The 141,392-nt window shown below is 54.6% G+C and overlaps 3 protein-coding genes across 5 annotated transcripts in view; all 3 read right to left on the bottom strand.

Moving 5' to 3' along the window:
- Positions 1 to 10,530: 10,530 nt before the first annotated feature.
- Positions 10,531 to 25,374, bottom strand: TAGLN2 (transgelin 2). The gene is made up of 5 exons (XM_050929976.1): positions 25,260 to 25,374; positions 13,611 to 13,803; positions 13,050 to 13,224; positions 12,280 to 12,382; positions 10,531 to 11,732 (listed from the first exon to the last, which is right to left on the bottom strand). Exons 2-5 carry the CDS (start codon positions 13,785 to 13,787, stop codon positions 11,591 to 11,593), a joined length of 597 nt encoding a protein of 198 aa, XP_050785933.1. The 5' UTR covers positions 13,788 to 13,803; positions 25,260 to 25,374; the 3' UTR covers positions 10,531 to 11,590.
- Positions 25,375 to 47,266: 21,892 nt separating this feature from the next.
- IGSF9 (immunoglobulin superfamily member 9) lies at positions 47,267 to 102,004 on the bottom strand. Of its 3 annotated transcripts, none has more exons than XM_050929786.1 (21): positions 101,890 to 102,004; positions 100,380 to 100,790; positions 99,105 to 99,296; positions 84,459 to 84,611; positions 79,413 to 79,564; positions 78,187 to 78,304; positions 77,569 to 77,710; positions 74,972 to 75,117; positions 74,281 to 74,423; positions 74,048 to 74,188; positions 63,624 to 63,740; positions 62,542 to 62,692; positions 61,460 to 61,583; positions 60,958 to 61,133; positions 59,592 to 59,842; positions 58,662 to 58,746; positions 58,182 to 58,352; positions 57,177 to 57,222; positions 55,293 to 56,810; positions 50,101 to 50,249; positions 47,267 to 47,955 (listed from the first exon to the last, which is right to left on the bottom strand). In XM_050929786.1, the coding sequence occupies exons 2-21, from the start codon at positions 100,435 to 100,437 to the stop codon at positions 47,726 to 47,728; spliced, it is 4,263 nt and encodes a 1,420-aa protein (XP_050785743.1). In that variant the 5' UTR covers positions 100,438 to 100,790; positions 101,890 to 102,004; the 3' UTR covers positions 47,267 to 47,725. The 3 variants fall into 3 exon arrangements, with proteins under 3 accessions (XP_050785743.1, XP_050785746.1, XP_050785744.1); XM_050929789.1 differs by having other exon boundaries at positions 50,101 to 50,246; XM_050929787.1 differs by lacking the exon at positions 101,890 to 102,004 and adding an exon at positions 101,455 to 101,508.
- A 39,333-nt stretch (positions 102,005 to 141,337) lies between these two features.
- The window catches only part of DUSP23 (dual specificity phosphatase 23), a 7,734-nt gene continuing 7,679 nt past the window's right edge, over positions 141,338 to 141,392 (bottom strand). Inside the window, exon 3 of the mRNA XM_050929984.1 lies at positions 141,338 to 141,392. This exon is cut by the window's right edge and continues 267 nt beyond it. The gene's annotated coding sequence lies outside the window, so the exon portion shown is untranslated.

Genomic DNA, 141,392 nt, shown 5'->3' with positions numbered 1-141,392 from the left:
CTGTGCTCTGGCTGCGTACTCTAGAGCCCCTGTGCTGACAGCCAGCTCTCAGGAGGGAATAGGGTGCACTGTTAACCCTTCAAATGCTGGGGATAAACAGGCTGAGCTCTCCCCACAAGAGGATGACTCCATCCCCTCTTCTTCACCTTCTTGCAAAGTGCCCCAACATGAGACCCCCCCCTCCCCGTCAGCAAGCTTGTCCAGCAGTGGGGCAGTCAGGCATGTTCACCCCAGAGTAAGGGGGTATTCCTTGTGTCCCCCAGTCTGTGAGACCACGGAGGGGCACCCTGACCCACAACAAGCTCTTGTTCCCTGGGCATCCCAGCCCATGCTTTGCTGAATGTGCCAAAGAGACAGGGGTGGCCTAATGAGGCCAGTCAGGTCAGTGACTGAGGCCAGCACTGTAGAACTGATGAATGAAATTGTTTTAATTGTTCACTTTATTAATGGACCTTCATAAGTAAAGTTTTATGAATGAAACAACATTCATTCATAAAACCGGTTACCCCAATAGCTGGCTAATTGACAGTGAAGATGCTTGTTAAGAGCCAGAGCTGTTCAGTCAGCTGCCTTCGTAAGTTTCACTATCAATCCAATTCCTGCTTAAATCACTGAGACTTGCACTGTTTCAGTACTGTAACTTCTGTTCACCATTTGTTACACTTGCCTACATTGTAACTTCTGTTTCCTGTTTGCCATCCACTACACTTGTCTATATTGTAACTTCTGTGCATTGTTTGCCATATTGTAATTCAAACCCCATTTTAAAACGCTCACTCCATTTTGTAAAGGCTTCCTCCAGCCTTCATTTTTGCAAATCCTGCTGTACTCTTATTAGGGTATGTCTACACTACGGGATTATTCCGATTTTACATAAACCAGTTTTGTAAAACAGATTGTGTAAAGTCGAGTGCATGCGGCCACACTAAGCACATTAATTCGGTGGTGTGCGTCCATGGTCCGAGGCTGGCGTCGATTTCTGGAGCGTTGCACTGTGGGTAGCTATCCCATAGCTATCCCATAGTTCCCACAGTCTCCCGCGCCCATTGGAATTCTGGGTTGAGATCTCAATGCATGATGGGGCAAAAACAGCGTAGCGGGTATTCTGGATAAATGTCGTCATTCAATCCTTCCTCCGTGAAAGCAATGGCAGACAATCATTTCGCGCCTTTTTTCTCTGGATTGCCCTGGCAGACGCCATAGCGTGGCAACCATGGAGCCCGTTTTGCCTTTTGTCACTGTCACCGTATGTGTACTGGATGCTGCTGACAGAGGTGGTATTGCAGGGCTACACAGCAGCATTTATTTGCCTTCACAAGGTAGCAGAGAAGGTTACCATCCCTATTGCACCGTCTGCCATTGTAAATTGGTGATGAGATGATGGTTATCAATCATTTTGTACCATCTGCTGCTGTCATGGGTGCTCCTTGCTGGCCTCGCTGAGGTTGGCTAGGGGTGCATGGACAAAAATGGGAATGATTCTCCAGATCATTTCCTCCTTTATGTTTTGTCTAAAAATAGTCAGTCCTGCCTAGAATATGGGGCAAGTCTACTAGACAGCCAGAGAGCACAGCCACTCCGTGTCAGAGCCCCAGAGATTCTGCAGAAATCATGAGCTGTGTGCCGTTCTAGGGGGTGCCCCTGCAACAATCCCACCCGTTGCTTTCCTCCTCCCCCAACCTTCCTGGGCTACATGGCAGTGTCCCTCCATTTGTGTGATGAAGTAATAAAGAATGCAGGAATAAGAAACACTGACTTTTTAGTGAGATAAAATGAGGGGGAGGCAGCCTCCAGCTGCTATGATAGTCCAGGCAGGACATTAAAGGGTGGCGGGGAGAGGGCACAGCCTCCCACTGCTATGATAGTCCAGGGAGTACAGAATCTTTTCTGTAGACACGAAATGGCGGGGGGGCTGATGGAGCTCAGGCTCCAGCTGCTATAAGGATGGTTACCCAGCATTTTGTACCATCTGCCAGGAACGACAGGGAATCATTCCCATTTTTACCCAGGCGCCCCAGACCGACCTCACTGAGGCCAGCCAGGAGCACTCACAGGCTGATGACAGTTTTCCACCATTTTGTACCATCTGCCATCAGGAAAGGAAGGGGAAGGGATACTGCTGTTCAGTGCCGCAGCACCACATCTACCAGCAGCATGCGGTAGACATACGGTGACATTGAAAAATGGCAAGAAACGATTTTTTTCCCTTTTCTTTCACGGGGGGGAGGGGGAGGTAAATTGACGAGATATACCCTGAACCACCTCGGACAATGTTTTTGACCCTTCAGGCATTGAGAGCTCAGCCAAGAATGCAAATGTTTTTCAGAGACTGTGGGGACTGCGGGATAGCTGGAGTCCTCAGTCCCCCCTCCCTCCATGAGCATCCATTTGATTCTTTGGCTTTCCGTTATGCTTGTCACGCAGCACTGTGCTGAGTCCCTGCTGTGGCCTCTGTCTATCATAGCCTGGAGATTTTTTCAAATGCTTTGTCATTTTGTTCTCTGTAACAGAGCTCTGATAGAACAGATTTGTCTCCCCATACAGCGATCAGATCCAGTATCTCCCGTACGGTCCATGCTGGAGCTCTTTTTGGATTTGGGACTGCATCGCCACCCGTGCTGATTAGGGCTCCACGCTGGGCAAACAGGAAATGAAATTCAAAAGTTTGCGGGACTTTTCCTGTCTACCTGGCCAGTGCCTCCAAGTTCAGATTGCTTTCCAGAGCGGTCACAATGGTGCACTGTGGGATACCTCCCGGAGGCCAATACCGTTGATTTGCGGCCACATTAACCCTAATCTGACATGGTAATACCGATTTCAGCGCTACTCCTCTCATCGGGGAGGAGTACAGAAACCAGTTTAAAGAGCCCTTTATATCGATATAAAGGGCCTCATTGTGTGGACGGGTGGCAGGGTTAAATCGGTTTAACGCTGCTAAATTCAGTTTAAACACGTAGTGTAGACCAGGCCTTAGTTTAGTTTAGATGTGTGACTGAGGTATGTATGGATGATGGAATCAACCTCCAGCTCCAGCCTGTCCTGATGAAATAGAGTTCACACACCACCGGCTGAAGATGCAGACATTATTGGTGGAGAATGCAAAGGGGACGCAAGCATAGAATTCAGTTTTTATAAAAACTGGTGTGCACACCACCAGCTTTAGTAAGCCTGGCACTAAAGAAAAAAGATTGTAAACTTTCAGTTAATTAACCACAAACTCTGAAGGAAATAGGACTTTAGGTGTGAATCTTATTCAAATAGTAAAATACTATGCATTGAGAATTTTTTTATGAGTAAAAGGTATACACACCCTCAGTCATAGCAGGGCTGAAAAAACGGGAGAGGTTTAGCATCCCTCTCTCCACCCCGGACTGCTGGGGGGAAATAATTGGAGGTGGGTATACCCCCGGTCATAGTAAGGCCAGGCAACAGGAGGAGGACCTAGAGATCCTTGCTCCAAACTGAAAAATCCGAGGTGCATACACCCTCAGCCATAGCAAGACTGAGCTAAAGAGGAGAACTTAGTGTTTCTCACTCTGATCCTAGGAAGGATTTTTATAGTTGGTGTATGAACCCTCGGTGGTAGTAGGCTGAGTGACACAGAGGGAGACTTAGTGTCTCTCCCTCTGGCCCAGAGAGGGTTAAATTGCTCCTTCAGGAGTTAAAAAGGTAAAGTTGCTCTTCCAAGAATTAAAAAGGGAAACTGCTCTTTCAGAAGTTGCAAGCTGCTCTTTTAGGAATTAGGGGTTATAGTGCTTGGTAGTTATCAATTTGGTTTTGTTGTGGTTGGTTGTTGCTAAGAAAACACTGTCTAAAAATATCCTTTAAAAAAAACCCAAAACAACAAATTGGCTAGTTACTTATTAATATATAAACCCACAACTCCGATGAAAAAGGAAGCAGCCACAGTTTGGCTTCTATGGAAAACCTGTAATGAGGTATTCCTTCAATTGGCAGAATGTAGAAATAAAAACAAGAAACTGCACCAAGATTTACAAGCCTCTGCTGCAAAAGCAGAGAAATGAAAATGTATGTAGTACCCAAACCCAGTTAGATGCCCTTAAGGTTGGGTACAGAGAGTTAAAACAGCACTCTCAAATCTTACAGCAGCAGTAACATCAGGAGATTTGAGACTCCAGAAGGGGTAGAGTTTTGGGACCCCTCTGGCGATTGAGAAGAGGGATATTTGGGTAGATTCCTCCTCCCAAGGCCAGAATGCCATTGCAACAGTAACAACAGTGTCTGCTTCTGCCTCAGACCTCCAGGCCCTGGCAAAGTGGCTGGGGATTTTAAAATAAAAAAATTTAAACTCAAAGAAATGCATCACTTAATTAGCATTTGTGCAACCCCAAGTACCGAACACACTGTGGCAGAGACTGAGCAGGGTTTGCCATGTGGGAGCACTGTGCTAATTTGCTTCTAAGCTTCTATCTTTCAGACTCTGAACCAGAACATCAGGAGAGCTGGTACCAGCTGAAGAGTTATAAAATACCATGGTTATAGTGTTGCGAAAAAGTTTGTGTTCAGTGTTCTGTGTTGCATGTTCTGTGTCTGTCTCTAGTGGTGTCCTGTGCTAGCGCTGGGTCCATAAAAAGAGGAATACGACACTAGACGTGGCAAATGTCTTTTTCCTCTCTCCACTTCCCCCATGTCCATCCAACTTATCAGTCACCACTTGTGTCCAAAAGACTTTGGTCCCCAGTGCATCAGGTTTATTTTTTGTTAGGTTACATTTGCTTGTATTCTTAATTCCACACTTTCCTCTATGCTCCCTGGTTCTACTTCCCCAAGCCCTAAAGGGTAGTTCTTGGGGGCCCCCATAACCTGTAAGGCCTTGGCCCATAATTGTAGGGCCCCATCTTTCAGGTCCCCAGAAACCTCTTGAGAACAACTGTTAAAAATAGGGGATTCTGCAACATTTTAGCAACTAAATGTTAGTTTAAGTCCAAATCAGCTTAACATTGCATGACAACTGTGGTTCTCCTACAAAGTCTTATTCGTTGTGTGTGCTTAAGGAGGTCCTGACCTCAGTAACTTTTATTGTTTGATGGCTATTGCAGCATCAGACTTGGGCCTCATTTTATTTGTCAATGTACCCAATTATTGTAATGGTTTTGGTTTTATTGTATTCCCAATTATTATAACAGTGCAGCATTCCCAGAAAGGCAGCTCAGCCTGAAGCACCGGCTGTGCAGAGATAGCGCCTCCCCTGGCCAGTGCAGTGGTGCTGTGCTGAGTGGGAATGGTTATGCAGCGTAGCTATTAGGTGAACTCCTGGGCTGTGAGACCCTCCCACACTGTGGGTCCCAGAGCCCCTAGGCCAAACATCATCACTGCAATTTTATAGCTCTGCAGGCCTGAGTCAGCTGACTCGGGCCAGCTATAACCTTGCAGTGGGTCTTTTATTGTAGTGTAGAGGTAGCCAGGGGGACCACAAGGTAATGCCAGATCCAGCCCAACTGAGAACAGGGGTTTGTCCCACTGCCCCTTGCCAAGAAGCAGAGCTGGTTCTTGACTGCAGGGGATGAGGAAACCTGACAGCCCTATGGAGGTGGGAATATCAGTCTTGGGAGAATGCTGGGTCACGGTGTGTACACACACGAGCACATGCATGTAAACTGGAGCTGTGTCCTTTTATATCCTCCTTCAGCTCCCCACCCCCACATTCTGCACTGGGAATGTCTCATTCGCTCCGATACGCTCAAGTGCCTCTGATCTGAGGGCCCGCCCCGGACGCAGCCCCTTGACAATGATTTTCCACTACGTGAATGAAGGGAAATGACTCACTGGGATATTGTGTCACCTCCTTGTGCTGCTCCCGGCCTCACACCCAGCCTGAAAGTTGGTTCACAGCTGACCAGTGGCTATCTAGACAGGATTAGGAGCCTGTCTCCTTGTCTGGCCAGTGTGCATAGGTGACCTGATGACAGCAGAGCAAACAGACACACCCTGAGTGCAAACACTCTGCCCTGTCCTCACACTCCCCCCACCCTGTGTAGTTCATGCTGCCCTCCTGCTCTGCCCCCACCCTGACCTACACTCTTCCTGTCAGCTGGTTCCGAAGTTGGGGGGGGTCTCACTTCAGCCAGGGGAGCCTGCAAGGAGGGGGTCAGCTCTGTGCCTGTCCTGCTGCTGTGACCCTGCAGGTTTCTGTTCCCTTCCACTATCACCCCTCATCCCAGCTGGGTTTTTCCTCTCTGCCGCCTCTCCAGGGCTGGAGCAAGGGCCCATCAGTCTCAGGACAGGCCCGCACCCCGGTTCCATAGGGCTGGCGTGATCACAGGTGGGGTGTGAGTGTTACTGAGTGAAATCAGCATAGCCCCCACGTGGACTGACTTAGACTAGACTAAAGAGACCTACTGGCCGAGCGTATGCTGCAGAGGAATAGCACCAGCATATGACCCTTCACCGCAGGACGGCTGCATCCACACGAGAGACCGACCTGGTCCAATGGTGCTGGGTTCAAAGTTATAAAAATGGTACAAACCCTGCTGCGCCCCTTGCCATTACCAGGGCTGGTGCTTCCACTAGGCAACTAGGGTGGCAGGATTTGCAGGGTGGCATTTTGCCACCCTCGGCGGAAATTTGGTGGCCGGGGATCCTTCTGCTCCAGGTCTTTGGTGGAAATTTGGCAGCAGGTCCATCACTCGCTCCAAGACCTGCTGCTGAAGTGCCCTGAAGCTGTGGAGTGGAAGGAACCCTGCTACCGAATGCACAGAGGAGGAGCGCTGCCGCCTAGTGCGGCGAAAACCCTGGCACTGCTTCTGGCCATCCCCCTTGTCTGCTGCAGCATGGGGCTGTATCTGAGCCTGCCCCCCCCAGCACACAGTCGCACATGGGGGTATAGTCAGCCAGCCCAGACGCTGCAGCACAAGCCCCATGTTGGCATGAGTCCCTGGAGTCAAGACTCAAAGTGAAGGGAGGAGCTGCCCCACTCCCAGGCCTGGCTCTCTACTCCCCTGCATCTCACAATGGGGCCTGGGGCTCACCCCCACCCCCTGGGCCACACCCCTGCTCCATTGAGCCCTCCACCCACACCGTGTGCAGGCATTCACACCCATGCAAAGCACTGCCAGGGCAGCAAGGTGGTGCTTTGCAGGCCCTTGGCACTGATATAAATGACAACAGGGGCAGGGCATCATGCCAGCATGCTCACATCCTGCCTGAGCCACAGCTCAGCAACAGGCCTGCCTGGCGCAGGTGCTGCTGGTTGCCAGGCCACAGCAGCTGCAACCAGAGTGTTGTGGTTTAACAGTGCTGACCTGGAGCAGGCCTTCTCCATGGCTGGCCTCTTCCTCAGCACCATGCCTGGGACCAGACTACACCAGTCCTAGGGGTGGCCTTGCTCAGGCACCTACAGGGAGAACCTTCCAACAGGGGTCCCTGCTCAGGCAGATTTTGGCTGATGGCTGCAGGGAGCCTGGCCCAGGCTGATCAGTTGTTCAGGCAACACAGCAGCAACAGAGTGTAAATATTTGTTCTGGGAGGTGACTCCATATTCAGCCTGAGCCTGTGGTTTGAGAGGGCTGCAAATGCCTTTGGTATCAGAATCTACAATGAGCTAGCACAAAGTGTGCCAGCAGGAGGGTGCAGTGACTGCAGGGGCTGATGCTAGGGGGGTGCACTTACCCCTCTGCCTGTGATTTCCCCAGATCCAGTTTATGGTGAGGGGCACATAGCCAGGTTGACTTGTGATCCCCTCCAGGTGTGGCCACTACAGCTCCTCGGGGTGAGGTGCCTGCAGCCCAGGGTGTTGAAGGCATGTTCACTGCTGCTTGTAAAGGCCCCAGAATGTGGCCAGTGTGTCTGAGCATGGGGCCCCCTGCCCACTCTCTCAGGGGAGAGAACTGTGTGCTCATGGCATGTCCCATGGGAGTTTGGTGTGTTTACTGTGCCTGGCTGAGGGATCAGGGACGTTCCAGCATGGCCAGGTGCTGCCTAGCATTACTTTGCAGTGTTCATGCAGACAGATTGAATCAAGGCAAATACTCTTTGGGAGTGTTACAACTTAGCAAACCACTTTGCTTCCTAGAATGCGGACCTCCACACCCAGCCTGTAGAAGATAAAGAACCCAGGCTGCCAGTTTGTGCCAGGGTCCCCCTGATACCTGCGCCTGTTCATCAGAGGGTGGAAGGCAGTGAGGCACAACTCCCCCCATCTTGCTTCAAGCTGACTCTTTTTAGACTGACTCTGCTCATGAGCCTGCAAGCAGGACCAGGCACCCCCACCACCCCAGTCTTAAAGTGATAGCTTGCAATTCCCACACTGCTTGATACCCTACAGCATGGCTGGGGTGAGGCCCAGCACCTGCCTGTCTTTTGGGAGGCCTGAGCCATAGTGGGTAGGTGGGGGCTGGCTCCACTGCCTATGGCTGAGTAGAGCCAAGGGGCTGCCTGCCTGCTGGGGGTAGGGTTACAAGCCTGTGTGGGCCCAGTTTGTTCTCACCAAGTGCTAGGAACTCCGGGCTCCCAGACAGATGATAGGAGAGGCAGCCCTGCTGGTGCTGTTGCAGCCCTCAGCTCCAGGCAGTACATGCGCTGATTGAAGCGGGCTCTTGGCGGGGAGCTGGGCCTGCCCTGGCTACAGTGCAAGCCTTGCTCCCAGCAGAGCTGGGGTGTGGGCAGCAGCTCTGCTAATATTAACCTCCCGCTCCCCAACAATGGCTGGGGCTGCCCTTGCGAGCAGAGCCCTGCCCATGCTGGGCCAGGCCCTTGCCAGGGTCACTATCACCTCCATTGTACAGAGTGACAGACAGACAAGACATGCAGAGCTGAGGTGCTACATCTCCTGCTGCCCTGGCTAGGACATTAAACTAGTGAACCAGACTCCACCCTTCCTGAGCCCAGGCTGCTCCCAGCTCCACAGCAGAGCCAGAGCAACCAGCCATACTGCCCACAGTGGCCCTACTGGGTCTGCTCTGAGCAGCCCATTCTGACCACAGCAGCATTAACTCTGCAGCTTCTCACAGCTGGGCAAGCCCCAACCACCACAGAGCAGTGACCCAAGGGCAGAAGAGCCTGCCACACACTGCCAGGGCGAGGTGACTGGCTCCTAAGCCAGCTGCCCACTGTAAAGGACAATGAGACCCAGTCACTGTAGATGTGCCACCTCACATCCCTAGGTCAAAGCAGCTCAGTGGGGAGAAGCAGAAACAGCTCCAGGTACTTTAGCTGTGCTGGGGAATCAGCTCTGCTCCCAGTTTCTACAGCTGGTGCTGAGCAAACCACTCAGATGAACAGCTCATGAGAAGTCCAAGGACTCCAGCCAGACACCCACCAAGAGTATCCTGCCACTTCAGGGAGCCTACAATCACCCTCCTCCAGCCCTGTGCCCTGCTGCTTCAGGGGACCCTGTGCCCAGCAGAGCTGCTGCCAGCAGGCTGAGGTGGGGGTGACTCCTAGCAGGAGCTACCCAATTATCCAGTGGCCCCAGTAGAGGCTTCCAAAACTAAGGGTCCTGGTTTCATCCCCTCCCAGGACTCGGGGGGTCCAGAGCAACATGAACCAGCTTGCTGCTGTCTGGTCATTATTGTTTTATGCCCCCCCCCGCCCAATTTCATCCTCGTATAGAGGTGACAGGCCATGGCACAGCCAAAGCAGAGGTCCCAGCCCTGACCTGTCACCCTACCCACTTGGTCCAGCTGCTTGAAGGCACAGGCTGTTCTGCATGGACATGCCTGACCCTTCCTGGATTGTCCCTCAGTACAGAGGAGAGGCCCAGCTGGGTAAGAGCCTCATGGCAGCAGGCTGCTCCCACCAGTGAAGGTCTGGCCTCACTCCCTTTCAGGAGGCCCCTGGTGCCATCCTAGACAGGGAAAGTTGGGCATAGGAGCAGCCAGCTGGTATCCACCAACTCATGCTCCCTCCAGGGCAGAGGGACTCAAGTCTGACGCCAGCCCAGACACTAACCCTTTGTGTGCTCCCCTTTCCTGCAGGCTGTGCAGGGGTTGCTAGTTGCTTGCACCGTCATTTCACTCTTTGCTGCCCCAACAGTGTCCATGAGAATTGCCAGCTGAGCCAACCCTGCATGAGCTGCTCAGACCCCAGTGCCCCTTCCCCTCACTGCTTTGTGCTGGACACACACACACACACACACACACACACACACACACACACACACACACACACACACACACACACACACACACACACACACACACACACACACACACACACACACACACACACACACACACACACACACACACACACACACACACACACACACACACACACACACACACACACACACACACACACACACACACACACACACACACACACACACACACACACACACACACACACACACACACACACACACACACACACACACACACACACACACACACACACACACACACACACACACACACACACACACACACACACACACACACACACACACACACACACACACACACACACACACACACACACACACACACACACACACACACACACACACACACACACACACACACACACACACACACACACACACACACACACACACACACACTCTCCAGGTTATAAACAAGATTTGTGTGACTTTTATTCTGATTGGTGACCCCAGAGATACATTCCACAGTCAGAGTAATCAGAGCACAGGTGACAGCTACAGCCTAGCTCCAGAGCTGGGCATGCAGCACTGCTGGCCAGCTAGGATTAGGGTCAAGCCACAAGTCAGCCAGGAACAATGGGGTCCCTGCTGCTGTAACACTGGGGCTAGCTCCAGGTGCAATGCACGTCCTAGCTCCTCCACCCCTGGTGAGGGCACAGCACACAGCTGCTGCTACCCCTCAGGTGGACAATCAGCTGGCTGACAATGCCCTGTCCCAAGTCCCAGGGTGACAGGGCAGGGTATTGCAGCCCTTTCTTCACAACCCCAGCTGGGCAGCATTCTGCCTCCATCCCAACTACTGGTGCCTGGGACATCATGTTACATGTTTCCTTACACTAGCACAGGAGAGTTACTCAGACAATACAGACAGCTCTGTAGCACAAGCACAGGATTAGAAACAAGACACTTGCTAACAGGCCTTACAGCTGAGCAGCTAGATGGAGCCCTGCAAGGGAGATTTTTGGTCCTAAGACTATTGACAGATCAGCAAGAGTCACTGGCCTGGGTACCTGGAATGCAAGAAGTGGGTTTGCTGCTTCAGACAGAGCCCCAAGCCCCAGGGAGGAGAGATCTGGCTGGCTGCTAGCCGCCATGGCTTTGGCACTTGGCTTTGATGGAAGGGTGGGAGGGGGCAGCCTTGATTGGTCCCAATATCAGTCTAGACAGTCATTTGGTGCGTATGGAAATGGAATTTGGTCCCTACAGAACTAGGGTTTAAGTTTAGGGGAGTTCTGGGTCTTGCACCCAGTGTGCAATATTGGGGACAAGAGTCCCCCCCGGTGCTGGAATGGGGAACTTTGAATGAAGACTTTCAGGGCATGAGGACCTGGCAGGTTTCACTGTGGCAGTTGGCAGGGGGTGTTCAAGGCACCACTCCCCAATATTCTAGACTGTAGACAAATATATTAAACCCTAGAGAGGAGGGGGAAGGGATGGTGGAGAGGAAGTGCTGCCAAGCTGGGCTGATCAGAGGATCTGGCGTGGCATCCCATAGCCTGTCATGCCTGCTTGCGATGCACCTCGGTTGGTGCCCATCTGCAGCCCAATCACATTCTGACCCTCCTTCAGCTTGTCTTTAGAGAAGTCACGGCGGTTCTCCTGGGATTTCCTGGGGGTGAGGAACACATGAGTCAGTCTGGAGGAGTCATAGGGAGAGCTCCTGGGTGGCACCTAATGGCTAGGCAGCATTGTGTGCTGAAGAGTGGCCCACACTGCACTGTGGAAGGGAAACTGAGTGTGGCCCAGTGACAGCTCTGCCTTCCTTGTATTGACTACACGATGGGACCTTCCCGACAGTCAGGCTAGATGAGCCAACACTCTGTCCCTCTGTAGAGTGACAGAGGCCTAAGTCCCCAAGCCAGTCACAGACTGAGCCCCAGAATCCCTCTTGCAGGTGGGGGGGAGGGGGCAGCAGAGCACTAGGAGGGGCTTGTATTGCTTCTATCACTCCTGCTGGGAGAGGTGGCTCCTGCCCAGCTCCACTCCCTGCCTGGAGAGTAGAATCCCACTTCTAGTGGCTCCAAGTCAGCTAGAGACAGGGAGCCCCAAAGCTGACTGCTCCCAGGGCTGGGCCACACCCACTTGGTCTGACCACCCACCACTTTGGCCTGAGGAGCTGGTTTTCTGTTACTCTCAACAGTTCAAAAGCCACTTACTTGGGGAACCAGTTGGGGTCTCCAACAAACAACCCATCTTGCTTTGTTACAGCCAAGCCCCCCAGGTTCATCAGGGTCCTCTGCACACAGGCCATGTTCTTTCCTGGCAGGGCAGAGAGCCCATGAGTGATGTGCTGCGGTTTGACCCCTAGGTGTATTCAGCACAGAGCCCAGGCAGCACTTGGAGGGGGTCAGTAACCCAACCCTACCTGCCAGTGCAGCCTGCTGCTCATCTCAGTTCACCCCCAAGCTCTCTGGCCCACATGATGGGCCACCTGTAGAGCCCTGGCCAGGGTTCAAGATAAGCAGCCATTCCAGAGAATGGTGGCAATACCATCCCCCTCTCCTGGGTCCAAGCACAGCCTCTGGATGTGCCAGGCTGGCTGTGTTCAGCAGAAGCATCTGCTGACCCCCCTAGAAGGTGTAGAGCCTGCTGGGAAAGGGTCAAATGAGCTCTGAACTCAGAGGCAGGAGACCCACTGCCCCACCCAGATATAAGGGAGGCAGGAGAAGATCTAGGACATGGACTGAGTCACCTTGAGGAGGATCCCCAGGATAAGCAGAGCCTGGGGAGGCAGCCTTCTGCTGATGAAGTCACACCCCATGAAGGGGGTGAGGGTGAGTTTGGATTTCTGCACAGCACAAGGGCTGGATCTAGGGCAGGCTGCTTGTGTGGAGCTTCCCTGCTCATCCCCATGCTAGGGGTTAAGCCTCCCTCATGAGCCAGGGCAGTATTGCACCAGGCCAACCCTTCCCCCAGCTCTCCCTACCTTCCCAGAGGTCCACAGTCTGGAAGATGTCAGTGGGTGCAATGCCATATTGCTCAGCAGCCCGCAGGAACTGGGAGATCTGCTCCATCTGCTTGAAGGCCTTGTTTGAGGGATCAGTGTTGGCAACAGGCCCCTGGCCCTTTGGGTAGAGGCTGTTGATGAGTTTGCAGAGCACCTGGGCAGGAAGAAGGGCAGGAGTGTTCTGAGCTGGTCTCAATAGCAGTCTCCACAGCACCCTGTATCTGGGCACAGGTCCATCCGCAGGGGTTACTTCAGGGCAGAGTCCCCCCTTGTTAGCATAGCCAGCGTGTGCCTGGGAGTGCTCCAGCCCTGCTGGGGAAAGCTCAAGGGGCAGTAGGGAGGACCTGGTGTCTCTGATCTATAGAGCTGTGCTGTCCCCACACAGAGACCCTGGAGGATGCTTGTATCTCACTGCCCCATCAAAGAGGGGGAATTGCCTGGGGCTCCAGCTCTCTGGAGGGGAAGGGACACCCCAGCTCATGCAAGAAAGTCCAAGCTGCTAGGGCACACGGGGGATCCTTCCACCCCAGTGATACTTACTGTGCCATCTTTCAACCACTCCTGGAATTTCTCTTTCCCGGGTTCAGGTGGCTGGATGCCCCCACACTGTGCCAGGATCCACTGGGTGAGGATCTGCTCCAACTCTGGATCGTACTGCTTGTCAATCCTCTGCTGAACCTCCCAGCTGAGTCCGTAGGCTGGTCCCCTGTTTGCCATGGCAACGGTGCAGCGCCTGTAGGGCCAACAGACAGGGCAGGTGAGTGAGATGCCCTCTACAGTCTGAGCCATGACACGGCAGCACAGGCTGGCGGAGCCAGGATCCATCAGCCAGACTCAGCTGGCACCAAGGGCTCAGCCCCTTTGGCCACCCCAGGGCAGAGTTGATTCTGGCTGGCTGTGGATTAGAGGCTGCTCAGGGAACACTCCCACTGCTCTGAGTTTGGGGGTCTCTACTACAGTGGGGCACACATGCCAAAGGCCAGGGACAGAGACCTCCCCGGCTTGCAGGAGGCAGCTCTGTTCTGCAGTCCCAAAGCTAGGCCTTCCCAGAGCAGGAGCAGCATGAGCTGGGGCTGGTCACAGAGGGGTTGCAGCATCCTCCCTGCAAGCCAGCCCCACAAGCAGTGGGCACCCAGGCTAGTCAAGGAAGGATCTGCATTTGTACCACTCTGCAAAGGCACAGCCAGAAAGCCCTGTCCACTCCCCAGCAAAAGTGCACATGCTCTAGGCCCATTTCCTAGTGGGGAGGAGAGCCCTGGATCTGTGCTTGCAGTGCTGGGCATCTCCCATCCAGCTCAAGACTTCATCAAGCCAGCAGGGAGGTCCTGGGTTCAGCTGATTGAGCTCTTGAGATCCCAGCCCCCAGCACAGCATCCTGCATGCACCCCCACACCTTGTTCTCTCCAGAGGGGAGAGCACAGCAGTGCTCCTCCCTTCCCTGCAGCTCAGAGCCCCAGTAAGTGCTGGCCTATATGAAGTTGTGCTGATGCCAGGTTGTGTCCCCCTTCCCCAGGGTTTGCAAGGGACACACCATGACAGGGCTGGCACCACCTGGTGTGCCTTCCAGATAGAGGGAGCCCCCCTACATCCCCTGGCTGGGAGCAGACAGGAGTAAGAGCTGGGACCACCCCACCCATGGAAATCCTACATCTAGGCAGATCGGGGGCTGACTGAGCCTGCAGAGGGAAGCCCAGCACCCAGGTTCCGCCCACAGACCAGTCACTGCACGCAGAGAAACACTCCAAGGAGCCACCCACGGGACTGTCTCTGCTGGACCCCATCACAGCACAGGGTCACTGAGCACCCTGCAGTGCCCATCACCAGCCCAACAGGCCCTTGCTGCAGAGCAAGTCTCTCCAAAGACGCTCCCAGCAGCCAGCTCCCACAGCATGGGACATGCCAGCACCAGAAGCAAGAGGGAGGCTCTTGTACAGTTCCCTGGGCTACTGAGCCAGTCTACAGGGAGGCCCCACCCTACAGCTGACTGTCAGGGGCATTGACTGGAGACTCTGCCTTCTGGCAAGGGGCAAGGCAGAGGGATGTGCTCCTGGCACTCATCACAGATCCTCCCCCAGCCCAGGGCTGCCTTTTTGGAAGGCCCTTACCCCAGGGTAAGGAAGCGCTGCCGGGATTTCCTTTGCTTTAGATGGACAGTGAGACCTCACCTGCTGTGTGACAGGGATGGGCTCCAGACATGGCCTCCCCTTTCCCACACCCACTTCCTGTTTCTGCTATTCCAAGACTGGCTCCCTTCAGCTTTTGGGGCACTGTAGGGTCAGCACCAGCAGAGCGTCATTCAGATTCAGCATGTCAGCACCTCCCCTGCACCCCACCCACACCCACACACACCTAGGGGGGAAGCCTGCTCTACATGGTCAGGGCAGTTGGGATTTCAGGGCAGGAGAGGAGATGAGAACACGGTGGATCAGGACTGTAAAAGAAGCTGCCGCTGCCTTGGCTGTGGCTGGGACCAGGCTCTCTCCAGATGGTGGGAAAGTGCCTGCCCTAGAGCCAGTCTCTCCCGCCCATCTCATACACTGGGTGCCGTATCAGGAAAGTCAACAGCCCTGCCGTCCAGGCACATTCCAGCCCTAATCTCTGGAACGCAGTTGTGTCGGGGCCAAGCAGGACACGCCAGGGCCTCAGCCCAGCCCCAAGCTGCCTGAGGAGCCCAGCAGCTGTTCTGCAGGGGCAAGGGAGCTGCCCAGCTCCACAGGCTGCTATAGGGAGCCTTAGGGGGAACCGAGGCCCCAGGCCAGGGCAGAGCCTCTGGCTGGAGCTGCCAGTCCAGCCCTTCACTGGCTCTCAGCTGACACCTCATGTAAGGGGATAGGTGCTGCCCCAGCTCAATTCCACTTGTTCTGCTCCCTCTGCCCAAGCCAGCTAGGGGCAGGCTGGTGTCTCAGACAGGGGCAGGCTTTGGGGGAGAAGTGGGATGAATGAGCTGCAGCTCTGATACAATCCATCCCATTGCTCCACTGCCCACCTCTAATCATGCTTGCACCTCTGGGTGAGGCCTGGGCTGGAGTTCTCAGCCAGGAGACATCATTGCCTCTGCAAGGGCTGCCAGCATCACCACCACCTGGAGCAGGGGAGTGTTGCTTGGCCAGGCAGTGACAGGTGCTATGAGAGAGTGAGACTGCAAGTGGTGCCATACAACAATGCTGCACTCAGCCAATGGCTCTCCTAGGCAGGAGAGCCTTGGGATTCCTGCCTCAACATGGGAGTGAAGCTGCAAGCTCTGCCCCTGGTGCAGGCTGAAAATGAAGCCCTACAGCTGCTCTAACACAGGACCCTGGCATCCATAGCATATGGGCAAGATGGAGGCAGATGGGGCCATGCCCAGGAGCTGCGGAGGAGAAGGCTGGACTGTAGGGAGGGCAGCTGGTGGTGCTGGGCAGGGGGCAGGCCCCTGCAAGGATTGTGAACATGGGCCGTTGTGTTGTGGCTCCTGGAGGGAGCAAGCAACAGTATTTGATGTGCCAAGCCTGGGTACCCATCCATGCCTATAGAACAGCTCTAGCAGAGTCAAGGAGAGAGCGTGCGTGCAAGCAAGCTGGTCCTTGCAGGGATTTCTGGCCCATGCTGGACACAGTGGGCAAGACAACAACAGCCACCACCCTCTAGACTCAACCAGGAACCAAAAAGCCCCAAACAATCCTGCCAGGCCAGGCCCGGCCCCTCTCCCGAGCCTTGAGGCAGGGCTGAGCCAACAGCCCCCACCATGACGCTGCACCAGCACTTCCTGGACAGCAGCTTATCACCCTTGCAGGGCACTTCCTACCCAAGCAACTCCTCCCCCCAGCATCCATGGCAGGCCCCACTCCCAGGTACCACCCTGGGAGCAGGAAGTGGTGGGCGGCTGCAGGGAAAGTTATTTCAGCTCCCCACCCATTCTACAGGAAGAGGCTCCACGGGGGCCAGCTGGGAAGGAAATAATCAGCATTTGCTGGTCCCTGACCTGGTGCCAGATGGGAGCAAAGTCTTTCCAGGGATCCCCATTATTTATAGAGCCCCACTCCTCCCTGACCCCACTGCTCCCTGCCCACTTCCCCAGCAGCTCAGTCAGGGGGAGCTTCTTATAATTCTGACCCTCAGCTGGTTGAACAAGGGAGCAGCACAACCCAGAGACACAGGGGCACCCAGCAGGCTGGCTCCCCACACCACCTGTCACTATGGAGCAGACCTTGCAAGGCCCCCGGTGGACCCAGCACCCACTCATCCTGTGGAATGTTTGCAGGGTTGGGAAATGGCTCTGGGGCCCAAATCACATGGGGGAGGGGAGGGGTGAATCACTCCCAGCCGGGGACAATTGCTATTGAGCAACTTGGCAATTTAATCATGTCTGGAGATTGTCAGTAGTTTGGCTCCCTCAAGCCTCCCTCCTTATCCCTCAGTGTCACTGTGAGACTAGCAGCTAAGAGGACGAGGCGAGGATGCCACGAGTCAGGGATGCTGCAGCTCTGGGCACCATTCCTGGGGCAGGAAGCAGACCCTCCCCCAGCAGGTCTGGTGCCAATATGGCATGGGTGGGGTGGGAGTGCTCCCATGCACCCATCCAGGCAGGGGTTCCCAGGCACACACAGGAAGGACGGGTGCCATTCCAGAGCTGGAAAGCCATGCACTCTACTTCCCCCCTCCCTTCCCCCAGCTGCAGATACCTGGGGAAGGGGCCTGAGCCTCTGTGCTAAGGTGGCCTGAAATGCTCTTTCCAGAGAGGTATTTGAGCAGTCAGGGTGGGTGAGGGGTGGAACTGGTAATCTCCTGAACCCCCAACACTGGATCCTGCCAGGCCTGGGGCTGTTGGGTTTCACTATTGCTGCCCTGAGAACTCACCCAGCTTGCTGGGCACAGGGGAAGGTTTGAGCCACCCCCCAAGCTTGTCTGGAAAGCAGCTGCAGTACAAACCTGACGTCCCACTGGCTCTGTTCCCCCAACACTGGACTTACCAACCCTCCTCATCAGTGGCCCCTGCCTGCCTGCCCTTGGCAGTCCCCCAAACCCCAGCCACAGCCAGTGCTCACCGCTGCACCAGGTGTGTCTGTGGAGGACAGCCACTACCACAGAGCCAGTGTTACTGAGGCAGAGACCATCTGTCCCCAGTGAGGTGCCCGCATGGCTGACAGGTTGGAGGGGGAACCCAGCTCAGCAGCAGTGGAATTGCTGCTCTGAGTCTGCACCCTGCCTCCGCAGTTCCCCAAAGCTGGCAGGTCTGAGGCAGGAGAGCCAGTCTGAGGGGTGCAGACACAGCCAGCTGGGAGCCCTTCACACAAAGGAGCCAGTCCTGAGGGCTCCAGCCCCTCCCTGCCGCATGCCAACTCCCAGTCCTCTCTGCTGCAGGCAGCTCCTTCCAGTTCAGTGCAGCTGGCCAGAACCAGCCATGCAGTGGGAAACAGATGTGGCAAGTCCTGTCACAGCCTGGTCCAGAAGCTCCTCAGGTTGCACTGTGGTGGGTGGGTTGTTTCTCCCCCCCCCCCCCCCACCACCACCCTGTGTAGGGAGCCCAGCTCTTTAGGCAGGTCTTGTCTTGAGTGCTGGCTAGGAAAAGTGGGCGAGCTCACCGCTGGGTCCCAGCCTGTTCAGGGGGCAAGAGCAGCCAGTCCACTCAGGATGGGCAGAGCCATAATCATCCTCCCAGGTCAGACCTAGCCAGGCTCCAGGCAGTCACTACAGCCTGGTGTCCACCACACTCCTCTGTGGCATGCAGTCCAGAAACACAAGCATACAGCTCCCATGGGGGCAGGGGAGATCTGGGGCAGCACTGCTGGCACCTTCCCTACTATATCAGCTCTGCAGAGACCATCTCATGCCCACACTTGCACCATGCAGGTTAGACTGTCAGGCAGTATTCCTGGGAAGCCAGCACCTCCTCAGTGCTTAGGCAGATCTAGCTCCTTTCAGGCACATGCTCACTGAACCATGAAGGGGCCACTTAACAGGAGGCCAGATGCTGCCTGACTCACTGAGCCAGATTTAACTTCTGCACCCCCCATTAGTTTCACATTCTCAAGCTCAGAACAGTCCAGGGCATGTGGGAACTCTGCCCAGTCCAGCCCTTATGTGGATGCTTTAAGCAGGAATGTTCTCAGAAGACGGGGTTTGGTTTCCCTACAGTAGGGGTTACGTCTGTTTGGTATATGCCAGGCCAGTAGTTGGTCATAAACTGGACCTGAGCTAGGAAAGGAGGTGCTGCCACCAATTCTCCAGTTCATCCTGCCGGGTGTTGAGAGCTGTTGGCACAACACAGCTTTGTCCTAGCATGTAGGTTTCCTTCTTCCCTGACATCATCTCATTTCCCAGAACAGTCCCTACCTGTGAGCCATCACAGCCATGTGAGCATGCTGGGGGGTTAGATGGGGAGCCGGGCTGCCTCAGCCACACAGCCAAGTGCATGGTCATATCTAGGACCATAGATATGGTGCCCTGGGAGACTGGGCAGCTGGCTGGCAAGCAGCTAGCAGGGACTTGGTTATTCATCATGCTCCCTTCCTCAACACATACTCCCCATGTGTACATGGGACATAGGGACAGGATGGTCATTAAGCAGGATGAAAAGGGAAGCTACAAGCTGCACCCCAGCCCCCTCCCACACCCAGACTCCCTCCCCTGGCTAGTAGAATTTGACTAATGAGCACCCCCTGCCCCAGATGCCAGATAAAGCTTTCTGTGTTTAGCTTCAAAGTGCTCAGACACCGACACAGAGGCAACATCCTGTACTCAAAGATCTAACCAGCCAGATGAGCAACATCAGCCAATGACTGGAAACTGAAATCAAAGAGCTAATGGAAAAGCAACCACAGATTAAATGAAGGTAATTAGCCACTAAGTAGATTGGCAAGAGATGTGGGGATTCTACATCACATGGAGATTTTACATTGAGCTCAGCTGGCAGTTCTGGGCTGGAGGCAAGAATCCTTGGCTGGGAGGCTCTGACCTGTGCTAAGCAGTCACAGACTGGATGATCACAATGGTCTCTTCTGGTCTTTAAATCTAGGCAAATGTTGCTTTAATTGAGTCCCAGCAGGATCTTGTTGTCTGGAGAGCATCAGGCTCCACTGGCCCATTGTTCTCTTGCAGTCTGGACATGGGCAGCAAACTGGACACCATGCACAATGGGACTGGGCCAGTTGCCTCCAAGCCAGTGTGTTATGCCACACCCTTCCCTGGAAACATGGGTAGAGGCCGTACCTGTCCCCTGAGAACAGCCACTGCTAGAATCCACAAGCTGGCTGGAGATTTGTTTGCATCATTTACATTCTCTGGGTACAGACATTCCCTCATTCATTTATTTGTGCTTCAACCTGCCCCCAAGTGGGACCTATAGGCACTTTGAGAAGCTGATTGAGGGCTGTCCCCAGAGCCCCCCACGCCAAGCCTTTGATCAGTCCTTGGCAGACAGGAGGGGTGGCCGAGCACCCCAAAGGGTCAGAACCCACTTCCACTGCGGCTCACCAGCAAGAGTGCAGCTTTGCAGAGTTAGAGCAACATCATGTGGGGAACAGCCTGCACTGGGCCCGTGGCTCAGACAGCAGCAAGAGGGCTGAGAGGGAGGAAGAGCACCACACTTCCCCATAAGGTTAGTGGGACAGACTCTGGTGCTTAGCTAGAGGCTCTTGGCAAGGATTTTCTGAGGACAGGTGCCAGAAAAGGTATGAAGGGGGATTGGAAGGGCCCCTGCCCAGGTCAGTGGCCCTACCTGGGAAGCCACAGAACAGGTAGCTGAGCTTCTGGAGAGTGGTTGCAGAGAGATCAGGCCCAGCCTGGAGTGGCTGCGAAAGGCAGCTCCTCAGGAGCATTAGCAGCACTGGGATCCAGGCCAAGGATCAGCAGTAACTGAAATTGGTGGAGACAGGCCTGATTTCCTGCCACAGATGAGTCTGCTGGTGACAGGAGCACTCTCTCTGCAGGGGGAGGCTGGAAGACGAGAGATAGCCCTGGGGGAGGGGAGAGGATGCTACTGAATCCGGCAGAGCAGAAAGCAGCCACCAGAGTTTAGCACCCAGGTGGCCAGAAAGCGATAAGCCCTCAGGGGAACCGAGACACACACACACAGGGAGGGTGAGTTGCAGCTGCTGAAATCCCCACAAACAGGAAACCCTTTGGAAGTGTGGGTGGGTCCCTGGGGATGTTGCCATGGCAACACAACACAAGCCAGCCACAGACCCAAGGGCACCAAAAGTGCAGGGTACAGACATTAGGTCCCATGAGGGCAGCATGTTCATGTGGACACATCAGAGTTCAGGGCTCCACAAGGCATCTGGGCAGACACCCCCCACATGAGGGGCTCTGGCTAAGCTGCCAAGGAGGGGAGCGAGCCAGCAAGAGGGTAGAAGCCCCACGCTGGGCCATTGGGCAGAGAGCCTGGCTGGTGAGCAGCAGCTCAGGACAGGGAAGGAAAGCTGCCCCCCAGGAGTTTGGACCAGCTCTGTTTTGGTCTGTCACTTCCCCACCCTTGAGAGCCCAGGGGGAGGAGCTAGGATTACCACCTGGTTGGTGCCAGACCTGCCTGGCCAGTTTTGTAATGGATTTGCTAATTAAAAAAGGTGGATTAAATTAAGTGTGGCTCTAAAGATTAGCTATCCCACAGTACTGTCAAATGTACACAGTTTCTGTGTGAGGGAAGGATGCTGCAGTCTTCCCACTTCTGCAGTTTAAGAAATTGATGTTATCAATCTTCTCTGTGCTCTCTAGATACTATAAGTGGCAGTTGAAGGGAGGGGGGTTGCGGAGATCCCTTGTGGTTGGGGGTGCAGCAGGCTTACTTGGGGGCAGTGCTGATAGTTTTGCATTTCAAAAGGTAGTAACTCTAAGAGGAACCAACAGAGCCTGCACTTTCAGCTGTTGATACTGCCAAGGTGTGGGGAGGCCATGACCCCCATAGGGGTCAGGAGGAAGAAAGGGCCCCACCATAGAAGCCACACTACTCACACCCCTCCTCCTGCCACCCCCACATCCACTCACTTCCAGCTTATGTTCTGGAGGGCACTGACCCTGGCTTCAGCTGGGAGGGCCTGCAGCACCCAAGCCGCAAGGAGACTCAGTCATGTACACACTGCAGCTCTTGGCTTTCAGGTGAGCTCTTCAGAGCTTGCCGGCTTAAGGGGGTGCTGTAGGTGGGCTAGTGGGGGAGGCAGTAGGGATTACTGGGTGGAGGGGAGGAAAGTCTCTCTGCTTTCCCCCTCCAACCCCCCCCCCCCCCCCAAGAGCTGCAGATTCTCCCTGCTCAGAGCTTGGCCATCAGGATTAGCACCTCCACCCAGGAGCGCTCTTCTGGGACCCTAGTCAGGGCAGGGCTGCTTGCCCCAGCCACTCCAGCCTGGAGTTCCCAGAACTGAGCACCCTGGAGGAAGGAGGAGGATGTAGTGGCCTTCACAAGCCAGATCAGCATCTCGTGAAACTTTAGAAGGCACCCCCCCCACCCTTCAGGGGCTCAGCCAGCTGCAGAGAGATGCTCATTACAGATGGGAATAAAAATGCAGGCTCTGCCTGCTCCTGGAGAGCCACCAGCAAGCAGCAGGTCGATTCACATGAACAGCAGCTGCTGTTTTATAAGGCAGGTTCACTTTATGGAGGCCTTCAATTCAGCTGTGAACAGATGCCCATAAAACATTCCAGCTGAAGAGCACAGGCTGTTAACATGGCTATTAATCTGCTGCCCCAGGACATGCTGCTGCCCTCCCCCGAGCCTTCGCAAGCCCAGGCCTGCTGTACCTCAACATTGGAGCTTGCCAAACTGGGAGCTGGACAAGGCCTTTTCCCTCTGTTAGCCATGCTGAAGGCAGGGCTGTTACATGTTCCTAGCCATCAGGCAGCCTGGGACCAGAGAGCCCATCCTGCTTCCAAGCACCCATCTGGATTTGCTGCTGTCCCACAAGAGGTGTCAATAAAGGGTCAAAGTGATTGCTCTAACCCTCATTCATCCGTTACCTGCAATAACCTCTCCCTGACCCCAGAACCCTGCACAGAGTGCTAGTGAAGGACAAACCCAGGAGCCAACACACAACCTGTTGCTAGGACCAGTCCAATTCCACAGCAGTGTCATTGGCTCAGGAGGCCATTCCACAGGAGCCATCTATACAGCACTGGAATCACTTCCACTGTGCCACTCCAGTGGCTGCGGTTATATTGGTAAAAAGGTACAGCTGCAGCCCCGTCATACAGACTAGCTATGCCAGTAGGGGAGGCACCTCTAAACCAGCAGCACAGCATCCACTCTGGAGGACTCCGCTGATTTAGCTACTGCAGAGCCCCACCCTATCCAGAACAGCTCCACTGCTACAAACAGTCTGCTAGACCACTGGTTCTCAGCCTTTCCAGGCTACCGTCCCCCTTTCAGGAGCTGGATTTGTTTGCATACCACAAACTTCCCCTCACTTAAGAGCTACTTGCTTACAGAACCAGACAAAAATACAAGTGCCACAGCCACACTATTACTGACTCATTTTCAGTACATAAATATATTACTTACATTTCAGTGCATAGTATATAAAGCAATATAAACAAGTCACTGTCTGTATGATATTTTAGTTTGCACTGACTTTGCTAGTGCTTTGTGTAGCCTGGTGGAACACTGGACTTATCTAGATGAGTATCAACCCATGGGTACACACATCCCTCGTTGTTAACTACTGCATTAGACCAGGCCTTGCTTGCCTCTCATTAGGGGCTGCCCAAACTCTTCAGGGAGAGATTTTCACACCACACAGAATATTAGGGTTGGAAGGGACCTCAGGAGATCATCTAGTCCAACCCCCTGCTCAAAGCAGGACCTATCCCCACTTCCCAAATGGCCCCCTCAAGGATTGAACTCACAACCCTGGATTTAGCAGGGCCAATGGTCAAACCACTGAGCTATCCCTCCCCCCAGCATGAGAAAAGCAGCCTGGAGACTATGGATGAATGCAGCCACCTCACTGAAGTGGATGCCAGGCGTGGCCACACCCTGACCAGCCAGGGCAGGATTTAGGAGCTGAAGAGCTCACTCATTATTTGAGCTCTGGGTCAAAGCAGCATTAGCCTGCCTGAGGGACCATCTGTGGCTGTTCCAACTGGCCCATCCCTCAGGGGAGGACAAAGGCCTCATATGTCTCCACTGCTCACAGCCATTTTAGAATCAGATTCTGGAAACGGACCAGCGTCCAGGGAATTGGGTCAGACCCAGAAGCGCTGCTAGTTTTTCCTTTTCTGGAGAAGAGGGCCCAGGCTGGAGACTGTTTTGAGCATGAAGTCGTCAGCCCCGCACTGGCCTTTGTAACCACTGTGCTGCTTGCCAAGCTGGGGAGCTCATGGCAGCCAGAGGAGAGCAGGCCTGGTGCCAGGAGCAGCAGCACAAGCAGCCACTTTGCAGAAGTTCCTTGATTTCTAAGTTTGTTGTAGCAACAGGCTGCGAGCTCCAGCAGAGAGGTCATGATCCCCGATGAGACAGCAGTTTCTGCACTAGAGACCCAGACTTTCCCCACAGCACCCGAGCGCCTTCGCCAGCGCCCTCCCAGAGATGGCCAAAGTAGCTACCACACCTATTCAGCTCCCTTCTGGGGGGGCGCACTGGTTCGCTCGCTCCAGCCGAGATTTAACAGCACCCTCTGCCCCAGAGCCTGCAAACAAGGGGTCCTGGGGCAGCCTTCGAACCACCGAGCAAAGCCCCCACCCAGTAGCACGGCCGAGCTCCGGGTCCACACCTCCAGCCCTAGGCACACCAAGCCAGGAGCTCAGCCCAGCCCCAGGGCAGGCCGGCCGCCTGCTGTTTCGACACGTGGGAAGCCTGCGCCGGGGCCGCGACCGCTCGATCAGCCCGCGGGCCCGCAGCACAACGCTGGCTGCGCACTAGGGGCAGGCAGCGCACCTGGCCCCGCTGCGCGGCCCGGCAACCGGCTTCCAGCAGCCAGACAGGCAGGACCCGGGAACAGCCCCACATGCCGGCCGCTTTCACTAGGACACAAACCCGCCCGGCCCGGAGACTCGCCAGTTCCTGGGCTAGAGCAACCGCGGGGATCTGCCCGGGGCGCGGCACCTACAGCAGTTCCCGGGAAAGGGGGGGTAACCCCCGGCCCTAAGGGGCCCCGCGCTGGCTCCCGAGCGTGAGACAAGGTAGGTTCCCCCAGCACCCGGCCCCCCCTTCCCTGCATCGAGCAGCCCCGGCCCAGAGCCCCCAATGGAGGGTGCCCCACCCAGCCCCGGCGCGGCTCTGACCTGCTGGCGACGGCCTGGAGCTAGAGCGATGCGATGGGGCCGCACCCAGCCCGCGCGGCTATTTGAGGGCTGATGTCAGCGTCCGGGGACTGGGGGCGGTGCCGGGGGAAGGGACTTAAAGGGCCGGGAGGCGCCGGCCCCGCCTCGCTGCGAGGCGGGTGCGGTGATACCAGGCGCCCTTCAGGGCCGGAGCAGCCTGAGCTGTGCCGGGCACCAGGCGTTCCCCTACCCCTGGGTCGAGCCCAGCCGCCCTCACCCCTGCGGCGCCTTCCGGGGAGCAGTAGCGGGAAGTCCCCGGGGAACCCACACAGCCTGCTTGCACATTTCCCACATCTGGGGATTTGTGAGTAAAATGTTTTGAATGAAAATTCCTAATTTCCCAAGTTGAAACATTTTACTCACAAATCCCCAGGTCCTGGGAAATTTCCCAGGATACGGAAGTGCTGTAAAAAAACATTATCTGGGAGTTTTTCACCAGGTTTGGAAAATTTTTACTGCTAGGTTGGGAAAAGTTGGCCTCACAAGATAGAAGCACTGCCTCCTTGCCCTGGAGGCCAGGCTGCAACTGTCAGTTACTGACACACACTTGAGAATATTGTAGCTTTTCACAGCCCCCAGGCAGGGGTCCAGCTACAATCCCCAGACACACAACTCTGGGAAGGCAGGATCAAGGTCTTGGCTCAGCCTTAACTTCCCCCCTATTTCCATGCTTTGAAAAACCAAGCTCAGAGAATATCCTACCCACACTCAACCTCAGTTCTGCCTCTCTCTCTCCCCCCATGAAGGGGGGTGAAAAAGTATGTCACCTGCCTTTTGGCAGAGGGTGGTCCCCCCGCCCCCGGATCTGGAGGAGATATGCAGGAGGGTCAGGGCCTTCTACACGAGCCTTTCCTCCCCAGATCTGACCGATGCTGAAGCTTGCAGAGTGCTGTGAACTGAGCTCTCAACGGTCTGAGCAGGCAACCAGAACTGGATGGAGCTGCCTCTCTCTCTGGCCGAGCTCTCAGAAGCCCTCCGTCCCATGCCCACCAATAAATCCCCAGGCATGGATGGGCTGGCGCGTGTTCTGGGACATCCTCAGCTTGGACCTAGTCACCGTCTGAGCCGAGTCCTTGAAAAGTGGGGTCCTCCCTCTCTTGTGCAGGCAAGCTGTTCTTGCCTTGCTTCCAAAGAAGGGAGACCCCCATGACCTTCGGAAATGGCATACTGTCTCGCTCCTCAGCACAGACTATAAGGTCATAGTGAAGGCCATCTCGCTGCAGCTTGGCTACATGCTAACAGACGTGGTCCATCCCGACTAGACCTACACCATCCTGGGCCAGACCATCTTTGACAATCTGTACCTGGTTCAGGACCTGTTGGAGCTGGGGCGTAGGGATGGTCTGTCGTTTGCCTCCTGTCCTTGCATCAGGAGAAGGCATTCGACAGGGTGGACCACAGGTATCTCCTGGGCACTCTGCAGCTGTTCAGCTTTGGGCCCCACTTTGTGGGCTTTCTCCAGGTGCTGTATGCCTCTGTGAAGTGTCTGGTCAGGCTCAACTGGACCCTGACTGAGCCGGTCAGCTTCGGCCCCATCTCAGGTCAGCTGTACGCTCTGGCGATCAAGCCCTGCCTCTGTCTCCTCCACCGGAGGTTGACGGGGTTGGTGCTTCGGGAACTGGAGCTGCGGCTGGTCCTGTCGGCGTATGCCGATTACATGCTCCTTGTGGTCCAGGACCTGGACAACCTGGTTGAGGTGGAGGTCTGCCAGGTGATTTACTCAACAGCCTTCTCCACCTGGGTCAAGAGCTCTGGCCTGATGGTCGGGGACAGGTGGCAGGCGAGCTCCCTTCCACCCGTGCTTCAAGCCATCTGGTGGAGCGTGGGTCTGCTGCTCTATCTCAGTGTTTACCTTTTCGCCATGCATCATTTTCCGCTGGAGAACTGACAGGATTTGGAGGCCAGGATGGGTGAGTGGCTGTGGAGATGGACAGGACTGCTCTGGTGTCTCTCCATGTGAGGGAGGGTGCTGGTGCTGAACCACCTAGTCTGTCCATGCTCTGGCACCGGCTCAACACTCTGAGCCCAGCCCCAGGGATCCTGGCCCAGTTCCAGAGGGTAGCTCTGGAGTTCTTCTGGCCGGGACTGCACTGGATCTCTGCAGGGGTCCTGAGTCTTTCCCTGGAGGAGAGAGGACAGGACCTGGTCTGCCTTCATAGCCAGGTCCATGTCTTCTGCCTCCAGGCCCTACAGAGACTCCTTTATGGTGCAGGTAGTCTGGCGTAGAGCATGCTGGCACATACCATCCTCTGCTGCCTCCGAGGGCTCTGATATGACCGGTGGCTCCTTATTCTCCACCCGAGGGGCCTTCCAGGAGACCTCTCAGACCTGCCGGTCTTCTGCCAGGACCTCCTCCAGACCTGGAAGTTCTTTTCGGCAACCAAGTCCATTGTGGCCACCGAGGGGACGGACTTCCTTATGAAGCCCCTGCTACACAACCTCGATCTACATGTGCAAGTGGCAGAGTCTCCCTTGGTGCATCGGAGATTGGTCCTGGCAGAAACCACCAGGGTTGGAGACCTCCTGGACTACGACGGGGGGACTGGGTAGATCCCCAGGTGCTTGGTCAGCGCATGGGACTCTCCACCCTTCTGACCCCGCTGTGCATAATCCAGGAGGTGGGGATGGCCTTATTGCCCATTTCTCTCATCTTCCTGAAGCAGGCCTTGCAAGAGGGACCTCCCTGCCCACCCCTCACCCTGGGCCGTCCGGACCTTTTTATCAGGCCCATGTTCCACAAGCTCCCCCCGCCCCCAGGGCCTCCCCACTCCCATACTTCGAGCCAGCTGTGTGCCCTGCAGCCAGTTCACTTCTGAAGGGTGCCAGGGAAACAACTGTACATGCTCATGCTCCATACGTTTCATTTCCTCACCCTCGCATCCCACCCCGACACCAAATGGTGGGACTACTTACCACCTGTGCAGGGTGAGGAGCCCCAGTGGGCCAGTATCTATTCCATCCTAGTCCCACAGCCCACCGGGGATCTCTGTTGGTGGCTCTTTAACGGAGCCGTGAGCGCAGGCGTGTAACCTGGCACGGTTCACCCCCATTCCAGACGCCTGCCCCTTCTGTGGTGTGAGGGAAAACCTGGCGCATGCCTATCTCAAATGCGCCAGGTTGCAGCCCCTATTCCAGCTCCTCAGCAAGAGGTTCTGACTGCACTTTCCCCCCACACTTGTTCACTTTCTCACACCCTGTCTGTGGTCCCACAAAGTTGTGAGACCTTCTTATCAACCTCCTCCTGGCTCTAGCCAAGATCGCCGAGCAGTGGGTGCTGTCCGGGCTCCTCTGCTCAGTGTTACCATCTAGTACTCTTGTTTTGAACCTCTGACCACCATTCCTGACCCTGTTTTTCATTAGTTGTCCCTGTCTTAATTTGGAGTCCGGGTCCAGTAGTCCCTCCTGCTAGGCTGAGGGAGGGGCCTTTAGAAAGGGCAGGCGTGCACCCGCCCACCTCCTAGGTTTTTCCAATAAGGCCTCTCCCTGAGAGGGAGGGCACCAGTACTGAACCAACTAGTCCTGTTCATGCTTTGGCACTGGCTCAACACCCTGAGCCTGGCCCCAGGGATCCTGGCCCAGTTCCAGAGGGTGGCTCTGGAGTTCTTCTGGCCGGGACTGCACTGGATCTCTGCAAGGGGTCTTGAGTCTTCCCCTGGAGGAGGAAGGACAGGGCCTGGTCTGCCTTCACAGCCAGGTCTATGTCTTCCGCCTCAAGGCCCTGCAGAGACTCCTTTATGGTTCAGGTAGTCCAGCATGGAGCACGTTGGCGCATGCCTTCCTCTGCTGCCTGCAAGGTGTCTCCTTTTTCTCCACCTGAGGGGCCTTCTGGGAGACTTCTCAGAGCTGCCAGTCTTCTACCAGGATTTCCTCCAGACCTGGAAGCTCTTTTCGGTGACCAGGTCTGTTGTGGCCACCGAGGGGGACAGACCTCCTCATGGAACCCCTGCTACACAATCCCGATCTACATGTGCAGGTAGCAGAGTCTTCCTTGGTGCCCCGGAGGTTGATCCTGGCAGAAACCACCAGGGTCAGAGATCTTCTGGACTATGACAGGGGGGCCTGGGTGGATCCCCAGGTGCTTGGTCAGTGCATGGGGCTTTCCACCCTTCAGACCCTCTCCTGCACACACTCCAGGAGGTGAGGAAAGCCTTATCGCCCACCTCTCGGGTTTTCCTCGAGCAGGTACTGCAAGAGGGTGCTCCCTGCCCACCCCTCACCCCAGCACCTCCGGACCTTTTGTCACGGAGTCCCCGGGCGATGCTCTGGAACTGCTCCCCACCAAGCCAGGCAGGACTTTGGGGAGCCTCCTCTCCCTTGGAGCAGACTTGTTCAGGGCAAGAAGCTCACACGGCTTCACCTCCTGGGTCTCTCCTTGGAGCATTCAGCATCCTCTGCCCCTCCGTGCGCTTCCCACAGCGAGTCCACCCCAGCGGGGTCCTGGGGAAGCCACCGGGTTCTGCACCCCCACTTTGCAGTCAGACGTGACTCTCAGCCAGCCAGTAACACAGAGGTTTATTCGATGACAGGAACAGGGTCTAAAACAGAGCTTGTAGGTACAGAGAACCGGACCCCTCGGCTGGGTCCATTCTAGGGGGCAGTGAGCCAGACCCCCAGGTCTGCCCTCCACCCTTGACCCCAGCCAGCTCCAGACTCACAACCCCTCCCAGCCCCTCCTCTCTCCTCAGCCCCTTTCCCGGGCCAGGAGGTCACCTGATCCCTTTGTCTCCAACACCTTCAGCTGGCACCTTTGCAGAGGAGGGGCCCAGGCCATCAGTTGCTAGGAGACAGAGTGTCAGGCATTTAGGTGCACTGGCCCTTTGCTCTGCCAGATACTTAAGAACTGCCATGGGGACACTGAGGCACCAACACAGTATTCAGAGAAAACATTAACAACTTTCCCAGTTCGTCACATCTCTCCCCCCTTCGAGACCGAACTGAGCGAGGTCACTCCAGCCAGTGACCTGGGGAAGTTCGAACCCACCAACGTTCCCATGGATGCCCCAGCATCTCTCCCATTCCTTGGTGTGAGTTACACCAGGACAGTCCAGTCTCACGCCCTCCCTTAGGTCGGGTGTGCTTGATGGCACTTGCAGGCCGCATGTGGGAAGGTTTATGCGGCTTGAACCCTTTTGCTACCCCAATACCTCTGGGGTTCAAACTGGGACGGGGTCTTCTCCCAGCACTTAAGAGCCCCCCTTTTGGCCTTGGCCAGCTTTGGGCTTGGGCAGCTGCTTCCCACTTTGTGGCCCAGACACAACACCTTTGCCATCTCCCCTTACACTTTCCAGCTTTTAAGGTCAGTCCCACCTCCTTGAGGCAGCCCAGCCCCCTCTTTACCTGGGACACCTGTTCCTCCCAGGTCTGGCTAAAGATGCACACCTTATCAGTGTCTGCCAGGGCCAAGTTCTCCATCGCCCTCTGCTTGTCTAGAATCTCCCCAGGCCTAGGCATGGGGTCGGCCTTGGACACTGTGATGGCTTTAAGCTTCTGATAGCCCCCATAAAACCAGATCATCCTGTCTCCCTTGGGGATCAGCCCCACGGGTGAGGCCCATGGGCTGTAAAACGGCTGGATCCCATCTAAAGCCAGCATGTTCCTGACCTCTCTCCCCAGGTTTTGGGCTGCTTTCCCAGTGACTTTGAATGGGAAACACCTGATGGGGAGATTGTCTCCCACCTCAGGGAAGAGATCCCCCCGGGGGTCTTCCCCCTTCTTCATCCAATCCTCCCTCTTCAGGTTCAGGGGTCCCCTCACTCTCCTCCCATCCAGCAGCTCGAACGGGAAGAACCTTGTGGATTCCTGGGGCACCACCAGCTGCCTCCCGATTCCCCCCAGTTCTACTTCCCCTTGGGGAGCCCATTCCCGGTACAGGAATCCCTTCTCCTGCAGGACTCTGTCCCTGCAGCCTTCCCCAAGGGGGTTTGCAGCGCTGTGGCCAGCAAGTTCCTGCAGCTTCTTCAAGGAGGGATCCCTCTGCAGCTCGGTCTGGGATTCAGTAGCTGGGGCAGGGAGTGGGACCTGCTCCCTTTCGCTGGCTGGGCCAGGGGTCACAGCCCCCCTGAGCCCTGTCCCTGGTAGCTCCCTCCCTGCTGTGTAATCACTTCCCAGCAGCACGTCTGGACCAGGTAAACCTGTTTGGCAGCTGACCTGCCCTGCCCAGGTGTCCCCCCACTCAGATGGGATCTCAGCTCCCCCCGTGCTCAGCGCTGCCCTTGCTGTCCCAGTGGGGGCAGGCAGCGAGCTCTCTGCTCTGGTCACAGCATCAGAGCCAGCGTGAGCCCCCTCTCCAGTGTGCAGGGGGGTGGGGAGGATCTCTCCCTCCCACTCAGCCCCAGGGGGCTGGTTACAGGTAGGCAGGTATCCTGAGCCCTGCAGCCCCTCCTCCCTGCCAGCAAGGTTATTTGCATTTTCACTGACCATTTCCATCCTAGCCAATTGGTTCCCTGGATTTGAATTCAAACCCTCAGCCGTTACAGGAGCGGGGCCTGGATCCTGTCCCATGGGGAGACAGTCACCCCCCAACAGGGCCTCCCAGCGGATATCCTGGAGATCCCCAACGACCAGCCAGCCCAACCCCTCCTGGGTCTGCACAGGGATCTGGGCCATAGGCAGGGCGAGGGGCTTCACCCCAGGGAACTTCACCCAGATCCCACAGTCCCTCAGCATCTGGGGCTGCACCACCACAGTTCTCTCTGTCCCAGGGTCTCGCCCCCGCAGGCGTGTTTCCCCACTAACCCCTGGGCAGCCCCCTATGTCTCTCTGATCCACCATCACCAGTCCACGCTGCTGCTGCTTCTCCTGCAGCTTTTCCTCGGGATCTTGCTCTCTCTCACAGTCCTCTCGCTCTCTCGGGCTCTGCTCCCATCCCATCCGTCTCCAATCTCCTGATAGGGAACCCAATCGTGAAGACCCTCGTCTGATTGGGGACCAGACTCCCGGGGATGCCTGGCTGATGCTCCAGCTGCTCTCAGATCCTCTTGTAGCCCCATCTGGGCCAGGAATCTGCTCCTCAGAGCGGTCCTTCTCCTCCAACTGCACGATTAACTGTGCCTTGGTGAATTTCCCCATGCGTAACCCTCTCTTTGTGCACAGGATCACAATGTCCTTCTCAAGGAGATGGTGATAGGCCATCACTTCACCGTTCCCAAGTGGCTCTGGACTCACAGGCCTGTGTGCTCTTGGCTCCCCCATGGTTTCCAGGAAGAACCCCTGGTGTGCCAGCCCTTCTCGTGATCACCACCTCTTTGCCAGGGTCGAGCTGCAGACTCTTCCGCCCCGGGACTGCTCCTGCAATCCCCCGGGGAACCCTGCTACTGCAAAAATCCTTCTCTCTCCCAGGGTCGAGCGGCAAGCTCCTCCGCCCCTGAGACTGCTCGCTGCAGTCCTCAGGGGGACCCCGTTACTCCAACAGTCCTTCTCGCTGGTCACACACTCCCAGAGGTTAACTGCCCCCTGAAACCGTCCCTCTCTGAGCCTTCAGCACGCCTGGTCCTCATTATCCCTCTTTTGTTTTACTGCTCCCCAGTCACTTACTGCAAGCAGCGCCATTCACGGGGTGCAGTACATCCCACCGCTGCCACCAGTTGTCACGGAGTCCCCGGGCGATGCTCTGGAACTGCTCCCCACCAAGCCAGGCAGGACTTTGGGGAGCCTCCTCTCCCTTGGAGCAGACTTGTTCAGGGCAAGAAGCTCACACGGCTTCACCTCCTGGGTCTCTCCTTGGAGCATTCAGCATCCTCTGCCCCTCCGTGCGCTTCCCACAGCGAGTCCACCCCAGCGGGGTCCTGGGGAAGCCACCGGGTTCTGCACCCCCACTTTGCAGTCAGACGTGACTCTCAGCCAGCCAGTAACACAGAGGTTTATTCGATGACAGGAACAGGGTCTAAAACAGAGCTTGTAGGTACAGAGAACCGGACCCCTCGGCTGGGTCCATTCTAGGGGGCAGTGAGCCAGACCCCCAGGTCTGCCCTCCACCCTTGACCCCAGCCAGCTCCAGACTCACAACCCCTCCCAGCCCCTCCTCTCTCCTCAGCCCCTTTCCCGGGCCAGGAGGTCACCTGATCCCTTTGTCTCCAACACCTTCAGCTGGCACCTTTGCAGAGGAGGGGCCCAGGCCATCAGTTGCTAGGAGACAGAGTGTCAGGCATTTAGGTGCACTGGCCCTTTGCTCTGCCAGATACTTAAGAACTGCCATGGGGACACTGAGGCACCAACACAGTATTCAGAGAAAACATTAACAACTTTCCCAGTTCGTCACACCTTTTCATCAGGCCCCTGTCCCACAAGCCCTCTTGGCCCCCTCCCTTCCACAATCCGAGCCGGCTGCGTGTCCTGCAGCTTGTTTGTTTCCAAAGGGCACCAAGGAAACAATTATACACACTCGTGCTCCATACATTTCACTTCCCTGATACCAAATGGCGGGACTATCTACCACCTGTGGATCGTGAGGAATCCCAGTGGGACAGCCTCTATTCCACCCAGGTCCCACGGCCTGCTGGGAATATCGGTTGGCAGCTCCTTCATGGAGTCATGAGCATGGGTGTGTACCTGGCATGGTTCACCCCCATTCCCCAGGCTCCCTAGACAGCTTTGAGGAGCGATGGATGCTGTCCCCCTCTGGATCCCAGTTTTGAACCTGTGACCTTCACTCCTGACCCTGTTATTCCTTAGTTGTCCCCTGTCTTCATTTGGTTCCTGGGTCCAGTGGTCCCTCTTGCAAGGCTGGAGGTAGGGACCTTTAGATGCGGGCAGGTTTGTGCCTGCCCACCTCCCAGGATTTCTCATAAGGCCTTGCAGGCTGAAGGCAGCAAGCATCTGAGACAGAGAAGTGCTGCAGGCAAAGACCTGGACAGCTAAAGGCAGCTCTGGTGGGCTGCAGGGATCTGCAGGCTGAGGCCCTGAAGCAAGGGCAAAGAGGATGCTGGGGCCATGGAGAAGTGGCCCAAGGAGGAGTCAGAGGTGGCACTGAAAGCAGTGGCCATCTACAAGGTCCCTGGGCTGGGAGTCGGGACCCAGATTAGTGGGTGGACCTAGGTCCCTTCCCCGCTCACCACTGAGGAAGTGGCTAGACTGTGATACTATCCCCCCCAGAAGCAGGGAACCAAGAGCATAACATGGCTGGAGGGCTGTGTCACTGAAGAGAATGCTGCAGTCCTGGGAGTGACATGGGTCCCAGGGCAGAAGTGATGGTGGCAAGGCACCACCAGAAGGTGCTACACTGGCAAGAAGAGCTATCTATGTGACAGCCAACAGGAGGCACTGGAGTGGTGAGTTGCACCCTGGCACATGTGGTGGAGAATGCGGGCATTTGGTTGCCCCTGAGGGAAGAGTGAGACTGTTTGGCAGCTGCCTCGATAGAAGGGGAGTTTGGAAGACTATTAAAGGGACTATGGAGCTGCTGTGTACAGAGGCGTTTTTGACGGAAGGCAGGTGTACCTTCCCAGGATGGACTTCGGAGTTGCTGCTTCCACTGAAGGGGGTTGAAGAGCAACCAAGGGGGGATTCAGGCCCTGGTGAGGCAGACCCACTGTTGTCATTGATTTTCCAGGGAGGCACAGAGATACTTGCAGGAATGCCAGAGACAATTATCAGAGGAGTAGAATTATTTGCTCAAGACCCTCCAGGAGGTGGTCAGGGGCCAGAGAGCCTGGGGCAAGAAGCCAGGTCATCAGGAAGAGAAGAAGCCTATCCCCAAGGGAAAGAGAGCAGTGAAACCTCAAGGTCCATGCCCTCTGAAGAGAACAGGAAGGGGGGTGCTTGTTTCACCTGTGGGGAACCACCGCATGTAAAGAGGCAGTGCCCTCACTGGCAGAACAGGAGCCCAGGGAAGGGCAGCATCCCGACTGGGGATGAGAAAGGGGACCCAAGCCAGGAGGAAGGGCAAGGGAGACAGAAAGAGGTGCCAGATACCCAAAGGGGTGGGATAGGCCAAAGGGTCGAGCAGGAGAGAAAGGAGAAACAGGAGAGAAGGAAGAGTCCCTTAGACATCCAGCAGAAGGATGTGGGAACTTATACAGAGACCAATCGAAGGGAGCTCAGACCCTGGAAGAAGGGGTACTGGGGGAGCCAGCAGAGCAAGGGCCAGGGCTATGGGAGAGGCTGAAAGCCACTGAGCTGGCCTTACAAATAGAGCAAGATGACGCAGAGACACAGACAGGGAAAATTAGGAATACCACAGAGGAGAATGACAAATTGGCCCTCCTAGTGGAGAACCTGAGACAGGAGAGGGACACCCTGTGAACACAGCTGTGGAGGAAGCAGAGGAGATAACCTCCCCCCTGTCCCAGCAGTTGGTTTTAAGGGGGGCAGGTGTGTGATGGGGCACCTACCCCACACTAGGCTCTAAGGGATTAATTGAGCCCTTGGGAGGCTGTGCTAATCAGGTCTGGTCTGGCCCATATAAAAAGGGCTGCAGAACAGATCAGCTTCAGTCATTCCCTGGAGATTGAGGAGGACTGGCTGCCTTGCAGGCTGAGGGCAGCAAGCATCTAGGACAGGACAGGACAGGACAGGACAGAGCAGAGCAGGGCTGCAAGCAGAGACCCAGGGAGCTAAATGCAGCTCCTGGTGGGCTGCAGGGATCTGCAGGCTGAGGCCCTTTGGCAAGGGCAAAGAGGGTGCTGAGGCGACGGGGATGTGGCCCAGGGAGATCTACAGATAAGTTGGAGGGGGTGCTGCAAGCAACGGCCATCTACAGGGTCCCTGGGCTGGAAACCGGAGTAGTGGGTGGGCCTGAGTCTTCACCACTGAGGAAGTGGCTGGACAGTGGAGTGTAGGTTCCCCAGAAAGTGGGAGCACAGAGTGTGGCATAACTGGAGGGCTATATCATGAAGAGGACACCGTGTTTCTGGGAGTGATGTGTGTCCCTGGAGGAGAAGTGATGGTGGTGAGATGCCACCAGGAGAGGGTGCACTGGCTAGCAGTGTGTGTGTGTGTGTGTGTGTGTGTGTGTTGGGGGGGGGGCGCAGTGGTAAAGTTGCACTGCATCACAAGCCCATTATTAAATATGTTCCCCATGTAGGTACTTAGACTGGGATCAAGTCACCCCTTAACTGCTCCATATTAAGCTAAATAAATTGAGTCTATTCACCATAAGGCCTGTTTTCCAATCCTTTAATCATTCTCGTGACTCTTCTCTACCTCTCTCCAATTTATTAACATCCTTCTTGAATTGTGGACATCAGAACTGGCCACAGGATTCCAGCAGCAGTCACACCAGTGCCAAACAGAGGTACAATAACCTCTCTACTCCAAAATGAGCTGCTCCTGTTTATGCATCCCAGGATCGCATTAGCTCTTTTGGCTACAGTGTGGCACTGGGAGCTCATGTTCAGCTGACTATCCCCGCAACCCTCAGATTTTTCTCAGGCCTAGAAGGGAGTCCCTCATCCTGTAAGTGTGGCTACATTCTTTGTTCCTGCCTGTTTACATTTAGCCATATTAAAACACCTATTGTTTCCTTGCTCCCGTATTACCAAGAAAGCCTGTCAATGTTTTGGTGACCTGTCCTCTTCATTAATTACCACTCCCCAATTTTTGTGTCATCTGCAAACTTTATCAGTGATTTTGTTTTCTTTCAGGAAATTAATAATAATGTAGGGCCAAGAACTGATCCCTGCGGGACCGCTCAGGAAACAGCCCCTATTGATGATGATTCCCTGTTTACAATTACATATGGACTTTTGTTCCATTTAATCTGTGCCATGGTAGTTTTAATCTTTCTAGTTTTTTTAATCAGTGTCATGTGGTACCAGGTGAAAGGCCTTACAGAATTCAAAGTCTATTACATCAGGTAGCTTTCTGGTTTTCAGAGCTTAAGGTAACATGCACATGATGTTCTGGAAGGGCCTGGCAGTGCTGGCCAGCCCAAACGCTGCATTAACAATATTTTTGGCAGTGAATTTCCCTGTTTTTAAGAACAATTGGTATGTGAGGGGGCACTACTGGGGGACTTCTGGGCACAGATCTCCACCACTCGGCTACCAGATCTGTGCTCCTGCTTGCCACTCAAGACCTTTGGGAACTTGGAGAACCCGGCGAGGGGCCCAGGGCAGGACTTGGGTGGATGGCAGTGGGGGTGCATTTGTGGATTGCTGACCTTCCTCCAAAGTGAACACACCGTTCTCACTTCCAGAAGGAGCCTAGTGTGGGCTCAGCCACCACCCAGAGGGGAAGATAACAATGTGCACAGCACACACAGCAACCGGACTGTGGAGCTCAGCATCCCTGATTGTGGAGGCAGGCTTGGTCTCTAAGCCACCAGCCAGGCAGACTGCTCAGGACATGTCTTTACCAAGGCATTTCTGAAGAAGCCATAGGCCACACAGACATAAACCTCTTGTAGGCAGAAGTGATAACGTTTCTGCAATCTTTCCAGCCATGTCCTTGGTAGCAGTGACTAGCAGAACGCAGAGGCTGGGCAGTGATCTACCTGCTGTGAGGGGCAGAACTTTCCTTTTCCCCCAGCACCGCACAGAAATAGTTCTGAGAAGCTGAAAATGGGAAAAGCGATTCATTTGGGAGGCTATCTCTCAGCTACCCCTTGACAAACAACCTCTGACTGGCCCCACCCGCTCTTCCCCGCTCCTAGGGGGCCATGCCAATCTTCCTCTGCGCGTGGATTTTAGAGTACTTTGAACATTAAAAGCAGCTCATATTGCAGAGTGGGAGCTGCATCTCCATAAAATGACCACAGATTTCCCCCACTGTTGCTCCCTCAGTCTCTGTTGTGGCACTCCAATAAACACTCCCTGTACACGGTGGCTTTTAGAGAGACAAGGCGAGTGAGATGATATCTTTTACTGGGCCAACCAACTTCCAGTGGAGGTGAGAGACAAGCTTTTGAGCTGCACAGAGCTCTTCTCCTGGGTCTTAGAACAACATGGATATTAAATTCCGCTACTGATGTGGGGTGAGAGGTGGGTGGGCTGTATCTGAAGAACCCTTTGGCCACATGACCCCAGACTTCCCCCACTAACGCTATGCCTGGAGCTGGTGAGACCCAGTAATTTTCAAATCTGTGTAGGCATGTTGAATCATAAAATCATAGAAATTAGGGTTGGAAGTTACCTCAGGAGGTCATCTAGTCCAACCCCCTGCTCAAAGCAGGACCAATCCCCAACTAAATCATCCCAGTCAGGGCTTTGTCAAGCTGGGCCTTAAAAACCTCTAAGGAAGGAGATTCTTCCACCTCCCTAGGTAACCCATTCCAGTGCTTCACCACCCTCCTAGGGAAATAGTGTTTCCTAATATCCAACCTAAACCTCCCCCGCTGCAACTTGAGACCATTGCTCCTTGTTCTGTCATCTGCCACCACTGAGAACAGCTGAGCTCCAGTCTCCTTGGAACCCCCCTTCAGGTAGTTGCAAGCAGCTATCAAATCCCCCCTCACTCTTCTCTTCTGCAGACTAAATAAGCCCAGTTCCCTCAGCCTCTCCTCATAAATCATGTGTTCCAGCCCCCTAATCATTTTCGTTGCCCTCCGCTGGACTCTTTCCAATTTGTCCATGTCTCTTTTGTAGTGGGGGCGGGGGGGAACTGGATGCAATACTTCAGATGTGGCCTAACCCTCGATCTGCTGGCAATGCTCCTACTAATGCAGCCCAATATGCCGTTGGCCTTCTTGGCAACTAGGGCACACTGCTGGCTCATATCCAGCTTCTCGTCCACTGTAATTCTCAGGTCCTTTTCTGCAGGATTTTAAGCCCTTTGAAGTATCAGATGTTCTGCTCTGGGGGCAGCTTCCTGGGCACTTAGCTCATGCCTATCTCACCTGCAGGGCTGACACAGCATGCTCAGAGCATGCATGAACCCACACCAGCCTAGCCTGAGGAGGAGCCGCCCTGTATCAGGGGTGAGGCCTTGGTCTGTGGGTAGCCCAGGTTCAATTCCTGCCTCTGCCTCCTGTGGAGAAGAGATTTCAGTTTGGAGCGACCCTCCAAATGATGGAGTATTCTGGGGTAGGTCTCTTACAGCTGTTTTCCACTGTGTCTAAATAATTAAGCATGCATTGCAGCAGGGGGATGAGGCCCCGCATGTCCTCCATCCCAGGTGAGTGCCTGCACAACAGGGGGATAGGGTCTCCTCTCTCTCGCTGGCCCAATGTCTTTCTAAGACATGACACAGCTCCAATAGGAGCGATCGACAGAGCCCCACATCAGAATATGCCCTAGCTCAGTGACTGGGGCACTGTGCAGAGAGGTGGGGGATCTGAACTCCATCCCTTTGCTACAGCCCACAGGGAGGAGGTGATTGCACCTGTGCTCTCACAATCCAGGCGAGGGCTCTAACCACCAGGTAAAGGTTACAACCCCTTTGTGGTCCCTGTTCTTGCAGACGAAGGCTCACAGCTGACATCCTGAGCACCTGCCTCCCTTTGAGGGGTAAAGCTTAGGTCACACCCTTCTCAAGAGCACCTCCCAGTGGCTGGCTTAGGCAGCTCCGGGGCCTGGCTTTTGTGGATCCAACCTTGCTCCCTGTGCTTTGTATGGGAAGCTTGGGCAGCCAGGGCATAAGGATCAGGCCTTTTCCTGTAACCATATTAAGAGAGCAGCAGCCATTAGCTAAGAGGCAGGAAGTCACATCCTCACATTCCATCTAAATTACATTAAAACAATGTAACATCAGGCTGTTAAGAAGGAGACCCTGTCCTACTAGCACCCACTATCACCAGATAAAGAAACAGATCTTAAGATGGTTAAAGAAAACATAGTTTGACAGCATCTGTCTGGCAAGGAATCACTTATCAATAGTTGTGGCTGTGAAATCCTCATTTCTTTATTGTTTTATCTTTATGGTCCCCACTTCCCTATTGTTTGTCTGTCTGGTTTCTGTCTCGTTCTCTGATTGTTTCTGTCTATTACATAATTAATTTTGCTAGGTGTAAATCAATTAAGGTGGTGGTGGTGGGGCATGATTGGTTAGAGAATTTTGTTGCAATATGTTAGGATTGGTTAGTAAAATGTTAGTAAAATGATTGGTTAAGGTACAGTTAAGCAGGACTCAAGTTTCACTATATAAACTGGGGTCCTAAAGGAAGTTCTTAGGAACCAACTCCAGGACACAGCGCCAAGATCAGAGCTGCCAGACCGCAACAATCTGCCAATGACACCAGGCAGAAACTGGAGTCCCCCAGATGGACCTGATCCTGACTGGACATCAAGAAAAGTTCATGTGTCTTATTGGGAGTGGTGAGCACTGTATGTGTAGCGTATGCAGTCTGTTTTGGTGATTGTTAATAAATAGAGGTTAAGGATATTACTGTGTAAGGCTCTTTCACTGGTAAAAGACCCTGTAAATCTGCAAAAGATTAAGCTGAGTCCATAGGGAGAGGGTGTTTACCCAGAGCCCATGAGGGGTAAAGTTAGGAGCCTTTCATCTGGAGCACTAGGAACGGGGTAAGGCTGGGGGGTGCCTAACTTAACCAGGTTACATCTTGAGTCCTAGGAACTAGGTAGAGGTGGGATGTCTTACAGTGTGTGAGTAACAGTGAACTTTGTGCAAGTAAAGGGAGTGAAGATTCCCCTCGGTGGCAGGGCACCCAGTGTTAGCCACCATGATGCTGAGTGTTGAACGCCTGTGTCAGTTTGTGACGCTAACCCCGAGGGTCTCTCCTGCGGCCCATCGCTACCCGTATGTCTAGACTGCACCCCTCCCCCTGGCCCCCTGCGGCAGTGAGTCTCAGAGCAAAGTGACTTGGGCCTGTGGCACTCAAGCTCCAGGGATAAAAATATCACTGTAGATGTTTGGGCTTGGGCTGGAGCCCAGGCTCTGAGACTTTCTCTCTTGCCAGGTTTCAGAGGCCAGGTTCCAGCCTGAGTGGGCACGTCTATACTGATCTTCTTAGCCCTGTAGCATAAGCCCTGCGAGCCTGAGTCAGCAGAGCAGATGTAGCTGTGGTATCTGAGCACCATCCATGTCCTAGCCCTTAGCGAGCCCCTCTGGCTCTGCTCCCTGTTCGGGGTGAGTGTTCCCTTGGGGGCTGGTTCTGGGGGTTGGGTCAATGAGGGATCCCTACTCGGAGCACCATTCATGCTCTGCTGGAAAGGAAGGAACCTCCTGCTCCACTGCTCCTGCTGCCCCACTCCACCCTCCCTGCATGCTCCCACCCTCTCCTGCTGTTTGATCCCAGATGTTTGGGGGGGAAGCACTCATTTCTATGGCAACAATGTGGCTGTGGCCATCACTGCAGGCTCCATCCCAGGAGCAAGCGAGTCGGGGGGACGTGTTCCTCCAGTACACCACTGTGGGAGCCCTAGGTGCATGGAGCTGAGTTGGTTCCGGTGTGATGGTGGCTTGGGGCCCTAAGCATCCCAGCCAGAGCCCAGCTGGGGACTATTGGTGGCATGGGAAGCGGAAGGAGTCTTGGCTGCTATGGAGCAGAGAGCAGCTGGCCAGGCAGGTCAGGGGTCAGCCAGGGATCCAGTTTTGGGTCTGAGCCCTGGGAGCCCCAGGCACAAAGGGTGGGCAGCCAGCCCCAAGGGCTACTACAGGGGTGCTGCACCCACCAAGGGATGCCTGAATGGCAGCAGGATCCATTTGGAAATGGGGAGTGGAGGGGGAGTGGATGTCGCATCTTCTGGGATGGGCTAACTAAGCTCTTCTACAAAACAGGCCTCTTAGAAGGGCTCCTGTTTGAGTGCTTTGGGGTCATGGACTTAGCCAAGGTCACAGAACTGGGGTTAGGACCCAGGCGTTGATTCCCAGCACCTGCTCTAGCCACCCAAGTGCATTGGCCCATATGGCTACAACTAATGTGGCTCCCCTCTAAGACCAGGTCTGCACTATAAACTCATCTCTTTGCTCAGGGATGTGAAAAATCCACAGGGCTTCTCCTGTCAATAGAGCTACTGCCTCTCGCAGAGTGGGTCTCAACCGGGATACCTTTCTCCCTGGGGTACCCCCTGGAAGACCTCGGAGTTCCCCAACTCATCTAGGTAGTTGGTCAGCCTGGGGGTTGCAGCCCCGAGGGGCGTCAAGGGATGGGTGGTGGGGAGGCAAGTGCAGGGCCGGTATTAGGGGGTAGCAAGCAGGACAATTGCTCAGGGTTTTCTGCCGCAGGAGGCCCCGCAAAACTAAGTTACATGCTTCAGCCGCGCTGCCTGGGTTCGGGCTTCAGCCAAGGCGCTCAAGTGAAAAACGGGCTTATGTATCACACTGAAATATAAGTACAATATTCATATTCCAATCAATGTATTTTATCATTCGAAGGAATAATGAGAAAGTCGGCACGTTGTCAGTAGCGGTGTGGCTGTGACATGTTTGTATTTCTACGTCTGATTTTGTAAGCTCATAATTATTAAGTGAGGTGAAACTTGGGGGATGCAAGACAAATCAGACTCCTGAAAAGGGGTCAGTAGCCTGGAAAGGTTGATGGCCACTGTGCTAATGGGAGACCTTCTCCCAACGGTGTAGGATTGTTTTCACTGAAGCGCTGCAGTGTTTGAAGTGTAGGCCTGTCCTGACTCCTGATACGCTGTCTTGCTCCAAGGGGAGACGCCTGCACAGCCCCAGGCTGGGACATCCTGTGAAGGTGGCAAGGGGAGGCCTGCAGAGTGGTGCAGGCATGAACTAGCAGGTGAACAAGGGTTTGGGGGGCATCAGCAGAGAGGTTGAGGATGGGGGAGCGGGGTGCAAGGCTCCAGACTGGAGAATCGCTGCAGAGCTGGGGGGAAACCCAGGGCTGGAGTGGCCAGGGGCTGAGGGTCTGGATGGAGGGTGTGTAAAGGGATCCCAGGGCTGAGGTAGGAGGGGCTGATGTGCATTGGTAGGGCTGAAGGAGGGGAGGTGGAAAAGGTGAATACGATAGTAGAGGTTGTAAAAAACTTTTTAAAAATGAAAAGAATTACTCTGGCAGAATCCAATCGTTGCTCAGCCCAGCCGCTCCAAGGCCTTGCTGTCGCCCCCACCCCATGGCTGAGATCAGGTAGGGCTGGCCCAGGCACCCAGCGTCTGGTCACTGGGTTCATGGCTTCCTGTTGCAGTCACTGGTGCTCGGAGAGTTTCCAGGCAGGTGCTGCTGGTACCTGAGAGCTGAATGCCCGTGGCCCTCCCTAGCTCTGAGCACAACATGAGCCTTTGGGGGCAGCCACTGTCTTTGTTTGCAGGGAGGATTTCAGGGCCTGAATTCAACTTTAAATGCCCATGTAAAACCACAGGTGTTATCTCCACTGCCTGGACTACTCATCCTTCCTTCCAAGGTGCGGAGGGGTCCAACTCCTTTCCCTCTGGCCATCACACCAGCGACCCCCCCCTGCTTCCTGATCACCCGTCTCCTGCCTCCTCAGCCCTCCCCTTCTCTTCCCCTTCAACCCAGCTCTTCTCTGCCCCCATCCCCCTTCCTATCGCTGCCCCCACAAGGGCCACACGTGGTGATGGGGGAAATCACCTTAGATTCGAGGTCAGAGGAGACTGTTATGACCAGCTGCTGAGCTCTGCCCAGACTCCAACTGGTGCCCTGGCACTGGGGGCAGGCAGCCCTATGGAGTCCTCCCAGGTGGCCTAGCATTGAAGGCAGCTTGGGTCAGCCCTCCGGGACCCCCCTCGGTGCCCTGCTGTTGGGGGCAGGCAGCCCCATGGAGTCCCACCAGGGGCCTTGGCATTGGGGGCAGATTGGGTCAGCCCCACAGAGCCCCCCCAGGTGCCCTGGCATTGAGGGAAGGCAGGTCCCAGCTGCTGAGGCAGCTGCAGGGGCTTGGGGACGCTCATGCTGTGGTGAGCACGGGGGCTTGTGTCTGACAGGAATGGGCAGTGTGGGGCTAGAGCTAGAGCAATGGCTGGTTATACGCTCCCCCAGGCCTGCCCCCCAGCCCAGCTGAGTGGGCAATGACGGGGGCGCCGCACCCCAGGGCACAGGGCGCTAGGGCTGGCCATGCTCATGCCCCTCCATGAGAGATGCTGAAGCCCAACTGTTTGTCTGATGCCCCTGCCAGCAGGACCCTCGGTGCAGGGGGAGTGCAGGGAGCAGAGACAGCCCCCCCTCCCAGAGGACGTGTCCAGCCTGTGCTGCCAGGGAGCAGCCTATGGGAGCGGGGGCTGATGGAGTCCAACTCTCATCCCTAAAGGAGGCTTGTTGCTCCCCTGGGTCCCCAGTCCCAGCAGCCAGAGCAACCCCTTGCTCCCAGCCCACGGTGTCCTGGGGCCCGTGAGCTGGGCTGGCATAGCAGCTCCCAGCCTCAGGGGGGTTGTGCCAGGGAGCAGTTCCCTGATCTCACAGTGATGGGTGCCCTTTGTCCCCTGGGGCCTGCAGCCTGGCAGAGTCCTTGCCCAGTGTATGGTGGACAGCAGCACATAGGGCCAAGCGCCCCCCCTCCCCAGCTCTGGAGCAGCTATAAACCCAGCAAGAGCAGCACTGGGGCCTGAGCAGTGCCCACAGGAGGTGGCATTCTGGGGGGACAGACAGGGCTGCCTGAGTTCATTCACCCCAAGCCACCTGTTCCCCCACTTCCTGTCCTGGCTTGGTTGGGGGGTGGGGGTGTGTCATAAACAGATAGCTAAGGGTTAATGTCTCTTTCACCTGAAGCACCTGACCAGAGGACCAATCAGGAAACCGGATTTTTTCAACTTTGGGTGGAGGGAATTTTGTGTCTAAGGTCTTTGTTTTCTGTCTGCCTGCTTTCTCTGAGCTTTGGAGAAGTAGTTTCTGCTTTCTAGTCTTCTGTTTCTAAGTGTAAGGACAAAGAGATCAGATAGTAAGTTATATGGTTTCTTTTCTTTGGTATTTGCATGAATATAAGTGCTGGAGTGCTTTGATTTGTATTCTTTTTGAATAAGGCTGTTTATTCAATATTCTTTTAAGCAATTGACCCTGTATTTCGTCACCTTAATACAGAGAGACCATTTGTATGTATTTTTCTTTCTTTTTTTTATATAAAGCTTTCTTTTAAGACCTGTTGGAGTTTTTCCTTACTTCAGGGAAATTGAGTCTATACTCACCAGGAAATTGGTGGGAGGAAGAAATCAGGGGGGAGATCTGTGTGTGTTGGATTTGCTAGCCTGATTTTGCATTCCCTCTGGGTGAAGAGGAAAGTACTTTTTGTTTCCAGGACTGGGAACGGAGAGGGGGAGTCACTCTGTGTAGTTTCACAGAGCTTGTGTCTGTGTATCTCTCCAGGAGCACCTGGAGGGGGGAAGGGAAAAAGGATTATTTCCCTTTGTTGTGAGACTCAAGGGATTTGGGTCTTGGGGTCCCCAGGGAAGGTTTTTCAGGGGGACCTGAGTGCCCCAAAACACTCTAATTTTTTGGGTGGTGGCAGCTAGTACCAGGTCCAAGCTGGTAACTAAGCTTGGAGGTTTTCATGCTAACCCCCATATTTTGGACGCTAAGGTCCAAATCTGGGACTAAGGTTATGATATGGTGGCAGGATCCCAGGGCAGTGGGAGCAAAGGAAGCAGGGGGAGCTGCAAGGAAGAGTCAATGGTATGGGGGAGGGGCAGAGGGGTATTGGGGGAGGCGTGTGGGATGGATGGGGCAGGAGTGGGTCTTTGGGGCAGGGCCAGGGATGCTGGAGAGAAGTTGGTAGTGGGCAGGGAGGAGGACCAGAGGGACTCCGTGTAGAGTTCATGGTGCAGAGGTGTATGGGGGGGAGGGGGGCTTGGGGAGCACCATGGGGCAGGAGTGGAGATGGGATGGGGAGGGGTCCATGATGTATGTGGAGGGAGCAGGGCAGAGAGAGGCGCATGGTGCAGGGCAGAGGTGGGTGGTCTATGGTGCCAGGATGGGGCTGGCACATGGGGTGGGGGAGTTTGGAGGGGTCTATGGTACAGGGGAGTCTGTGGGGAAGGGTCCATGGAGGTGAAGGCCAAGAGAGGCACCCAGGAGGGGTGTTTGGGGCAGGGCTGAGGGAGGCAGCTGACATGGGGCGGGAGGGGTCTGTGGGGCAGGACCGGGGGAGGCACTCAGCATGGGGGAGGAGTCCATGGGGCAGGGCTGAGGGAGGCAGCCGGCATGGGGAAGGAAGGGGTCCATGGGGCAGGGTTTGAGTCCAAGGCCCAGCCCCTCCCCCAGTCAAGTGACCTGCCTGAGCCTGGCCAAATTTGGGGAAAGAGGAAGTGCAGCCCATCCACCTGGCAGCTGGGTGTGGCCTCTGTTAATCCTGCCCTTGCCAGGCGCTGCTCCGGAGCCGGCTTTAGCTCCTGTGCCCGCACGGCAGGGGCTGCACCACAGCCCTGCCCCTCACGTGGATGCTGGCCGGAGACCACCCCAACAGGCCCTGCTGGCTGCTGCAGCATCAGCCTCGCTGGACTTCACGCTGCCAGGTCCTGGGGGCTACGCAGAGTCCACGACCTGGTCAGCCGGCTGCCTCTCTGCCCACAGGGCCTGCAGCAGCTCATGCCACAGGGGAGGGGGCAACTGCCAACCAGAGACGAGCCGGAGCTAGGCCCAGGCCCCAGCCCTCTGGAGCCAGAGTGGCTGGAAGCAGCAGGTGCTGGAGGTGGAAGGCTGCGTGGCTCCTGGCCCAGGAGAGTTGCGGTGGGCACAGCCTCAGGCCAGGAGTGAGGCTGATGGCCAGGGTGCCTGGGCCCTGCACTGCCATCAGGTCTCATCAACTCCCAGCTGCCCCAGCAGCATGCAGAAGCCAAGTGCCCCACAGCAGCATCAGGCATTGCACAGCTGGCAAAGGCAGGAGGGTCTAAACTCATCCATCAGCGCCAGGCTGGCCCAGGGGGGCCATAGTGCCTCCTGCACTCGCTGCAGTGCCAACTAGATCAGGGCCTGCGGCAGGACCAAGCAACCACAGGCCAGACCTGCAAGAAAAAGTGGCTTGATACCAAGTGTGTGCCTGGTCAGACGGGAGAGGATGCTCTGCAGGGCCAGGGGCTGGGCGCGGGGCGACGGCAGGAGATGGGGCACGGTGTTCCACAGAGCCGGGGGGAGTTGGCAGATGGGGTGGAGGCTCCCTTGCCTGGCATTGGCCCGTTTCCCCTTCTGACGTGGTCTGTCACTCACATGGAGGCTAAAGTCTGTGCAATTCTCTTTTTATTCCGTTACAAATGCCTCTGCCCATCCCCTGCGAGGACCCCTTGGCTCACTCCCTGTGATCCCTGGCCCAGCCCGTGGGAGCTCCTGGGGCCAGCAGGAAGGGTCAAGCAGCCTGTGGCAAGTGCTGGTTCTAAGCATGGGGCTGGACCTGGGCTCAGCTCGGTCCCCACAGCTGGCCAACCATGTGCTGTACGAAGTGCCGGCCAGGCCTAACTGCCCCTGGCAGGCTGAGTGCCAGGCCTGGGCTCCCCACACCACAGGCCCTAGGACAGCCTGGCAGACCAGCCACTGCAGGGGCCTCCTGAGTCCTGCCCTCGGTGTGCTGATAAGCCCATGGTGGGGCGTGGCATCTGCCCAGCTAGGGTGCTGCAGGGATGCCCTGCCACCCAGCAGATTCTTTGCCAGCCCAGCCGCACCAGGCCGTGCCGGAGAGCGGGGGTGTGTCCTCTCACAGCAGTGTGGCCTGCTCAAAGCGTTCATCATAGCTGTGGCTGCTCATCCTCTGCCTGCGCTGCTTGGCAACTTCCCTGCGGCGCCGGTATGCCAGGAACTCCTCCCTCAGGGCCATGCAGCGAACCTCTGGGCTGGCAAGGGCCTGCGGTGAGCCCGACGCCTCCAGGGCATCCGCTGACTTGGAGTTCCCTGGGGAGCCACTGCCGTCACCAGGAGCTTTGGTACCTGCAAGCCAGCAAAGGGGATGGTGTCAAGGGAAGAGAGGGCAGAAAGTACCTCCCACTCCAGTCCTGCCCTCCCTCACTGGGCTCCCCAGGAGGCTGCTCCAGGGCTGGGAGAAGAGAAGCAAAGAATTACTCCCAGCTGGGATCGGCTCAGCACGGCTCACACGGGCCCACCCATGGGTACTCCCAGCTGGGATCGGCTCAGCACGGCTCACACGGGCCCACCCACAAGTGCTCCTGGCTGGGACTGGCTCAGCACGGCTCACATGGGCCCGCCCACGGGGGCTCCCGGCTGGGACCGGCTCAGCACGGCTCACACGGGTCCACCCACGGGTGCTCCCGGCTGGGACTGGCTCAGCACGGCTCACACGGGCCCGCCCATGGGGGCTCCCGGCTGGGATCGGCTCAGCACGGCTCACACGGGCCCACCCATGGGGGCTCCCGGCTGGGACCGGCTCAGCACTGTTCACATGAGCCCACCCACAGAAGTTCCCAGCTGGGACCAGCTCAGCACAGCTCACGTGGGCCCACCCATGGAGGCTCCCGGCTGGGACCGGCTCAGCACGGCTCACATGGGCCCGCCCACGGGGGCTCCCGGCTGGGACCGGCTCAGCACTGCTCACATGAGCTCACCCACAGGAGTTCCCAGCTGGGACCAGCTCAGCACGGCTCACGTGGGCCCGCCCACAGGGGCTCCTGGCTGGGACCGGCTTAGGACGGCTCACATGGGCCCGCCCATGGGGATTCCCAGCTGGGACCAGCTCAGCACGGCTCACGTGGGCCCACCCACGGGGGCTCCCGGCTGGGATCGGCTCAGCACGGCTCACACGGGCCCGCCCATGGGGGCTCCCGGCTGGGACCGGCTCAGCACTGTTCACATGAGCCCACTCACAGGAGTTCCCAGCTGGGACCAGCTCAGGACGGCGTGGGCCCGCCCACGCTGGCTCCCGGCTGGGACCAGCTCAGGACGGCTCACATGGGCCCACCCACAGGGGCTCCTGGCTGGGACCGGCTTAGGACGGCTCATATGGGCCCGCCCACGGGGATTCCCGGCTGGGACCAGCTCAGCATGGCTCACGTGGGCCCACCCACGGGGGCTCCGGGATGGGACCCGCTCAGCACGGCTCACATGGGCCCACCCACGGGGGCTCCCGGCCGGGACCGGCTCAGCACGGCTCACACAGGTCCGCCCACGGGGGCTCCTGGCTGAGACTGAGCAGCACCAAACGGCAACCCCATGGGGTTGCAGGGCTCTGACTCCAGCGGGGGATAGGTGAGGACCTAAACCTGGCCTGGTGGCCTCCTGTGTGGTGGGGTGGGAATACAACCCTGTGATCAGCTGCCTCACTGCTAGGCCTGGAGCAGGGACATGGGAGGCTTAGTCTGAAGCCAGCCCTGGGGCAGAGTGGGAATTTTTTTGTAATATTTTGTATTAATACTGTATGTGCTTCAATTTCCCCTAGGTGGTGCATGGTTAACTAGGAGGTGGGAAAGTGTTGTTCAGCTGACAGGTCTCTACTTAGAGATCCAGGTGTGACTGATGCCTGGCTGTGTGGGGCCTGGGGCCTCATGCCCATGGAGAGTCTGAGAAGACAATGGCCTCTCCCACTGCCCGGACATTTGGCATCTAGCAACTAACGATCATGGATGGCCCACCTTCTGCAGGAAGCCAGCCAGGTATGACCAGCTGAAGAACAAAGGCCCAGTGGGGTTGTTAAGTGTGGGCTGCTGAAAGCAGCAGACGCTCCTGGGCTGGGACTAAAGAGGGGTCAGAGGTCTCTGTGCTGGCCAAGATGGACCATTCTGTAACTTTCTGTTTCTCTGCATGCCTCATCCTGGAGGGGAGGGCCTGTGTCAATGCCTGGGATACACTGGAGGCCCTTGGATCCCAAAACACAACACAGACTCTGCTCACCTCCCGTATGGAGATGCAGCCACCTCTGGAGTAGGATGGGGCAGCTGTTTATACTCACACCCTTGTGCCCCTGTACAGGAGTCCAGGGCAGAGAGTTAGGGAGGCCGCACAGACACCTGGAACAGCAGGGAGGGCTTGTGGGGGCAGGATTCTGGGACTTGGGCGGCCAGCCCCACAGACAGGAGCACCCTGGAGCGCCGCATGGCACCGCCCGAGACCCTGTTCACTCACTCTGCCGCTCCAGCTCCTGTATGCCGATGGTGGAGACAGGTCTCTTGGGGTCCCCGCTGCGGTACAGCTGCAGTGCATCCAGGATGTCTGACTCCAGTGCAAACTCCGAGTCCCACTCGTAATTCTCATCCACAGACGTGTTCCTCCTGCTGGGCAGAGGGCAAAAGCAGGCGTTAGGAGCTGGGGCACTGATGTGGGACAAGGCCCAGTGCTGGGGGGGCAGGGGAGGGGGGAGAAGCAGGGGGGATGCTGACACACAGGGCTGGCTGCCCCTCTTCCATGCTCAGTGTCGGGGAGACGAGAGCAGGGGGGACACTGCCCCAGTGCCATGCCCAGCACTGGTTGAAGGGAAACCAGAGAGGATCTTGACATGGGGCTGGCTACTGGGGGGGGCGAAGGAGGGGGAGGGAGGCAGACTCAGGTTGCAAATGCTCTGACTGAGGCTGTCAGGTCACAGGGTGTGACCCTAGTAGGAGATGACACTGAGCTGGGGGGAGAGGTAGAAACACTGGAGGGTCGGGATAGGGTCCAGAGTGACCTGGACAAATTGGAGGATTAGGCTAAAAGAAATCTGATGAGGTTCAACATGGACAAGTGCAGAGTTCTGCACTTAGGACAGAAGAATCCCATGCACTGCTACAGGCTGGGGACTAACTGGCTAAGCAGCAGTTCTGCAGAAAAGGACCTGGGGATTACAGTGGAGGAGAAGCTGGATATGAGTCGGCAGTGTGCCCTTGTTGCCAAGAAGGCTAACAGCATATTGGCCTTTATAAGTAGGGGGCATTGCCAGCAGATCGAGGGACGTGATTTCCTGCTACTCAACATTGGTGAGGCCACATCTGGAGCACTGTGTCCAGTTTTGGGTCCCACACTACAAGAAGGATGTGGGAAAATTGGAGAGTCCAACAGAGGGCAACAAAAATGATTAGGGGGCTGGAGTACATGATTTATGAGGAGAGGCTGAGGGAATCTGGATTATTTAGTCTGTAGAAGAGAGGAATGAAGGGGGATTTGATAGCTGCCTTCAACTACCTGAAGGGGGTTTCCAAAGAGGATGGAGCTTGGCTGTTCTCAGTGGTGGCAGATGACAGAACAAGGAGCAATGGTCTCAAGTTGCAGTGGGGGAGGTTTAGGTTGGATATTAGGAAAAGCTATTTCCCTAGGAGGGTGGTGAAGCACTGGAATGGGTTCCCTAGGGAGGTGATGGAATCTCCATCCTTAGAGGTTTTAAGGTCAGGCTTGACAAAGCCCTGGCTGGGATGATTTAGTTGGTGTTGGTCCTGCTTTGAGCAGGGGGTTGGACTAGATGACCTCCTGAGGTCTCTTCCAATCCTAATATTCTGTGATTCTCTGTCCCAGGGTAGCTTCATGCTTCCCACAGGGGGTGACAAGCGACCTTCCAACTCCAGGGCCCTAGGCCTGGCATTGCACCCAGCAGGCCCCCAGGGACTGGCCGCCCCTGGGTCCAGCAGGGTGGGGCCATGCAGTGCAGGATGGGAGCGAGGTCCCAATGCCCCATCCATCCTAGACGCAGGGCATGGCTTGGGCCCACGGCAACACCTCATGGACAGGCCCAGGAGCACAGCCTGCTGCTGGGCTTGACTTGGGCTCTGTGATGTAGCCCACCATCTTCCTCACTCCCTCCCAGCTCACTGGGCTGGACTCTCCCTGCCGCTCCCCAGGCCAACAAGCGAGCCTCCCCCCCAGCATGGGAGTGATGGGCCTTCCTGTGCACTGGCATCAGCAATGGCACAAGGCTACACAGCAGAGCCCCAGGGCTGGGGCGGTGACTCTGCCCGGGCTGCTGGGGTCACCTCTAGCCTCCCTTCCCCATGGGGCACACATGCTGCTCCGTGGGCCACATGAGGTCACACACTGCCCCACAGCTAGATCTGCCACTCTGAGCCACAAAACCCAGGGCATCCGGGATGAGCCTGAGCCCGTAACACTCAACAACTGGCAGCACAGAGCACCGGGTGAGTGAGCCGAGCCGGGCACGGAGTGCCCCTACTCCCACAGTGCCCTGGGCGAGCAAGCCAAGCCAGGCACAGAGTGCCGCCCCCACAGCGCCCTGGGGGAGCGAACCGAGCCGGGCACAGAGTGCCCCCCCACAGCGCCCTGGGGGAGCGAACCGAGCCGGGCACAGAGTGCCCCCCCACAGCGCCCTGGGGGAGCGAACCGAGCCAGGCACAGAGTGCCCCCCCACAGCGCCCTGGGGGAGTGAACCGAGCTGGGCACAGAGTGCCCCCCCACAGCGCCCTGGGGGAGCGAGCCGAGACTGGCATGGAGTGCCCCCACCTCTCACAGCACCCTGGGGGAGCGAGCCGAGACCGGCATGGAGTGCCCCCACCTCTCACAGCACCCTGGGGGAGCAAGCCGAGACCAGCATGGAGTGCCCCCGCCCCTCACAGCACCCTGGGGGAGCGAGTCGAGACCGGCATGGAGTGCCCCCACCTCTCACAGCACCCTGGGGGAGCAAGCCGAGACCAGCATGGAGTGCCCCCGCCCCTCACAGCACCCTGGGGGAGCAAGTCAAGCCGGGGGCAGAGTGCCCCCCTCACAGCGCTCTAGGGGAGCGAGCTGAGCCTGTCATGGAGTGCCTCCCCCCCACAGCACCCTGGGCGAGCGAGCCGAGCTGGGCACAGAGTGCCCCCCCACAGCGCCCTGGGCGAGCGAGCCGAGACTGGCATGGAGTGCCCCCGTCCCTCACAGCACCCTGGGGGAGCGAGTCGAGACCGGCATGGAGTGCCCCCACCTCTCACAGCACCCTGGGGGAGCAAGCCGAGACCAGCATGGAGTGCCCCCGCCCCTCACAGCACCCTGGGGGAGCAAGTCAAGCCGGGGGCAGAGTGCCCCCCTCACAGCGCTCTAGGGGAGCGAGCTGAGCCTGTCATGGAGTGCCTCCCCCCCACAGCACCCTGGGCGAGCGAGCCAAGCTGGGCACAGAGTGCCCCCCCACAGCGCCCTGGGCGAGCAAGCCGAGTTGGGCACGCAGTGCCCCTCCAGCATCCTGGGGGAGCGAGCTGAGCCCGGCATGGAGTGCCCCCCTTGCAGGGCTGGAGGCTTGTGGCTAGCCAGACCCCTTTCCCAAAGGAGGTGCACCTGGGTGAGCAGAGAGCAGCAGGTGGCTGCAGCCAGGTGGATGCTCAGGATCCAGAAGCCTGAGGAGCTGCAGCTGGCTTGAAGCTGTGGCTGTAGGGAGCCCGTCCAGCTCCTGCAGAGACACTGAATTGTGCCCAGCTCTGGAAACCCCCCAGCTAAGGGAGGGACACACTGGAGGGCCAGGACACAGCTGATGACTGAGTAAAGTGGAGCCCGGTGGGAAATATTAATTTCCTTTGGCCTGAGTTGGGTTTGAGGAGCCCTGAAAAAGGGGAAAGCTGGGGCAGGGGCTGTAGAGCCACCTCTGGCCATGAGAGGGTGCTCAGGTGTGATCCCATAACACACCCCAGACAGGGCCACACGGTGTCCCTGAGCCCAGTGCCACCGCTGGCCTGGCCTGGGCCAGACCTGACTCGCTCCCCTGCAACCGTAGCACAAGCCAAGAGTCCAGAGCAAGCTAGGAACACAGCAGCAGCTGATACGGTGGCCACTGGGGTCAACGGACGCTCTGGTGACAATCCAGGCCAGGGGCAGCACAGGCCTGCACACTCCATGGCCCCACTAACCTCCAGCAATGGTGGGAGCTGGCTGTGCGGGAGCCAGGAGACCTGTGCTGGGGGGTGGCGTGCAGAGCATGGATATAAGCTCTGCTTCATTTGCTGAGGGGCTTCCCCCAGTACACCCAGTGAGGCCCACAAGGCAGCTGGATGCTAGGACGGCATCAGCCCCGGGTTCCCTGACACCGACAAGCTGCTCCCAGCTGGGTATCTGATCCTGCGTTCACCAGTCTCGGGAATGCACCCTAACAGGGGGCTGCTGCTAAAGCAATCAACAGTGATGTGCCCTTGTTAGGGTTCAGAGTTAACACCACCTTGAGGCAGCTAGAACAGTCCCCCTGCTCTCAGAGCTATTGGTCCAGGCTGCCTGCAGAGCAACAGGCCAGTTACACCTTGTGGCCAGCCTGAGGGCTCTTGGTAGCCAGGAGGCTCAGACATTTCCCATAGCGATGAAGAGATTCTGGAGCTCAAACATGAAACTACTTTAAGAACCAGCATCAGTCTGGCCACGCTGCAGGCTCATGGCTCTTACCCTCTCGGGGCTTATGCTGCCCCCCAGGCCTCTCTAGCTGGTTGTTCTGGGGATGTTCGAGAGATCTGGGGGGTGAGGTAATATCTTTTATTGGACCAACTTCTGTTGGTAAGAGAGACAAGCTTTCGAGCTACACGGGGCTGGGAAAGTTACCCCCAGTGTCACAGCAAAATACAAGGGGGACCAGAGAGTTTAGCATAAGTAGTTAACACACTCGTTACCCCGCTCCAGCCTAGGGAGGAAAGGAAGGTGCAGGAGAAAGCAGCTGGGGACAGGGGAGTTCTTAGTGGGAAACAAATTGGTGTAATAAGCTATCAATCCAGTGTCTCTGCCCAGTCCATGATTTTCAGAGTCTAGGGCAGACTGCCCCATGCCAGGTCTCCAGGAATTTCACAGCCTTTGAGCTCCCTCTTCACCCCATGGACCAGCCACCAGCACTGTATGCCACTCTCTGCAGGGGTCTGGCAGGCTCCCACACCCTGCTCCAGAACAAAGCGCATGGCAGCGTGGACCTCCCTCACCCTCCCATGCCACAGGGGACAAACAGCCTAGCAGCTGGGCATCAGCTCTTGTGAACACCAGGGGGAAAAGAATCACTCACAAGAGGGGAGAGGCGGGTGGGAGCTCTGCTCATAGCAGCTTAGGTCCATCTCCAGCCCCTGCATTTGGCAGTGCCAAGGGGGGCACTTTACAATCCCCGATTCCATTCCACAGAGAAGGGCTTTTCATTCCTCATTCTCCCTGGGAGCCAGGGCAGAGCAGAGCTGAGGGTGTTCAGGGCCTGGGTGGGTAAGTGCAGTTGGTTTCCAGGCTGGTAATGCCAGATTTGGGGTTCCCTCGGATAACTCCCCATAGCCACTGCCCTGGGCTCTCAGCGTCCCTGCTGCAAACCAGGTCCTGGGGTTACTATTCCCTGTCACTGCATGAGTCAGCAGAGCTGGGAATAGAACCCAGGAGTCCTGGGGTTTCTTCCACTCGCCATCCCAAACTATGCAGCTCACCTCTTGCTGACAGTGGCGACGGCCAGCTCCTTCCTTGGCATGCCCTCCTCTGCCATGGAGCCCCGGGACTCGCCTTCGCTTTGCCAGCCCGCTGTTTCCCCTAGCGGGGAGCTGAGGTAGGTGCCCCCTAATGACAGTGCCAATGAGGGGGGTCTCAGGAAGGACACGCTGCCCCGGCCGCTACTCTGGCTGGTCAGGCTGCCCCGCAGCAGCTTCTCAGCAGGTGCCCCCTGCAGGCAGACGGTCCCGGGGGCCTGGTGCTTCTCAGGCACCTGAGTTTCCAGCAGCTCTGCAGACAGTGGCTGCCCGGGCAGGCTCAAGGCCCAGTTGGACTCTGAGGAGACCGCTGTGTACATCAGCTCGGTCCTGCTGCTGTCCGAGGGTGATGGTGTCCTGCCCCAGGGGGCCTGGTCCTTGGCCAGGAGCGGGTCAGAGCTGGGGCCCAGGTAGCCTGGCCAAACCGTGCTCCCAGGAAGGGCAGCCTTGGCAGGGCCCATCTGTGGCTCTGGTGGTTTGAGGAGAGCCTTGCTGGGCGCTTGCTCCAGAGGAGACTCTGCAGTGCCACGCGTGTCCATGTAGTCCAGGCAGGCCGCTCCCTCCGTGCTCTGCGTGGGACTCTCCTCCCCCAGCAGGGTGGGCTCCGTGCTGCCCAGGGTCTGGAGCTCGCAGGGCCCCTCCCGGGGTGGCCAGTCCCCATCCACACTCATCTCCTTGAAGAAAGGCAGGCTCAGGTACTGGAGGATCCCACTCTGGGCTGAGGAGCTGGCTCTCTGCTGGCTGCTCGGAGACCCAGAGTCCAGCGGCTTGGGGCTGGCCAGAGCTGGGGCGCTCAGCAGCCTGCTGAGCACAGGGGAGCCCCCAGGGCCTGGGGAGTTGCGCAGCGTGCTGACAGTGCTCTGGCAGCGCCCCTCGCAACACATGCCGTCCCGCAGCTCCTCCACTGTGCTGAGGGCCAGCGGCATTGGGGAGGCCACAGGGCTGAGGCTGATGCTGCACAAGGGCTTGCCTTCGTCCGTGGGGCTGCTGCAGTAGCCAAAGTAGCGTCCCTGGCGGTAGCCAGAGGATCTAGCTTCTCTGTGGGCCTGGCCTGTGGCCTTGGGTCGCAGCGGCACTCCCCTCTTCCAGATGGGCTCCTCTGCCTCTGGGGGAGTGTACACCTGCAGGTAGGGTGCTGGCGGGCTGGGCTCAGGAAGGGTGGGGGAGGGATCCTGCTGCAAGAGCTCGGGGAACAGCTCTGTCTCAAGGGCGCAGGGGGAGGCCTCCCGGGGCAACCTGTCTGTCTCCACCACAAAGCGCCCGTCGGGGCCACGGCAGATGCGCTCCAGGGGCATCGCATCCCCGATGTGGCTTTCGTACACCGTGTACTTGGAGCTGGTCCTAGGGCTGCCAGCGATGGGGAGGCACAGACTGGTGCCAGCCTTCTCCCCCCACAGCAGGGTCCGGCGCAAGCTCTGGTACGGGGAGGCCTGCAGCTTCAGTTTCATGGCGCTGTCTGGGCTACCAGAGCTGTGAGAATTTCTGCAGAGAAAGAGAGGGATTAATGGGAGGATCCCCCTGCCTTCTGCCATGGGGCAGCCCCTGCCTACTTGTTCCCCCCATCCAACCTGGCCTGCACACTCACTCCAAGAACTGAGGACAACCCCCCAGCCCCCAGAGGGAAGGGTCAAAGTGCACTGCCGGGGAGCCAGCCCCACACCAGAGCATGGCCAGTGGAGGGGTGGCCCGTTTCCCACAGCCCCCTGCAGCGGTCAGGACCCAGCCCCCCTCCCTCCCACTCGAAGCCCCACCCTGAGCCAGCGGGGAGCAAATGGGGAAAGCAAGGAGAACAGCATGGCACAGGGAGTGTGATGAGACAGGAAGATGTCGTGGAATGGCGGGACTTACTGCGGAGGTGGAAGCTTCTTGTTGGGGGAGAAGACGATTGGTGGATCTGGAAGGTCATGAGAACACAAGGGGATCATATGGCAAGCAACTCAACATGAGATGAGGAGACTGCAATGGCCCATGCCCACCCCTGGCCCCCAGCCAAGCCCTGAGGGCCCCCATGGTTTGTGGGGGTGATCACCTGCTTGTGACAACCAGCATGAAACCCACCAGTGCCCAGGGGCCACCAAACAGCCATCGGGGGACGAGTTATAGTCCCTATTGCTCTGGGGCCAGATCAGAGTCGGTGCTCCCTAGAAAGGAAAGGCCCCGTGTCCCATTTCCCACCCTGCCAACCCAGCCAGTCCCTTGACCTAAAGGTGTTGTGCTTCTCAGCTCCCCTTCCCCACAGCCCCATTTCCAGCAGGGGGACATGCCCTGGGCAGGTTTTGTTCCTCCAGGAGCAAGCAGCAGATGAAGGGAGGGGTAGAGAGGCTGGGATCAAGGGGCCTTCATCATTCCCAGGCCTTGTTGACCAGGGAAAGTGGCACGGGTGTGACCCCACGGGTTCAGTGACCTCGGGGCAGCACTGTGGCTCACCACAGTGGCTGGTTGCTGTTTAGCCTATGTTGGTTGTAGCTAACCTGCACTAGCCTGGGTCAAACCAAAGTCAGAGCAGCCCCACCAACAGGGCACCCAGTTAACTGAACCACTCTGAACTCACCCCTCTGGCTGCGCCAGTGCTGGGGTTCTGAGTGTCCCATGCCAGCCTGACCTCAGCTCCCCACCCAACCAACCCAGAGGGGGCTGTCACCCAACCTGGGTTCCAACCTCATGTCCCTTACCTCCTGTGCCCCCCACCTGGGCTACATCCCCTTACCCCATGTAGGGAATGCCCCCTGTCCCCACTGAGAGACCTCACCCCATCCTCCATTGTGTTTCTGGGCTGCCCAGCGAGGATCCCTAGCCCCTTGCTGTGCTCCTGACCTCGGCAGCTGTGTGCCTGTGCCAGGGCTGGGTCCCTACCTTGCCTGCGTTTCTGGAGGCGGGCAGCACGCCGGCGGTTCATGACGCAGGCTACCATGGTGCTGAAGATCACAGCCACGCTGAGGAAGCAGATGCCCCCGATGACACCAGCCAGAACAGGCTGCGGCAGGAGCTCAGGCAACTGAGTGCGGGATGGATACACCTCCATACCTGGGCAAGGTGATGGGGAGAGGCCTCAGCCAGCCAGCAGGGTGATGGGATACCGTGCTTCTCCCTTAGGGGGAAACCAGCCCATAGACACTTACCTACCAGCAGGGAGGGGCCCTCTGCTTGGGCACAATGGCCAGTTCCATTCCTGTCCCCGTCACACCCAGGCTGGCCTGGCTTGGGTGCATGGAGGGAGGCCCATGGGGAGCAGCACAGGAATTGTGGCAGTACAGGTCCCTTCCCCTGCACCCCAAGGGGACCCAGGGCCCCGTCAGGGCGTGGCTGGCTGTCCAGGGCAGCACAGAGCTTTACCTGCTGTGGAGACGTTCACGGTGTTGCTGGGGTCGCTCATGTAGCTCCCAGCAAAGGCCACCAGGCGGAATTCGTAGCAGGCGTCCTGGGAGAACAGAGGCTACGTTAGCGTTACAGCCAGCACCTGCCGGCTCTCCCCCATGATGTGGGGCGCAGACCAGAGGCAGCTCCTGACACAGGACCTGCAGCCATGTGTGCAGTGAGCTGAGGGCTTCCATCCCAGCACCAGACACACCTGTCTCAAAGCACCTCTGAAAGGTGCAGTGACACCTGGGGACAAGCAGAGCCCCTTCTGGCCAGAACCGTCCACGCAGTACTCACCACCAGGGGGCTAGTGCCGGAGCAGAGCAGAGCCCCATTTCCACCCCCAGTGGCCTGCTGGGCAAGAGAACACTCCCATGATGAATCTTGGCCTGTGCCCGACCAGGCTGTCTGGGCCCCTCTAAGCCCTTCTGGGGCCTGCTGCTGTCCCGAGAGCTCAGCAGCCTGCAGCGCCAGGGCACAGGCGCCGTAGTGAACCCTGCGAGCCAGGGCCCAGGGCTTCCCACCCTGAGGGAGCACCAGGCACCAGCCTGGAGCCACTGTTCAACCAATGGGCCGCCAGCCCCCTGCTTGGCCAGAGCAACTCTCCCCTCTCCATCCGGGGGTCCCGCCTGGCAGGGGTCTCCAAACTCTACAGAGCCAGCCAGGGGCAGGTACATTAGCACAGTGCTAATGAGGAGGCCATGATGCGCGCCCGGCCTGCCGTCAGCTAGCGCCACCCAGCCAGGGAGGGGCTGCTGCTCGAGCCCAGGGCTGCATCCTTCACAGCTCAATGCCAGGGGCTCGGGCTGCCAATCTCAGCAGGGGCAGGTGGAGACCTGGTGCAGAAACTTCCAATGTAAGACCCAGAGGTTGGCATTTCAACCCCCCCGCCCAACACACACCAACCTTGATGAGTCCTGGCACCAGGATGTGGGTCTTTGTGCTAGGGATGGAGCCATCCAGCCCCTCCCAGCTGCCCTGGTCCTGCCGTAACTCCAGCGCGTAGCCTGTCAGGGCCACGGAGAACTGCAACGGGGGCTCCCACTGCAGCAGGACCCCACGCGATGTCTCATTGGCTGTCAGGGACTGTGGGGGGGACAGAAAGACGCGTGTGGCTGTGGTGGACAGCTCGGGAGGCATCTCGGTCGTCGGGAAACCTGAAGGGAAATGAGACACTGAGGAAAGGAACTAGGCAGCCATTTGGGGAGAGGGACAGCCCCAGGCAGCCTTTCGGGGGGGAGCCCCAGGGCAGCCATTCAGGGGGAGGGGCAGCCCCAGGCAGTCTTTTGGGGGGAATGGGGGGGCAGCCCCAGGACAGCCATTCAGGGGGGTGCTGGGGGGATCCCCAGGGCAGCCACTCAGGGCATGTGAGCTCGGGTGGGTGGCTGGGAAGCATGTTCCTCCCTTACTGATTGGAACCTCTCTGGGGGACAGGGCGAGACCAGCTCTGGGGAGGGGACATGGGAAGGGGCAGCCCCAGAGCCCAGGTGTTTTCCAGGCATCACTTGAAGGGTGGGGGTTACATTCCCAGGAGTTCAGGGGGTGGGGATCCCTCCCAAAAGGCGGCCATTGGGAATGCCCTTCTTGGGGGCCGGCGAAGGTGAAGGTTCCCCTACAGATGAGGTCCCTCTTCTAGGTGGAGGAGCTGTTCCTAGGTGTAGGGGAGCTGTTCCTGGAGGCTGGGGGAAGGAAGAGGAGAATATTTCCAGGAGACAGGGTGCTGACAGTGGGGGAGTCATTCCCAGGGCTGGTGGGAGGGAGCCCCATTCTTGAAGGGAGGGAATGCTGGCAATGGGGCGGGGGGGGGCATTCCTGGGGCTGGGGTGGTTCTCCAGGGTGCTGGCAGTGGGGGGTGCCATTCCTGGAGTTCGGGGGAGGGGGGAAATTCTCAGAGCTGCGGGTAGTGGGGAGCCCCATTCTCTAAGGGGGGAGTGCTGGTGGTGGGGGCCCATTGCTGGGGCTGATTCTCAGGGTTGCTGGCAGTGGTGGGGCCATTCCTGGGGCTGGCGGGTGGAGAAAGGGGAGACTGGTTCTCAGAGGTGTGGGCGGGGGTGGGGGGGGACTTTCCCGGGGTGCTGGCAGTGGGGGATCCATTCCTCGGACTGGTGGCGGGGCGGTTCTCTAGAGTGCTGGAGGTGGTGGGGCCATTCCCAGGGCTGGCATGGGGGGCTCAGTTCTCAGGAGTGCAGGCTGGGGAAGAGGGGAGCTCAGTTCCCAGGGGTGCTGGTGGGGGGGGGTATTCAGGGGGAGGGGATGCCAGAGGCTCTCTCACCCAGGGGGAAGGAGGTGACGATCTCACTGAAGGGGCCGCTGCCCAGTTTGTTCTGGGACAGGACGCTGAACTGGTAGCCAGTGGCCGGTTGCAGGTTCTCCACCAGGAGGTACTCAGCCCCCACAGGCACCGTCAGCGACACCCAGTCATGATGGGGCCGGTTCAGGTGCTTCACCCTGAGGAGACAAAGCAGGTGAACTGGAGCCAGCACTGGAGCCCAACCCCCCCCACACCCTCCCCATATGCCCCTGAGTGAGGGCCTGTGCCTGAGAGCCCCCGCATTCACCCCTCATGAGGGCGCAGGGACACAGCCTCCACCTGTGCTGAGAGCTGGAAATTTCCCGTGTTGTCTGTCCTGCATGGGGCAGGGATCCCCACCCTTACACCCACGGCTAGCCTGGGCCATGGGCTCTGTGCCCCTGCGGCTGCGCTAGCCCACTTCCAGGGGTGGTAGATGGGGGTGCCTCAGGGAGTGGAGAGCCCTGCCTGGCATGGGACTCACAGTGGCGTGTACCAGACGCTGAACCTTTGGAAGTATCCCCCGTCGAATCCCGGCTGCCAGGAGACGTTGGCTGCGAGGAGCAGTGGCAGCACCGAGACGTTGGTGACAGCGTGAGGACTGGTGCCTGATGGAGACAGTCGGGCGGGGAGTGAGTCGGGGCCATCTCTGATCTGCCCCTCTCAGGGCTCAGGCACTGGCTGGGAGCTGCCGGGGGCAGAGTGCCAGCTGGCCAGCACAAATGCCCCTCCCTACAGAAGAAATGGGCAGGCACCATCCACAGGGTGCCCGCAGGGGAGGCACCTGCGTCTGTGGGCTCCCAATGGGCAGTTGCTGTGCTTGGGGGAGCGGCTGGGATGCTGCTCACCTGGGCACGCTGGCCTCACACTGCAGGGTCCCTGGCAGTGCCCAATGGAGCTGGGCACAGGCCGAATCCAACATGGATTCCAGAGCGATATGCGGTCTGGGACATGGAGATTGGGTGTTCGTCTCATGTACACTCCACCAGGCATCCCCATGGACAGCCAGTGCACCCCCACCCCCTCGGGAGGCACAAAGCCCCTCATCCCGAGCCCCATACACACACAACCACTCACCCCACCCCAAGCCTCATACACACACACACACACACACACAGAGCCAACGACCTCCACCCCGAACCCTATACACAGCCACTCACCCCAACCCCAAGCCTCACACACACACACACACACACACACACAGAGCCACCCACCTCCACCCCGAACCCTATACAAAACCACTCACCCCCACCCCGAGCCTCATACGCGCGCGCACACACACACACACAGAGCCGCCCACCTCCATCCCGAACCCCATACACACACAACCACTCACTCTCACCCCGAGCCTCATACACACACACACAGCTGCCCAGCCCCATCCTGAGCCCCATTCCCCCCCCACACAACCACCAGTCCCACCCTGAGCCCCACAGACACACTGCCAATGCATCCCCCCCATACATACACACACACAGAGCTCCCTCCTCAGAGCCCAAAGGCCCTGGGTTGGGCCTCCCGCCCACCATGGGCAGCTGGTGGTGGTGCTGGTGTGGCCCAACTCACCCAACACGTAGACAGAGGTGGTGGTGCTGATCCGGGCCACCTGGTTGCTGACTGTGCACTCCCAGGCCCCGTGCTGCTCCTTAACCAGTGGCCGGAAGACGAGGCTGCTGTTCCCATCCACCTGGGCATCATTCCTCCCTGTGCTCCCCAGCTGCAGAGCAAAGGCACAGCCACCCTGACACCGGCAGCCAGGCCCTCCCCCACCAGTGCCACTGTCCACCACCGGGGGAGAGACTAAACCGGGCTGGGCTGTGAGCACAAATTTGAGGGGGGCTGGGCCCAACCCATGCAGACTGGGGGAGGTGCGGGGGCCGGGCCGACAGGCATGCACAGACTGGAGGGGAGATAGGGTGGCGCCGGGTTGGGTGAGTGCAGCTTGGGGAGAAAAGGGAGGCCACAAGCACAGATCGGGGCTGAGGAGTCTTCAGCCAGCGACCAAGCTGAGCTTGCTTCCCACCACACCAGTGCCAGGGCTACATTCACCTCCAAGAGCCTTGGACGTGCCGCCCCAGTGGCTGGTGGGAAAGATGAGGCACAGGGAGGGGCAGCGACTGGGCCGAGGTCTCATTGAGAGCCAGGGGTAGAACAGGAACAAAACCCCAGAGTCCTGGGTCATCGCTTTCTCAGAGGGAGGGGGCTGCCTGGAAGAAGACACCCCCCAAGGGCTCTGAAAGGGTTGTCGCACAGGGAGTCTCTGCACAGGACGAGCCTGAGGAATGAATAACCTGGGGGGATGGCGTTAAGGCAGGAGCTGCATGGGGCAGCTGAGCCGAGTGGGGCTGGCTCCCCCTGCAGCACAGAGCCGAGTCCTGGGCCAAAGCAGGTCCTGCTTGTGGAGCCCTGAAGCTCTAGGCTGCACCTCACTGCCAAGGAGAATCTGCCATGTGGGTGGCCAGCGGCAGAGTCCCAGGGCACTGGGCACTCACAGCTCCGTTGCCGCCAGTGGCAGCCAGAGTTGGCACCAAAGCACAGGCTGAGGGAAGTGAGGGTGTGATACCAAGAAGCCACAGTCCCTGAGCCATGGGGAACCCAGGCTCCCCAGTCCCTCCCCCCATCTGAATCCAGAGCTGCAGCCCCCCTACCTTTGTCCATGTGACCGTGGGTGGGGGGTCTCCTTGGGCGGCACATGGGATCACCAGCTCGCGGCCCACCTCCTGGAAGTACTCCTCCTTGGGGCGCATGGTGAACATGGGAGGGTCCTGGAACAGACACATGGTTAGCTCAGCACCCTACTCTGGGGGCAGGGGGAACGAGACAGACAGACAAAGGGGTCGGGGCTCAGCGGCTCAGGTGGGAAGTGATGCTGGTCTGGACTCTTGGGCAAGAGATCCAACAGGCCTAGGGGGCAGAACAGACAGAGCGCCCTGCACAGTGGCACTCAGGGCAGGGAAGAGACCAGCCTGAGCACTGCTACCCAGCTTGCTCTGTGGGGTGCACAGATGGGGTGGGTACTGTAATAACTGGGGCCTGGCAGGCCTACCCCAATTGTGAGCTTAATCCAAGGTTACAGAATGTCTCAGTCATCTGTAACCATGGGTGTTGATGGGGAAAGGTACAAGAGGGAGACAGACAGGCTGGATTAGTACAAGTAAAAAGGCCTCCTGCTGGAACTCCAGGACTGTGTTATGTTCACACCTGGTAAATAAGAGGATTGTGGGACCAGAAATCAATGCACCAGAATGGGTGTGTAGGGGATTAGGAGGTGTCAAAGTTAGAATCAGGACTCACAATTTGTCAGACCACTCTGTTTTATTAGCACAGCGCTCTGCCAATAACATTCAGAATATGTGAGCGGCCATGCAAGGCCAAAACAGTCTTATTTATACAGATAAAAGAGCGGGAATCAGACAAAGGAACAAAGAAAGCAAAACTGTAAAATTCACCTGGGGCACAGCATGCATATCCTACTTCCTTACTAACTCTTTATGGATCTGAGGCTAATACTTCACCAATTGCCCTTAAACGGTGCAATTGTTCTATGTGAATGTCTGTATTCCTGACACCTGGATTGCAGCATTCCAACAATTTTGCTTAAAGGTACAGACAGCATTTCTTTAATCCTTTCTATTTTCACAATATAATTCATTCTACTTTCACAATCCCTCCTTTTGGTCAAGCGCACGCCATGACCAACAATTACTGGGTTCCACAAATTAACCGTTTTTTATCTTTTTGTTCATTAGTGATAGCTGAGAAGCATTATTACCATATTACTTTAAAGGATTTTTTTAAAAATTATACACACTACAAGTTGTTACAGGGGTACTTACTAACATTAAAGTTATTTTAATGTTTAATATTAACAGTAACATTAGCATTAAATTAATTAAAGGTATCTTGTTATACCATGCCTTTTATGTAGGCAGTTTGTTTGCTGACCAGGTATGTTCTTTATTTGCAGCTTTATTTGTGCTGGCAGTTTTTACCTTTTTTTATCAGTTAGGTAATTTGCATTAACACAGGCTAGGCTTTTGGATTTAAAGCCATTAGCAGAGCTTAGAGACTCTGTTTTAACACACAGGGATCTGAAAAAGAAAACACAGCCTATTGCGGCTTTTTTTGGAGCCCTAATAGGATTTTAATTTAGCAGCATGTTTTATTTGCATTTTTTTTTACATTCCTTTTTACAATATACGCTGCACATGTTCTACGGAAAATGCACATTTTTTCTATACTATAACTTTTTAAAAACATTAGCCATATTAATTTTTACATAAGGCATAACTTTGTTTTGTTTTTACAGAGTTTTTATGTACTTTTATTAAAGTGACAGTCTGATTACACATAGTTATTTTAAGGCTCAGTGTTTTTAACATTGCTTCTTTTTGTTTTGTGCACCTCACCTCTGCTGTTGCTTCAGAGGGTTACTGTTAACTTTTTATTTTGTTATTACAGCTTTTATTTGCTATTGTTACAAAAAAAACAAACCAAACAAACAAAAAGACTTCAGAATCTTTACCTATTTTCCTGATTCTGACTGCCCTATTGCAGCCATGACTTGGTTTTTATTTAAAAACATTTTAATTTTTGTAAAGAATTAAGTTACCCCTTAAGGGTTAAATGCTAAATCCCAAAGCCAAACAACACTAATTACCTGTGTCTTGCAAAAAGGTCTGTCAGTTTTGCAACTTTGAATTAAAGAGTTAAATGAATTTTTAGTGGCATTAAAAACAAAAACAAAATCAATTTATTTTACACCTACAAAACAGTAGTTTTACAAACCAGATGTGTTGGTTTAGATTTTTAGAACTTTACATACACAGACAAATAGATACATACACATTTTTTTTTTTTAACATTTTTTTTTACACTGCTTTGTTTTTGCATAGCTGTATATATATAAGGATTATTTACAGGCACTCTTCTGGAAAAGGGCCCATTTTCCCTTTAGAATGTCTGCAAAGAAACCAAGATTTTTTCTCTTTAACATGGTCCTTTTTAACATTTTTCACAAAGTTTAACTGCTTAATTTTTTCCAGCCTTTATAGTTAACTTTTTACTTTTTTTTTTTAAATTACTTGTTTATGTTTCAAAATGACACCTTTATTACCTTAGATTTTACCCTTTTAAGTATTGTTCCAGGGGTTCATGCCTGCACTTACTACTTTTTTTTACTCCTGACACTATTTTCTTAGGGCTTTTAACCTATTTTTTTTCTGTTGCTTGCCTGCTTGTCTGGGCCCGAACCTGCTTTTTTTTTTTTTCAATGAACCGTTTGTGAATGATACTGTGGTCATTTCACAATTTTGAAAGAAATGTTCAAGGAAAGGGACCAGGAAGGGTGGGGGCTAGTTGAGGAGCTCCCCCCGCCCCGAGCCTTGCTGAATTGGTAGTGGGACACTATAAAGAATCAGTTTCTGAGGCAGACAACAAAGAGGAACAGAACAAGAGACTTTTTGTCCTTTTTACAATGAGATGGGAGTATGAAGGGGTTTGGATCGATCCGGGGTTTGGAGAACGGGGTAAAGGGGAGCGCTCGGTCTAGTGGTGGGAGAGGAGGCTTTTAATAAAGCTTTTAACTTATTATTTGAATAAGTGAGAGAGGCCAGTTTTGATTTTGTCCACCTATGATTTGCCTCTTCCCACCACTGTATGAAACAATTAACCTCTCCTTTAGCCAATTTAGTTTTAGGTTGGCCGAGTTTGTCCTTTAAGACGTCCACTCAGTCTTTGTTCCAAGATTTTAACAGTGGCCACTGAGTTTTGGGATCCCCCTGAGTTAGCCTAGACCATTTTCCCAGAAATTTACAGGAGTCTTGACCCTTTTTACAGGAGTCTGGACCCATCCTAAATACATAAAATGAGCCGGCGTTCATTTAGGGAACTGTCCCGACTTAGACGTCTGGTTACCAGTACAGGAGGACTTTCACACACCAATCACACAAGAAGGAAATTCAGGTTCGTCAGAGCGATGCCTGCTGCAACACATAAAAGGAGCCCACAGGCTACTGCCTCAATTGCCCTTGCTTTCACACTAAGGGTTTTACCCAAGGTGTGGTGCGGCTGCAATTGTGCAGATTTCACTCACTCAGACCGCGGGGACAGGAACCCCTTGGTCGGCCGATCCCCAGACAGAGACGGCACCCAGACTCAAACACTCCACAAGAGGACAGATAGACACAGAGACAGGACAGTCCTCAGTCCGGACAAAACACAGAAATAATTACCTGACCAGATTTCTGATGTCAGATCCCGGGATCCCTACCAGAACAGAGTGGGAACCAACAGGTTCGATGGCGTAGACCTCACTGTGGTTGTGCGCCTTTCCGCTCTAGTGGGGGACCGCTTGGGCCAAATGCCCAGGTGCCGGCTGCCACGGTCATCTCACAAAAACAGTCAGGAATCACACAGCCCCAGTGAAGACGTTTGCCATCTCGGTGGAACCTCCAAATTGTCAAAGTTAGAATCAGGACTCACAATTTGTCAGACCACTCTGTTTTATTAGCACAGCGCTCTGCCAATAACATTCAAAATATGTAAGCGGCCATGCAAGGCCAAAACAGTCTTATTTATACAGATAAAAAAGCGGAAATCAGACAAAGAAACAAAAAAAGCAAAACTGTAAAATTCACCTGGGGCACAGCATGCATATCCTACTTCCTTACTAACTCTTTATGAATCTAAGGCTAATACTTCACCAATTGCCCTTAAATGGTGCAATTGTTCTATGTAAATGTCTGTATTCCTGACACCTGAATTGCAGCATTCCAACAGTTTTTCTTAAAGGTACAAACAGCATTTCTTTAATCCTTTCTATTTTCACAATATAATTCATTCTACTTTCACAGAGGGGATGAGCTATTCCACCCAACCCCCGCTTGAGGTCCTTCAAATGAAATTAGCAGCTGGCTGGGAAATGGACCAACAGGAGCGAAGTTCCCCATCGTGGTTGCCACCCCCGCCATCTCTGGAGAGCCTGGGAATTGCTGTGACTCCACTGGGCCTTCACTGTTCTAAGCTTGAGATGTCCTGACCAGAGCAGGCCAGAGCAAGAGCATCTGGCTGTCGTCTTCCCTTTTCCTTCCCCACCTTACTTCTTCGCTTTCCTATCTCTCGGGGCTTGTCTATACAAACACAGAGGTCATGGCTGGCTGGGGTATACTTCTACCCTGCATTAAGTGTCCATGTGGGCCAGGATGCCATGCACTAAAGATTCCCTAGTGTGCTTTACGCTAGTCCCGTTTCAAAGCAGGGTAGATCCACGTGCACTAGGGAACTTCTAGTCCACTGCAGCAGGGATCACACAGCCAGTTAGTGTCCTGCAGGATAGTGCAGGACAGACTTACACCCCAGTTTGCCACAAAAGACAGGCTACTCACCTTGCACAGCAACCACAGTTTGAGATGTTCTGTCCTCATGGCTGCTCCAAGTCAGAATGTGTGTGCCCATACACTCAATTTTTCTGTTAGCTACGCCTCTCATGCTGAAGTACAGGCGATATAGAGAGGACTGGACCCACATCACCACACTCCCTTCTCAGCCTCAGAGCTTGGTAAAACTCTCAAGTCGAGGCGAGAGGAGAGCCAGTATTAGAGCACCCATCGGGATAAAACATCTCCAGAAACTGTGGTTACTTACCTAGCACAGAGTTACTGTCCCTCTGGGTGCTCCATGCGTGGAGACTCCAGAACTGTACCTTAATGTGGATCTGGTACAGAGCATAGAACAGGGAGGAGGGATAGCTCAGTGGTTTGAGCATTGGCCTGCTAAACCTAGGGTTGTGAGCTCAATCCTTGAGGGGGTGATTTAGGGATTGGTCCCCCTTTGAGCAGAGGGTTGGGCTAGATGATCTCTTGAGGTCCCTTCCAACCCTAATAATCTATGATTCACCAAAGGCTGTGAAAATATGTGACCAGAGGACCACATGGTTGCCTTGAAAATGTCCTTGATGGGTAACTTCCTAAGGAAGGCAACAAAATGGATTGAGCCCTGGTGGAGTGAGAAGAGGGGATGCATCCAAGAGGACTTGGAGCTTGCCAAAATACAGGCTCATACCGACCAAGGAACCTTGTGCTTGCAGAGAAAACGAAGAGTCCAGGGGAAACCCTGAAGGGCTTATTTCCATGAAGACAGAAAGCCAAGGTTCATCTTACACCCAGTGTATGGAGCTGGGTCTCTTCTCTGGATGAGTGGGACTTGGAATAAAACACCAGCAGCTGAATGTCCTGATTGATGTGGAACTCTGATAACATTTTAGGGAGGAAGTGAGGGTAGGACACAGCATAATGTCCAGATAAAGCACTGTCTACAGCAGGTCAGCTGGTTCCCTTACTCTTCTGGCTGAGGCGACTTTCACAAGAAGAAAGTAGGTTGCCACAAGCTCAAAGAGAGGCCCTCTTAATGTGTTAAGCACTAAATTGAGGTTGCAGGTAGAGTGGGGTCTTGTACTGGAGGAAACAATTTAAGGAGGCCATTAAGGAATCTTGCTGTCATAGGATGTGTGAAGACTGAGAAACCCTTGATTGGCAAATGGAATACTGCGATAGCAGTTAAATGAACCCTGATAGAGGGCAGGGACAGTCCCAGAGATTTCAGATTTAGTCGGCTGGTGAGAATGGATGCCAAGGGAAAAACCAGTAGGGGATATAGAATGGTGGGTGCACCAGATCTGGAAGCACTTCAACTTCTGCAGGAGAGTCCTTAGAGTGGTTAGTTTCCTGCTATTCAGTAAAACTGACGGAACTTCAGAAGAACATTCCTGTTCTAGGCCCGAGAACCATTGCAAAGTCAGGCCTTGAGGTGCAAGGATGATCGGTTAGGATGGGTTACGGAGCCCAACTCCTGGGTCAGGAGGTCTGTCATTAGAGGACGTTGCAGAGGCAGATATTTTGCCAGATGGATCATAGTCGGGAACCACCCATCTCAGCCACACCCGAGCCATAAAAATTAGCACTGCTTTCTCTTGTTTCAATTTAAGCAGGGCTTTGTGGATCAGTGGAGTTAGATGGAAGGCATATAATAGACCCTGGGGCCAAGAAGTGCATCTCCCAGGGAGTCATGACTGTGTGCCCCCTCCTTGAAAATAGGGGGTGGGGAAGACACAGAATCAAAGAATATCAGGATTGGAAGGGACTTCAGGAGGTCATCTAGTCCAACCCCTTGCTCAAAGCAGGACCAATCCCTAGACAGATTTTTGCCCCAAATGGCCCCCTCAAGAATTGAACTCACAACCCTGGCTTTAGCAGGCCAATGCTCAAACCACTGAGCTATCCCTCCCTCTAACTTGAGTTGGAAGTTGTGGCAAAGAGGTCTATCTGTTGAAGAACTCAGGTAAAGTAGATCTCTTCAAAGAATACATTGGTCAGCTCCCACTCACGGTCTTAATGGAAAATTCTGCTCTGCGAATGTGCGATGGTGTTCTGTGATTCTGGCAGCTAGATCACGGAGATATCTGTGCACTGGGGTATGCACCAGTTCCATAGTCTCAGTGACCATTCACTTAAGAATTGGCATTTTGCTTTTCCTTGGGAGTTTATATAGTTCGTGGCCTCCTGGTTGTCCAACCTCACTTTGACTGACTGGCCCCACATAAGGTAAGGAGCAAAGGCAGGCATCACGGATGGCTCGAAGTTCGAGGACGTTGATGTGTAGTGACAACTCTCAAGGAATCCATCTGCCTTGTGCTGTATGATTCTGTAGGTGAGCGCCCCAGCCTAGAAGGGAGGCGTCTGTGGGGATGACATGTAGGAGGTGGATGTGAGGGGGGGTTTCCACGCAGACTCTTTGAGGGTCCTTCCACCAACTGAGGGAGTCAGGTGCCATCCAAGGGACTGATACCTCCCTGGACAGCTTGTGCTTTCAGGGAGTGTAGGTTGTCCTAAGCCAGGCTTGCATGGGGGGTTATGAAAGTGCAGGCTGCCATGCATCCCAAGAGCTAAAGACAAGCCCACGCCACGATTTGCGGGCTCTGCTGTCAAGCGGAGATCAAGTAAGACATTGAGATGAACCTGTCCACTGGCAGGTAGGTGTTAGCTGCCAGAGTCCAGGTTGGCCCAGATAGTCTATGTGTTGCACAGGGTTGATTTCTCTACATTGAGGTGAAGGCTTAAGGAGTGGAATAGACCTAGGTCCCTCTTGGTGGTGGACTGACCTTCACCGGAAGGATGGCCCTTGAAGAGCTAGTTGTCCAGACACGGAAAAGTTACTGTTCCCAGATGCCAAAGGTGGCCTGTGATAATGGAGGGGACTTTCGTAATGACCCTCAGGGCAGCTGAAAGGTCAGAAGGCATGGCACAGTACTGGTGATTGTCAGTGCCCACTACAAATGTGAGGAAACAACATGGTGTTGGGTTTATGGCTACATGGAAATAGACATCCTGGAAGTCAAGGGTGACTAAGATCTAACAACAGAATGATGGCCACTAGGGTGGCCATCCGGAAGTGCTGCATGTGAATCAAAGTGTTCAGAGATGGAAGGTCTGCACTCGGTCTCCAACCTCCTTTTTCCTTTGGGACCAGGAAGTACCAGGAGAAGAGACCCTTACTGATGAAGTCTGGAGGAATGGATTTGACCACCCCTGGATGCAGGAGGGATTCTACCTCCTGGTTTAAGGAGCCCCTTCTGAGAGGGGTCCCTGAATACGAACAGGGAGGTGGAATAGAGCTGACCTGGATGGAGTAGCTAGTCAAGATTATTGCCAGTACCCATTTGTCTGAGGTGATACGCTCCCAAGAATCATAGAATACCAGGGTTGGAAAAGACCTCAGGAGGTATCTAGTCCAACCCCCTGCTCAAAATAGGACCAATCCCAACTAAATCATCCCAGCCAGGGTTTTGGACAGAAGGGAAGACATGGGCAAGACGGTCTCCAAAGAATGGGTGAATGGAGTGATGTTGCCGAAAATCCAATAGGGAGGGTTTGTGGGCCTCAACCAAGGTGTCAAAATGGTTGTTTGGATGAGGCAGCCACCTGGGAGATGACAGTGGAGGATGGGCCTTTCTTGTATGGCCTAAACCTCTTTCCAGGCATCTCAGCAGTTCTCTGGGGCAGTGTTGTGCTGTTTGAGACTTGCTGCATTTTCTCTTTGTAGCTGGAGTGTAGATACCAAGAGTGTGCAACATCACCCTGGAATCCTTGAATGAGCGAAGAGAACCATCCGTAGTGCCACTGAAGAGCTGAGGTCCTTCAAAGGCAAATCCTTCACAGTATTCTGCACTTCCCTGGGCAAGCTGGAAGATTGTAGCCAGGAGGCCTGACACACAATTAAACAGAGGCCATATCCGCCATGTCCAGGGAGGCTGCAGGAGGGCTTTGGCTATTGTCTGGCCCTTTGTAATAAAAGCGCGAAACAGCTCTGTCTTGTCCTAAGGCAAAAACTCAATTTAGTGAGAAAATTTACTCTAGTTGGTAAAGTCACATTCACCATCAGGGCTTGGGAGCAAGCACCTCAGAACTGTGGCTCCTGTGTCCTAGAAGGTCCAGACACTTGAGTTCCTTGTTAGATGTTGCCTTGAAATAATGTTGCCTACTCCTTTTGTTGGCAGCATTGATGACATGGGAGTTGGGCATAGGATGAGTAAACAAGTACTCTGGGACCTTGGCTGGACACGGTACGTTTTATCGGCCCTCTTACAGGTGGATGGGATGCTGGCTAATGTTTGCCACGCTGTGTGGGCTGGCAAGAGGAGGATCTCATTAATAGGTATGGCTACCTTGGCCTGGGTAGAGGCATGGGTGATGTCCACCAGGGAGTGCTGCTGTTCCTGGATTTCCTCCAAGGGATTCTGCAAAGCCTCTGCTATGCGTTTCATCAAGCTCGGAAAGGCCCTGAAGTCATCTGCATTGGATGGCAGTGGGGGCACAGTTGCCTTATCTGGGGAGAAAGAGGATGGTGGCACCTCCCCATCAATTCTCAACTCTGAATGCATTGATGGCTCCTCTTAAGTAAGGAGGCTCCCAGTTGTTGGTTGAAGAGACTCCGATAGGATCTCTTGCACGTAAAGGTACCCTGTAGACTTGGTCCCCAAAAGGAGCCCAGGATTTCCACTGTGGAGGGGCATAAGGGAAAGGTGCTAGACCCCATGGCCAGGGCTATTGGGTCAAACATCTGCTGCCTTCTAGGGTCCCTTTCTTGGGGAAGAGGGTGCATCGGGCACTACTAGCAGAAAAACCTCTGATTGAGAATTTATGGGTAAGTATCCTCACATGGAGCACCCATAGGGGCAACGACTTGGAAAACCTAAGTGTTCATATAGATAAGCCCTCATTCTCTCTTTCAACTTCTAACAAGAGTCTGGTTCAGCCGATCAAGACAATGGCTTTTTTTGCAACACTGCTGTAAGCCCATGACCAGAGAGGCAGCTGAAAGCAATGGCTTGGTACAAGTTTGCCAGGGCTTGGAGTAGCTGATCAGACCATGGGCTAGGCCTGCATTTCTCCAGCAGTGAGGTTGCAAGTAAGAGTTAGCACCATAGACAGAAGCTGCATTTTCTATCTTTGCTGGTCTTTTCTCTCCCGTCTTGTGCACTTGTCTTGTTTTGCCTTAAAGGAAGAAGGATCGGACTTTAAGAGCAGCAGCAACAGCTCCAGGCCATCTCAACTAACTTCTTTTCCTTTCCCCAAGGACAGTTATCACCATCTTTAATACCATCTAAAAAACTGTAAACAAGGATGTTTTTCCAGGTAAAAATTCTCTATAGCTAAATGGGAAGGGTACAAGAGTTACTATTAAAATGAAAGTCTTAATAATTTGAAATGTGAAATATTAAAGAAACTCTTTTTTGTTTTTTTTATGTATCTGTAATACATGGTTAAAAATATCCCTGGGAGTTTGCCATGGACCTAAGCAGGTGGAGATCTCTGCACTCAAAAGCCCCGACCATGTTTGAATGTTTAGTGCTGTACAATGACAGGGCCATGTTCACACCTTGACTCTCTGGGTCCACTTGTTACACCAAAATTAATACATCCGGGTGTGTGTTTGTGTGAGTGCACCAGAGAAGGGCTCCCCCACCCCAGCCATGCCCCTACTCAGCCAGTGTGGCGGGCAGGCTGCCCCCCCTCACCTTGAGCAAGACACGGGTGGGTGCTGAGGCACCAGCCGTGCCGTAGCTGTTGTAGGGGGTGCAGGTGTAAAGCCCCATGGTGTCGTCGTTCCCGGTGGCGATGACAATGGAGCCATCGGGTGCCATGGACCAGCCAGGGAACTGCAGAGGGAGAGACAGATCAGAATGCGGCCCCCTGACAGCGGGTGTGTGGCAGAGGCTGAGTTTCCAGGGAGACCTGGCATAGTCGGTACCTTATCAAGCTTCAGGGGATGCCCGTCCTTGGTCCAGCTGATGGAGAGAAGAGGTGGGTTGGCCTTGGTGGGGCACTGGATCATGCCCTGCATCCCCTTGGGCAAGAGGGTCTCTGGTGGCATGGTGGTCACCTGGGCTGGATCTGCAAGGCACCAAAGTAGTCAAGGCCTGGGTGAGCTCCGCAGCGAAGGGGCTGGGGAGTGGGGTGTGGCAGCCATATGCACAAAATGCTGCCAGCCTGCAGGGCTGGGACGAGCAGCACCAGAGGCTGTGCCTTCTCTATGTGATGGGCTTGTCCATGGCAGAGCCCCTGGAAAGTAGGGACACCCTGGATCTGTCCACAGAGGAAGCCCAGCTCCTGGCAATTCAGCACTGCTCCCCAGGGTGCATCTGGGCCATGGTCACATGGGCTCCTCTGCTCAGAGACCTGGGCCAGGTGGAAGACAGGCGGATGGGGAGGCTAGCTGAGGGCCACAGCAGGAAATGGGCCCTTTTCTCCCAGGCTCCAGGCCACAAAGGGGGAGGTCACAGGCCAAAAGTGTTTCCCTGCCCCCATCAAACAAGTGGGGCCACCAGGGCTCAGCTCAGGAGCCAGGATGTCTGGGTACGGCAGGGTCTCAGAGAGAGGGCAGCGTGGGGCAGGTGTGGTCCTTACATAGGACTGGGAGGACAGGGGTAGTGGGACCTTACACAGCACTGTGATGAAAGCTGAGGCAGAGGGTGGTTTCCACAGCCCATTGCTGGGAACACAGGTGTATTTGCCCGCGTCGTCTGGGGTCGTTTTCTGGAGCAAAAGGCTCCCGTCCACCAGGACACGAACACGAGACTGCAGGTGGCTGGAAGCAAGGGGGGGGGGGCAGAGTCAGGAGCCCAGCAGGAGCTGTCCCAACGAGCCAGCACCCAAACTGCTGGCGGCCCCCACTGCAGGGCTCAGGGAGCATCCACAGCGACTTGATCCCAACACATCACAACCAGCACTCGCAATGGCTCAGCAGCACCCCCAAGACCAGCTGCTGCCCTCCCGGTCCTGACACTAGCACCCAGTCATTGCCTCTACAGCCCTGACACTGGGGCCCGGCTACTGCCACCACAGCCACACCACTATCCAGCCAAACCCCCCCAGCTGAGCCATGGCCACTGGGGCCAGCCAGGCCATGGCACTGCCACTGGGACCCGGCCACTCTCCCCACAGTCCCACAGCTCTGCCATGACCACCATAGCTTCATTACAGCTGCCATCACCAAAGCCCTGTCCACACTCTCATCGCTGTTGACTGTCCCGCTCACTCCTAGCAGCACCACTTCACCCTCCCGCCACCAGCTAATCAAATCACCCCCTCAGCACTCACCATGCAAGCCGTTGGCCAGGTGTGTATGAGCTGGATGGTGCTGTAGGAGGGTTCCTGCCTCGATCTCCTCCCCCTACTCTACTCCAGCCCTGGGCTCTATGTGCTGCCAGCATCACAGGCCATGCGTCACCACTAGAGGATCCGAGTCCCCTTTTCAGCACCACCAGGCCTAACAGGGAGCCCCCACACTCCCACCAGCATGGGCACATCACAGGGACCCAGCTGGGGCCACCGCTCCTGTCACCAGCGCCAGCACCATACTGCCTGTGTCACACAGCAATGTGTGGGCTGGTATCTGTGTGCATGTAACCCTCTTGCATGTATCTGTGTGCTTAGCTGTGGGTCTGAGCATCTCCCTTGCTGTAAGACTGTGTGCAAGCCTGCATCTCTGGGTGTGTAGCCGATGTCATTGTGTGTGTCAGCAACTATACATCTGTGTGCACACGTCTCTTGAGGTGTGTGTGCGCATCTGAGTGTGTCACTGTGTGCTTGCATGCATGCGTCTCCACAACATTCCGTGTGTGCACGTGCAGCAGTACCTCCACCTCTGTGTTGCGTTTGTGTGTCAATGTCTACGTGTGTGTGTGTACAAGTGTATATCTCATGGTGTACACACTTCTCTATGAATCAGTGCATGTGTGTCTGTGTATGGTAAGTGCGTGCATGTGCCCAAGTGTGCGTATCTGAGGGGAGTTCAGGTGTGGGTCAGCGAGTGCATGGATGTGTGTGTGGGGGGGGCAGTGTGTGAGTGCACAGGTGTGTGGCGGTGAGGCAATGGATGTGGAGGCAGGGCAGTGTGTGAGTGCACAGGTGTGTGGCGGTGAGCCAATGGATGTTTATGTGGAGGGGCAGTGTGAGAGTGCACAGGTGTGTGGTGGTGAGTGAATGGATGGGGGGGCAGTATGTGAGTGCAAAGGTGTGTAGTGGTTAGCCAATGGATGTGTGTGGGGAGGCAGTGTGTGAGTGCACAGGTGTGGGTCAGTGAGTGCATGGGCGTGGGGGGGCAGTGTGTGAGTGCAAAGGTGTGTGGCAGTGAGCCAGTGGATGTGTGTGGGGGGCAGTGTGTGAGGGCACAGGTGTGTGGCAGTGAGCCAGTGGATGTGGGGGGGGCAGTGTGTGAGGGCACAGGCGTGTGGCGGTGAGTGAATGGATGTGGGGGGGCAGTGTGTGAGTGCACAGGTGTGTGGCGGTGAGCCAATGGATGTGTGTGTGGAGGCAGTGTGTGAATGCACAGGTGTGTGGCAGTGAGCCAGTGTATGTTTGTGTGGGGCACCATCAAGTTTAGGCTTGAAATTAGACAAAACTTTCGAAACATCAGAGGAGTGAAGTTCTGGAACAGCCTCCCAAGGGGAGCAGTGGGAACAAAAAACCTACCTGGCATCAAGCCTGAGCTTAATAAGTTTCTGGAGGGGATGGTGTGATGGGACTGAAGACAGTGGCATGCAGCCGATCTGCAACTGCTAGAAGCAGATCTCTCCAGTAGCCAGAGATGAGGTAGTAGATGGGGAGGGCTCTAGGTTACTACAGAGAATTCTTTCCCAGGTGTCTGGCTGCTGGGTCTTGCCCACACGCTCAGGGTCTAACCAATCACCATATCTGGGGTTGGAGAGGAATCCCACCCCCCATCAGATTAGCAGAAACCCTGGGAGGTTTTCACCTTCCTCTGCAGTGTGGGACACGGATACCTTGCAGGTTTAAACTAGTATAAATGGTGGATTCTTTGTAACTTGAAGCCTTTAAACCATGATTTGAGGACGTCAGTAACTCAGCCAGAGGTTATGGGCCTATTGCAGGAGTAGGTGGGTGAGGTTCTGCAGCCTGCAGTGCTTAATTTGTGCCAGGCAATTCAGAGCCTCGGCACCTCTAGGCTTGGCAGTTCAGAGACCCGGCACCTGCCCACTGCCCCCGTGCCACTCCCTTGGCTCCCGGCGCTGTGTACCTGAGGTGATAGACATTGCTGCTGCCCTGGAACCAGCTGTAGGTGAGGTTGCCAGGGTAAGCCTCGGCTTGGCATGCCAGGAAGGCATCCTGGGTGATGTTGACCGTGATGTTCTGTGGTGGCACCACGATGATCGGCGACCCTGGTACACACAGGGCACAGAGTGAGGCTCTGGGAGGAAGGGGGGAACCAGCTCGTTCTGACAGGGAAGGGAAGCACTGACTGGACCAATAGGACATGGGGAACAGATTCCCAGAGAGGCTTCAATTTCTCTGCAGAGACTCGGAGAGGGGAGTGAGCAGGGTCTGGCTGCGGTGGGTGTGGGGGGCTAACAGGGCCTGAGGGGAAGGGGCAAGGGGGAGGACTACCCTGGCAAGATCCTTCTTTGGGTCAAGTGTGTGCAGAGAGAAGCCACGTTCTGCGAGCAGACTCCCACATCTCACTGCATGTGCACATGTCCAGGTGTGTAAACACACGCACACGTACCCAGCTCCTGCTCTGACAGGCTGGTCTCTGCAGTGGAATGTAAGACGTGCCCAGATGACAGGATCTCACTGCCTATGGAGATTGCCCCTGATCAATCAGGAGCCTTGGATATAGTCCCCCCCACCGCCTTACCTTGAACGAGCAGCCGGGTGGTGTGGATGACAGAGCCCTCCTTACTGGAGGCGTGGCACGTGTAGATGCCGGCACTGGTCCGCTCCACGCTGGTGATCCTCAGCGTCCCATTGCTCACCTATGAAGGCACAAGGCAGTACAGGTGGGAGTGCAGGGAAGGATGTCCTCAGGCAACCCCAGCCTAGCAGCAGACCAGGGCTCTTAGAGCTTTGCAATGGGACTAGGATCCCATGGGTCCCACAGGACCCACTGCCATAATAGGAGGAGCAGGTAAAATGAACTTTATTGCAGGCAAGACTGGGTGGGCAAAAAACCAGAGTGTGGGAATTTGTGGAAAAACTCTCTCATCAGTGTGTCATAAACAGAACTTCAGCAGTGTAAGGCAAGTTTTTCTTTTTTCTTTAATAAAGGTTTTGATACTTAAATTTAAGCAAGGGATAGAAAGAGATGTGACGTTTATTATAGCAGGAGTTAAAGGCTTTTTTCATGGTTTAAGCAAGATTTATTTTATTCTTTTAGTGGTAAAATTATGTCTGAATTCTGTTTAGATCTCTCATATATTAACTGACCACTGGGGTTTTTTTTAGTAGCACAGGGGAATCCATCTCTCTTGAGAGATTTGCAGGATCTAAGGGTTTTGCAGGTGGGAGCAAGATAAAGGTATTGGAGAGCAGGATAGGAGCGGGATTAAAAAAAGCGTCCTGCCATCCCTCCTTTGCCAGCCCCAGCCCGGAGAGGCAGAAGGTGAAGGAATTTCTTGCCTGTTGCAGAGTGGCCACTAGGGGTCAGTGTGGTGTCAAGGCACGAGAGGCTTGGCCATGCAGAATGGCTCTCCCTGCTCTGCCCTGCTGCAGAGAGAGGGGATGGTGGCAAGTGCCTGGGGCAGGTGGCCTGTGGGGACTGGCCCCACCCTGGTTTCTGTGCTGACCTGGGCAGATCCGGGGCAGGCAGAGAGGGGCCCATGCCAGAGGGGTGACAAAGCAGGCCCTTGGTGAACTTATCTCCCCCTCAAAAGCTTCAGCCCCGTGGGCTGGGAGAACTCTGCAGTGGTGATAGGGGGATTCTCCTCCCCACACAATGCCACCCCTCTGTCCGCATAAGCCCCAACCCCCTCTTAGCGCTTGCTGGGGGAGGAAGCCCCAAGTGAGCAGCACTTGGGGAGATGCAGGAGACAGCCTGGGAAAGCTCCCCGACCTCCACCCTCTCTGGAGCTGCCCCTCCCTTACCTGCACCTTGTCTCCACTCTCAATGGACCGGTCGTTTCTCTTCCAGACAATGACTGGCTGGGGGTTGCCGATGGCTGAGCAGGTGAGACTAAGGGGCTCTTTTTCTGGCACCTCGACAAGAGCTGGCGGGGTCCCTAGGAAGGTGGGGGCAGCTGCAGAGAGGACACAGAAACAGTGCTTCAGAACCAAGCTGCTGGCCCCAGGGCAAGCTCGGCTCCCTCACGCAGCCACACCAGCTGGTTCTGCTGCAGAGAGCCTCAGGCACTCACTCTGCTTAGTCCTGGTGGGCTGGCAGCACGGGGCAGGGAGTGTGATCTGAGGATCAGAGCCAAGGGCTAGGAGCCAGGACTCCTGGGTTCCGTTCTTGGCTCAGGGAAGGGGTGCCCCTGTGTATGGACAGGGGGCAGGAGATCTGGAGTCCGATTCTGTCTGTGGCAAATTCCTTCCTCTCCCTCCCCCCAGTAACCCTGCCAGCCTCAGTGCAGTGTTGTGTGGGGAAGTGAGGCGCAGAACGGGGCCGAGGACGGACTGGGGGCTTCACTGGTACTGCTGAAAAAAATAAATAAACTGGAAAAAGTTCGATTCAGCTCAAACCGAAACCGTCAACAGGGAGAAACGTCAGGGAATGGGAAAAGACAACAGATTTGTTTCGGGGTGAACAGTCCGTTGTGCAACACGGAATGAGACTGTTTGTTCCCAGATGCTTTAAAATATTGTTAGGATATAGATATTCAGGCCTGTCTGCAAAGGCCTATACTTTAAGAATGTAGGTGTATTCTTATCACTTAGCTAGTTATAGAAGTATAAAAGAAAGAATCAAAATCACTGTCTGTGTAATGGCCTTCTCTTACTGTGACAGGCTAAGGTCTTCAGCTAAGATGTAGTTAGGCAGCCATAAGCTGGCAAGTGTATGGTCACATCCTCATATTCTAAACTGGTCACATTGAAAGAAGGTGCTATTGGGCTGTTAGGAATACAATCCTGTCCTGATATTCCTATCACCTCCAGAGAAAGGGAAGAGCCTAGAAGATGTAAAAGGAATCTTGGTTTGATCGCATCCTGTCTGGCAAGAACTCACTTATCAATAGACAGCTGGAGAACCCTTATGTCTGTATAGATGTAGTTGTGAAATCCTCATTTCTGTATAGTTTTGTATGTTTATTTGCATGGTCTCTGGTTCTGTAATTGTTTCTGTCTACTGTATAATTAATTTTGTTGGGTGTAAACCAATTAAGGTGGTGGGGTATAATTGATTAAATAACCATGTTACAATATGTTAGGATTGGTTAGTTAAATTTCAGTAAAACGATTGGTTAAGGAATAGTTAAGCAAAACTCAGGTTTTGCTATATAGTCTGAAGTTAATCAGGAAGTGCGGGGGGGGAAATAGGAACAGGGACTGGGGATGGGGGAATTGGGATCACGTTTTGCTAAAGGGGGAATGGGAACAGGGGATGGGAACAGGAACAGGGACACAGGCAAGGTCTCTGTGGTGTCAGAGCTGGGAAGGGGGACACTAAGGAAGGAAACTGGAATCATGCTGGCTGGAAGTTCACCCCATAAACATTGAATTGTTTGCGCCTTTCGACTTCGGGTATTGTTGCTCTGTTCATGCGAGAACGACCAGGGAAGTGAGAGGGTGAAGGAATAAGCCCCCTAACAACTATTATTTTTTTAAATAAAAGCAAAGGAAATGAAGGGCCGGATCCCCAAACAAAGGCCACAGGAGGAGCAGCCCCTTATAACCTTTAGCAGCCTGAGTGACCCTGATGTGTGGGGAGGAGGGGGGAGGGGCATGTGTGCACACAAGCTCGAAGAAGTGAATGAGTCAGCCTCTAAGTCTCTGGGATCCCGAATTCCAGGAACACTGCGCTCATCCCACCCCTAGCAAGGGGAGCTGGGGTCAAGCAGCCCCTCAGGAAAGTGAGCAGCTGGTGCGGACACACGCCCTGCCCCTGCTGTGCGCAGTGGGTGTTGAACACTCCTCCCGTGGAAGTGCAGCACACTGACACGCGGTGCACAGCCTTTGTGGGTGGCACCAGCCGTGGGGCAGCGCTTGTCTGCAGGGAGATGGCCAACTCCTTGGGGCAGGGCCTGTGTCCATTGCACTCAGGTGTAGAGTGCCCAGGGCACTGTCCATACTACACCCAAGGCCCAGCCTGCATCCAGGCACACAGCTCTGATGGGTCCGAGATTGCTGGGCCCCTGGGGCAGCTGCTGGATTTCTGTGGCAAAGGAGAGGGGTGGCAGACTGTGCAAACACCCCATGGAGAGCAGGGCTTGCTCCCTTGGGCCTGTACTGATGGCAGGTGCCTGCAGCCCCCAGGCCAGGGCTGCTGGGCTGAGCCGGAAAAGAGGCATTCGGGTACCGCCTCTGACTCCCCAGATGCATGGGATAGGAGAGCCCACAAGGCATGAAGTACAGGGTTGGGGTGGCTCCTGCAGGCCAAGAGCAGGGAGGGGCCTGCCCTGGGATCCAGGCCTCCCAGTCCCCACCCCCCGATGCTATAAACAGAGAGGAGGCTCAGCACAAAGGCTCATTGTGTGCTGCCTGGGGTCCAAGGGTCAGGGCCCACCCCCTTGGAGGTTTAATAGTTAGGTTGGGCCTTTTACAAGTGTTTACTCAGGCAGTTTGGGTCCCTTTACAGGCTTCTCCAGGAAGGCGTATGGGCAAGAGGAAGTGGAGGCTGAGGCCCTGCAGCGGCTGTATCTGCTCCAGGGACAGCATCCTCAGGCCAAGGCAAGGATGATCCCCTCCGGGCTAGGGGCTCGCTGTGGCTCCCCCACCCACTTATGCTGAGTTCCTTGGGCTGCACAGAACTGGAATGGGACCCTGCAACCCAGCCATGGGGCCCAGGTGCTCAGAGCCAGTGTGGATGTGATGGTCTTACTCTGCTCGGCTGCGTTTACCCTGACCCTGCGCTCATTCTGCTCAGGGCTACATGAGGAGCCCAGGGCATATCCAGGGGAGGGGATCAGGCCCAAAGCGTACCCCGGGGAGGGGTGGGGGGAAAACTGGGCCCAGAGTGTTGGGCTCACCCAGTGTGGGGAGGAATTTGACCCATAGTGTACTGGGAGGAAGGAGGGGGAAACTGGGCCCAGGGCATACCTGGGGAATGGTGGTGGTGGTGGGGAATCAGACCCAAAATGTAGCCGGGGGAAGCGGAGATCAGACCGAGAGAGTAGTGTGTACCCGGGGGAGGAGAATCAGACCTAGAGTGCAGCAGGGTGGGGGTGGGGGGCAGGGAGCAGACATCAGACCCATAACACAGTGTGTACCCAGGGGAGGAGAATCAGACCCAGCAGGTGGGCGGGGAGCGGAGATCAGACCCAGACCATAGTGTGCACCCGGGGAAGGAGAATCAGACCCAGAGTGCAGTGGGGGGGTGGGGAATGGAGATCAGATCCAGACCATAGTGTGTACCTTGAGGAGGAGAATCAAACCCAGAGTGTGGGGTTGGGGTTGGGGGGAGGGGGAGAGCAAGGAGCAGAGATCAGACCCAGAGCATAGTGTGTACCCGGGGGAGGAAAATCAGACCCAGAGTGCAGCTGGGGAGGGGAGGGGGAACAGAGATCAGATCCAGAGTGCAGCGGGGGAGCACAAAGCGGAGATCAGACCCATAACGCGGTGTGTACCTTGGGGAGGAGAATCAGACCCAGAGTACAGCTGGGGGTGGGGGAGGGGGGCATGGAGCAGAGATCAGACCCAGAGCACAGTGCGTAGCCAGAGAAGGAGAATCAGATCCAGAGCAAGCCCCTAAGGGACAGGATAAATGAGGTAAGGAAGAGCTGAAGGAGGGAAGGGCAGAGGCGAGCGCCCTTCCTGCCCTGCCAGAGGCTAGCTCACTGCTCTGCTGCTCTGTAAGCAGCCTGGTGCCTCCCCTGCCCTCCCAGCATAGGCTTCAGGGCGAAGGTCACATGAGGCTGGTAAGAGAGATTTACAGCAAGGGGGAAAGGTGACCAAGGCCCGCAGACAGCGAGCCCTGGGCAGCGCCAGGACTCCCTACCATGGCCCAGCCCAGCCCAGCTCCTGCTGCTCCTCAGCAGCTCTACACACGTTGGCACCAACCATGCCAGCCCCACTGCTGCCTTGCTGCCAAACCAGCCAAAGTGGGGAGAGGTGTCAAGTCTAAAGCCCAGCCCCATGTCCAAATGCAGACGAGCCTGCACCCCTAGTGTCCCAGCACACTCAGCCCTCACTATATACTGCCCGTCCAGTCCCACCTGCATCGAACACCATGTCACAGCTGCTTTGAGTCTGCCACAGGGTTTGGGAGCCCCCCATTCCAATACAAGAACTGGGATCCAACACCCACAATCCCCCTGGAACACCAGCAGGCCCAGCCCGAGACACAGCATGGGGCCACGATGGCCCCAGCAAGCCCTGCCCAGCACTGCCCCCTGCCGTGGTGCAGGCAGGCACCCAGAGCACTGCCTCAAGGAAACCTAGGCCCTACATAGGGGAGGCAATGCCTCCTTCACACAGAGCTGGGGAGACCAGTGTCAGTGCCGGTGCCTAAGAATGCTGTAATAGCTGCTGGTGCCAGGCAAATCTTGTGCCCAGCATGGGGAGGGAGCGCTGGTCACGCCCCAGGGCACCCCTGCAGGGAAGAAGGCTGGACATGCCTGGCATGGGGACCTAGAGTGCCCTGTCACAGGGGAGGGACTGGTCATACCTGGAACCAGAACCCAGAGATCCCCAACACAGGCAAGGGCTAGACACAACTGGCACTAGGACCCAGAGTGCCCTGGCACAGGGACAGGGGGTGATCATGCCTGGCATCAGGACTCAATACGCCCCAGGAAGGGGGGGATTTGGTTCCACTGGCACCAGGACCCATGAGGGGCAGGGGGCTGGTCACGGCTGGCACTGGGACCCAGTGTGTCCCTGCATGGGGAGAGCTGGTCACAGCTGGCACCAAGATCCCAAGTGTCCTTGCATTGGGGAGGCTGGTCACGGCTGGCACTGCCTCTATCTCTCCCTGTCTCCCTGTGGCACTGCCCGGCCTCCCCACCAGAGCACACCGATGCCTGGCCTGGCACATACAGTTGACAGTGAGGTGGGTCCAGGTGCCATTCTGGAACTCGTCGTCATTGCTGTGCCTATCTAGGAAGAGGACGCGACACTCATACCAGCCTTGGTCCTCAGCGCGCAGGAGGTCAATCCGCAGTGAGGCGCCTTCCTGGATCCGCACACGACCTGCCAACACAAAGCCAGCCTGTCACTCAGCCACCGAGCTGCCTAGGGGCAGTGCCAGGCATCAGCAGGGGAAGCTGCCTGGCCTGGGAACACCTCCCACCTGAGGGCAGTTGCCTGGGTCAGCCATTTGCTGGAGGGCACATGCCCAGCCTGCGCCAACCCCTGCTGTGCAGTATCTCACAGCCCCCTAGGCTCCAGAGCAGTGAGCTCTATCCAATCCCCATTCAGCACATCCTGGCCTCCCCCAGCACAGCACCCCAGCTTCTTCCTCAGCCCATCCAAAGGGGTCAGCTGGCTCCTGGTCCAGGCCGAGGCCCTACAGCTCAACTCCCTGCCTCCCAGCCCTGCTCCTGCTCCCGGCTGGGATGGGGGGGCTGGGAACTGCCAGGCACACAAATGCCTGGCTGGGGACCGGGTCGGAGGGCAGATACACAGACCCAGCATTAGACGCATCGCCGCCGGCCCAGTGGGACAGGAGGGGCAACGTAGTGGGGGAGGGGAGATGCAGAAAGGTGGCTTGGGGTAGAGGCTCTAATGAGGGGCTTCATAATCCCCACCTGGGTGTACCCCCGCCCCTAGTACCAGCCTCTCGACCAGCTATGGCATGGGAGCCCCCAGCCACAAGTCCTGCAGATTGCAGTATGCTGAGTGCCCCCTCCCCAGCAGCTGCTGCCTCCTCAGGGAGCCCCCTCCAGCCCTTCCCCCACTAACCACCAGTGCCATCCAAAACCTGCCTCCCATCCTTGGCCTGCCCCTCCCCCTCGGAGTCCTTGCTAACCCACCTCCCTGTGAGCCTGAGGCAGGGGTGAAAGTAACTTAAAGGACTTACCAGTACCCCAGAGCCCTGAGCAGGGGTGTGGCCTCAACCAGAAGAGGCGGGGCTTTTCAAGATTTAAAGGATCTGGCCTGGCCTTTAAATCACCCCGAAACTCCCAGCTGCAGAGGCGGCTGGGAGCCCCGGAGCTCAGGGGAGAATTAAAGGTCCCGGGGCTCCAGCTGCCACGGAGCTCGAGGCCCTTTAAATCACCGCGGGGGCCCAGCTGCCGGAGCTCTGGCGGGGATTTAAAGGGCCCAGGGCTCCCTGCAGCGGCAGGAGCACCGAGCCGTTTAAATCCCACCCGAGCCCGGCTGCCGGAGCTCTGGTGGCACTTTAAAGGGCACAGGGCTCCCTGAAGCGGCTGGAGCCCTGGGACCTTTAAATCACCACAGTGGAAGCTGGTCCAGTCTGGCATGGCGTACTGGCTCTTGCTGGTACACCAGACCGGACCGTACGGGCTTACTTTCACCTCTGGCCTGCAGCCCCCTCCCGCCCCCAGCATCGCCAGGAAGCCCTTGCTCCTCGACCTGCCTCAGCTCTGGTCAATCCACTCTCCCCTGCCCCTCCCTCCATATCCCTGGAGCCCTCACTGAACCCCTGTGAGTCTGAACCTCCCCTCCTCCACTACAACTTCTGCTTCCCCCAGCAATTCCCACCCCTGCAGGCCTCGAGCATTGCGTCCCCACCTCCCTGCCCCCGAATATACACCCTAGGCTGGGACGGGACTGGGCGGGGACGGCTTTGGCAGGAGCCAACAAGCCAGGTGCAAGGGCTGCCCCCAGTCCAACTGTCTAGGGCTGCAGGGCGCCCAACTGGTGGCCCAGTGCACAGCCTCTTTCATGAGCAGGAGGCTAAGAACCCTAAAGAAGCAGCAAATGCAACTTCCTAATCCCCAGGGCTATTATCAGAGCCGTAATCGGCTCAGGAGCGCAGTGGGCAGTTGGTTCAGCGCAGGGGCTGTGATGCACTGCGTGTACACGCACCCTGCTATGTATGGCTACACCCCCCCCCCCGCAACACACGTAGCTACCCCACTGCTACTTGCCACTCACACCAATACACACTGCCACACCCCCCAACACACACATATGGACACTGCTACACCCTCCCAGACATAGTTACTCCAATACATACTGCTAAACGCCCCCCACTAGATTCTGACGCATCCTCTTGATACACGTAGCTACCCAGCTACACACTGCCACACCCCTGACACAAATACACACTGCTACACTCCCCAACACACATATATGGACACTGCTACGCCGTCCCAGACATAGTTACTCCAATACATACTGCTAAACGCTCCCCGCTAGACACTGCTACACATGCTCCTGATACACGTAGCTACCCAGCTACACACCGCTACACTCGACACAAATATACACTGCTACACTCCCCGACACACACATATGGACACTGCTATGCCGTCCTATACAGTTATCCCAATACATGCTGCTAAACACCCCCTGCTACACATCCTCCTGATACAAGTAGCTACCCCCACTACACACCCCTACACAAATACAGACTGCTACACCCCAATACACAGTTATCCCCAATATATACTGCTAAACCCCCCTCCCCTGTTAGACACGGCTACACATCACCAATTCACACAGCTGCCCCCACTACACGCTGTTACATGCCCCCCCACAAAGACACACTGCTACATCCTCCTCATACAGTTACTCCAATACATACCACTACACACACACCCTGCTAGACAGTGCTAGACACACACATAATACACACAGCTACCCCAATACACAATGCTACACCCCCCCAATACACACTGCTACATTCATGATACACACGCACCCGATTCATATACCTACACACACCAATATCTTATACATCAGCCCAACACACACACAGGTGCAGACATATACACACACACCCTAATACACATACACCACACACACTTTGTTCACCTATACAGACCCATGTCTTTATGCTCACACACTGATATGCACACACATACAGTACAATTCAATAATACATCGTTGGCAGGACAAGCTACACAAGTATCAGAGGGGTAGCCATGTTAGTCTGTATCCACAAAAACAACGAGGGTCTGGTGGCACCTTAAAGACAAACAGATTTATTTGGGCATAAGCTTTCATGGATAACAAAGTGTAAAGAAAAAAAGAAAAAAAAAGACAGCATCTCTGGTAGGGAGAGAGAGACATCTGCTTAGGACGTGTATGCATACACCCATATCTGCACAAGTGTGCGCACACACTTGCATGTAACCCACAAACATATATGTATTGCCACCCACCCATAAGCATGCACACCAAACATATCCGTGCCCGTGGCCACATTCCTGTATGTACACACCAGGATTCTTACACACATATACCTACCTCTACCTGCACACACCCATATAAAGGTGTGTGAGCACACACATTTTCTCTCAACATAGGTCACTGCTCAACTATCCCGCATTTCACACCCACACTGGCCTCCCCACCTTGCAGTCTCCGAGGCTTGTCCATTTTAACAATGGTGCTGACTCGGGATGCGTGGGTTCATAGAATCATAGAACATCAGGGTTGGAAGGGACTTCAGGAGGTCATCTAGTCCAACCCCCTGCTCAAAGCAGGACCAATCCCCAGACAGATTTTTGCCCCAGATCCCTAAATGGCCTCAAGGATTGAACTCACAACCCTGGGTTTAGCAGGCCAATGCTCAAACCACTGAGTGATCCCTTCCCTGAGCCAGAGCACACCCCCGAGCCCCACAAAGCGACAGGTCATCACCCAATCCCTCTCCTACATGGAGGTGGGATCTGTACTAGGCCTCTGCAGGTTGAGAGGAATACTCTGCAACATGGGATCACCGCACACTTCACTGAGAAACACTCTCCACCACCTCAGCACAATCCCATTCCACAAGACTCCCTTGGCCTAAAAAGCTATCAAAGGCCAGATCCACATTACAAAGTTTTGCTGGCACAGCTGTTTCTGTTAGGAGTGTGGGGTAGAAACCATCCTACACCTCTGACCAACAGACAGAGCTATACTGTCAAAAAAGTCCTTTAATGGGGTAGTTCATTTGGTTTGGGGAACTGAGACTTGCGAAGTTACCAAAGACAAAAAAGGGGAAGTGATGCAGATTTAGATAAGTAAAGAACATATCAGAGATCTTCTGACCAATTTGAATGAATTCAAATGAGTGGGGATGGATGTTATTCACCTGAGGGTACTGAAGGAATTAGCTGAAGAAATCTTGGAGCCAGTGGCAATAATGTTCACAAATTCATGGATGACAGGAGAGGTCCTGGAAGCCAGGACAAGGGCTAACGTAGTCCCCATCTTTAAAAAGTGTGAAAAGGAGGAGCCAGGGAACTATAGACCAGTCAGACTGACCTCAATACCTGGGAAGCTACTAGAGAAATGTAAAAACATTCAATCTGCAAATACCTGGAGGATGAAGGAGTGATCACTAGCAGCCAGCATGGATTTACCAAGAACAAATCATACCAAACTGGCTTGATTTTCTTCTTGACAGGGTAACTCTTTGGTGGACAAAATATACCCGGATTTCAGCAAGGCTTTTGACAGTCCCACATGACATTCTGATAGATAAGTAAGCCGGAGAAATGCAGGCTTGGCCGAACTACCATTAAGTGGATATATAATTGGCTAAACCAGGAGTTCTCGAACTTCATTGCATCACAACCTCCTTCTGACAACAAAAGTTACTTCACGACCCCTGGAGGGGGGACCGAAGCCTGAACCTACCTGAGCCCCAGGTGGGGGACCAAAGCCTGAGCCCCACCACTCCGGGAAAGGGGGCCAAAGCTACAACTCAAGGGCTTCAGCAAGTTCAAGACAGCCCTGGCGACCCCATTCAAAGGGGACTGCGACCCACTTTGGGTTCCCGACCCACAGTTTGAGAACCACCGGGTTAAGCAATCACATGATGTTGGAGTGAAGTGAGGTCTCAAGTGGGGTTCCACAGGGATCTGCTCTGGGTTCAGTGTTATTTAATATCTTTACCAGTGACGTGGATGTAAGGCTAGACAGCATACTGATCAAATCTGCAGATGACAAAAAGCTAGAGGGGGTTGCTAACACTTTGGAGGCTAGAGCTAAAATTCAGAAGGATCTGGATAAAATTAGACAACTGGGCTACAGACAACAAAATGAAATTAAACAAAGATAAATGTAAGGTGCTACCCGTAGAGAAGAAAAAGCAAATGCACAAATACAGAATGGGGGATACCTGGCTTGGCAGCAGCACTGCTGAGAAGGATCTGGGAGCTGTGGTGGATCACAAACTCAACAGGAGTCAGCAATGCAAAACTGTTGCAAAAAAATCAAATGCAATTTTAGGTTGCACTAACAGAAGCATACCATGCAAGCCATGGAAAGTGATAGAACTGCTCTACTCAGCACTGTTTAGGCCTCAGCTGCAGTAGTGGGTCCAATTTTGGTCACCAGTGTATATAAAGGATGTAGAGAAACTGGAAAGGAGCAAGAGGCAAGTGACAAAGATGATCAAAGGGATGGAATGCAAACCATCTGAGCAAAGGCTGAAGGAACTGGGTATGTTTAGTTCGGAAAAGCAGATTAATGGGGGACATGATAGCTGTCTTCAAATACTTGAAAGGCTGCCATTAAAAAGATGGAAAAAAGTTGTTCTTTTTTGTCACAGAGGGCAGGACAAAAGGCAATGAGTTCAAACTAGAGCATAGAGATTTAGATTAAACCTCCGGAAAACCCTCCTAATGGTAAGAACAGTAGGACAGCAGAGCAGACTGCCTCGGGAGGCTGTGGAAGCTCCTCCACTGGAGGTTTTCAAAAAGAGGCTGGAGCCATCTGTCTGGGATGGTTTAGACACAACAAATCCTACATCTTGGCAGGGGATTAGACTAGATGACCTTTGCAGTCCCTTCTAACCCTATGATTCTAACCTCTACTGGCAAACCCTTTCTAGTGTGGCCACAGCCAGTATGTCACAGAGACCCCAGTCACAGGGCTTAGATGTGCACCAGAAGGATGTCCTGCTGGATTTGGGCCCATTCCTGATCTGGTGGCAGGTTGCTACACACTCCCCTGCCTTCCCCCACCCCTTAGACTTGCCTGCACTCTCATGAACACGTGTGTGCTCACCAGTCCTCTGCCTCAAGCCTTACGCTCACAATCCCCTCAGGCTGGGTACACACCAGCATTTTGCTGGGATTCCCTGTCCCTGCACCAGCCCCTGTGCAGGGTTGCAGTGATAAACAATGAAGTGGCTAAACTAACCTAAGCTAAATGCCACCGTCCCCAAACAAGAAGTGGGTAAACTCAGTTTATCCAAGTTTACTCTCAGCTCCACGACCGGACTTGCGGCACCCATGGCAAAGGGCTCCAGCACAGACCAGCCAGTAGCGCATTAACGGCCACGTGGCCTAACCCTGCTCAGAGCAGGCCCAGGTGAGCCAGTAATGCTGGAATGCCTAGTGTTCCCCTGGCTGCGACTGGTTGCCAGAAGGGCTACACCTGGGGGAGCTGAGGCAAACTGCCAGTGTAGACAAGGGGCCGGATCCCAGCCCTGCTGTAATGGTGCCCAGTGTATGTGCAGCACAGGCCCAGCGTGCCCTTTGCTAGCCCCTTGCAATTGCCTGGCAAAGGAGAACATGCTCCAGCAATACTGGTCTGCAGCCTGGGTCAATTAGAGCAGCTCGTGGGACTGCCCAAATGTAGGCCCAGGGCTGCCTGGAATCCAGGAGTCCCCTTCTCCCCCACCCCACTCTACCCTTTCTGTGCCTGCCAGCTGAGAGGTCCGAGGCCTCCAGGCAAGGAGGAGGGGTGATGGGTATCACACATGGGCAGGGCCAGGTGGGGGTGGGTAGCAGAGTCAGTGAGTGGGCGGGAGCGCCAGGGGAATCCCCTCCCCCACCCTGGAGCAGCAGCCAGGCTCCTAAACAAAGGCCCCATTGGAAGGAACTAAACCCTGCAATAAGACTGACTGGGGACCGCTCCCCAATCCCCTCCCCCAGCCCCTTCATAATCCCCTGCACTGGCTCTGCCCACTCCTTCCCCCTCATTGGATTGGCAACAAAACATCATTGACCTTAGCAACCCCATCCTCCCATTGCTTAGCAACCACTGTTCAAAGGGATACAAGGGAGGCTGCAGCCCCCCCATTAGCTGCTTCTGTGTCTGGCAGCAGGAGTGGCAGGTCCGGGCTGGAGAGGAGGGCAAAGCAGGGTAGCTGGGGGAACAGAGGCTGCACTGACTGACATGGGAGAGATTGGGAAATGAGGAGGAAAATGAGAGTGGGAGAGAGGAAGAACTGTTCACATCCACACCAGGCAGCAGCACTGGTGCCGCATCCTTGTCCGAGATGGGGATTTACTCGAGGCTCAGCGGCTGCCCCCTCAGTGCCCTACACTCAGTTCCTTGCAGCGAGCCAGAAGGAGCTCCCCTGGACCTCACTCTGCTCACCCTTGTCCATGATGCAGACACCACTTGGGCAGCAACTTGGTCTGAATTGAATTCATTCCCAGGGGCCTCGAAACACCACCCCAAAGCAGCCCCCATGGAGCCACCCCCAAGTCAGGCAGACAGAGGCTGGCAAGATCAGGACACCTGCCGCTAGCCCCACAGGACCCTAGGGAGAGAGGAACTCCATGTCCTGCCTTAGCCAGTCCTGTCTGGGTGTGCTTGCTCCCAGCTGCCAGGCAGGGACAGGGGGCATGGGTCCATGGTTCAGGCTTTAGGGCCTAGATTAAGAAGGGCTTGCTTTGTCTAGTGGCACTAAGATCCTGCATCTTTAAAACTATTTCTCTATGTTTATCCCCCCCCATCCATGTTCCTCACACCTTCTTGTCAACTGCTGGAAATGGGCCATTTTGATTACCACAACAAAAAGTTTTTTTTTTCTTCTGCTGGTAATAGCAAACCTTAACTGATCACTCTCGTTATAGTATGTATGGTCACACCCATTGTTTCATGTTCTCTGTGTATATATATATATAGCTTCCTACTGTATTTTCCACACTGTGTCCATCCGATGAAGTGGGTTTTACCCCACGAACGCTTATGCTCAAATACATTTGTTAGGTTTCAGAGTAGCAGCTGTGTTAGTCTGTATCTGCAAAAAGAACAGGAGTACTTGTGGCACCTTAGAGACTAACACATTTATTTGAGCATAAGCTTTCATGGGCTACAGCCCACTTCATCGGAATGCATAGAATGGAACATACAGTGAGGAGATAGCTATACATTCAGAGAACATGAAAAGGTGGGAGTTGCTCAACCAACTTTGTTAGTCTCTAAGGTGCCACAAGTACTCCTGTTCTTTTTGGGCAGGGAGAGTGACTCCTGGCCCCCACCTTGTTTCACAGGGAGCCCGACTAGCAGCACATACGAGCGTGGAGGAAGCAGCCTTCCAGGAGACAGCAAGAGTCATGGCCTGCCCCAGGCCCAGCAGATGCAGCTGGCTCACCAGCAGCAGCGGCCGCATCCTAAGCAATTGCCCTCCCCTGCTCACGGGCATGCCACATGCAGGGGTGTATGTGAGATTCTTCCTGGCCCCCATCCAGCTGCTCCCACCAACGGCTGGAGCTGTTTGAAAAGCACCACATGGGAACTGTGGCAATGGGACTGAAATCCCAGCCTGACCTCCCTGGTGAAACCACAGGCACTTCCCCTTGGCAGGCCCCGCCCCCACCCCACTCCTAACTCACTCCCATCCCCCAGGGAAGATTGAAAATAAGCAGCCAGTTGCCATGGGAACAAGGGTGTCATTGAGCAGCCCCAGGACCCTGCCCTGGGCGCAGTGCCCTTCCAGCCCCTCCCCTCAGCACAGCTCTGCCCCCGGCCCTGCCCTCTCCCGCCAGCACAGCTCTGCCCTGGGCCAGCACCATCCCAGTTCCCCTCTTCCCAGCATGGCTCTGTCCAGGGCCCAGCCCTCCCCTGCCTGCTCCTGGCTCTACCCTGGGTCCAGTCCCCAGCCCTGCCCCATCCTGCCAGCATGGCTCAGCCTTGGGCCCAGCACCCTCCCCCCAGCACAACTCTGGGCCGAGCGCCTCTGGCAGCAGCCCATCCCACTGCAACTGTGCCTTGGGGCCAATGACTTCACAGCTGCACCCCCTCTGCCCTTAATTGGATCCCTCTGGTCAGTATCTATCCAGCCAACCAGCTTTTCCATGTGCCAGCCCACAGGCTCTCTCCATGCACTCCATGAGTCAAACCAGGCTCATCTTTTTCCCTCATCAGGACCAGGAGAGGGGCTCTGCAAACCTCTCGCTGTCCTTCCCTGGGTGGCCCTTTTGTCCCAGTGTGGCCAACTGCAACTTCTCCCCAGTTGTGTTGCCACTGCGCCCACAGGAGCAGCTCCTGGAGCATGCAGGTCTGCTGGGAATTGCTGCATTCCACAGAGCTGACTGGGGGAGGGAGGAAATGTGCTCTTATTGCAATCACTATTGGGAGCAGAGAAATCCTGTCAGTATCCCAATCCACCCAGAAATACATCATCCCCCCCAACGTGGTCTCTCCCACTGGTGCATGCTTCCATGCATGGCACTGCACCTGCATTAGGGCTGATGCATACAGAAGTACTGAAGTGCAGCCACCTCTGGGGAGGTGGCAACTAGTCAACACAGCAAACGTTTAGTGTCAAAAGGAATTGCCTGGGATCTTGAACTGCCTATACAAAGCAGACAGAAACCAAGGCTTTTAAATCCTCCTCCAAGAGACCTACAGACCCAGGATCATGTCATGGGAGGATGAGGCATTGACAGGTTGGCACTGCATTATGGTTCCAGGGAGCTAGGCACTTAACCAGTGACAAACATGCCTGTAGCATGGGGATGGGGTTAAAGGCGTTAGGAGACAGACAGGTGGAATTAGCTCCGTTCAGAAGGCAGAGTCTTTCCTGCTGGGTAATATGAGAGTGGGCGGGAGAGCCCAGGAGCCTAGGGGCAGCACATACTTGTCAGCTGAGCAGCAGAGCTGGGCCAACTCCCCACTCCCCCACTGCAGTGTCTCTCCCATGCTTACAGCTGGCTAAAATAATGCTCATTTTTCGCCTAAATCCTCCCCACCTCAACCCATGCTGAAAGCTGCGATTTCCGTGGGTGCAGGGCCACCCTGCTGGCCACAGGCTTTTCTTGGTCTGCATTTTGGTGTCCAAGACACCAGCTCTCATTGGACAGCTTGGGCACAGGAGGGATTTACTTTTTTTTTATTTTTGCTTTTGAAACAAAGTCCAGCAATATTTTTGCAGCCAGCCCTGCTCACGCTGGAGGGATACTCCTGCTATAGCTTGCCAATGCAGCCTTGTCTGGGCAAAGTTTGGGTGCCCCAGCTCTATCCCACCCTGCCCCCTGCAGCCTGGCTGTAACAGATCTTTATTGGAATGTGGTTTGCGTTATTGGGATGTGTTAGTACCACCAGTCTCAGCCCTGGTCTCAGGGCCGTCACTCTCCAGCCCCATAGCCAGCCCTCCGACTCCGCCCCAAGCCAAAGCTTTCAGCATTCCCTGCAACAGAAACCAATCCTTTCCCTTTCATTAAGAGAAGATCCTGTTGCTCACGGCTCTGTGTTTGCAAAGAGCCCCGAAAATCTGCCACTGTTCCACTTTAAATACCCTCTGAGTTGGAGAACATCCCCCTCCCACGCCACTGTCCCCTCTCCAGCAGCTTCGCTTCAAATCCCACTCCGCCCAGTACTGCCAATTAGCAGCTTTGCCGAAATCCCCTTCCCAAGCTCAACCTTCAAGTGACCCACCAGGCAGGGCTGAGCAGGCAGCACACACAGCCCCAGGGCTCCAGCAGCAGTCAAGCCATAAAAGTGTGGAGAAAGGCTGGCTCAGCCCCAGTGTGAGTGTGTGTTTGTGTGCGCGCGCAGGGTGGGGGTGTGTGTGTCGATGACCCTTCAGGCACAGAGATCCTAACCCAGGGCTGGCCTGGGAGAGGGAGAGGGGTGTGTATGTGTGTCTGTGTCTCCCAAGGAGATTTTAGTTTTGTTTGTCCCCAAACACTGAGTGACACTCAGAGCTGCGATTGGTTGGGGCCTGAACAGGCAGGACAGTGCCCAGTTCCATGGTGTTGTCGGACTTAGTCCTCTCCTGTAAGGGGAGCTGTCTGGTACTCAGGGCAACAAGGGTGGAGTGGGGAGCAGGGAATATTGGACATACCAGGTAGGTGCAGCTGATGGGCAGCACTGTGACACAAGGCAGCATGGATGGGGCAGAGGAGTGTGACACAGAGAGTGCGCGTGGAGCAGGGGCTGGGATACAGGGGCAGTGTGGATGGGGCACGGGGGGGGGTGTAACACAGGAGTAGGGGGCTGTGACACAAAGCAGTGTGTGTGTGTGTGTGTGTGTGTGTGTGTGAGAGGGGGGCATTGTAACAGGAGCCAGGGATGGGGGAGCTGTGAAGAGAAGTGCAGGTGGGCTGTGGGGATGGTGATGCAGGTACAGTGTAGATGGGGTTGCGGGGGCTGTGACTCGGGAGGTGGGCTGTGACACAGGGCAGTATGTATGGGTGAGGGGGCATTGTAACAGGACCCAGGGATGGGGGGCTGTGAAGAGAAGTGCAGATGGGCTGTGGGGATGGTGATGCAGGTACAGTGTAGATGGGATTAGGGGGGCTGTGACTCGGGAGGGGAGCTGTGACACAGGGCACTGTGGATGGGGCAGCTCAGAGGTTGTAACAGGAGCCAGAAGGCTGTGAAGAGAAGTGTGTGTGTGTGTGGGGGGTAACACGGGGCCGAGGGCTGTGATGCAGGAGCAGTGCAGTTGGGGAAGGGAACGGGCTGTGACTGTCACACACAAGTCCACACTCAAGGTTGTGCCAAGGGCTCCCACAGGATCCCAGCTCATCCAGGAGCCCCAGGTGGCAGTTGGCGTCCAGGCATGAATTTCCCCCAGCAGCAGCAGGCCCCAGTTGGGATTATAATGGAACAAAGATCCCAGGAGCATTGTCAATCTGACCTCTGATCCTAGCAAGAAAGAACCTTTGTGTGGCCCAGGCCTGAGGCACCCATCTCCTGCACACAGCACAAAGGGGCCAGCGGCTTGTTCAGGCCTGGACCTAAATCTGCTGCCTGCCCTTCTCCCAGCAGCCCCAGCCCCATGTGCCCCCCGCAAGGTTCTGTGCTGCAGGGAGTCCAGCTCCTCGTGTGGCCTGCTGCGCTGTTCCAGAGCCGAGCCCCGAAAACACGGGTCTCTGGCAGCTCTGGCTGGGGAAGTGCAGGGTAAGACACTTCCTCCTGGTTCCCTCTCGCCCTGCGCCGAGCAGGACGCATGCACGTTGGGTAGCAAGACACAGCCCAGGAGAGACTAGTACACTCCGATGCAAGGCAAAGATGTACCACCGAGCCACTGAAACACTCTCACTTCAGCGCAGACAGGTGATGCTGTGCATGGACACAGGCTCAGAGCCTGGCAGTGCACCTGTCTCACGCAGCCCCAGACAGGCCTGTTCCCAGGCTGGAGGGAGGAGAGTCTCCTGGCAAGCAGAGGCCACCAACACATCAATAAGGGGAGGGTCACGCAATGGGAGTTTCCTGCCACAGCAGGTGACCATTATTGTGTGCACAGCCCCATCCCCTCCCCCACACTCAGCCATCAGCTGGGCTGTGTGTGGCTAAGGCCAGATTTGCCTTCCCCACTCTCCTCAGCACAAAGCCTTAGGCATGAGGGTGGGCGAGGGAACCCCGCCTGGTGCCATGCAGCCCCTCACAGACACCCTCCTCCCCCCCCACCTGCTCCACACCCCCATCTCTACCAGCAGAGACAGTCGGACCAGTCAGTCCAAGCTGCAGGGATGGACCCCTTCACCTCCCTGCCTTGCCCCATGGCCATCCCTTCCCTCAGCGCCCTGGGCAGGGGGAAAGCCCTGCCTGATGTACCACGCAGCCCATGGGGCATGACTAATGCAGCCTGACAGCAGCAGCCCTCGGCTGGGGCCCAGCCGGGGGGGCAGGGAGGAGTGTGCGGCAGGCAGAGCACTAGTGCGCTGTACAAGCAGGAAGACTCAGAGCAAGTCCAGCACAGGGAATGCCACGGCCTCACCCTCCTGGGGCCTGGCCAGTCACTAGATACTGCAGTCATGGGAGGAACCCTGGGCTCCTGCCAGGAAACTCCTCTGGGCCCCAGAGGGGGATGAGCTCGCCTCAGGGAAGGCAAACACCATCCAGCTGTGTAAGCCCAGACACTCGACTGCACCTCAGCCACTGGATCAAATACCACAGAACCAGCCACTGCCCTACTGCTCCCCCATCACTGCATCCCACCTAGGGAGCCTCCAGCCCTGAGACAGGCCAGCATGTCCTCTGCTACATTCCACCCTGCCAGACGTCTACCTCGATATACACCAGTGTCCCCTCCACTACGTCCCAGCCCACCCCCAACTTCCCCTACCTCGATATACACCAGTGTCCCCTTCACTACGTCCCAGCCCACCCCCGACTTCCACTACCTCCATATACACCAGTGTCCCCTCCACTACGTCCCAGCCCACCCCCAACTTCCCCTACCTCCGTATACACCAGTGTCCCCTCCACTACGTCCCAGCCCCACCCCCGACTTCCACTACCTCCGTATACACCAGTGTCCCCTCAGACACTTCCCAGCGCCCCGGACATCTCCTCCCTCCGCACACACCAGCGTCCCCTCTGCTAAATCCCACTCCCACCCCCGACTTCCCCCACCTCCATATACACCAGTGTCCCCTCCACTAGTCCCAGCCCCAACCCTGACTTCCCCTACCTCCATATACACCAGTGTCCGCTCTGCTACATCCCAGCCAGACCCCCGACTTCTCCTACCTCCATATACATCAGCGTCCCCTCCACTACGTCCCAGCCACACCCCCGACTTCCCCTACCTCGATATACACCAGCGTCCCCTCAGACACCTCCCAGCGCCCCTCCGCTACATCTGACTGTCCCACCCTGATATACACCAGCCCCTCCTCGCTACATCCCAGCCGCCCTAGCCCCCCGACTTCCCTTAGCTCTATATACATCAGTGTCCCTTCCGCTACGTTCCAGCCTTCCTTCTCCCCCAGCCTTCTCTTAGCCTAATATACACCAGCATCTCCTCCACTATGTCCCAGCCCTGTCCCCAACTTCCCCTACCTCTATATACACCAGCTCCTCTGCTACATCCCAGCCCCACCACCGACTTTCCCTATCTCCATATATACCAGTGTCCCCTCCGCAACATCCCAGCCACACCCCCAACCTCCCCTACCTCCATATACACCAGCATCCCCTCTGCTACGTCCCAGCCCTGTTCCCAACTTCCCCTACCTCCATATACACCAGCATCCCCTCCACTACATCCCAGCCCCCCCGATTGTCCCACCCCACTACACTCCAGCCCCCCCTTCCCCAAGACTTCTCCATTCTCAATATACACCAGTGTCCCATCCGCTACCTCCCAGCCCCACCCCCAACTTCCCCTACCCTGATATACATTTGCTGCATCCCATTCCCCCTGGACTTCACCTGCATCGATATACACCAACATCCCCTTCGCTAACTCCCAGCCCCACCCCTGACTTCTCCTACCCCAATGTACACCAGCATTCTGTCCGCTACATCCCAGCCCCTCCCCTCAACTTTCCCTACCTCCATATATACCAGCGTTCCCTCCGCCACCTCCCAGTCCCCGGGTCCTCCCAGTGGGTTCCCCTTTCCACTGCTGTCCCAGCATGCACTCACCTACAAACTCCGGATCGACGCGTGGGGAATAGAGCCCAAACTTGATGAAGATAGGGAGGAGGAAGCCAAAGCGGACCCACTCGATCACGTAGAGATGGGAGCGTGCCTCCTCTGCATTCAGGAGGTCACAGCCCAAGATCACGCTCTCTCCAACACGCCCAACCACAGCCTGAGACTCCACCTGGCTGTTACCTGCAGGGCCAGCACAAGGAGATTTCACGCTCATGGGGAGGATGTCCCATGAGCTGCAGCCCACAGTCTCCAGTGGAGCCCTTGCAATATCCTGGAGCTCAGACACAGCACCAATAGGCCCCGCATCAGCCAGCCAAGCCCCACAGGTGTCCAAGTTATGCAAGCGGAGCCTGTGTGCCCTGCCCAGCCCAATACCCTGCAGCGTGGCAGGGCCCATCACACCTAGCATCCTGGCATGGCGCTCTCAGAGCAGGATCAAAAACCCTGAAAGGGAACGGCTTCTGGGCCATGAGTGACTCCAGGAGAGTGACTCCTGGAGAGTGCCTCACACTGCTCTGCTGAGGATGAGGGAACCCCGTGGGGTGCAGCTCACGGTCTCAAAAGGCAGGAGAAGGTGAGAGCTAACACTTTGCCCTGTCCGGCTTTGCTGTGTGTGCCACAACAAAACAGTGCGTTCCATCCCCACATCCCAGCACCCTTCACAGAGGAAGAGCACCATCTTTGCTCTCCTTTTTAGAGCTATGCCTGGATACAAAGTTTGTAGATCTCCACATCTATATCACTGCATAATAAATGGCCAAAGAGAAAGGAATAGAGTAAGTGTGTGGGGGGTTACTGCATTTCCGACCCCAGGCCCTCTGCAGCAGGAAATAACTCTCTCGAACAGCCCTGCAGGCTGCTTGCTGGAACTCTAGGGCAGGGGCAGCACCAGGGGCCCTCAGGGATCCAGTTGTTATGGTCAGTGAGATTGAGCATCCCCAGTGCAGCTCCCTTAATGTAACCTCCTGCCTGGGCAGCAGGGCAGGGCACCACCTCCCCAGTAATCCCTCCCATCCCCTCCTCTTTGGCAGTTCAGCACTGTCTCTGCTCTCCATGAACATGGTCCCCCAGAGGAACATTAGCCTTCTTTGCTGTTCTAATCATGACTTCAGCAGCACCTGCACCCTCCCCACTGCACACCCCAAGCTCTGAGGCCTGATCAAATCCAATTCAAAGCCACAGATAGTGGGTTCAGTGGCTCCGGGTCAGGTCCCTGGTGCATACAGCTGTGGACAATACAGCATGCCATGTGCACCCGCTTACCTTCAGCAAAGTTGTTGGCGGACAGGCTGAGGTAGGCAATCCATAAACACCAATTCATAGCACAGCTCCCCCAACAACCACGTCGCACCACCTGCCCCAAGTCCTCCGGCTCGCCGCACTGCTCAATTAGAGACCAGGCCGGGGCTGAGAGGCAAGGACTGAATGGCTGTGCAATGAGGCAGAAGGGTCTGGTGGCCCCCAGATGGGGCCCGTTAGGGCCAGGAGCACAGGACTCCTTGGCACTGTTCCTAGGTTCTGTGCTCTGGTGGCCTGATTGGAAAATGCAGCTCCTCAAACCAGGAGCCCTTGGCTAGCACAGACTGGGCGCTGCAGTCCAGGCAAGATCCAGCTTGTCTCAGCTCCCAGCTGCCCTTTGGTCTCCTGCGGGCTATCGGGAGCTTGGAGAAACACCTAGGAAATAAACCAGCACAAAGCCCTTAGGGAGCAGCTCAACACCTGGGCCAAGCAGAGGGGCCAGGAGTCCCAGCATGTCCCTGCCTCAGCTAGATACTGCACAGCCAAGTGCTCACAAAGCATCTGCCTCCTATTTGCACCCCTTTCTCCCCCTGCTCTGTTAACAGCAGCACAGGATGCTCGTCTCTTTTCATCACTTCTCTCTCACCCAGTTCCCCCAGAGTCTGTGCTCTTCTGGGTACAGCAAGAGCCCTCTTAGGGACAGGCACGGAGCCCTCAGCCACCCTGTCCCTTCAGGAACATTACCTATCCCCAGCCCAGGGACCCCTGGATATGGGGGTGGGGGAACAGCCCTGCTCCTCCAGTCCTCTGGTAGCTGGGAGCCTTTGCATTCTGTTTTGCTGGGGCTCTTCCCAGCTGATGACTCCATTAATAAGAAGCATATGCCCAGCAGGAACCTGGTGCAGTGCCCGCTCAGTGCCCTGGTGCAGCATTGGGCCTACTGCCCTCGTGCTGGGATCCAGGCATGTGGCCTGGAAGATGTCGACAGGGGAGGCTCTCACTGTCCCTTCCCACCAGCCCCATTCCCTGTCCCTAGCATTGCCAGGAGCCAGTGCTCCTGGGCATATGCAAGGGGAGCAGCGCTAAGCCGAGCTCCTACCTAGCCGCTGCCTTTGTTCTAGGTCCCGGATCCGATTGCCCTGCAGGGCCCTTCCTTGCTTTTATGCGGAAAACAAACTCACTTTCCTGCGGGGATCGAATGTGCCTGCAGCCAACGGCAAAGTCCAGCCCCTGCCCACGCCCAGCCACCCCCGCCCCGCCCCGCAGCCATCGCTGGTGCAAAACATTCAAAAACAAACACGGTGGCGTCTGGCGCGGGCAGCCCCCATTGGCCAGGCTCGCCCCCCACCGCAGCCTCTTCCCTCGCACCTCCCGTGTTCACAGCGCCTCCCCCCCAGGCTGGGTCACTACAAACGGCCAAGCGGAGGGACAGAACCCAGGGCTCCTCCCAACCCTCATCCCTGCTACCTAGAGACACCCCCTCCCCCGGGCCAGAATGGAACCCAGGAGTCCGGCCCCGGCGCCCCCCGGGTACCTGCACGCGCGCTCGCCATGGGCACACGAGGCTCCTCCGCTGGCAGCGCGGCGCCCCGCGCACCTCGAGCGCTAGCGCAGCTTCGGCGCCATGGTCCGGGCGCCAGTCCCCCCGGCCTGCGCCCGGACACGCCTCGGGGCCGGCAGGGGCCTCTCCCGGGCGCCCGCATCCGGCGCCGCGCGAGCTGCCGGGGCCCAGGCGCTCATCCCCAGCCCGGGACGCGCAGGAGGGAGCTCGCCGGGTCCCCGTGGCCCCGATCCCGACAGCCCGCTCGGACCCAGCAACACAATAGGGGGCGGCGCCTCCGCGCCCCACAAGCCGCCCGTTGCCATGGGGACAGCCAATGCCCTGCGAGAGCTCCGGGCGCCCTCCGCGTCCGGCCCGCCCTCCCGGCTCGCTGCGCCGGTCCCGGGCTCCGCCTGGTGGCTGCGTCCGCCCTGCGCGGGGAGCGCTGGCACAGCGCGGGGGCGCCGCGCACGGGACCCGACGGGCCAGCACCGCGGGCCGGGCCGGGGTCTCGGTCATCGCCGCCCTGGCAGCGCAGCAGGGGGCGTGTGACGGTCGCTTGGCTCCGATCTGAGCCAGCGGGTGGCGGCGCAGCCAGCCGGGACCCCCGGGCTGAGCGTGGGAAGCCGTTGACCAGGTGCCGGGACCAATCCGGGCTCCTGGCTTCGGGCCCTAGCGCTGGCACCTCGGGCGAATCGCGTCCTCTCTCGGTGCCTCAACTTCCCCGACTAGCAGGGAGCTGGGATGTGAGCGTGTGCGGCTGGAGACATTGCTGCTAGCGCCGGGCAGTGGGGTCTTAGCTACACCAGGGTTGCGTTCCCAGTCAAACCCCAGGGCCGCCCCCCAGCCCAGCCGCAGAGTGGTGCATTGTCGGCTGGGGAGTTACCAGCAGATGGTCCGGCCCCATGCAGGGCGCCCTCCCCTGAACAGCCCCTCCCCCCTGCAGAGAGAGAAGCCACTGGCCTGGGAGACTATCCACCTGCCTCACTGCTTTGCGACATTTGAAACGAGACTGAACCAGGCACTGGTGATTAGGAGTGAGTTCTCCTCTCCCTGGCTAGGAAGGGTGTGTGGGGGGGAGCCAGCTGGGCTTTGCCATCCTGGGGATGTTCTAACCCAGCTGCCCCCAAGGTAAGCCAAAGGCTGCTCGGGACCTAGCCATGAGAATCACAGAAGCTTAGGAGGGACCAGATTTGTCTCCCCTCATCCTGCCTGTCACCGGGATGGGGATCTCCCATTCTCCTGCCCCAGCTGCCTTGAACGGGCTCTTCCCCCACTCCAAGCTGTTGCCCAGTAGGCCTCATGGCACCTTGCATTCTCACACACATGCCACACAGCCCAGACCTGAAGGACTCTGTGTAGCTTGTGTCTGTCTCTTCCACCAATAGAAGCTGGTCCAGGAACAGGTATTATCTCACCATCTTGTCTCTTTCATATCCTGACACCAAGGCAACTACAAGCCTGCACACACTCATCTTGTCATGCTGGGTGGGCACACTCCTCCATGCCCTGTGCAATTCGTAGTTGTGATGTTACGCTACATATTCTTTATAGAAATATAGTTAAATATGAATATGGCATAACTAAGATACTTTATGCAAGATGGCTCATGTAAGACATAATTGGAAAGGTTATGATTTACTGAATGCAATTATTCAGTTTGTATGCATGTATCTAAAGTTAGGAATATTGACTGTGTAACAATCACAGCTGTGTGTGTATTTGGGAGACCCCTACCAGACAACAGGCCATCAGCTTTGATGGGCCAGGAAGACACAATAAGACTTTAAAGATACTCTCTCCTTCCTGAGAGGTGTCCGGGGACACAGCTGTGACACTACTAGGTCAGGTGGTCCTGTCACTTGGTACTATACCCTATCTTGGACTTCTAATAATTTTCCACTAAATGGAGGGGGACATCAAGACAGGGAAACAAAAGATTCCTGCCTTATGTAAATCTTATTTAAGGCTGGGGAGTAAGGAAAACAGGACTTTCTCCACCATTGCCTACCCAAGAAGAAAGCCTGCTGAAAGTACCTGAAGGGACAAAGGAACTAACCTGAGGGGAAAGGCAGGGGTGAGTCCGGACTCAGACAGGGGTCCAGTCTATAAGAAGAAATAACTGGAACGCTAAGCTACAGAAACTCTACAACTTGCCTAAAATAACATTTAGGGTGAGAAATTACTCTTAAAAACAGTCTCTTTAAGATCTTAACCTTAGTATGCGTTTTATTTTATTTGCTCAGTAATCTGCTATGTTCTGTTTGCTATCCCTTATAATCTCTTAAAATCAGCCTTTTATAGATAATAAATGTGTTTTGTTTATTATTAAATCTAGTTTGTGCAATTTCTAATTGGTAGGGGCAAGGCAAGAAGCTGTGTGTATCTCTCTGCACATTGTGGGAGAGGGCAAATGTTTATGAGCTTGTGCTGTGCAGAATTTTATATGCAACACAAGACAGTATTATTTTGGGTTTATTCCCCAAAGGGGCTGTGCACGTGAGTGCTGGGTAAATCCTCTCACACAGAGCTGACTTTCGTGTGTGTGTGTGTGTGTGTGTGCGTGCGTGCGCGCGCACACAAGAGGCATGATGGGCTCCAGACTATTACCAAACCAGTAGAGCAAGGGTGTGGGCATAGATAGGTATAGAGATAGAGGAGGTGTATAGGGATAGGTAGGTGGATGTGTAGGGGATAGATGGTTGGATAGATAGTGAAGGTGTCCAGTGATATATATTCTCCAGAGGTCCATATCTGAGGAATCACGGTTGTATGAACTGATGCCAGGAGGTGCCTATCTGCCCTGTATGAGGCCCTGCCTGGGATTCAAGGTGATGCATGTTTCCCTGGAGCTGTCCTTGTTGGTTGCATACATGGAAAGGGCTTAGGGTACAGTGGAGACAATGGGTGCCTAGGGTTGTCTCTGTCTCTTTCTCTCTCAGGAGCTATCCCCATGGGGCTGCTTTGCGCTCTGGCAACTCATGAAGCAGGGTCACTCACTGCCCTGGTAGCTGAGCTCAGGCTTAGTTATGCCGCTGTCTCCCCAGCGGTATGTGCTGGCTGGGAGCAGGGCACGATAATGGAGCAGCTGATACAAGGCTCCATTAATAAAGAATTAATGGAGAGTAATAGAATTAATGCCAGTCAACATGGGTTTATGGAAAATAGATCCTGTGCATACAACTGGATGTCTTTTTCTGATGAGATTACAAGTTTGGTTGAGAAAGGTAACAGTGTTGATGTAATAGAACTTCTGTAAGGTGTTTGACTTGGTACCACTCAACATTTTGATCAAAAAATGACAATGATATAAAATTAACATGATGCACATGAAATGGATTAAAAGCTGGTAACTGATAGGCCTCAAAATGTAACGGTAAATAGAGAATCATCATTGAATGGGTGTGTTTCCAGTGGGGTCCCGCAGGGATTGATTCTTGGCCCCAGACTATTTAACATTTTTATCCATGACGTGGAAGAAAACCTACAATCATCACTGATAAAGTTTGCAGATGACACAAAAATTGGGGGAGTGACAAATAATGGAGAGGACAGGTCACTGACACAGAGCAATCTGGATCAATCGGTAAATTGGGCACATGGAAACAATATGCATTTTAATATGGCTACATGTAAATGTATGCATCTAGGAACAAAGAATGTAGTCCATGCTTACAGGATGGGGGACTCTACCCTGGGAAGCAGTGACTCTGAAAAAGATTTGGGGGTTTTGGTGGATAATCAGCTGAACATGAGAACCCAGTGCGATGCTGTGGCTAAAAGTGCTAATGTGATCCTGGGATGCCTACTCAGGAGAATCTCAAGTAGAAATAGAGACATTATTTTACCCCTGTATTTGGCACTAGTGTGACCGCTGCTGGAATCCTGTGTCCAGCTCCGGTGTTCACAATTCAAGAAGGATGTTGATCAGTTGGAGAGGGTTCAGAGAAGAGTCATGAGAATGATCAAAGGATTAGAAAACAGTCCTGATAGTGATAGACTCAAGGAGCTCAATCTGTTTAGTTTAAAAAAAAAGAAGGTTGAAGGGTGACCTGGTTACAGTCTGTAAGTACCTACATGGGGAACAAATATTTACTAATGAGCTCTTCAAGTAGCAGAGAAAAATCTAACATGATTCAATGGCTGGAGGAGGAGCTAGACAAATTCAGAATTGAAATAAGGTGTAAATTGTTAACTGTGAGGGTAATTAACCATTGGAACAATTTAGGCAGGGTTGTAGTAGATTCTCTGTCACTGGCAATTTTTAAATCAAGTTTGGATGTATTTCTAACAGCTCTCCTCTAGGAATTAGTTGGGGCAGTTCTCTGACCTGTGTTGTACAGGGGTCAGACTAGAATATGATCACACTGGTCCCCTGTGGCCTCAGAATCCATGAATCTTTGCTCTTGAGGGTAGGGTGACAGGGTTACAACTTTACTACTCCAGCAACATCGGCTCCCTAGCAGCTGTTCCCAGCGTAGATCTAAGTGCTGTGCTCAGCAGAGCCATGACCCGTTTTCCTGCCCGGAGCAGAGATGGGAGATAGCAGCGATGTGTCAGGTTGCACATGACATGCCATGCCATGCACTTGGCACGACTGGGCCTTGGAGGGGTTCTGGAACAACTGCAGCCATTTGGCTGCAATGGCCAGGTGAGGCCAGGCCCAGATGGAACATTTCAATGTGCCCTGATGACTATGGGAGCAGCATCCTTCCTAGTGCTGCCAGCCTGTCTTAAGCAAAAGAGGGTAGATTCATTTTCAGAAGCAGCTGCTTAGGGGAAGTGAGTTCCATGACCAAATCTCCCCAGCAGGGCAGCACAGTACCCAGAAAGCCTGGCATGTTGGATCTACCTGAGTCAGCATGCTGCAGAGAGGTCAGCCCTCCCCTTGCCTCTGCCAGGATGGGGAGTACAGCACAGGGCCATTGCCCTCCCAAGGGCTGCAGCAGCGGGTGCACTCCCTGGTTGCCTTTGGTGCGTTGGAGTGGAGTTTGCCCTGCTTTCCTCAGGAGATGCAGGGCTGGGGGAGAGGTGGGAGGCAGGGGGCAGCTGACTTCTTCCTATCCCCAAAGAACACATCCCTTCCCTGAGAATTTCAGCCTGAGCCTGTGATGTACCAAGCAGCAGGGGGCAGTGAGCTTGGGCAGCTGAGGGCTTGGTGTTTCTGACCAGAGACAGGTGCTGCCCATTTCTGCTGAGCACTTTGTAAGGCCTGCAGGAGCAGGCTCCCGCACTGCAGCCTTGGGAGGGCCGTATGCCTCAGATGGCCCCTGAGACTCACATCCCACCTGGCCCTGCGCCCCAGGGAAGCACAGAACTCTTGATCAGCCTGCCTTCCTCCTGGGGCCAGGATCACCTCCTGCAGATCTCCTGGGGCTGGGATACCCTGCCACAATGCCTATCCCTGGGGTTGTGAGTGCCCCCCCATCTCCAAGGATGGGAGTGCCCTCCCCCCAGGGCTGTGAGTGGCACCATCCCCTGGGGTTGTGAGTGCCCCTCCCCATCACTGGGCCTGTGAGTGCTCCCCCCATCTCCTGGGAACTGTGAATGCCCCCTGTCTCAAGGGATGAGAGTGTCCCCTCCCCCAGACTGGGAGTGTCCCCCCAGGCTGGGAGTACCTCCTGTCTCTGGAGCTGAGTGCCCCCCATCTAGGGTTTAATTTGTCCCCAGGCTTGCTAGGGTTGAGTAAGTCTGCTGTGAAAAGTGATATTAACAAACATACAAGTATCACTTTTCACAACAGACTTACTACCCAGCAATGAATAAATTACAATCATTTGGACATGTATATGTGCATATTTATTAGTTTTTCCTAAAGCTAATCAAGTATTTTAGGGAAAAAATGAGAGCAGCCACCAGCAAGAGTTGGTGGCCGCACTCTCAGGCCACCTAAAAATTTGTCCTGAGAACCCCTAATCTGGAAAAAGGGAGAAACAGCGAGGGGCAAAATTTGCAGATGATACAAAACTACTCAAGATCATTAGGTCCAAAGCATACTCCGAAGAGTTACAAAGGAATCTCACAAAACTGGGTGACTGGGCAACAAAATGGCAGATGAAGTAATGCACATTGGAAAACATAATCCCAACATTACATATAAAATGATTTGGTCTAAATTATCTGTTACCACTCAAGAAAGAGATCTTGGGCTCAGAGTGGATAGTTCTCTAAAAATATCCACTCAGTGTGCAGCGGCCATCAAAAAAGTGAAGAGAATGTTGGGAATCTTTAAGAAAGGGATAGAGAATAAGAAAAAAATATCATCTTGCCTCTATATAAATCCATGGTACGCGCACATCATGAATACTCTGTGCAGATATGGTTGCCCCATCTCAAAAAAGGTATATCGGAATTGGAAAAGGTACAGAAAAAGGCAACAAAAATGATTTAAGGGTACGGAATGGCTGCCATATGAGGAGAGATTAATAAAACCGGGACATTTCAGCCTGGAAAAGAGACGACTAAGGGGGGATATGATAGAGGTCTATAAAATCATGACTGGTGTGAAGAAAGTAAATAAGGAAGTGTTATTTACTCCTTCTCATAACACAAGAACTAGGGGTCACCAAATGAAATTAATAGAAAGCAGGTTTTGTCATGGTATAATTCCCCACTCTGAACCTTAGCGTCCAAAAGATGGGGCACCAGCATGAATTCCTCTAAGCTCAATTACCAGCTTAGTACTTGTAGCGCTGCCACCAACCAGGAATTCCAGTGCCTGGTTCCTCCCAAAACCTTGCCCGGGGACCCCCAAGACCCAGTCCCTCTGGATCTTAACACAAGGAAAGTAAACCCTTTCCCTCACCATTGCCTCTCCCAGACTTCCCCTCCCTGGGTTACCCTGGAAGATCACTGTGATTCAAACTTCTTGAATCTTAAACAGAGAGGAAAATCCACCTTCCCTCCTCCTTCTCTCTTCCCCTCCCAGACTCTCCCTGAGAGAGAAAGTAATCCTAACACAGAGAGAAAATAACCTTTCTCTCCCCCTTCCCTCCCTTCTCCCCACCAGTTCCCTGGTGAATCCAGACCCAGTCCCCTGGGGTCTCACCAGAATAAAAAAAAAACAATTAGGTTCTTAAAGAAGAAAAGCTTTTAATTAAAGAAAGAAAAAACAGTAAAAGTTATCTTTGTAAATTTAAGATGGAATATGTTACAGGGTCTTTCAGCTGTAGACACTGGGAACACCCTCCCAGTCTAGGTATACAAGTACCAAAGTAAAATCCTTTCAGCAAAATACAAATTTGAACTCCTCCCAGCCAAATACACATTTGCAAATAAAGAAAACAACCATAAGCCTAACTCGCCTTATCTACCTAGTACTCGCTATTCTGAACTTATAAGAGCCTGTATCAGAGAGATTGGAGAGAAACCTGGTTGCACGTCTGGTCACTCTCAGAACCCAGAGAGAACAACAACCAAACACTAACAACACACACACAAACTAACAGCACACACACAAAACTTCCCTCCCTCAAGATTTGAAAGTATCCTGTCCCCTGATTGGTCCTCTGGTCAGGTGACAGCCAGGCTTACTGATCTTGTTAACCCTTTACAGCCAAAAGAGATATGAAGTACTTCTGTTCTATTAACTCTTACTTATCTGTTTATGACAGGTTTAAAACAAACAAAAGCATTTCTTCACACAACTCACAGTCAGCCTGTGGAACCCCTTGCCAGAGGATGTTGTGAAGGCCAAGACTATAACAGGGTGCCAAAAAGAACTAGATAAGTTCCTGGAGAATAAGGACATGAATGACAATGGTGTCCCTAGCCTCTGTCTGCAGCGGATTGATCACTTGGTAATTGCCTGTTCTATTAATTTCCTCTGGTGCACCTGGCATTGGCCACTGTCGGTAGACAGGATACTGGGCTAGATGGACCTTTGGTCTGACCCAGTCTGGCCGTTCTTATGTCCCCAGGGATGGGAGTGCCCCCTGGTGCTGTGAGTGCTCCCTCCATCCCCTGGGGGCTGTGAGTGCCCCTCTGCCCCCAAGGATAGTAGTGCCCCCTGTGAGCACTCTCCCCTGGCCTGTGAGTGCCCCCCCAGTCCCCTACGGCTGTGATTGTCCCCGCCCCCATCTCTGGCTGTGAGTGGCTCTTTGCCCTGGGCCCCCCCATCCCTAGGGCTGTGAGTGCACCCTCTGGAGCTGTGAGTGCCCGCTCTGTCCCCAGGGTTGTGAATGGCTGTGCAGTGCCCATTTCCACACCTCCCTGTTCACTGCTCTTTGCTGATCCAAGGAAGTTCCTGGATAGTCCCCTCTTACATGGCTCTGCAGGGAGAGGGGACTATTGCTCCTGCCGCACCCCATCCTTCTGGGCCTAGCAACCAGGACAGATGGGCACAGGTGCTGCCAGTGGCTCCCTGGGCACAGCGATGGTGCAGAGCTAGAAGGCTTGGCACCCTATCACCTGGGTTCAAAGTGCTCCAGGGAGTTGTGAGTGGGCTGGAAGCTCTGAAGGTGGAAGTGAGGTGATGGCCCCACTGCTGATGGGACTGAGATCTCAGCCCCCACACCCAATTCTTTTTCTTTCTTTCTTTCCCATCAGATGCAAAAAGGAAGGAGAAAGGGATTCCCAAAAGGTAGGAGGGCAGTCTGCAGATTGGAGCAGGGGAGGGGAGAGCTGGGAGTCAGGATTCCTGGGTTCTTGCCCCAGTTCTGGGAGGGAGTGTGGCCTTGGGCTCTGATCCAGCCAGTGGAGCAAATGCAAGGGCCTAATCATGGAGCTGTTACAGGAAAAGGATCTGATCCTGAACAGAACTGCTATTGTGTGTTTGTGTGCAGGAGGTTTGCACGTCTCTGTGTGGCCATGTGCATGTAGGATGGGCGGGTGTGTTTGTGTGTGTGTGGGTATCTATTTGTGTAGGGTGGCAGCTAGGCTGTGCTCGTGTGTGGGCTGGGCGCTGCTTGGTGCTGGGGTTGAATTGATGTGGAAGCTGTTGTGAACAGTGGGCACTGGCTGCTCCAGCACAACGGACCGTGTTTGTAACGCTGCTCCCGCTGCACACCCCATCCAGCTCCTCTGCATGCATGGCAGGTCAGAGTGGAGCCAGGGGCACACCACACATGCCTTGCCCTGGCAGTGGGCAGCAGCCCCTGCCCGGCCCTCCCTGCGTCACTGCCCTGCCCATCACTCTGAGCCCAGGAGACTATTAAGGACAGAGCTCCAGTTAGAGGAGTTAAGAGTAACTAATACTGTGGGTAAGCAGCTTTCCTGCATCTCCCGGCCCATGTGAGTCAGGCAGCTCTGCGGGCTTAGAGGCTGCTTGTGGAATGACTTCTGGCTCAGCCCTGCCCTTCCCACGGCCTTTCCTCCAGTCACAATCTTCCCTAAACCCCCGGGGCATGTGGTCTGGGGAACCAGGGCTAAACAGAAGCAGCCCCTCTGCCAACAAGCTGCCTCCCCATCCTGTCAGATCCATTCAGCCAGGTCACAGCTGCGATGCAGTGGACACAGGATTAATTATGATGTCACTAAATGGGGCCTGGTCTACACTATGGGGTTAGGTCGAATTTAGCCACGTTAGGTCAATTTAAAAATGACTGAAAAAAGTGACAAAGATCCTGTGACATCTCATAGACTAACAGACGTATTGGAGCATAAGCTTTCATGGGTGAATACCCACTTCACCCATGAAAGCTTATGTTCCAATATGTCTGTTAGTCTATAAGGTGCCCCAGGACTCTTTGTCGCTTTTTACAGAGCCAGACTATCATGACTACCCCTCTGATACTTAAAAATGACTGTGTCCACACAACCAACCCCGTTCCGTCGACTTAAAGGGCTCTTAAAATTGAATTCTGTACTCCTCCCTGACGAGGGGAATAGCGCTAAAATTGATCTTGCTGGGTCGAATTTGGGGTAGTGCGGATGTAAATCGACGGCAGGGCCGGCTTTAGGATGATTCCCTCGATTCCCAGGAATCGGGCACCGCACCCTCTGCCGAAGTGCTGCCACAAACAGCGGCAACCGATTGAGCTACTGCTGAATTGCTGCCGTCTTCAGTCACATTTCGGCGCCAGCTCTTTTGAATTGGGCCCTGCACATCCTAATGCTGGTCCTGATCGATGGTATTGGCCTCCAGGAGCTATCCCAGAGTGCTCCATTGTGACCACTCTGGACAGCACTTTGAACTCCGGTGCACTAGCCAGGTACACGGGAAAAGCTCTGGGAACTTTTTAATTTCATTTCCTATTTGGTCAGTGCGGCGAACTCAGCAGCACAGGTGACCATGCAGTCCCCCCAGAATCGTAGACTGTAGAATGTTTCTACACTCCCCCTATCATCTCTGTCCCTGAGGTTATTGCAGATTAGAAGATAAAAAAAAAATGCACTCACGATGACATGTTTTCTGAGCTCATGCAGTGCTCCCACACTGATAGGGCACAGCTTAATGCATGAAGGCATTCAGTGGCAGAGGCCAGGAAAGAATTAAGTGAGCGCGAAGAGCGGAGGCAGGACTTGATGCTGAGACTAATGGGGGAGCAAACAGACACAATGAAGCATCTGCTGGGGGAGCAAATGGATGTGATGAAGGGTCTGTTGGAGCTGCAGGAAAGCCAACAAGAGCAGAGATGCCTGCTGCATCCAGTGTATAACCACCTTCCCTCCTCCCCATGTTCCATAGCTTCCTCATCCAGATGCCCAAGAACATGGCGGGGGGGAGGAGGCTCCGGGCACCCAGCCACTCCATTCCAGAGGATGGCCCAAGCAACAGAAGGCTGTCATTCAAGCAGTTTTATTTTTAGTGTGGCTACAATAAGCAATGTGGCCTTGTCCTTCCTTCCCTCCTCCCCCACCGCCCAGGCTACCTTGTCCATTATCTCATTTTTTTTAATTAATAAAGAAAGAATGCATGGTTTCAAAACAATAGTTACTTTATTTCAAAGAAGGGAGGGTGGCTGGCTTACAGGGAATTAAAATCAACAAAGGGGGCGGATTTGCATCAGAAAGAAACACACAACTGTCACACTGAAGCCTGGTCAGTTATGAAACTGGTTTTCAAAGCCTCTGTGATGCGCAGTGCGCCTTGCTGTGATCTTCTAATCACCCTGATGTTTGGCTGCTCAAAATTGGACACCAGACAATTTGCCTCAATCTCCCACCCCGCCATAAACGTCTCCCCCTTACTCTCACAGAGATTATGGAGCGCACAGCAAGCAGCAATAACAATGGGAATGTTGGTTGCACTGGGGTCTGACCAGCAGCACCAGTGAGCTTTTAAACATCCAAAGGCACATTCCACCACCATTCTGTGCTTGCTCAGCCTATAGTTGAACTGCTCCTTACTACTGTCCAGGCTTCATGAGCCATGGAAGAAAGGGGTAGGTGCGACTGCGCGGTTCTGCCGGCTGGGAGAGCAGCCTGAGGCAGAAGCCTCCAGCTCTCATGATATTCCAGGCAGGACTGAATCTCCATGAGACAAAACTTAAAGAAGAGAAGAGAGCAGGAGAGCAGAGTTGCAGGGGAAGTGCTGGAGCTGTACACCATGCACTGGAGGTTGCTAGGAGCTGGGCAGGGAAGACGTTCCCAGAAGCCCCGGCCAAGCTACATGTCCGACGAGGACAGGTACCAGTCCAACTGCACCGTCTGTTGCGAAGGCAAGGAGCTGCTGCTGTGTAGCAATGCCAGCTGCTGCAGGTGCTTCTGTGTCGAATGCTTGGAGGTCCGGGTAGGGCAAGGTACCTCAGCCAAGACAAAAGAGCAGGAGCCCAGGAGCTGTTACATGCGTCAACCACAGAAGTGCTATGGGGTGTTGCAGCACTGACTGGACTGGAATGTACGGCTGCAAGACTTCTTCACCAGCGACAAAGGACAGGAATACGATGCACCTAAAATCTAAAAAGGCCGCACATTTCCCAGAGTCACTGCCCTTGATAACAGAACATCAATGATTGCACTGGCTACTTGGATCACAGCAGCCTCCACAGTAGACTTACCCACAGCAGCAGTGATGACGGTGAGCTGAGTGGGCTCCATGCTTGCCATGATATGGCATCTCCACAGGGAAAAAAAGCGTGAAACAATTGTCTGCTGTTGCTTTCACGGAGGGAGGGGCGACTGACGACATGTACCCAAAACCACCTGCGACAATGTTTTTGCCCCATTAGGCATTGGGCACTTAACCCAGAATTCCAATGGGCATCAGAGACTGTGGGAACTGTGGGATAGCTACTCACAGTGCAGCGCTCTGTAAGTCAACGCTAGCCACGGTAGTGAGGACGCACTCCGCCGCCCTAATGCACTTAGTGGAGACATATGCAATCAACCATATAAAATCGATTTCTAAAAATCGACTTCTATAAAATCGACCTAATTTCATAGTGTAGCCTGGGAGGGGACAAACCTTAGAAGATCAGTGTCCTCTCTGGGGGTAAAGGGACATGGAAGTCTGTGGGGGAAGGGGAGGCGTAGGTGGGGCAGGGGGAGGCTACCCGGCTGCTGGCTCCCTGCAGCCAGAGCATGGCAGGGCATCCACAAGGTTGTGGGGCAGGAGATGCATGTGCCAAGCAGGGGTTGGCACTGCCTTTGTGCGCCCAGGGCAAGGAGCTGAGAGGAGGGGGTCTGTGCCCAGGAGCCTCATCCTGGGGAACAGAGAAACCCCATGGGAAAGCATGTGGCTTTGGCCCAGCAGAGGGGGCCTGTCATGGGCCATACTCCCAGCTCAGCAACGTCCAGCACCCTTACCCTCACAGCAGAGCCCTGCCTGAGACTGTTTATTTAATCCCACTCCTGTCCCACCCCACAATACCCCCCCCAGCGCATCGTTTCTTGCAGTTTTATCCTGCTCCCAACTGCAAAACCCTTAGATCCTGCAAATTCCCCCATGCTACTGAAAACACCCAAACCAACAGTTGGTTAATATCTGATATCTATAAACCGAATTCAGACATCATTTTTATCATGAAAAGAATAAAACAAATCTTGCTTAAGCCATGTAATTAACTTCTGTTATAAAAGACATTGGCTCTTTCTATCCCTCACTTAAATTTAAGTAATAAAATCTTTATTTAAAAGAAAAAAAACTTGCTTTCTATTGCTGTCATTCTGGTTATGACACTGACTAGTGATTTAGTGTTTTCCCTGCAAACTCCCACAGTCTGGGTTGGTTTTTTTTTCCCACCCAATCCTGCCCATAACAAAGCAAATTTCACCCGCTCTCGCTATTATGGCAGCGGGTCCTGGAGAACCAGTGGGATCCCAGTCCCACTGCAGGGTTCTAGCTCACAAGCCAGTACATGACAACCCAGCTTCCTGTCAGCCAAGCCCAGAGAGCGACACCACAAGCTGGGCACTGCTACTTCCAAGTGGCACCTGTTTAGCTGGAAGAGCAATTACACGTAATGGAGCCAGCTGTGTTTCCTGCCATGGGAGAGCTGCCTGAGGCCAGACAGCGACTACATGGACTGTATGAAAGCAGAGGCCCAGCGTAATGTGTCTGCTGGGAGGGTACACACAGACATGCTGGCCTGGGATACAGAGCCACGGATAACACACATCAGGAGATAGGCTCCAGCCAATCCACTAGTGCTACTTAAATGCCTGTTGGTTTCCCTTAGCCCATTGGAGGTGTAGCACAAACCCAGGAGCGATTCTCCAGACAGGCCAGCAAATAGCTCTGCCAACACAGTGCTTCCACCCACACGTGCTGGCGTGGGCAGATGCCAGCGCTGTCCAGTCAGTGGGGAGTGATCTCCTGAGCACCAAAGCACAGCACCCGGGCCCTTGGGTAGATCCTTACCAGCTGGTCATCTGGACGCAGCATACGCCTTGGAGAGCAAATGCCAACCAGCCTCTGCATTGTGGGGCCACAGCAGGACAGCAGGGACATGCACACAGCCATTGCTCTGACCACTCTGCCATGAGCACAACAGGCCAGACCAGGCCCTGCGCTGGAGAAAGGCTGTGACGTTCGCTGCCCAGAGCACGCTGATAGCTGGGTACAGATTAGATAGAGAGAAGCTCCCCCACGTCTCATAAACGCATGGACAGCCTGTCCCAGCCAGCCAGCATCATGGTCTGCCAGGTCCTGGGGAGGAGAGAGCACCAGACCTCGGGCTCCAAAGGCCCTGGCTCCTGCCATTGAGTTATACGGACCCCTCCCCCTTAGTGCAGTAGTCCTCAGGCCATGACCCTCTCAGGCACCGTGCTCACATGCCGTGCTGGTACATTGCATGTGCCTCCTCCTTGCAGGTAGAACCCACTGAGCAGCCGGGCTCTTTTCTGTGCAGTCTCAGGGCCTGGCTACATTGGGCAGCATGGCCAGGAGCAGGGCTAGAACCTGCGTCCTTCAGCACTAAAAGGACATACTCCTAGCACTGCAGCAGCGTGGCTGTAACAGTAGGGTTGCCAGGTGTCTGGTTTTTGACCAGAATGCCCAGTCAAAGAGGGACCCTGGCAGCTCCAGTCAGCACCACTGACTAGGCAGTTAAAAGTCTGGTTGGCACAGGGGTTGGGGCTGGCAGGCAGGGGCAGCTCTAGGTATTTTGCCGCCCCAAGCACGGCAGGCAGGCTGCCTTTGGCGGCTTGCCTGCAGGAGGTCCCCAGTCCCGCGGCTTCGGCGGCACGCCTGCAGGAGGTCCGCCGAAGCCGTGGGACCAGCGGACCCTCTGCGGGCATACCGCCGAAGGCAACCTGCCTGCTGCCCTCGCGGTGACCAGCAGAGCGCCCCCCGTAGCTTGCCACCCCAGGCACGTGCTTGGCGTGCTGGTGCCTGGAGCCGCCCCTGCTGGCAGGCTCCCTACTCAGCTTTGCACAACTCCCAAGAAGCAGCGATATCTCCCTCTGGCTCCTAGGCAGAGAGACAGCCATGGGGTCTCTGCAGCTGCACACTGTCCCCGCCCCAGCACCAGCTCAGCAGCTCCCATTGACCAGAAACTGTGGCCAATGAGAGCTGAGGGGGTGATGTCTGCAGCTGCAGGCAGTGCACAGAGCCACGTGGTTGCATCTGCTTCCTAGGAGCCGGAAGGAGATGTCACTTCTTCCGGGGAGCAGCTGGTGGTAAGCTCCACCTGGAGCCTGTACCCCCAACCCCCTCCCACACCCCAACCCCCTGCCTGCCCCAGCCCTGAGCCCTGAGCCCAATCCCATCCCAGAGCCTGCACCCCCAGATGGAGCCCTCACCCCCCCGCACCCCAACCTCCTGCCCCAGCCCAGATCGCCCTCCCACACCCCAAGCTCCTGCTCCAGCCTGTAGCCCTCTTCTGCACCCCAAATGCCTCATCTCTGGTCCCACCCCAGAGCCCGCACCCCCAGCCAGAGCTCTCAACCCCTTTCCACACTCCGACCCATTGCTCTAGCCCAGATTCCCCTCCTGCACCCTGAACCCCTCATTTCTGGCCCCACCCCAGAGCCCGCACCTCCAGCCCAGAGCCCATACCCCCTACCACACCCCAACCCCCTACTACCAGCCCTCTCCTGCACACCAAACCCCTCATCTCCAGCCCCATCCCAGAGCCCTCACCCCTCTCACATCCCAACCCCCTGCCCCACCCTGGTTAAAATGAGTGAGTGAGCAAGGGTGGGGGAGAGCAAGTGACGGAGGGAGGGGGAATAGAGTGAGCGGGGTGTGTGGCCTCAGAGAAGGGGCAGGGCAGGGGGTGGGGCAAGGGTGTTCAGTTTTCTGCAAATAGAAAGCTGTTAACCCTAGGTAGCAACGGGGACCACACCATGGCCGAGGCAGGCCCGCCCTCCTTCCGTCATCAGCAGTTCTGCTGTATGGGTCTGCCCTGTGCAGGAACCAGCCATTGGAATAGAAGCTTTGGCCCCAAGGCCCCGATGCCGTGAACTCCCCAGAGCTGTCTCTGCTGGCACCTCCCGGCCCAGAGGCCCCCTGGAAAGGAGCGCAAGGCATGGTGGGGGGAGTGGAAGGAAGGCAGGGTTCTGTCCTTGCTGAACTGAATAGAAATTCCTCATGGGAAGATTGGAAAACTCCCAGCAGTGCCAGCAGAGGGGCAGCCCTCGCCCTGTGCTGCGAGTGCACCTGCACAGAGAACAGGCTACACACAGGGACCATGTTATAAATACAGGGGAAGTGGGCTCTGCCCAAGTCAGCACAGATGCCCTCACCCTCTGTGCTCTGCCAATCAGCAAGTGCCCAGGGACGTGCTCTAGATGGGTGGGGGCTGGGGAACTGCCTTCTCCCAGGACAAGTCTTGCCATGTCCAGAGCACATTGCCCAACCACGCCTATGTGCAGCCCTGCACCCAGGCCCAGCTCCTGCCATGGGCAGAGCAGCCTCACAAGGGGAACCTAGGTGATGGGCACTTCGGCAGTGGGTCCTTAAATCGCTCCAGGTCTTTGGCGGCACTGAAGGACCTGCCGCCGAAGACTCAGAGCAAGCGAAGGACCTGCCGAAGTGCCGCCGAGGACCCGAAGTGCCTCCAGGTGAGTAAAAATTAAAAAGGCACCTCTAGCCAGGGAAGGGATTCGCACTGGGCATGGGGCCCTCTTAGGCGCGGGGCCCAATTTGGGGCAATTGGTGGAATAGGCTGAAAGCCGGCCCTCGTGATGGGATGTATGTGGGGAGGGTGCACTGGAGACCAGAGATAGATGGGGGGTCAGCGTCTGCATGGGTGTCCCCAGGCTTTTCCCCCTACTGTAGGCCTGGAATGGGACTATCCTAGCTTTGGTGTAATTACACCTTTGACCCCCACGTGGTCTACTCAAGGGATGGCCTCTCCGGCCTCTAGCCATCACTCTCTCCAGGCAGGGACCTGCGTCCCTCTCCTTCCTGATCAAGAGTTTTGATGACAGCTCCCCTGCAATTCACTGTGGTTCTCCCCAACAGGCCTGACCAGGCATCCAGCCCTGCACATAGCTCTTACTCGAAGTGCTGCAGGCAGGGAATGCCAGGGGGTACAAGTGACCACGCAGTGCTTCCAAAGCAGGGTGTATTCAAGTAAGGACAAAAGCCAGCGGAGCCAACGTATAAACAACAGGAGGATGGAAATGCTTTACCAGTAGCTCCCATCAGTCCTCTGATGTCCTTGGCAGGCTCCAGTTCTCCCAGCCCTTCAGCAGGGCTGGTCCTCCTGGGACACAAGCTCATCCCTTTGTGCCGAATCAAAACGATGGGCCCTCTGTCAGGATAGACTCAGCCTTTGATACAGAAGGCCCTTTCATCCTCTCCTGGGCCTCTGGGACCGGGGTGCTTCTCTGATGCTTTCCAGAGGCCCAGGCACTGCAGTCACTCCCCGTCCCCCCGTGTTTAGTTCCTGCAGGAGCTGCAGTAAGTGGATTGCAATGTCTTACCAACAGTGACCCACAGACCCTTCCATCACTTGAATACAAGAGTCCGCAGGGCACTGCCTGGGGTCGCCACATCTGTCACATCTCCCCCCGAGAGAAGTGGATGTGGCTAGGGGGTTCAGCCAGCAGCACAGAGGAACCCACACACTTTTCCCTATTGGCACTTCTAATAAGCCCGCTCCTCATTTGACCCCATTGTGACACTGCACCCCATATTCTTTATAGTGATATTATGATGATATGATTAGAGCAGAATTATGCATTTTATGCAAGATGGGTCATGTGAGGTGTCATTGGAAAAGTTATGATTTGCTGAATATGATTATCCTATTTGTATCTGAAGTTATGAATATTGACTATGTATCCGTATTTCACATATAGTCACACCAGGGTGACACCCCCTAGGCAAGATGCTTCCAGTCTAGATTGTTGGTTGGAAAGAGCCTATTCAGGGTAATGAGCCATTAGAAAAAACAATAGGCCTTGGAAGAAGCTTATCCCCCACCTGGTGAGCCTTCCTGAGAAGCCTGTAGATAATGGCTGCTATGACCCTACAAGGTCATGTGACCAGGCCACACGACTCTGGAATCTCTCTTGAAATGTCAGTGTTTTTCAGTGGGACACAGTAATACCAGGGTACAAAATATATTGGAAGGACAGAACAGGTCGTGCTGGTGGGGGACTGACACTATATGTGAAAGAAAGCGTAGAATCAAATGAAGTAAAAATCTTAAATGAACCAAACTGTACCATAGAATCTCTACATATGGTAATTCCAGGCTCTAATAATAAGAATATAGCAGTAGGGATATATTACCAACCCCCTGACCAGGATGGTGATAGTGACTGTGAAATGCTCAGGGAGATCAGAGAGGCTATTAAAATAAAAAACTCAATAAGAATGCGGGATTTCAGCTATCCACATATTGACTGGGTATATGTCACCTCAGGATGGGATGCAGAGATAAAGTTTCTTGACACCTTAAATGACTGCTTCTTGGAGCAGCTAGTCCTAGAACCCACCAGAGGGGAGGCAATTCTTGATTTAGTCCTGAGTGGAGCACAAGATCAGGTCCAAGAATATAGCTGGACCACTTGGTAATAGTGACCACAATATAATTAAATTTAACATCCCTGTGGCGGGGAAAACACCGCAGCAGCCCAACACTGTAGCATTTAATTTCAGAAAGGGAAACTACAAAAAATGAGGCGGTTAGTTAAACAGAAATTAAAAGGTACAGCACCAAAAGTAAAATCCCTGCAAGCTGCATGAAAACTTTTTAAAGACACCATAATAGAGGCTCAACTTAAATGTATAACCCAAATTAAAAAACAGAGTAAGAGGACCAAAAAAGTGCCACCGTGGCTAAACAACAAAGTAAAAGAAGGAGTGAGAAGCCAAAAGATGTCCTTTAAAAAGTGGAAGTGAGGAAAATTGACAGGAGCATAAACTCTGGCAAATGAAGTGTAAAAGCATAATTAGGAAGGCCGAAAACGATTTTGAAGAACAGCTAGCCAAAGAGTCAAAAAGTAAAAAAAAATGTTTTAAGTACATCAGAAGCAGGAAGCCTGCTACACAACCAGTGGGGCCACTCGACAATCAAGATGCTAAAGGAGCACTCAAGGATGACAAGCCATTGCAGAGAAACTAAATGAATTATTTGCATTGGTCTTCACGATTGAGGATGTGAGTAAGATTCCCAAACCTGAGCCATTCTTTTTAGGTGATAAAGCTGAGGAACTGTCCCAGATTGAGGTGTCATTGGAGGAGATTTTGGAACAAATTGATAAACTAAACAGTAATAAGTCACCAGGACCAGATGGTATCACCCAAGAGTTCTGAAGGAACTCAAATGTGAAATTACAGGACTACTAACTGTAGTCTGTAACCTATCATTTAAATCAGCTTCTGTATCAAATGACTGGAGGATAGCTAATGTGATGCCAATTTTTAAAAAGGGGTTCAGAGGTGATCCCGGCAATTACAGGCCAGTAAGCCTGACTTCAGTACCGGGCAAATTAGTTGAAACTACAGTAAAGAACAAAATTGTCAGAAACATAATTTGTCGGGGAATAGTCAACATGGTTTTTATAAAGGGAAATCATGCCTCAACAATCTAGTAGAATTCTTTGAGGGGGTCAACAAGCATGTGGACAAGGGGGATCCAGTGGATATAGTGTATTTAGATTTTCACAAAGCCTTCGACAAAGTCCCTCACCAAAGGCTCGTAAGCAAAGTAAGCAGTCCTTTCACGGATCAGTAATTGGTGAAAAGATAGGAAACAAAGGGTAGGAATAAATGGTCAGTTTTCAGAACGGAGAGAGGTAAACAGTGGTGTCCATCAGGGGTCTGTACTGGGATCAGTCCTATTCAACATATTCATAAATGATCTGGAGAAAGGGGGAAACAGTGAGGTGGCAAAATTTGCAGATGACACAAAACTACTCAAGATAGTTAAGTCCCAGGCAGAGCTACAAAGGGATCTCACAAAGCTGGGTGACTGGGCAACAAAATGGCAGATGAAATTCAGTGTTGATAAATGCAAAGTAATGCACATTGGAAAACATAATCCCCAACTATATGTATAAAATGATGGGGTCTAAATTAGCTGTTACTACTCAAGAAGAGAGATCTTGGAGTCAGTGTGGATAGTTTTCTGAAAACATACAGTCAATATGCAGGGGAAGTCAAAAAAGCAAACAGAATGCTGGGAATCATTAAGAAAGGGATAGATAAGAAGATAGAAAATATCATATTGCCTCTATATAATCCAGGGTACGCCCACATCTTAGATACTGAATGCAGCTGTGGTTGCCCTGTCTCAAAAAAGATATATTGGAATTGGAAAAGGTTCAGAAAAGGGCAACAAAAATGGTTAGGGGTAGGGAGTGTCTGCCATATGAGGAGAGATTAATACGACTGGGACTTTTCAGCTTGGAAAAAAGATGACTAAGGGGGGATGTGATAGAGGTCTATAAAATCATGACTGGTGTGGAGAAAGTAAATAAGGAAGTATTATTTACTCCTTCTCATAACACAAGAACTAGGGGTCACCAAATAGGCAGCAGGTTTAAAACCAACAAAAGGAAGTATTTTTTCACACAAAGCACAGTCAGCCTGTGGAACTCTTTGCCAGAGGATGTTGTGAAGACCAAGACTATAACAGAGTTCAAAAAAGAACTAGTAAGTTCATGGATAGGTCCATCAATGGCTATTAGCCAGGATGGGCAGGGATGGTGTCCCGAGCCTCTGTTTGCCAGAAGCTGGGAATGGGCAACAGAAGATGGGTCACTTGATGATTACCTGTTCTGTTCATCCTCTCTGGGGCACCTGGCATTGGCTGCTGTTGGATGACAGGATACTGGGCTAGATGGATGTCACGGAGTCCTTGGGCAGTGCTCTGGCACTGTTCCCCACAAAGCCAGTCAGGACTTTGGGGAGTGTCCTCTCCCTTGGAGCAGACTGTTTTCAGGGCAAGAAGCTCACACGTCTTCACCGCCTGGGTCTCTCCTTGGAGCGTTCAGCATCCTCTGCCCCTCTGTGCGCTTCCCACAGCGAGCCCGCCCCAGCGGGGTCCTGGGGAAGCCACAGGGTCCTGCACCCCCACTTTGCAATCAGACATGACTCTCAACCAGCCAGTAACTGAGTCAGAAACTGAGGACCCCCCCCACAGTATTCAGAGAAAACATTAAGAACATTCCCACTTCGTCACAATGGACCTTTGGTCTGACCCAGTATGGCTGTTCTGATGGGTCACCTAAACAGAATGCCTCAGGTGTGGTAATCTTCCTCACATCCTCCACAGTGAACTCTAGTGCAAAGAATTCATTTGACTTCTCCCCAATGGCCTTTTCTACCTTGAATGGTCCTTTAGCACCTCGATCATCCAGGGGCCCCACTGATCATGTGGCAGGCTTCCTGCCTCTGATGTACTTAAAAAAAAATTGCTGTTAATTTTTGTGTCTTTTGCTAGTTGCTTTTCAAATTCTTTTTTGACCTGCCTAATTATACTTTCACCCTTGGCCCAAGAGAGCTTATGCTCCTTTCTATTTTCCTCAGTAGGGTTTTACTTCCAATCTTTAAAGAATGCCTTTTGGACTCTAGCCACCTCTTTTACGCTGTTTAACCTTGGAAGAAGTTGTTTGGTCCTCTTATTACTGTTCTTTTTTATTTGGGGTATGTATTTAGTTTAAGCTTGTGTCCCAGGGTCCACTCACTGCAAGCAGCACCTCCTGCTGGCCATCCTGGGGATTAGCTCTGTCAGCTTACGTTCCTGCTCCAGTGTTGTTTTCTCTCATCTTGTCTCACTTTACTGCCCCACTCACTCCCAGGTCTGCAGTTTCCCTCTTCGTGGCTTGGCCCTTTGGCCAGGTCACTAAAGTCCTCCCCTTCTGTGGGATTCAGTCTTTCCAGACCTGCTGTCTGGCTTGCACCTCCAACGCTCTTGCCACTCCCCAGTGGCTGGTAGAGGAACCTGGGCCCACCTACACTGGGTTCCACCCCAGGGACCCTATAACAAGCAGCAACAGTCCCTGTTCAGTCCTCCCTCTTGCTGCTGTTTCCCTGGGCCTTTTCCTACTTACCAGGCTTCCCCCATCTCCGGGTTTGCTAGTCTCCAACTCCCACCATTCTGGCTTTAGAGGAGGCCCTGCCTGTTCCTGCACGGGTGAACTTGTCCTTAATTAGCTGCCTCCAGCCTACGGCCTGGTCTACACTACACGTTTATACCAAATTTAGCAGCGTTAAACCGATTTAACCCTGCACCCGTCCACACAACGAAGCCCTTTATATCGATATAAAGGGCTCTTAAAACCGATTTCTGTACTCCTCCCCGACGAGGGGAGTAGCGCTGAAATCGGTATTGCCATGTCGCATTAGGGTTAGTGTGGCTGCAATTCAACGGTATTGGCCTCCGGGTGGTATACCACAGTGCACCGTTGTGACCGCTCTGGAAAGCAATCTGAACTCGGATGCATTGGCCAGGTAGACAGGAAAAGCCCTGCGAACTTTTGAATTTAATTTCCTGTTTGGCCAGCGTGGAGAGCTCACCAGCACAGGTGACCACACAGAGCTCATCAGCACAGATAACAATGCAGTCTCCTGAGAATCGAAAAAGAGCTCCAGCATGGACCGCACGGGAGGTATTGGCTCTGATCGCTGTATGGGGAGAGGATTCTGTGCTAACAGAACTCCGTTCCAAAAGACAAATGAAAAAACATTTGAAAAAATTTCCAAGGCCATGATGCAGAGAGGCCACACCAAGGACTCAGTGCAGTGCCGTGTGAAAGTTAAGGAGCTCAGACAAGCCACCAGAAAACCAAAGAAGCAAATGGAAGGTCCGGGGCAGGGCCGAAAACAAGCCACTTCTACGCTGAGCTGCATGCAATTCTAGGGGGGTCCGCCACCACTACCCCACCCCCCCGTCCGTGGATTCCAAGGTGGGGGTGGTAATCTCAGCCATGGCTTAGGATTCTGTCGACGGGGTAGATGAGGAGGAGGAAGAGGAGGACGAGCTTGCAGAGAGCACACAGCACTCCGTTCTCCCCAACAGCCAGGAGCTTTTTTTCACCCTGATGGAATTACCCTGCCAGCCCTCCCAAGCCACTATCCCACACAATGAAGCCATGGAAGGGACCTCTGGTAAGTGTACCTTTGTAAATATAAAACATGGTTTAAAAGCAAGCATTTTTAAACGATCAATTTGCCCTGAGAACTTGGGATGCATTCGCGGCCAGTACAGTCACTGGAAAAGTCTGTTAACATGTCTGGGGATGGAGCGGAAATCCTCCAGGGACATCTCCATGAAGCTCTCCTGGAGTTACTCCAAAAGCCTTTGCAGAAAGTTTCTGGGCAGGGCAGCCTTATTCCGTCCTCCATGGTAGGACACTTGACCACACCATGCATGTAGCAAGTAATCTGGTATCATTGCATGACAAAGCCTAGCTGTGTATGGTCCCAGTGTTTGCCGGCATTCAAGCAACATCCATTCTTTATCTCACTGTGTTATCCTCAGGAGAATGATATCATTCACGGTAACCTGGTTGAAATTTAGGAATTTAATTAAGGGGACAGAGATGGCCATTCCTACTGGGCTGTTTGCCTGTTGCTTAAAAGAAATCCTTCCTTGCAGGTAGCCAAGCAGGGGGAAGGGGACGGGGTGATTGGCGCTGAGCTTTTTCGCATTTGGCTAGCAGGGATCTTCCCTGCTACCAGCCACGCGGTGGGGGTGCGGGGTGTTTAGCAGTGACTTTCCATGATACCAGCTACGCGGTGGAGGGAGGGGTAAAGCGATCATCCCAGAGAATTAGATGAGGGGGGAGGGATTTCTGCTGCTGCATGTTAACAGGAAAGAAGCAGCACTGAACGGGCTTTGCTTGCTATTTGGTAAAGGAGGGCGCTCGATACATGAAAGCTGCAGAAGCCGAAAAACAATGGCTTACCATGGCTGCATGCAAGCCGAATTCTGCTGTCCGGACCTGCATCTGTGAGATCTCTAACACCAGAGCCGCAGGCACTCAATATTAAGATGCAAAATGCGACCTTGTAGTGAAATCACATGTGCTATGTAAAGTGAATAGTGTTGTTCACCGTGAAAGAGTATAAGCATTGTTCTGTAAAATGTATCTTTTAAAATACTTCTCTCCTTTTTTCCCTCCCTCATCCAGCTGCAAATTTTTCAAGCCTCTCTATTCCATCCCAAAGGCTAGCTCAGATAAGGCGGCGGAAAAAGAAGACACGAGTCGAAATGTTCTCGGAAATCATGGAAGTGACCTGCAATGAAAGATCTCATCTGAATGAGTGGAAGGACATAGTATCAAATTACAGGAAAGATGCCAGTGAACGTGAGGACAGGAGAGACGCTGGAGATGAGAGGCGGTGGCAGGAAGATCAGAGGTGTAGGCAGGAGGATCAGCGGTGGCAGGATGCAACTCTGGGGCTGCTGCGTGATCAAACTGACATCCTCCGACGTCTGGTGGAGCTTCAGGAACAGCAGCAGGATCACAGAGTGCCGCTGCAGCCCCTGTATAACTACCCTCACCACATTCCATAGTCTACTCACCCAGATGTGTAAGAACGCGTGTGGGGAGGCTCCGTGCACCCGCCTGCTCCACCCAGTGGACAGCCGAACCAAAAGGCTGTCATTACTTTGAAATTTTTTTAGTGACCTTTTACTTCCCTCCTATCCTCCTCCCAAACCACACCTGGGCTACCTTGTCAGTTCTCTCCATCTTTTTATAATGAATTAATAAAGGATACATGATTTTTAAACGATAGTGACTTTATTTCCTTAAGCAAGCTGTAATCGAAGGGGGAGGATGGGTTGCTTACAGGGAATGAGTCAATCAGGGGGGTGGGGGTTCATCAAGGGGAAACAAACACAGCAGTCACAGCGTACCCTGGCCCGTGATGAAACTCGTTTTCAAAGCTTCTCTGATGTGCATCGCTTCCTGGTGTGCTCTTCTAATCGCCCTTGTGTCTGGCTGTGCATAATCAGCGGCCAGGTGATTTGCCTCAGCCGCCCACCCCGCCATAAAGGTCTCCCCCTTACTCTCACAGAGATTGTGGAGCACACAGCAAGCAGCAATAACAAAGGGGACATTGGTTTGGCTGAAGTCTGAGCGAGTCAGTAATGTGCGCCAGCGTGCCTTTAAATGGCCAAATGCACGTTCTACCACCATTCTGCACTTGCTCAGCCTGTAGTTGAACAACTTGTGACTACTGTCCAGGCTGCCTGTGTATGGCTTCATGAGCCATGGCATCAAGGGGTAGGCTGGGTCCCCCAGGATAACTACAGGCATTTCAACATCCCCAACTGTTATTTTCTGGTCTGGGAAGTAATTCCCTTGCTGCAGCCATTTAAACAGAGTAGTATTCCTGAAGACGTGAGCGTTATGAACCCTTCCTGGCCATCCCCCGTGGATGTTGGTGAAACGTCCCTTGTGATCCACCAGTGTTTGCAGCACCATTGAAAAATACCCCTTGCGGTTTATGTACTGGGTGCCCTGATCCTCTGGTGCCAAGATAGGGATATGGGTTCCATCTATCGCCACCTCACAGTTAGGAAATCCCATTGCAGCAAAGCCATCCACTATGACCTGCACGTTTCCCAGAGTCACAACCTGTCATAGCAGCAGCTTAATGATTGCTTTGGCTCCTTGCATCACAGCAGCCCCCACAGTAGATTTGCCCACTCCAAATTGATTCCCAACTGACCAGTAGCTGTCTGGCGTTGCAAGCTTCCAGAGGGCTATCACCGCTCGCTTCTCAGCTGTGAGGGCTGCTCTCATTTTGGTATTCTGGCGTTTCAGGGCAGGGGAAAGCAAGTCACAAAGTTCCATGAAAGTGCCCTTACACATGCGAAAGTTTCGCAGCCACTGGGAATCATCCCAAACCTGCAAAACTTTGCGGTCCCACCAGTCTGTGCTTGTTTCCCGGGCCCAAAATCGGCGTTCAATGGCTAGAACCTGCCCCATTACCAGCAGGATCTCCAAAGTGCAGGGGCCTGCGGTTTGAGAGAATTCTGTGTCCATGTCCTCATTGCTCTCGTCGCCGTGCTGCCGTAGCTGCCTCCTCCTCACCTAGTTTTGCAGGTCCTGGTTCAGCATAGACTGCACGATAATGCGCGAGGTGTTTACAATGTCCATGATTGCTGTCTTGAGCTCAGCAGGGTCCACGCTTGCTGTGCTATGGCGTTTGCACAGTTCACCCAGGAATAAAGGCGCGAAATGGTTGTCTGCTGTTTTCACGGAGGGAGGGGTAAGGCTGTACCCAGAACCACCCGTGACAATGTTTTTTGCCCCAACAGGCACTGGGATCTCAACCCAGAATTCCAAGGGGTGGGAGAGACTGTGGGAACTATGGGATAACTATGGGATAGCTACCCACAGTGCAACGCTCCGGAAATCGACGCCAGCCTCAGTACATGGACGCACACCACCGAATTAATGTGCTTAGTGTGGCCGCATGCACTTGACTTTATACAATCTGTTTTAAAAAACCAGTTTCTGTAAAATCGGTATAATCCCGTAGTGTAGACATACCCTACGTCTCCCCTGTTTGCAGCCTAATTAGTTGATTGGGCCTTGTGGCCTAATTAAGCTCTTGCAGGGTTAGCGAGGGTGAATTCACCCCATCACAGCCTGTATTATGGTGTTTTTAAATAGTTTTCAAGAAGCTTGCAGGCATTTCACTCATGACTGTTCCTTTTAATTTCCATTTAACTAGCTTTCTCATTTTTCTCTAGTTCCCCTTTCTGAAGTTAAATGCTATTGTGATTTGTTTCTCTAGTATTCCCCCACCCCACGAGAATATTAAATTTAATTACATTATGGTCACTATTACCAAGCGTAATACAGTCCTACTGCTATGCTCTTTATTCAAGCATGGAATTTCTATCCCTAGATATTCCATGGTACTGTTAGTCATTTAAGATTTTTACTATATTTGATTATTTGCTTTCTTTCATACATAGTGCCACTCGCCTACCAGCATGACCTACTCTGTCAATCCTCTATATTTTGCAGCCTCATATTCCTGTGTCCCACTGATTATCATCATTCCACCTATTATACCAATATTCTTGTTTAATATTAGGCATTCAAGTTCACCTGTCTTAGTGTTTAGACTTCTAGCATTCATACACAAATGCTTATAAAATTTGTCAATATTTAGTTGTCTACCATCATGTGATGTAATTGAATGGGACTCTTCTTCATGACTGTTTCTCTTCGGTTCCTACCTGTATTTATCAACGTCTATCCTCTCCTCTTTACAAGGATATAGAGAATACCCTTTAATAAATCCTTCCCTATGGGGTGTCTCTGGCCTACCTGTGTGCTCCTCCACATCTGTAGGCTTTTCCCCATCCTTTAGTTTAAAAACTCCTCTTTGACCTTTTTGATTTTCTATGCCAGCAATCTGGTTTTGTTTTGGAGACCATCCTTTCTGTATAGACTCTTCCTTTCCCAAAAGGCTCCCCAGTTCTTAGTAAACCTAAAACCTTCCTCCTTACACCATTATCTCATCCATGCATTAAGACCCTGAAGTTCTGCCTGAAATTGGCCCAGTGTGTGGAACTGGAAGCATTTCAGAGAATGCGCCAAGGGAGTTCCTGGACTTTAATCCATTACCTAGCAGCCTAAATTTGGCCTCCAAGACCTCTATTCTACCTGTTCCTATGTCACTGGTGCCTATGTGTATCAAAACCTCCAGATCCTCCCCAGCATTTTACATAAATCTGTCTAGATCAGGGGTTCCCAAACTGGAGTATGTGTAGCCCTAGGGGTATGCAAGACATCTCTGCGGGGTATGCAGGAGAAATTGTGTAATGGTGGATTTTATTAATTATTTTCTTTATTGCATTTTCATAAGAAGCTACTCAGATGAAGCTTTAAAACTCTGGGAATTTGTTATATAAAATACGGTAGTTAACTTACTTCAGGATGTACCAATGAGTACCCTGATACACAGAGATGCTGATGTACAGAGTCCAATCACTGTACAGCACGGGTTCAGTTACCCAGCAAGTGTCCAGTCTAACTGAGCCCAGAAAAGACGGTTACTTACCTTTGTAACTGTTGTTCTTCGAGATGTGTTGCTCATATCCATTCCAGTTAGGTGTGCGCGCCGCGCGTGCACATTCGTCGGAAAACTTTTACCCTAGCAACTCGGTGGGCCGGCAGGTCGCCCCCTAGAGTGGCGCCATCATGGCGCTTGATATATATCCCTGCCGGCCCACCCGCTCCTCAGTTCCTTCTTGCCGGCTACTCCGACAGTGGGGAAGGAGGGCGGGTGTGGAATGGATATGAGCAACACATCTCGAAGAACAACAGTTACAAAGGTAAGTAACCGTCTTTTCTTCTTCGAGTGATTGCTCATATCCATTCCAGTTAGGTGAATCCCAAGCCTTACGTAGGCGGTGGGGTCGGAGTGAAATGTGGCAGAATGAAAACTGCTGAGCCAAAGGCTACAGCATCTCTTGACTGTTGAACCAGGGCATACTGCGAAGCAAAGGTATGGACCGAGGACCAATGGAGCTGCGCGACAGATCTCGTGGGTAGGAACACGAGCCAGCAAGGCGGCAGATGAAGCCTGAGCCCTGGTAGAATGCACGGTGATGTGGCTTGGGGAAATATGAGCCAAATCATAACAAGTTCGGAAGTCTGCCATCACCCGAGATGTGATCCTCTGAGAGGAAAACAAGCAAGCCCTCCCTTTGGCCCGCTACCGTGACAGAGCTGGGGCACCTTACGAAATGGTTCTGGCAGCGCAATATAAATGCGAGCACTCCACAGATGTCCAAGGAGTGCAATGGTTGTGCCCATTGCGTTGAGCTGTGGGTAACATGAAAGGCCGAAACCACCTTAGGGAGGAAAGCCGGGTGCGGTCATAACTGCACCTTGTCTTTGTGAAACCTAGTGTACGGCGGAACCCTCGTAAGAGCTCTGAGCTCGGAGACCCGTCTGGCCGATGTAACAGCTACGAGGAAAGTTTGTCGTCCAAGACGGGTATATCAGAGGGCCAGTCGTGAACGGCTCGACTGGGGGAGACATAAGTCTGATTAAAACTAGGTTGAGGTCCAAGGTTGGGGCTGGCGGTGCACCCGAGGGTGCAAGCTCTCCAAGCCCTTGAGGGATCTCGAACCCATAGAGTGTGAGAACACGGAACGTCCACCTTAGCCTGGCTGGAAGGTAGAGATGGTTGCTGAGTGTATCCTCAGCGATGATACCGCCAGGACCTGCCAGAGGTAGGCCAAATAGAGGGGGTCGAGACCTCAGCAGGAGCAAGATCGAGCGTATTGCAGCTGTAGAAGAAACGCTTCCACCTGGCCCGGTACGTTGACCAGGTGGAAGGCTTCCTGTCACCCCAGCTCAGTTACGCAGCGGCCACACCGTGAGGCGAAGAGGCTGCAGGTCCGAGTGACGAAGCCTGTTGTTGCCCTGAGTGATGAGGTCTGGGTGGGGTGGCAGGGTAATTGGGTCTGTTATTGACAGGCCGAGCAACGTGGTATATCAGTGCTGCCTGGACCACTCTGGAGTGATCATGATGATGCGCGCTCTGCCCCTGCGGAGTTTGAGCAGGACCTAATGAACCAGTGGGAACAGTGGGAAGGCATAATGGAGTTGGCCTTTCCACGGCATCAGGAATGCGTCCAAGACCGATCCTGAGGAGAGACCTTGGAAGGAGCAGAACATCTGGCATTTTCTGCTCTCTCGGTGAGCGAACAGGTCTATGTGAGGAAACATCTCCGCTTCTGGACAGCAGAACGCCTCACATGGGGCAGAGTGATCACTCGTAAGACAGGAAAGACCTGCTGAGTCAAAGCGCCAAGACGTTCCGAACGCCTGGGAGAAAGGACGTCACCAGCTCCATCAAGTAGGCCATGCAAAAGTCCCGGAAATGGATGGCCTCCTGACAAAAAGTCGGGGGGGGAGGACCATGTCCCTCCCTGGATACTTATGAAGCACATGGCCGCTGTGTTGGCTGTAAACACCTAGATACAACAGCCTCGCAGCTGCCGCTGGAACCCCTGGTACTCCAGGCGGACTACTCTCATTTTTGGGGCATTGACGTGGAATGCCAGCTCCCGAGAAGACCAAAGGCCTTAAGCTCGGAGGTGACCGTGAGCACTTGAGCAGAGAGATGACGCGTCCGTCGTCAGGGGCAGTGAGGGCTGGGGCGGAGGAAACCGCCTCCCTGCCCACACCAGGGAGGGAGTTAGCCACCACTCTAGGGAGCCTAAGGTGCTCGAGGGAACGGTGACTACCATGACCATTGGCTCCCTGTCCGGGTGGTACGCCGAGGTGAGTCGGACTTGGAGAGGACGGAGGCGGAGCTTGGCATGTTTGGTTACCAACTTGCGGGCAACCATGGACCCAGGAGACTGAGACAAGTACGAGCCGAGGTCGTTGGGAAAGCCTGCAGACCTCAGATGATTGTTGCCATCGCTAAAACCGCAGTTGTGATAAGTAGGCTCCGGCTAGGTAGGAGACCAAGATAGCTCCTAGGAAGTCCAACCTCTGCGTGGGAACCAGAGTGGATTGCTCTATAGTAATCATCAGGCCTCGACCTGTGAATAAGACCGTGACGATGCCCACGCGCTGAGTGGTTTGTGTCTCAGAGTCTCCTCGGATAAGCTAATCGTCCAGATACGGAAAAACGCATATCCGACATCAGCGAAGGTAGGCGGCGACTATGGCCGTAAACCAGAAGTACTGACAGTCAGCTAGAAAGCGGAGGTATCTCCTGTGCGGAGGGAAGATGGCGTAGCGAAAGTACGCGTCCTTCATATCCAGGGCGGCATAGTAGCCCCCAGGAGGCAAGGATGGAATAATGGTTCCCAGGGATACCGTGCAGAACTTCAACCTTATCCTAAACCGGTTGAGTCCGTGCAGGACTAGGAAGGTCTGAGACCTGCATTCGAGTGGGGAACTAGGGCATAACGGGAGTAAAACCCCTTGCCCCTTTCGTCCATCGGCGTCTGCACCTCTTGTACGAGGAATTGCTCGTGAGAGGGGTCCCTGAACGGGGACAGGGCTGGAACAAATTAGAGGTGGTATCTATGCTCCACCGTGCGCAGGATCCAGCGATCTGAAATTAACTAGGGCCACGCCAGGAGAAAGCGGGATTGGGATCCCGGTCTGTGACTGGTACACCGCCCTCAGGCGCACCTTGGAAGGTTCGTCTTTGGTCCCAGTGGTAATTGCAAGGGACCTTGACCTGGGCTCTTTAGGGGTCCTGACGTTCGTCTGCGACCGCCTTGGCCTCGCAAAGTCCTGTCTCTGGCTAGGCACAGAGTATGGCGGGTGGGGGCAGAAAGGCCTGCGTTTGGTCGCTGGCATATGCATGCTGAGAGAGCATATTAGGACCCTATTGTCCATTAGGCTTGGCAGCCTGGGGCTGTCTTTGCCGCGAAAGGCCTTTACCACAAAGGGTAAATCCTGAATGGCATACTGCAGCTCCGGCCGGAGGTTTAAAACCTGGAGCCATGAGATGCACCTCATGGCGACACCAAAGGCCAGAGTCCTGGCTGCAGAGTCTGCTGCATCCAACGAGGCCTGGAGGGATGCTCTGGGTACCTTTTTCTTTTCCCCCGTCCTCCAAGACGGCAGCGAACTCTTGGCCGGTTTCGGGGCTGGCGCCCGCTGGCCATCATATCAGAATCGTGGTCCTGAGCATAAGATCTGCGCATGTGGGATGACACGCATGCGTGTCCGGATGGCCATGGAGGTACTAAAAGAAGGCACAGGCAGAGTCTCTGACTCTATCGGACCTTGCCCAACTCGGCACCGGGAACCGGCACCGGGATGCGTACTGGTACCTGGAACGAGATCCAGACCCGCAACCCGAATGGTGCCTGGAGGTCGACCGAGATCTCGAGGCTCGGGGAGAGGCTACAGGAGTCAACGTACCTGTCGCGGTGTGCAGCGAGTGCGACTAGTACCGATGAGGAAAACAGCACCGGGACTGCAAGTGGTGTCGGGCGTGCCGACAGGATCTGGAGTGTCTGCGGGACCGTGATCATGAACGGTGCCGTTCTGCTGTGCTGACAGAGGATGGTCACATGAAGAGACTGTATTACCCGCACCGGCGGTGCCGGGGTCAGGCAGCATCGACTCTGTCATGGCAATGAGATCCCACGCCGTTGGTAATGCCTCCAGCATGGAGGGAACAGCAGGCTCAACCACAGTGCATACTGGGGATCTGTCAGGCACCGGATTCGACGGCCCTCATGGGACCGGGGTCGACGGTACCGAGGTCGTCAGAGCTTCGGTGGGCGTCGGTGCCGGGCGATCCGAGTTAGATGAGCTGTCTGGCTGCGGTGCCGTCGGCACGGAAGCAGCAGGAGCAATAAGCTCAACCACGGCGCGCGCCGGGGAGCCGTCAGGCACCGGATTCCACGGCCCTTGTGGGACTGGAATCGACGGTGCCGACGTTGTCGGTGCCTCAGAGGTGTCGGTGCCGGGCAATCCGACTTAGACGAGCTGGCTGCGGCGCCGTTGGCACGGAAGCAGCAGGAGCAGTAGCTCAACCACGGCGCGTGCCGGGGAGCCGTCAGGCACCGGATTCTACGGCCCTTATGGGACCGGGATCGACGGTGCCGACGTCGTCGGTGTCGCAGCAAGTGTCGGTGCGGGGCGATCCGACTGAGACGAGCTCTCTGGCTGCGGTGCCGTTGGAACGGAAGCAGCAGGAGCAGCTCAACCACGGCGTGTGCCGGGGAGCCGTCAGGCACCGGATTCTACGGCCCTTGTGGGACCGGGATCGACGGTGCTGACGTCGTCGGTGCCGCAGCAGGTGCTGGTGCCAGGCGATCCGACTAGACGAGCTCTCTGGCTGCGGTGCCGTTGGCACGGAAGCAGCAGGAGCAGAAGCTCAACCACGGCGCGTGCCGGGGAGCCGTCAGGCACCGGATTCTACGGCCCTTGTGGGACCGGGATCGACGGTGCCGACGTCGTCGGTGCCGCAGCAGGTGTTGGTGCCAGGCGGTCCGACTTAGACGAGCTCTCTGGCTGCGGTGCCGATGGCACGGAAGCAGCAGGAGCAGTAGCTCAACCACGGCGCGTGCCGGGGAGCCGTCAGGCACCGGATTCTACGGCCCTTGTGCGACCGGGATCGACGGTGCCGACGTCGTTGGTGCCTCAGCAGGTGTCGGTGCCGGGCGATCCGACATAGACGAGCTCTCTGGCTGCGGTGCAGTCGGCACGGAAGCAGCAGGAGCAGTAAGCTCTACCACGGCGCGTGCCGGGGAGCTGTCAGGCACCGGATTCAATGGCCCTGGGGGACTGGAATCGACGGTGCCAATGTCATCGGTGCCTCTGCAGGTGTCGGTGCCGGGCCATCCGACTTAGGCGAGCTCTCTGACTGCGATGCAGGTGGCAACAGGGGGCTCTACCACGGCGCGTGCCGGGTAGCCGTCAGGCACCAGCAGGAATTGTAGGCTCTCTCAACCTCGGAGGAAGGGAGCGGTGCCGAGTCGACTTTGGTGCCGGCGACGGCCGGTGCCGAAAGGCCTTGGCAGTACCGGCGGAGTCCGGTGCCGAGGAGGCGCTTCTGCCAGCCGCTTGATCATCGCTCGGCGCCCAAGGTGGAGGGGTAAGTGAAAGTCCCGCTCCTTTTTGTTCTCGGCTTAAAAGCCTTGCAAATGGGGTACTTAGCTGTCAAGTGATTCCCTGAGGCACTTCAAACAGGAGTCGTGTGGATCTCCCTTCGGCATCGGCTTCTGGCAGGCCGAGCCCATTTTAAAACCCGGTGAGCCGTGCATGGGCTCCGGCACCGGGTTCATGGAAGGGGCTACTTCCTGAACCCCGCTAACAATTATCAATCTAACTATGTTAGCAGAGAAAAAACGTATAACTATACAAATATATATATAAAAGAATTATAACTGTATAACTATATACGAGAACTAGGAGTAGCTAGGGAAGTGGAGGTCAGCTAAGCCGCGCTCCACTGTTCCAACGACCGACACGGGCGGTAAGAAGGAACTGAGGAGCGGGTGGGCCGGCAGGGATATATATCAAGCGCCATGATGGCGCCACTCTAGGGGGCGACCTGCCGGCCCACCGAGTTGCTAGGGTAAAAGTTTTCCGACGAATGTGCACGCGCGGCGCGCACACCTAACTGGAATGGATATGAGCAATCACTCGAAGAAGAACGTAGGGGTTTTTTTTTGGTTGTATATGTCGCACTGTAACTATATCTGTACGTAACAGAACAATATGGACAGATGGCTAAGACAGGTATGTTAAGAACATACAAAGTATCAGTGATGAGAAGGGAAGTGATGAAATTTGTCCTGCCAGTACCAATGCACTTGCTGACATCGCTGGTGAGACGACGATTACCGACTCAACATGAGGATCTCAGCCTGTGAAGCGAAACATTGACATCAGGGGCAAAACAGGATGTATATCAAAGAGATGTAAATGTGATGAAAAGTCCATGGAAATGGGCTTTATTTGGGCTGGAGACAGTGAATACCCTCAGCTGCAGTGTGCACTATGTGGTGAAGTTCTGTCAAACAGCCTAAAACCATCTCTTCTATGCAGACATTCTGGAAACAAAACATGAACAACACAAGGACAAACCACCAGCATTTTTCAAACGCATGTGGGTGCAGCTAATGGCAAGCAAGGAAGTTTTGCGCTTTGCTGCTCCTGGTGACAATCTTAAGGCCCTTGAAGCATCACTAGTGAGTTACAGAGTTGTGAAGTCAGGAAAACCTCACACCACAGCAGAGGAACTAACACGACCTGCGGCTGCAGACATGGTGAGCACTATGCTTGGAGAGAAGGCCCAAAAATTAATTCAGTTAGTGCCGTTATCAAACAACAGTGTCACGTCGAATTGATGACATGGCCAATGATGTCCTAACTCAATTAGTGAACCGTGTCATGAGCAGCCAGTACTTTGCTCTGCAGCTGGAACAAAAGCAGTTGGCTGAGTTTGGGATCCAGATGCGAGCAGAATTCCCCGAATTCTCAGATGGTTTTGATGCCATTTGCTACAATGTACCTGTGTGAAAGTGGATTTTCATCACACACTAGAATGAAACCAAAGTACCGTCAGTGCCTCTGTGTAGAAAACAACTTACGACTCAAACGATCACCTATCACAGCAAACATTATACTCCTGTCCTCAGACAACCTCGTCTGTCACGTTAATGGTGAGTGGTACTACTAAGCCATTATTTACATTAGTCAAAAGTACGCATACATTAAAACTAAAACCGTAAATGATATGTACTATAGTCCTTTATATCATGTGTGTTTGTGTATTATAATTTGTACATTTTGTACACTGCTTGAGCATTAAAAGATCATTGGCTCAGCAGGTAGTGATCAATGGCTCCATGTCTAGTTGGCAGCTGGTTTCAAGCGGAGTGCCCCAAGGGTTGGTCCTGGGGCTGGTTTTGTTCAATATCTTCATTAATGATCTGGAGGATGGCATGGACTGCACTCTCAGATTTGCAGATGACACTAAACTGGGAGGAGTGGTATATACGCTGGAGGGTAGGGATAGGATACAGAGGGACCTAGAGAAATTAGAGACTTGGGCCAGAAGAAATCTGATGAGGGTCAACATGGACAAGTGCAGAGTCCTGCACTTAGGACGGAAGAATCCCATGCACTGCTACAGAGTAGGGACCGAGTGGCTAGGCAGCAGTTCTGCAGAAAAAGGCCTAGGGGGTTACAGTGGACGAGAAGCTGTATATGAGTCAACAGTGTGCCCTTGTTGCCAAGAAGGCTAACAACGTTTTGGGCTGTATAAATAGGGGCATTACCAGCAGATTGAGGGACATGACCATTCCCCTCTATTTGACATTGGTGAGGCCTCATCTGGAGTACTGTGTCCAGTTTTGGGCCCCACACTACAGGAAGGATGTGGAAAAACTGTAAAGAGTCCAGCAGAGGGCAGCAAAAATGATTAGGGGCCTGGAGCACATGATTTATGAGGAGAGGCTGAGGGAACTGGGATTGTTTGGTCTGCAGAAAAGAAGAATGAGGGGGGGATTTGATAGCTGCTTTCAACTACCTGAAAGGGGGTTCCAAAGAGGATGGATCTAGACTGTTCTCAGTGGTAGCAGATGACAGAACAAGGAGCAATGGTCTCAAGTTGCAGTGGGGGAGGTTTAGGTTGGATATTAGGAAACACTATTTCCCTAGGAGGGTGGTGAAGCACTGGAATGGGTTACCTAGGGAAGTGGTGGAATCTCCTTCCTTAGAGGTTTTTACGGTCAGGCTTGACAAAGCCCTGGCTGGGATGATTTAGTTGGGGATTTGTCCTACTTTGAGCAGGGGGTTGGACTAGATGACCTCCTGAGGTCCCTTCCAACCCTGATATTCTATGATTCTATGACTTAAAATATAAACCCTGTATTCTGGTAGGGGTATGCGGGCAGCTGGTAGATCTGGAAGGGGGTACGCTGGCAGCTGGTAGATGTGGAAGGGGGTATGCAATAAGAAAATCTGGGAACCTCTGGTCTAGATGGCTTGTGTGAGATCCACAATCTGTACAATCAACAAGCAATCCGCCATACTGTTCTCCTTGTTCTGACAAACCCAGCTTTGTGTATTTCTAAAAATCCAGTTCCCCATTACTATTACCTGTCTCTTCCTGATAACTGGGCTCCCCTCCCCTGAAGAGGTATCCTCAGTGCAAGAGGATACCATGACATCATCTGGAAGAAGAGTCCCAACTATGGGATCATTTCCCTTTGCTCCAGCCTGATGTTTTCGTTCCGTGAGACTTTCATCCTCCTCAGCTGCACAGGTGCTGTCAGACTGGGTGTGGGGCCACTCTTGTGTGTCCTAGAAAGCCTTTTCTCTGTACCTGTCTCCCTTAGCTCCTCCAATTCAGCCACTCTGGTCTCAGGGTCCCATACGCAGTCTCTGTAGGCCAAGAGCTTCTTGCACTGAATGCACACACGCCACCGGTCCACATGGCAGAACATTGTTCATGCTGCACTCAGTGCAATAAACTGGACAGCCCCCATCTGCTGCTGGACTTCTGCCTGTGTTCCTTTCCTTCCTGCAGACTTGGTGAGGATTTTTTGGAGGGGGGTGTTAATTGGCCTGAGCTCAGAGATGGTTAATCAGTTGTACTCCCTCTCTAAACTCGCTGGTGAAACGCCTGCAGTCACTTAGGAGCTGGCTTTTTAACCCCGTTCTCTCAGAGTAGCCCCTCCGCCTTATAAGAGACCCTAAAGGGACAAGGAATCAGAGGACATGGGAAGCTCTCAGCCTTGCCTAGCATGCCGTTTGCCTCAACATATGGCCCCCAATCAGACCACACTATAAACATCAATCCAGCAGTGCACGGCAAATGACCTAACAAGACCACAGATGAGGGAGGAGAGACAGATGCGTCCAACCAGAGAGCTGGTCACCCTGGCTCCCAAGACACAGCTCCCTGTGCTCCCTGCACGCAGCAAAGAGAAGGCAGACAGCTGATGCCTGGTGAAGCCATGGCTTCAGGGGGCACCACTGAGCAAAGGCCAGGAGGGTTTCCACTGGAGAAAAGCAGCCCAAACTCTTTTCAGACTTGCCAAGCGCCTTGCATGGTGCATCCAGTCAGCCCTGCATTCCTGCCTGCATCTGAGAAAAAACAGAGCAAAAGGCCCCTCTAACGCACCGTCTGGACTAGAGCTACCTGTGGAGACTAGCAGTCCCAGCTCTTCCAACTGCCATTAATATCTCTGTGCACTTTACAGCCCTTATCAACCAATGTCTCAGACCCCCCCACCACAGCAGGAGGAAAGTGAGAACATAAGAACGGCCGTTCTGGGTCAGACCAAAGGTCCATCTAGTCCAGTATCCTGTCTACCGACAGTGGCCAATGCCAGGTGCCCCAAAGGGACGATAATGATTGAAAGTGCCATGCATCTATTTCACAGAAGGGGTAGCTGCACAAGGTCACTGTCGGCTCGGCTGGGAACAGAACCCTCTTCCGTCTGGCAGAGCCAGGTCTCAGTCTCTTGGCCACACTGCCTTTCAGACGGAATGTGCCCTGTTAAGTGCTTGGCTAGGCTGCCTCTGACCTAGGCTACCCTCTGCTCAGAGGGGAACAGAACAAGGAATCCTGATTCCCAGCAGCCCAGTGACTCTGCAGATTAACCGTTGAGTTCTGGGGCACTACAGGGGAGGCCTTTGAGGCAACCAAAGTATAAAATTTGGATCGTAAATGCCTCAGGGCTGGCACTGGCTTTTGGTCATGTGCCTGTACAGCACCTACGACGGCAGCCTCTAGGAGCTACTGCAACTCCACAGCTAACTAGCAGCCAGGACCCAGGCAGTGGGCACTGCTATGATGAAGGGAAATGCAGCTCTGGAGTAAAAGGGCAAAAGCTCATGCAAGCCTGCTCCCTTCTCTAGGAGTGGGAAATCCTCATTCCCCTCCTCAGCCGCACTGACAATCCTGCAGCCTGCCTAGGCAGAGTGGGGAGGAGGGAGGGGCACAAACAGGGCTCCAGACTGCCCCCAGCTGATTGCTTTGTATTTAGGTCCCACCGTCAGCCAAACAGCCCAGCACACAGCTATTGCTCCAGGCTGGCACAAGCCACGCAGCTACGGGGGCAGCTCAGCTCCTGGACCCTGCAGCTGCGCTGCCCTCTCTGCTCCCACCCAGGACAGCTGTGCTAAGCATAGTGGCTTTAAGGCTGTGATGTCTGTTGTGGGGGCCCTGAGGCAGAGGGAATGGCCTAGAACCCTCTAACAACCAGGCCTCTCTGCACAGCAAGGGAAGGGCCCTGGGCGCTTTCCAGCCATTCCTCTGGGTCTCTCTCTGTGGCAGGTACTTTCCAGCTTTAGCAGCAGGCGTGGCTTGCGGGAGGGGATGACGCAGGTGTCAGGAGGGAAGTGCCCCTCCAGTCTGGCCTAAGGCTCCACCTCTTGCTGGCCTTGGATAGGTTGTGTGCTGGGAAAGCTGGTTTGCAGCAGCAGATGCTCCCACTGCCTGGCCTGCAGCACTGAGAGCCCAGGGGCCCAGGACGGAGCCTGGTGCAGCATAGCACAGCTGGCTACCCTGGACCTGCAGCCTCTGCACCAGGGAGAATCCCACACTGGCTGCACAGCACGGAGACCACTTCTCATGTAGCCACAACCCCCATGTTGACCTGCCCCAGCTGCTCCCCAGCCCCCTTCACTTCTGTGCAGCACTGGACACATCCACAGAAAGCACAGGTGCCCATGGGAGCAGCAGGTGTAAATCCCTCCCTGCCCATGATGTCCCACACAGAGACTACGAGAGAACTCAACATCAGCTTTTTTTATTCAGGGCTGGGGGTGGACATGGTTGTGGCAGCTCAGAAGAATAAAACCCCCAACACCTCCAGCCTCATCTACAGCCCTTGGCTTGACAGGCTCCAGCCCACACACCCTGCAGGCATGCATAGCCTCCCTGCAGGGCAAAGCCCCACTCCGTCTCTAGGGGCCTGGCTCTCCCAAGGCAAGAATCACAGGGGACTGGAGGAGATGCTGCTCTACGGGGCTCCCCCTTCCACGTTGGTGCCCCTTGCCCCTCCCCGATTCAGAGCTCATCCTCTCTGCCTCGAATAAAGGTGGCTGGGGCAACCCCTGCCCCAGTGCAGGCAGATGCTGCCAAGAATGGGGTCTGGCTCCAGGCTCTGAGCCCAGCCGCTGCTCCCCTCAGCAGCCAAGCACTCCCTGCTGAGAGGAGTTGGAAAGGTCCCCTCCATGGGTCCAGAAACGCCTAGCCACAGGCCCAGGAGGGTCTTCCTGCAGGT

Source organism: Gopherus flavomarginatus, chromosome 20 (genome assembly GCF_025201925.1).
Source record: "Gopherus flavomarginatus isolate rGopFla2 chromosome 20, rGopFla2.mat.asm, whole genome shotgun sequence".
Lineage (NCBI taxonomy): Eukaryota > Metazoa > Chordata > Testudines > Testudinidae > Gopherus > Gopherus flavomarginatus.
This window is presented reverse-complemented; position numbering and strand designations above follow the sequence as displayed.

Excerpts from the sequence above, each read along its gene's own strand:
- TAGLN2 (XM_050929976.1), bottom strand. The coding sequence starts at position 13,787 with ATGGCAAACAGGGGACCAGCCTACGGACTCAGCTGGGAGGTTCAGCAG. Across the intron at positions 12,383-13,049 it reads GACTGTGGACCTCTGGGAAG|GAAAGAACATGGCCTGTGTG; the intron begins GTAGGGAGAGCT and ends CTGCCCTGCCAG. Across the intron at positions 11,733-12,279 it reads GACCCCAACTGGTTCCCCAA|GAAATCCCAGGAGAACCGCC; the intron begins GTAAGTGGCTTT and ends CCTCACCCCCAG.
- IGSF9 (XM_050929786.1), bottom strand. The coding sequence starts at position 100,437 with ATGAATTGGTGTTTATGGATTGCCTACCTCAGCCTGTCCGCCAACAAC. Across the intron at positions 77,711-78,186 it reads CACCCGGCTGCTCGTTCAAG|GGTCGCCGATCATCGTGGTG; the intron begins GTAAGGCGGTGG and ends TGTGTGTACCAG. Across the intron at positions 57,223-58,181 it reads CCTCCAGAAACGCAGGCAAG|ATCCACCAATCGTCTTCTCC; the intron begins GTAGGGACCCAG and ends ATGACCTTCCAG.